General features: G+C 37.5%; 1 protein-coding gene across 2 annotated transcripts; it reads right to left on the bottom strand.

Annotated features, from left to right (window-relative positions):
• Positions 1–42,422: 42,422 nt before the first annotated feature.
• Positions 42,423–92,738, bottom strand: GABRA1 (gamma-aminobutyric acid (GABA) A receptor, alpha 1). 2 transcript variants are annotated; one of them, XM_005870575.2, is made up of 10 exons: positions 92,044–92,738; positions 89,624–89,715; positions 85,531–85,643; positions 73,592–73,659; positions 66,530–66,750; positions 64,411–64,493; positions 61,855–61,998; positions 55,052–55,204; positions 50,018–50,220; positions 42,423–45,285 (listed from the first exon to the last, which is right to left on the bottom strand). In XM_005870575.2, exons 2-10 carry the CDS (start codon positions 89,698–89,700, stop codon positions 44,974–44,976), a joined length of 1,374 nt encoding a protein of 457 aa, XP_005870637.1. In that variant the 5' UTR covers positions 89,701–89,715; positions 92,044–92,738; the 3' UTR covers positions 42,423–44,973. The 2 variants fall into 2 exon arrangements, with proteins under 2 accessions (XP_005870637.1, XP_014398660.1); XM_014543174.1 differs by lacking the exon at positions 92,044–92,738 and adding an exon at positions 91,918–92,018.
• Positions 92,739–134,372: the final 41,634 nt, after the last annotated feature.

The following is a 134,372-nucleotide window of genomic DNA, read 5'->3' as shown; positions in this document are numbered from 1 at the left end:
CCAGAACCTGAAAAGTTTATGTAGAGGCCTTTGTGGGGTTCAGGCACGTTCTTAGTCCATGTCTCAAAACACACTGCATCTGATTCTAATACAGAATAATATTGCATGTAAACTGTAATTTAAAATGAGAACAGCCCTAGCAGTTTGGCTCAGTGGATAGAGTGTGGCCTGCGGACTGGAGGGTCCCGGGTTTGATTCCGGTTAAGGGCACACGCCTGAGGTGCGGGCTCAATCCCCAGTAAGGAGTGTGCAGGAGGCAGCTGATCAATGAGTCTCTCTCATCATTTATGTTTCTATCTCTCCCTCTTACTTCCACTCTGAAATCAATAAAAAACAAACAAACAACAACAAAAACAAGATACAACACATTACGCTCTGAAGGCTGCATCCTTGAGACTCCACAGCTTCCTTGGGAACAGTGAACAGTGTCCATCTCAGGGCAGGGAGCGGGGCGGAGCCTCAGTTTTCCCGGGTCCAACTCTAGAATTGCGTGGTGGGCAGGTGTTCTAGATAACCTCCCCCAACACCATGGCTCTCCTGGGCATTTATCCCAGAAAATGAAAACTTATGTCTGCTCAAAAAAGACAAATCCTAGAAATAACCAACTGCTTTCAACAGGTGCATATTTTAATAATCCTTGCATGTGGCCCACGGGCCGTAGTTTGAGGAACCCTGGTGTAATGGGAAACTGGCTCTGTCCGGGGAGGGCAAGGAGAGACCAAGGACAGAAGCAGAGCCCTCTAGGCTGGCGATGGCGTCTTAAGGAGCAAGGGTACTTGCATATGGGCCTCGCCCGGGCCTTCCCGTGGCAGGAGGACTAGACAAGGCACCCGCCCTCCAGAACCTGAAAAGTTTATGTAGAGGCCTTCATGGGGTTCAGGCACATTCTCAGTCCATGTGGTCTCAAAACACATTGCATCTGATTCTAATACAGAATAATATTGCATGTAAACTGTAATTTAAAACGAGAACAGCCCTAGCCGGTTTGGCTCAGTGGATAGAGTGTGGCCTGCAGACTGGAGGGTCCTGGGTTTGACAGTTAATGCCGGGCTCAATCCCCAGTAAGGAGTGTGCAGGAGGCAGCTGATCAATGAGTCTCTCTCATCATTTATGTTTCTATCTCTCCCTCTTCCTTCCTCTCTGAAATCAATAAAAAACAAACAAACAACAACAAAAACAAGATACAACACATTACGCTCTGAAGGCTGCATCCTTGAGACTCCACAGCTCCCTTGGGAACAGTGAACAGTGTCCATCTCAGGGCAGGGAGGGGGGCGGAGCCTCAGTTTTCCCGGGTCCAACTCTGGAATCTCGTGGTGGGCAGGTGTTCTAAATAACTTCCCCCAACACCATGGCTCTCCTGGGCATTTATCTCAGAAAATGAAAACTTATGTCTGCTTAAAAAAACAAATCCTAGAAATAACCAACTGCTTTAAACAGGTGCATATTTTAATAATCTGTGGTAGAGCCATGGCTTGGAATATTATACTGTTCACCAAGAAAAAGAAACAAATTGTATCATGCATGCTGATCGAAAACAAGATAATCTCAAAAGTTCCAATACTTTATGAGTTCATTTGAACGAAACACTCACAACATTTCAACATGAAATAGAGGAAAACATAGGAGTGGTTGCCATAGCTTGGGGATAGTGGAGTTGGAGGCCCCCTGGGTGTGATTATAAAAGGGTAGTACCTGAGAGATCTTCGTGGCCCTGAAACAGTTCTGTATCTTGATTGTGGTGGTTACACCAATTACACATGTAATAAAATAATACAAAGCAGAGGCCACAGCTGGCCAGGGCAGGTGGGAAGCTTGGCTTCCTCCATCACCGGGGCAACCAAGCCTCCTGCTTGCTCCAGCTCAGTGGCTGCCGGCTGCCATCTTGGTTGGGTTCATTTGCATATAGTCACTCTGATTGGCGGGTGGGCGTGGCTTTTGGCATAGCAGAGGTGTGGTCAATTTGCATGTTTCTCATTTATTAGATTAGATATCCTATGTAATAAAAGGATGATATGCAAATTGACCCTAATGGCAGAATGACCAGAACAACCGCTCGGCCAGTCACTATGAAGCACCACAAGTAAACAGTTGTGTGTGTGTGTGTGTGTGTGTGTGTGTGTGTGTGTGTACACATAAACATAGAGAGAGGAGGAAGGAGGGGTTGAGAAAGGGTGGGGAAGGAAGAGGGACAGAGAGAGAGGGAGATATGGGGGGGGGGGGGAAAATTACTTTTGTTATTAACCTGATAGCAAATAGTTGGAAAATATGAAGTTTTCATGAGGATTGTGGGAAGGTCTGTAGAAGAACACTTTGTTCTTATTGCTATTCTACATGCACTTATCTCTCCTGTCAAAAAATAGCATTAAGCCACAGTTTTCTTTCTGAGAATGTTCACTAAGGATAGGAATGTGCAGAATCTGGACACAGAGCAGGCCAGAATTGCCAAGAAGTTAATGCCCCAGGAGTTGTCTTCCACCAACGAGGGACAGAATTGGTGGAAAAATAAACCAGCTGCCTACAGTTCTCATGGGACAATTCTAAGTTATGCTATTCATAGTCTTCTAGAAGGTATCCCAAAAAACTGAGCCCCATTGCTCACAATAGTAACCCACTTATTAATGTTAAATCCCTTAATATCATCTCATTTTTGCATTAAACTATTTTTATCACCTTTTATGTCATCTCATCTTTGCCTCATTTCCCCTCATTTTCTGTCATCTGTTCTTGAATCATAACCCAAATAAATTGCTTGCCACTAAATCCTTGCATTAGATTCTATTTCCCTTTTACTATAACTTTATACATACGTTGTCTGATACTTTCTGTTAATTAAAAAAAAAGATCTTCTTAGATTAGAAAAATAATCATATATATACATACATACATATATATACACACACATATATATACTAGTGTTTGCAGGCTGGCCATAGCCTCCTCAGGGTAGGGGTCCCCCCTGGGGTGCCTGGCCAGCCTGGGTGAGGGGCTGAAGGCCGTTTTCAGGCTGACCACACCCCCTTCAGGGAAGGGGGTCCTGCTGGGGTACCTGGCCAGCCTGGGTGCATGGCTGATAGCTGTTTGCAGGCTGGCCACAGTGCCTTCAGGGTGGGGGTCCCCGCTGGGGTGCTTGGCCACCCTGGGTGAGGGGCTGATGGCTGTTTGCAGGCTGGCCATAGCCTCCTCAGGGTAGGGGTCCCCCCTGGGGTGCCTGGCCAGCCTGGGTGAGGGGCTGAAGGCCGTTTTCAGGCTGACCACACCCCCTTCAGGGAAGGGGGTCCTGCTGGGGTACCTGGCCAGCCTGGGTGCATGGCTGATAGCTGTTTGCAGGCTGGCCACAGTGCCTTCAGGGTGGGGGTCCCCGCTGGGGTGCTTGGCCACCCTGGGTGAGGGGCTGATGGCTGTTTGCAGGCTGGCCATAGCCTCCTCAGGGTAGGGGTCCCCCCTGGGGTGCCTGGCCAGCCTGGGTGAGGGGCTGAAGGCCGTTTTCAGGCTGACCACACCCCCTTCAGGGAAGGGGGTCCTGCTGGGGTACCTGGCCAGCCTGGGTGCATGGCTGATAGCTGTTTGCAGGCTGGCCACAGTGCCTTCAGGGTGGGGGTCCCCGCTGGGGTGCTTGGCCACCCTGGGTGAGGGGCTGATGGCTGTTTGCAGGCTGGCCATAGCCTCCTCAGGGTAGGGGTCCCCCCTGGGGTGCCTGGCCAGCCTGGGTGAGAGGCTGATGGCCGTTTTCAGGCTGGTCACACCCCCTTCAGGGTGGGGGGTCCTGCTGGGGTGCCTGGCCAGTCTGGGTGAGGGGCTGATGGCTGTTTTCAGGCTGGCCAAGCCCCTCAGTGGGGACCCTCACCCCATGAGGTCGTGGCCATCCTGGGTGAGGGGCTGATGGCTATATGCAGGCTGGCCATGGCCCCCAGCCACCCAAGCTCCCAGTGGAGGCTGGCTGGAAGCAGGTATCTGGGATTTATTTAGCTTCTATAATTGAAACTTTATTGCCTTGAGCAGAGGCCACAGCTGGCCAGGGCAGGTGGGAAGCTTGGCTTCCTCCATCACCGGGGCAACCAAGCCTCCTGCTTGCTCCAGCTCAGTGGCTGCCGGCTGCCATCTTGGTTGGGTTCATTTGCATATAGTCACTCTGATTGGCGGGTGGGCGTGGCTTTTGGCATAGCAGAGGTGTGGTCAATTTGCATGTTTCTCATTTATTAGATTAGATATCCTATGTAATAAAAGGATGATATGCAAATTGACCCTAATGGCAGAATGACCAGAACAACCGCTTGGCCAGTCACTATGAAGCACCCTGACCACCTCTTGGTCCCTTTCCCCAGCCAGCAGGCTCTAATCGCCCAATGGCGAATGAAGAACCGTGGGTGGGTGGCAGTAGGGGCGAGACTGGCTGCAGGCAGCCAATGAAGATGGCCCTGATTGCAGGCCAGGTCTAGGTACCGTACCTGCACATGAATTTCATGTGCCAGGCCTCTCGTATGTAGATAGGAAGGAGGCCAGGGTAAATCAGGAGATTTCCTTTTTCAGAAGTGTCCTGATCTACTTTACAGTGAAGTCCAGTACCTTCAATAGTTGGTAGTTCTTTTGGTAGAGAATATTTTATATGTACACATAAAAATGAACAGAGGGGGAAGTTCACTTTGTTCTGTAGGAACTTTAGTTTCTCCTATGTTTTGTTCACCCCCTTTACCTCTAAGCTTCTAAAATATTCCTGGTCCTTCTTCGGATGGTTGTTTCTTGTTCTGACCAATTTCAAGTCCTTTTGTGTTGATTTCCCAGTGCTCTGATCCCCCAGGATCTTGGATCTGTTCTTATTGTGGTATGTCCTTACTCAGGTGGGACTTAACGTTTTGGGGGAGAAGTGCTTTCACCTGTTTTCCACCACAGTGTTTACACTCAGGCAGGCTGAGTAAAGCCTGGGCATTTATCTGCCCGCCTACAAGTAAGTGAGACTACTGTAGTAGGACCTTGTGTTTTTCACACTATATGCAATGGGTTTATATTTTTCATTTTTTTACAGAATCTCTTCCTCTGGATCTATCTGTATGGTTATTGAAAAACATTTTAATTAAATTATTTGCCGTTATCCTATAAACCTGAAAACTCACTAATCTAAAACTCACCTGAATCTAAAAGTCCACTCATGGCCAACTTGAGATATCAAAGAATGAAACAATTCCACTACTTAATTTTTTTAAAAATATATTTTATTGATTTTTTACAGAGAGGAAGGGAGAGGGATAGAGAGTTAGAAACATCGATGAGAGAGAATCATTGACCAGCTGCCTCCTGCACATCTCCTACTGGGGGTGTGCCCGCAACCAACGTACATGCCCTTGACCAGAATCGAACCTGGGACCTTTCAGTCCGCAGGTCGACGCTCTATCCACTGAGCCAAACCGGTTTCAGCATCCACTACTTAATTTTGTAAGTTTTAGTCACATCACACATTATTTAGAAATAAAGTAGGTTTTAGAAATAAAGTAGGTAAGTTATAGCAAATTATTAGAATGGTCCCAGTATGTGGTAATAGTCCAAACTATAGTAGCTATTCTTACATAATATGAAAGTCAGAAATAGATTATGAAAGTGTATTTGAATAAGTTGTCCCCTGCTTAATTGGCTTCTCAGATTTCTACCATTTCCTTTGTTTAATTGTGATTCTTTTTAAAAAATACATTGTTGTTGACTTCAGAGAGGAAGGGAGAGAGAGAAAAAACATCAATGATGAGAGAGAATCATTGATTGGCTGCCTCATGCAGGCCCCACAACCTGGGCATGTTCCCTGACCTGCACTTGAACTGTGACCTCCTGGTTCATGGGTCAATGCTCAACCACTGAGCCACCTCGGCTGGGCTGTTTAATTGTGCTTCTTTCAGCACCTTCTCTAAGTTCTCTAGAAAAACTTAGTTCTTTGTTGAGCCCATATTCTTGAAGAGGCCTCTTTGCATGTGTCAATAGAACTGAAGTAGTGCATAGGCACTGAGAAGTATATTTTAAAAATTCACTTTACTGTTACATGGAAAGGGAAAGGACAGAAAATGCGTGTGTTCTGGATTTTAAAGTCCAATATGTTTTGTAGCACTGTGAAAATGACTAGCTAGCTGCTGAGACCTGCCACGTTAAATCCAGCTAGGCCAAATACTGCTAGAGCTCCTCCTAATATAGTTAACTGAGGAAGGCGGAGCATTTTCAGCATATTCTCCTCATATCCAAGTGAGTAACTACCAAAATCTCACCACTCTTCCTCCTTGTAGTTAGTGGAATGGTTCAGATTAAGACAAACATTTCTCTCTTTTTTTTGTGATAATGGTTCCAGTTCTAATGATGAGGAAAACTGTTCAGTTATTTCTCTAGATATAGAAACAATTGCTTTGAATAGAAAGAGAGCTGACATAATTGTACAATAATCACAAATACTTTTCTCAACTAAGGCATCTTAAAGCAATTCATGCATAAAATGTTTCACTACAAAGTTAAAAAAATCTGTATTCAGAAAGAAAACACACTCATTTTAAATTGTAAAAGGCTGTCCTGTTAAATTTGATGTGAGGCTCATAATAAAATTTCAGGATTTACTGTCATACTTCAGGTCAAACACAGCATGAATGTGGTCTGGGTAGGGGAGCAAACACTGTCTTAAATTCAGTGGATGAACTATTCTCTTCCAGACATATATCAGGGATATTATTTATAATTAGTGAAATGGCATATCTAGACTTCCATCTTTGTAAGTGATTATTTATCCCCCTAATTTATACAGATGCTTTTGTGTTTCTTCTTTTGAAAAGGAAAGAGAGTCGTCTTAAAATACTTCCTAAAAAATGCTTTGAGGGATAAAAAGAAGGTTTAATCACAACCTTATGAATACTCTTAAATGGCTATTTCTGTCAGATGAGTACAAAAAAACATTCCTCCCCAAAAAGGTGACACTCATTTACATTATATATGAAGGAAAGCATAAGCATTTTACACAAAATATCACACTAATTCCCATTTTCTTTTTTATGTACAAGGGCAAAATGTTGGTCTGAGAAATGCTATAATATAGGAGCAAGGACTTTAGGAAATTCTATTGAGCATTGTGTGATACTTCACCTTGGAAAGGATTTATCTGACTGGTTCTAATTGAGGATAAGGTTTTCTTCTTAAGGATAAAACACCTCCCATACAAAGTGGAGACACTCAATCCATTTTCTCTTTAATCAAGAATTATATCAATAATAGGTCATTTTTATTTTATTTTATTTTATTTTATTTTTGTTAATCCTCACCCTAGAATATTTTTCCCACAAAGATATTTAGACAGTGGAGGGAAGGGGAGAGAGAGAGAAACATCGATGTGAGCGAGACACATCAGTTGATTCACTCTTACATTCACTGGAACCAGGGCTGGTGAATCAACCTGCATGTGCCCTTGACCGGGAATTGAACCTGAAACCCTTCAGTGCATGGGCTGACACTCTAATCACTAAGACACACTGGCAGGGGCAATAATGGGCAATTGTTCTTGATTCTGGATCTAAGAAAGGTCAAACTACTGATACCAAGTTTTTAAAAATTTTATTTTCTTTATTGTTGACTCTTTTACAGATGTTACCCATTTCCCCTGCCCCCAATCTCCGCTCCTCCTAGGCCTTCACTACATGATTGTCTGTGTCCATGGGCTATTTATATATGCATATATATTCTTTGGTTGATCTCTTCCCATTTTCCCCAAGTTTTTATAATTCTACTTGCTAAATCAAATAACAGAGAATCTTCATGAACAAATGTCTATATATATATATTAATATGCTTCTTTTTCCTTTTAGGGAAGGACAAATATTAATTATAAACTGACTGATAGCAACCAACAAATACTTTGACTATTATTGATTGAATAAATATAAAGGTGAAATATTAGGTTAACTTATGGTTTTCATATTAAGATTATAAAATAACAGAAATATAACAGTTCCTCAGGGCATGGACCATTTCTTATTATAGTATATATGTTTAGTGTCTAAAATGTACCTGACACATTATGTGACACAATGTGGTATACTTACTTTGTATAGCATATTTTTAAAATACCTCACAAACAGTAAACACTCAAGAAATATTTTAATAAATAAAAATATGCAAAATAAAGGTTTATGAGATTATAGGTTAGCTTATAAAATAAATTATACTATTTAGATGTTATAGTGCTACAATGGTGATGTAAGGTTCATCCAAGTTTAATATTTCATTTTCATTGTAAGTAATTCATCTTATTTTTCCCCATTACATTTCATCCAACTTTTCTGTTGTATTTAATTTTTTAAAGAGCCTTGAACTAAAGGAAAAAAATTAGTCATAGACTTCTTATTGTTGACATAAGCAAATGGTTCATTTTCCAGATCAGACTATTCTAACCTGGCATACTGCTTTCTTTCTGAAAGAAAAGGCAATTCTCTGAAAAGATCAGCAACAGATACAAGAACTCTCTTTCATTTTCTCAGTAGCTAAAAGTAATGTCTGAACATTCTCAATACCAATAACTGAAAAACAAAAAAATATTTAAAATTAATGATTAAGTTAATATTAAAACTACTAATATTCCAACTGTGCTCTAGAAAGTGACATGATCAGTTTGCTCATTTTATTTGGTTAGTTGTGGTTTTATAAAACAAACAAAGTATTTTCCTTTGACCATATATCTGTGAAATTCTATCTGATCATGATGAACGACTTCAGAGCCCACTCTTACCAGGAGGCAGTATAAAACAGTATAGTAATAGATGATTCTTATTTGGCATTATCAATTGTGCTCTCTTCTAAAATACTTTAGAACTAGGTACTCCTTTATTCTGGTGTAAAGGAAATGAGGCATAGAAATAGGAACATAGGTGGGTGATGTAGAAAAGATGGCAAAGAGGCTCTAAACAATATAAAGACATGTGGTATCATCTTTTTTTCATAATATTACTTAGAATTAATGAAAATTTTATTGTTGACAGCCATGCATGTTAAATTATTTATTGTAACATAAGTGAACATTTTGTTGTTGCGCCTGTTCCTAAAACTTGGTTTTATAGACTGGAAGTCATAGTGCTTTTGTGTTTTAGTAAGGCATTTACCAGAGTTCCAAGAAATGTTACTGGACCAGGTATAGAAATATTTTGTAGCTAATAATGGAGAAGAGTAAAATTGTAGTCTATAAGTGATGGTGTATGTCAACATCAACTTGGGATGTTATGGCTTTTTTTTTTTTTGCCTTTGGCGCTACAAAATTGTATTAATGAGTTGAATTAGGATACTGATAGCTTGCCAGATTTTAAGGTTACAGGTATTATAAAGAAGCTGAAATGATGACTATAGTATCAGGTACAGAAAAGTCCTCAAAGGTTTAAAATAATTAACCATTTAATAAGAAAATAATTAAGTGACAATACAAATGTGTGTATGCTTGCCAAAAGGAAATTCACAAGAACAATAAATTACCCCTTAAAATAAAGGTAGAAGAAATGTAGGAGTTTTACTTCAAAACATGCTAATAGTAGAAAGAACCTAAATGGTAGTTGTGATTTCCTTTTGTATTAATAAATGAAAGGATAGGGTCAGCACAAGGAAGAAAACAATTCTTTGCTTCTCAGTAGTGGGTGGATACCACATTCCAAGATGGTTTGATTAGGCAATGCATCCATAAATAATATAACAAATGTTGAAGGGAATTAACTTGAAAGAAGGGAAGATTCAGAAAAAACTTGGTCTATATCTTCAAATTTTCAGTTTTTAATTTTTCATTCTGGAGAGAGAGAGAGAGAGAGAGAGAGAGAGAGAGAGAGAGTGTGTGTGTGTGTGTGTGTGTGTGTGTGTGTGTGTGTGTGTGTTTTTGGGGGGGGTGTATTTTGTCCAAACGTAGAGATTATAGAAAGGTACCCATGAAAGAAAACATTTTTCATTTATTTGTAAAAATATTTCAGATTATGTAATGTCAAAGTAAGTGACTGTAGAGACACTTTATTAAAAACAGAGGAAAATAATAATGAAGTAATCTTACAAATGAAGAGCAGAAAAAATGTATTTTATTTCCTCTCAAGAGACTGTTAAAAATGGAATTACTGTTCAAACCTATTTAAATAGTTTTACTTATAAAATGTAAATCTACTGTAATAAACTTGCATTTGATAATTGCAAATAATTAATCTCATAAATGAAGGTGTGAGCCATATTGACAGGACAAAAGTCAGATATGAATACCTTTGAACATTTCTGCCTCTGCAAAAAAATGTATTTTACTTATGATAACTAAAGTGAGCAATAATAGGGAGCTGAATAAATGGCTTTATAAAATGTGTTTGCATTTGGTTAATGTTGACAGCAAATTCAGTCTGGAGACAGAAAGGGAAGGGATGGAGTCTGAAAATCCATGTCACTCCAGCTGCTCTCTTTACCCAAACATTGCTCTTCCATCTCATTTCCACTAATTGTAATAGGTCCATGGGATGGAGTAGGTAAAATAGTAAATTTGAAGTTACCATAGTATAGGAATACTATTTATCTTGAATAAATGGACTTTCTTTCTCTCTTTTCTTTTATTATGAATGTCACACCTCATTGGTCTTGCCTACAGGTAATGTCTCACCATGATGAATGCCACCCACTTCTACAGACAGTGCAGTCTAGTGAAATGAGGGCTCCATTACAAGCTATAGTTCATTTCTGATTTTAGCACAGATTGGTTGAGTGACCTTGAGTAAATTGAGTCATGTCAGCATATTGAAGCTTTTTGGCTGTGTCCTTGCCTGCCTTGTATGTAATGAATGCATTGCATATGGTAGCCTTTCAATATGAATAATCAGAGTTATCTATAAGACAGTAACAATATTGTACTCTTTTATAACTAACACTAGAGGCCCGGTGCACAAAAATTTGTGCACTCGGGGGGGTAGGGGAGGGGGGCCTCAGCCTGGCCTGTGGCCTCTTGCAGACCAGGACCCCTCAGGGGATGTCCACCTGCAGTCAGACATCCCTCTCTGAGTCTGGGGCTCTCGCAGTCCCTTGCTCCTTACCACCTGCCTGCAGCGAAGGTGGGAGAGGCTCCCACTACTGCCACTGTACTTGCTAGCTGTGAGCCCGGCTTCTGGCTGAGTGGCACTCCCCCTGTGGGAGTGCACTGACCACCAAGGGGAAGCTCCTGCGTTGAGCATCTGCCCCTTGGTGGTCAGTGCATATCATAATGACCCATCATTCCACCAGTCATTTTGCCATTCTGTCAATTTGCATATTATGGTTTTATTATATAGGATTTGGAGCAGAGAGAAAAGAGAGAGAGAGAGAGAGAGAGAGAGAGATGATAGATAGGTAGATAGATAAATAGTTAGATTCTGGATAGACTTACATCAAAAGATTTGGAATTATTATTCCTGGGATATGACCGTTGCAGATTTTATTTTTATCTTTTCCCTTTTTAAAATGTATATCTTTTAATTTCAAGAGAAACTTTATACATTATTTTTAAACTTAATATTTTGGTGCTTCAATAATATAGGAGACTGAATTTCAAACATTGCTGATAACTAAAATCATTACTAAATGTGGAAATTTTTACTTTCACAATTTCTGTAGAGTGACATTCAAGACCAAATTAACACCTTGGGATTCAAAATTGGTGCAGGATCTTGTTCCACCACTACCAAAAGGTGCACAGTTGTCCACACTCTATATATTTAACTTGTCTTAATAACAGAGCAACCATCTATATCTATATATATAAAAAGCCAGCAACCATAACAATTTAACAACTGGGCGATTGGTTGCTATGATGCCCAGCCCCTGCCCCTGGCTGGCCCCACCACTGATCAGCTTCTCCCACCCCGATTGAAGTGGCCAACTTCCCCAGGGCCCCTCGCCCAGGCCAGCCTCACCCCCCAACAGGAACCCCAACCCCAATGGGGACGTCGCCAGCCTGCAAACTGACCATGGTCCCTTGCCGAGGCTGGCCCTGCCTCCCAATGGGGACCCCCCACCCTGATGCGGGCATCGCCAGCCTGAAAATCACCCCATCCGTATCTGGTTTGTTTGCCGTTCTATAATCGAAACAATGTATAACTTCAGCTCTGAGATCCCGGCAGGCTGAAAGCTGGTTTCTGGGCTTTTGTTTAGCTTCTACATTTGCAACATAGTACATAGTTGCTTAGAGTTGCAACTCAGAGGCCGGCAAGTTAGGCGGGGAACGTTGGCGTCTGCAGTCACTGGAGCAAGTGAGCCTCCCTGCTTGCTTCCAGCTGCCTGGCTGCCGGCCGCCATCTTGGCTGACAGTTAATTTGCATAAGGATATGCTGATTAGCCAATGGGAAGGGTAGCGGTCGTACGCCAATTACCATGTTTCTCTTTTATTAGTGTAGATTGCTAATAGCTAGTTTCTTTATCAAGATTGTAAGAATGCTTTCTTTTGTCTGTGTTATATATCTTTATTTTTTTAATTTAGCTTTTTTATTGAGGTATCATTAACAAATAAAATGGTAAGATATGTAAAATGTACACGATGATTTGATATATGAATACATTGTAAAATATTCCTTCTGTTGAGTTTATTAACACATCCATGAGAGAGAGAGAAAGAGAGAGAGAGAGAGAGAGAGAGAGAGAACATTTAGTTCTACTCTCTTAGCAAATTTCAATTATACAATACAGTGTTATCTGTGTTATATTATATATATTTTATTTATTTGCTAGAAATATTTGTAAAGTTTATCTTTGAAAAGTGGTTCTGGCTCTGGCTGGTGTGGCTCAGTTGGTTGGAGCATTGTCCAGGACACTGAAGGTCATGGATTTGACTCCCAGTCTGGGCACATACCCACGTTTTTGGCTCGATCCCCAGTCAGGGCGCATGCAGGAGGCAACAGATGTATGTTTCACCCTCATGCCAATGTTTCTCTCTCCCTCCCTCTTCCTCTTTCTCCAAAATCAATGAAAAAATAATAAAGTGGGTTTTAACATGATTGCACCAATAGTTTTTTATGTTTAGATGTTATCCCCAGAGGACTTAGGCACAAATGTTTCTATTTAGACGGATATTTTTTTTTCTCATAAAAGAGTAGGGTATTTCCTTTTTTGTATAGATTATTAAAAATAAAGAAAGGTACCAAAGTGTATAAAGTAAAAATGTGTCCCACCATACTGCCACTAATTCCTCCTCCTAAATAAATTATTTTCACTTTCTATTAATATATTGTAGCTCTACAAGGGTGTGTGTTTATTTTTTTATTAATTTCAGTGGTATTCAACTCTACCTGTTCTTATACAAGTTGCTTATTATCACATAACTAGTAGCCCATCATGCGATATCACACGCAATAGGCTGCCCGCCGCTTCTGTAGGAGCCGGCGGGAACCGCAGCATGCCGCCGGGAGCTGTGCTGCTTCCATGGGAGCCACACTGCTTCCATGGGAGGCAGGAGGGACCCATGTTCATTCTGCGGGAGGTGGGCCCGCCATCTCCTCTCCAGGCCTACACTCAGCCACTGGCTGTGGGCCGGCCCCCCGTCCCTGTCAGTGTCTGCTCCGGCTCCGGGGGACCCAGCCCAAGCCAGGTGTGGTGACGAAGCAAGCCTTCCGCCAGGCCACTCATGCTGCCCACTCTCAGTGGACCCCCCAGCCCCCGCCCCAGGACTGGGGGACTCCAGCAGGGCTGAGAGGACTGGGCGCCGCCATCTTGTGGCTATAGGTGCTGCCATCTTTGTGACGGAGTGATGGTTAATTTGCATATTACCCTTTTATTAGGTAGGATAATATAACTTGTCATGTAGATATGCTTTATTGTTTAATGACTGCATATTATTTTATTGTAATAATGTATCATAACTTATTTACTCAAATCCATATTAATGGATGTTCATATTTTTACAAACTATGCTGCAAAGACTATATACATATAGTAATTTTAGAGAATTACATGTATTTAATTTTAGAAAACACAATGATATTGCAAATTTTTCTGCAAAGAGTTATATAAATTTATCTCCCATCAGCAATGTTTAAAAATACCTAGTCCTCTTATGCTCATCAATATATATTGAAGATACCAATTCAAGATATGTGATTTAAAAAAATTTATATTAATGAGCCATTCCTAAGTTTTACTATAAAATAAATTTTATTTTTAAAAAGTAATGTATAAGATATTAAAAACATAAAATAGTTTAAAACTGTTTCAATTATACATATTTTTCAATTATATATTATAATATTAAAGTAATGATGAGAAAATTAAGAAATAAAAATGATATTGAGGTGTTTGGTTTTTTAATCTGACCTCATTCTATTAATTGAATATTTAAGGACTATAGTCATCATTTCAATACATATATGTATTTTTTTTTTTTTGTTAATCCTCACTGGAGGATATTTTTCCATTGATTTTTAGAGAATGTGGAAGGGAGGAGAGAGACAGAGAGAAACATAGATGTGAGAGAGATACATGGATTGGTTGCCTCCTGCACGTGCCCCAATCAGTGCCAGGATGAGCCTGCAACTGAGGTACATGCCCTAGACTAGAATTGAACCCAGGACCCTTCAGTTAGCAGACTGACTCTCTATCCATTGAGCCAAACAGGCTAGGACCATTTCAATATTTTGAAAAACAAAGTAATCAGGCTTCTGATGTTCCAACTCTAAATGTGACTAAAAAGCTGTTGTTAACTAAAATAATTTAATTTAAATCATTGAGACCCTCGTTGCATATAAAGAAAAGCTTCAGGAAGAAAAAAGAATGCCATTTAAATAAACATCTTTTAGTTTTTACATATTCATGTGAGAATCTCTGGTCTTCGATCAACTAATAAAATAGGTATTGTGGCCTGATGAGGATCATTTCTAGTTAGTTCATTTTCCTCCTCAGTGTCTTTATTTAGTTAAGTTAGTTGGTTAGTTTCAATCTTATTTCAATAGCCAGGCCTAAGACCACTAACTATAATTCTGAAATCTCCTGTCAATATTTTCATATGTGTAGAAATAATTATAATTCCTTGTGAACATAATATTGATAGAGTTCTGAATCAAGAGTTTGACAATCATAATTCAAATATTATGTTAGCCTCTGGACCTCATATGTAACTTTTGCCAGTTCATTTAACACTCTGAATCCCTACCTTCTCATTTGTAAAATTGGTGTGTGGAGGATTAATTGAGATAATAAGCAAAGCAATTAGCACTCCTATTAAGTACCATCATTGACACATATTACAGATGGGGATATGAAAGCTCAGAAATATAAAGTCAAGTTCATTGACACTAAGTCAACAACTCTAAAGTTGACTGGAAAATTGTTATAATAATTTTTAAAGAATAGATAAAACACCTGAAAGTAAAGTGAAATATAATTTTAAAATTAAGTGTTAGTCACAAAAGAACCCTATCTGCTGGCTTTTATTTTTGGGTATTTATTTAATTGCATAACAAAATATGAATTCAGATATCTTTGACTCCTGATACCATGTGCTTGGTCATTATGCTTTCTAGTATATAACCAGGAAAATATACTTATAATTTTGGAATAGTAAAAAGAGGAAATATTTGATAAGACAATTATAATTATTCAGTAATTTCAACTAAAACAAATAAAGTTTAAAAGGAAATAAACATGGCAATTTCTAAAGAATAAAAAAAGCGAGATGTTAAAAACTTATAGAAAGCCTAATAATTAGAATCGGATTTAATTGCAAGGTGATGATGCACAATGCAGTATGATATAACTTATATGTACAATCTAAAACAGCAGCCAAATTTGTAAAAATAGAGAGTAGAAAGGTAGTTTCAAGGGCTAAGTAGGGAAATTGTGGGAGATTTTAGTTAAAAAAATATAGATTTCCAGTTAGAAGGTGAATAAGAGGGTATAGGATGCACACCATTGTGATTATAATTAACAATATTGTATGATACCTTGAAAGTTGCTAAAAGAGTAAATCTTAAATGCTCTCACCACAAAACTGTAATGGTATTTATGTGATGTGATGGAGGTGTTAGCTAACACTGTGGTAGTAATCATATAGCAATATATCAAGGTATCAAATAAACACATTGCACACCTTAAACTAATCCAGTGTTTTATATTAAGCATATCTCAGTAAAGCTTCAAAAAACAAACAAACCAAGAATAAAACCTAATTTTCAAAGTTTGAATAAAACATGCTTTCAATGTAATGGATTAACTACAGATTAGGTCACATATAAAAGGTACCCAGCACAAAGCATGATAAATGGCCCTCAGTAAACGGTAGCTATCATTAATCCTAGATATAAACTAAAGGTAGGAAGTTATGTAATTGCAACCACAGTGATCCAGTGTGCAAAAGGCTAGTAATTTACATTTGAACCTGTGATTATTAGATATGTATTGTTTTTGTCATGAGCATTCATTCTCTTTCGTTTTAAGGGGTGTTTAAGAGGACCTGATACCCCCTTTATCTTCAAGGACAATCAGAGCATAACATTCTCTATCCATAGTTACTGGTTTTAAGACAAATACATGGCCCAATCAAAGCAAATTCTTGTCTATATTTTCCAAGGCTTGTTCAAGAGGCATTCTCTTTCCTATAGTCTTAAACCTGCAAATGCAGTCACAGACCTGCAAATGCAGTCACTGCAGGCAACTGTCTCACTTCCATGGGGAGACTGAGAATAAAGCCATTTTGTCTGAGCATCTGAATCCAATATGTGAAAAATAAATCCTCCTCCTTTTTATTTGCTTAAGCTGATCATCCTCTCTGCATTCCTAAATCTTATCTTTTATTTTTCAATGTTTAATTTAGATATTAACAACACACTTCCTTCTTTGAATTTCTAGAGCACTTATGGCTGAGACTGCACACATTTTTGACACTTCCTCCTAGTCTATCTTGGATGCTACAGCTTAACATTTCTTGTGCCTGTAACTCACCATTATCCCCAGCACTCCCCATCAAACACACAAATGGCCACGCACAAACTCTTGATTAAAAACTCAACCAGTACAGGGAATGTACCTGTACACATTTTATTTCACCACAGAGGTAACACATGTTACTTTCCTGACAAGATGCTTACATGTGTTTCTCAAAATTTCTTCAAAATACAAACATTTGCCAAAATGATGAGTTTGATCCCATTGTAAGCTTTGATATATTCAACAGCCTGCATGATTTTATAAAAGGGAGTATGTTTCGATATTAAGATAAACTCGACGAATTGAGAATGTGTCACTAAATATTATGCCAAAGGAGAGAGAGAGAGAGAGGGAGAGAGAGAAAGAGGGGAGGGGAGAGAGAGAGAGAGAGAGAGAGAGAGAGAAACCACAGGCCAATAAATTTCCAGGCAACAAATAAAATTAGGAAATGTTATTTGAAATGTATTTGGGGGCAGGGAAAAAAGTTAGGGACTGATACTTTCTTTGGAATAATGCTACAATTATAAATATACAAGCATCTACATTATTTCATAACTATATTTACTATTTTATAATATTAAGTGATTTTTAGACTAAGAATTTTGGTATCACTGAACCTGCAAAATCAAGAGATTAAGAATGCTATATAAAACATTTGTGTCAGAGAATGTGTCTGTGGTGGTCTTTCTATGGAAATTAAGAATAAAAATATTGCAATCTTAAATATATTGAGGCTTAAATATGCTATATTTACTAGCTATTTTGAAAACATTAGCTGGTAAAAAATGTATCCTACTTCCTGTCACTTTTATTTTCCCACTTTTTGACCTTCCACCAAGTTAGATATAAGCATTTATCAGTAGCACTAATTGTAGCTGAGCCTTTTTGTTGCGGATGTATTTGATGAGATCTGTGCTACTGACTCATTGATATCTTCTACAAACTACCCAGTTTTGAGGTTGCATTTAAAGATGACCCTAAAAACGGAACATGATTTTTAGATGATACTCTGCTAGATTTTTATTTGAACAATCCTAAAGACAAATCAATTGGAAGTTAAACAATAGTTTCTACTCCATGAAATTTTTGTGAAAAGTGCATGTGATTTAACAAAATTGCCAATAAAATGTTTATGTTTTTGTATGAGAAGTCCAAATACTGCAGATAATATTGTCATCTATCCTTCATGCCTACAGGTTATAGTATTAACATGCATAAATAACTTCTCATCAAATCGTCATATAGTGGCACACAAAACCATGCTGATCTTAGAAGTTGTACTGTATTCCATGATCACCATTGTCTCTTAGAAGACATTTTTTCTGTACTGCCTTAAATGGAGTTCATTAGTCATTAACACATTTCAAATGAATTACAAAATCTATTACAAATATTAGTGTACCTTTATATAAATAATTCAATATTTGCATGGCAATTTTATATCTTTTACTTTAAGAGTTATATTTATTCCATCCACCTAGCTGCTTTACTCTTTTTTATTTAACCTAAAGTGTGTTTATTGAGATGGTTCCCCACTCACCTTGATTCGGGTGCTTTTAGTGCTACTTCCTTCTTAAGGAGCATCCTTCTGCAAGCCCGGCTTTTCCTCCTGTTGCTGACAGAGGAGCAGCCAACATACAAAATGACTGTTTGTGAATGGCCAAAGATAGTGGTGATGTAAGAGCATTTCATGCCCAAGAAGTAGAGTTGGGGCTCTGTACCAAGTGCTTCTTCTTGTGTTTCCTCTTTGCTTCTGGAGAGGGATGAAGGAGATCTTTAGCAAGAGGCATGTTGTCATGGGGAGGTTGTCAGTGCTGGAGAGGTCAAGTTCCTGGTTGAAAATCACTCCAAAGGAGAGCATTGCATGGATTTAGGAATTAATCTCAATTTTGTTAAAGATCATGACAATAATATACCTCAGCATTTATTACACTTGTGTCCAAAGTGATTTGCCTCTGAGTGGTGCTAATTATAGGTAATTTTATTTTTGTCTTTTTTTATAACCTTTCTATATTTTTGTAATATTCATGTATTACCTTTAAAATAAGGTAAACAAATGAAGCAAGAAAGTAAGCAAAAAGCAGAGACAAATGATATATGGACTTAGAAAAGCCTTCTGGGGGGGAGGGGTTGTAAATGGTAGTCAGTACATAATAATTGCTGAGGCAGATTCAGGCTTTGAAAGGATCAGTAGTGTGTAATGTCCCCAGAAATGGACCATTCTGGAGGCTGGGTGCCATTTAAGGAGGCTAACATTATACTGTGGGTGAGGAATGATGACTCCCTGAACTGAAGAGGACATGGAGATAGTGGAACGTTAGACCACCAAACAGCTATGGCAGGAGAAAAACATATCCCAGCAGAAATAAAAAACAATAAATGTCTAAATGGAATGAGTTTCAGCCTAAGGCTCTCAGTTGGCTCTCAATATAAAAAAAAAATAAACAAATGAAAAACAAAACATAAAAGAAAGAAGTGGTGATGTGTTAATAATCCTACAGAAAAAAAGTTTTTAGTGTCTCTAGGTATTTTAATTGAAGCCCTTGAATTCTTTAGAGAAAAGTTTTCCAATCTGCTCCCTGGGATGGGCTGAAACTGGGGGTTGAGGGTGCCACTCTATGCCTGCAGGCCAGCTTTTTGAGAAATTAGCAGAAGAAAGAGACTGGGGGTAAGGTTCAGTATTTTCACCTCTGTGTAATGGACATTGTTGTTAGGTGGATTTCTCTAGCAAGAGGGAGAGTTTCCTGGCTTCTCTCTTCCCCTCTCACCAATTACATTGCCTGATCAGCACCTTGAGTTCTCTGTGCCTTAAATTTTATAGTGGAGAAGTCTTCAAGGAAGCATAGCTTTTCACAGTTCTGATTTTGACAGAGTAGATGAGTCAGTGTAATCCTTGGGAAAAGAATCATCATGCCTTTTTTTGTTGCTGTTGTTTACAATCTAAAGGCATATCTTACCAAGTAGCCATGTCCATCATAAAGCTTGTACTTTGCTTTCACCTGTCTAAAGTATGTCTGTAAGTGAGAGGGTTCTAAACGCAGGTAAGGAAAGAGGTTGTTATTTATTAGGACTTCTCAAATCCTGAAGCCACTGCTGTTAAGATGTTGCCGCACCTGTTTCTTGGTGCTTTAGGATAGATCTCACCAGGTTCACTTTCTCCAGAGAATGAAACTGCTGTCTGCCATCTGGTTGGAGAGGTGACTTCTAGCTGCCTATGGATGTGTGTGAATGAGAGAGAGGAAGGATGTGAGTCATGAGAACCATGAGGGCCTAATGCTACGTAAATTAGATTTCTAAGCAAATGTATGTTTCAGATCCATTCATCAAGTCCTAAATCATAAATGCCTGGTATCTTCATTCATGAAACCTCTATGGCCGTGTGCATACTGGCTGGATTGCTTCTTGATGAGAAAAATTATGGGCATACATGTTTAGCTTTCTCTGCTTGGTTATGCAGTTACTACCTGACTATCTGTTTTCTATCTTCTAGTACTCTGTTGACATCGCTAGCCTATAGTTGTTGTTTTCCCCATTTATTTTTGTCACTGTAGACATGTGTCTGTATTACGTTTTTACTGACATTTCAATGGGGGTGTGGAAAGGCACCAGTGTTGATAACCCCATGTTGAATCTGCCATATTTTCCCTGCCGTCCCTAAGTGTCATCACCAAGTGCTTAGCTAGCTAGAATAAAATTCTTCTACAAATGATCAATAATTAATGATACATCTTAGCAATTATTCAAAGTATTTTGTATCTGTAGAAATGATGTTCATATGAATTATAATTTTTATTTATCATTCTCAACTACATTCTTAGGAGTGAGTTACAATCTATGATTCATTAAAAAATATATCTAAAGATAAATAAGAGAAGGTTTGTGGCAAGAGTGCTCACCCTGGAATTGGTTTCATCCTGGTCCTCTTCACCGACTGCTGTGTAGCTGTGAAATGGTGAATTGTAATTGTGCTGTAAATTACAAGAGGAAAGTGGTAGGTGGGTATAAAAATTGGTTACAGGTCGACTTTCAGTTTTACATTTCTGTGTTGCCTTCTCCTTTAACATTTTTGTAAATGTGCCTAAATAAAAAAAATTTGAGTACAAGTTACATACTCATCAATAAACAAAAAACTAAATAATGTAAACGAACACTTACTTAGTAACTATTCATTAAGTACTAGCTATCTATGTGTCTTGTCTTCTTAGGCTGCTATAACAAAACACCACAGACAGGATGGATTAAACAGTAGACATTTATTTTTCAATGTTCTAGAGGCTGGAAAGTCTAAGATTAGGGTGCCAGCATGGTAGGGGTCTTTATGAAGGCCCTGTGTCCTTACATGGAGGAGGGAGAGAGCGCTGGGCTTTTTCTCTCCTTTATAAGACCACTAATTTCATTCAGGGGGTCCTGTCCTTATGACATCATCTAAACCTAATTACCTCCCAAAGGCTCCACCTCTAAATACCATCACATTGAGGGTTGGGGTTTCAATATATAAATTTTGGGAGGACACAAACATACAATCCATAAGTCTATGTGCTTCACATGTATTCCTTTATTAATTCTCATACCAAACCTATGGGGCTAAGAATTTTTAATACCCCCTTTTAGAATGTGAGGAAATTGAAGCAGAGAAAAGTAGTAATTCATTCTAGATCACACAGCTAGGAAAGCATGGACACAGAAATGCAAATTATAAAAACCCACATTCTTAACCATTGTGCTGTACAATTGTGATTGATTATGTGTTGTAGATACTCAGTAAAATAAGTTAAATCTGTACCTTTCACATTAGGATTCCTTATAATATACTGTTTTATTTACTTCAACCATTGGCTAGTCTCAGGGCCAGGAATGATCTTAGACGTTTAGTATGCCACGAAAATAAAATCTAATTCTTATTTTAAACTTTGTGCTTTTCTGAGATGTTCAGGTAAATTTTTAACAATAAAAATTCCCAAAAGTAATGATGTTATATTGTAACATAAAGCTCAAAATTGATAAATGTCTCCTCTAATGTCACTTCCCAGAAAAAAAAATTACTGTAATTTTCTGTGAAAAAATACTTTAAAGAAAATAATTTCCTAATATCTAAAAAACACTTAATCTGAGTTTGTATTTTAGGAAATATCAGCAAACATTTTATTTTAAAGCTATTCAACAAATGTTTGCCAAATATCTTGCAGCCTGCATTGCTCCATTTAGTTATGGGTTTAAATGCTTTGCACCTCAGCTTCATGAGAGTCTGCACTAGAGGAGGCTGCAGGAGGAAACCTTTTCTTCTGAACTCATATTTTATTAGTTTTATTTTTCTCTCCTCTCTCTCCCTTGCTCCCTCGCTCTTTCTCAAAGAACAATTTTCAATTTTGTTCAATTAATTCCCAGATCATTCAGTCTGACAACTCAATTTTACCTTTAAGGGAAATGTTGAAATTACATGATATTTTCATTGATTTCTGGAAAATGCTTCAGAAATGATTTATGGTATAATGATAAAACATTTTTTCAAAACATTATAACCAATAATGGTATCTGGGGCAGTAGAACAAGAATTAAATTATATGGTGACTTAATGAAAAGAGTGATGTAAAAATCAACATTTAAAGTTGTATAAAGAAGCAATTTATCTCCAGATTCTTGAGCTAAGTCTATCCATTTTTAAATCTGGCTAAAGTATAGAGGAATTAAGGGAAACAAGAAAGTCTACAAAAAATAATGAAGGCAAACTTCTAGTAAAATTAATTGATATTAAATGTAATTAAAGAACTAAACATTTTATATTAGTACTTAGTAATGTCAGTTCAGTTTTAGTATTCATATCTGATAATAATACATGGATATGTATATATGAATGTAAGGTGAGTCTGTAATGGTGAAATATACTTGATAATTATGCTGGAATTAAGACTCATTGTTTTAGAGGTAGTAGGATTAGAAACATAAGTGCTACTAGGCCAGTAGGTAAGATGAGTAAATTAATTAGTTCCAGCATAAAAAACAAAACAAAAACAAAAACCACCTGTGAAGTTTATATGCCTAGTCTTTGTTTTACCTTTTTTAGACATATATAAATAATTATGATCATTAATTATTTATATTATATGTAAAACTTTAATATCTTAAACCATTCCAATTAATAATATAAATACCTGTGACTCAACAGATGCTTTACATAGTTTAACATTATCCAATATTTGCTTCAAAAGTTATTCAAATAAAAAAGTAAAAGTAAATATTAAAAGAATTGAAATTGTCACCTTCTCAGATCAATCAGGCATTGTTCTAAGACATTATACATATATTACATATATAACTGATCTAAGGTTCATAATATTTTTATGAAGTAGCCTTAATCATTATCCTCATTTTGTAAATAAGAAAGTCAAGTCAAGAGTTTATGATAATTGGATGAAGAGGATTTAAACCCAGGCTGTCTGACTGCATGTGACATTGTGTACATAGCTCATTGAAGTAGATCCAGAATCTACCAGATATTGCCCCCAGCTGTTGTGCCAATTAAGTACCTCATAAGTCGGGTATGAGTTTGTGATTCTCCACATCTTTCTCCACAGTTGGTATTCTCAGACAGTTTAATTTTTGAAAATTTAATTATAGTGTATTACTGCATTTCCCTAAATCCTAGTAAATACCCAGAAGTGGAATTTGTGGCTTATGTATGTTCTCTTTAAATATTTGAGGAATCTCTATACTATTTTCCATAATGGATGTACCATTTTACATTTTCACCAACAATGTACAGGGTTCCTGTTTCTCTAAACCCTTGCCAACAATTGTTATTTTTTGTCTTTTTTACAATAGCCATTCTGACCTGTTTGAGTTGATACCTCATTGTGGTTTTGATTTGCATTTCCTTGGTTAGTGCTGTTGAGCACCTTTTCTGTGGTATCGGTATTTTTTTTTAGTACTACATATTTTTTTATTTTTTTAAATCTTTGTTGTTGAGATTATCACAGATGTCCTTCCTTTTCCCCCCACATTGCCTCCCTCCACCTGGTTCTAGCCCCACCCCAGGCCTTCACCACCCTATTGTCTGTGTCCATAGGTAATGCATGTATGCATATAAGATATTTGTTTAATCTTTTCCTGCCCCCCCCAACCCCCTTCTGTCTGAGAATCATCAGTCTGTTCCATTTCCATGCCTCTGATTCTATTTTACTCACCAATTTATTCTGTTCATTAGATTTCTTATTCATTTATTTTTAGATTAAAATGTTGATAGGTATGGATTTGTTGCCATTTTGTTGTTCATATTTTTTTATCTTTATCTTTTTCTTCTTCTTCCTCTTATTAAAGAATACCCTTTAACATTTCATATAATACTGGTTTGGTGGTGATGAACTCCTTTAGCTCTTTTTTGTCTGTGAAGCTCTTTATCTGACCTTCAATTCTAAATGATAGCTTTGCTGGGTAAAGTATTCTTTGTTGTAGGTTCTTGCTATTCATCACTTTGAATATTTCTTGCCACTCCCTTCTGGTCTGCATGGTTTCTGTTGAGAAATCAGCTGACAGTTGTATGGACATTCCCGTGTAGGTAACTAACTGCTTTTCTCTTGCTGCTTTTAAGATTCTCTCTTTGTCTTTAGCCCTTGGCATTTTAATTATGATGTGTCTTTGTGTGGTGCTCTTTGGGTTCCTCTTGTTTGGAATTCTCTGTGCTTCCTGGACTTGTAAGTCTGTTTCTTTTTCCAAGTAGGGAAAGTTTTCTGTCATTATTTCTTCAGATAGGTTTTCAATATCTTGCTCTCTCTCTTCTTCTGGCATCTGCATAATACAAATGTTGGTATGCTTGAAGTTGTCCCAGAGGTTCCTTATACTATCTTCATATTTTTGGATTCTTATTTCTTTTTGCTCTTCTGGTTGGGTGTTTTTTGCTTCCTCATATTTCACATCATTGATTTGATTCTCAGAATCTTCTAGTCTACTGTTGAATCCCTGTATGTTATTCTTTATTTCAGTCAGTGTAGGCTTAATGTCTGACTGGTCCTTTTTCATTTGTTTGGCCTTCTCACTAAGAACCTTGAAAATCTCACTAAGTCCATTGGTGGTTTCTAGAAGATTATTGAGTAATCTTATAGCTGTGGTTATGAACTCTATATCCAGTAGTTTGCTTTCTTCCATTCCTTTCATTTGTGACATGTTTCTTTGTCTCCACATTTTGGCTTCTTCCCTGTGTTTGTTTCTTTGTATTGGGTAGAGCTGCTATGTCTCCTTGAGTTGGTAGAGTGGTCTTGTGTAGTAGGTGTCCTATAGGGCCCAGTGGCTCAACCTCCCCAGTCACCTGAGCTGGGAACTCTAGGTGTACCCCTTTGTGGGCTGTGTGCACAGTCTTGTTGTAGTTGAGCCTTGATTGCTATTGGTGTCACTGGGAGGAATTGACCTCCGGGCCAATTGGCTATGGAGACCAGATTCAAATACAATGGGGGAAGTGCTGTGCAGGAGACACCCATATGGAGCAGGACTTGCTTTGGTGCTCACTGAGTCTTCCCCTTAAGTGTGTCACTTATGGATGTGTAGAGTTGTAATCTGGTATGGCCTGACACTGACCACTGGGTACACTTGCTCTTGGGTCTCCAGGGAGGTGCAAAGTCAGCCACTGCCTGGGGTCACCCAGCAGGAGCTAGAGAGACATCTGCAGATTCCTCCTCTTTGTATCAGGTGTGAAAGTGCCCAGGTGAGATCCAGCTTTGAAGCAAGAAACGCTGGAGCTAGTGCCGGGTCTTGGGACTTTTATAGATAGGTTTGGGGATCCCTGACCCAGCTGTAGCTTGTTTGAGATTTTCAAGGACAGGCCATTCATACGTAAAAGCTGCTGTAGGCAGCTTGGGTGGGTTGTAAATTGGATGAGGTGGGGGGTCTTAGGGAATCACCAGGGCGGAGCAAACAGAAATGGCTGCCAGTCAGCCCTGCACAGGAACAATGATCCTGCAAGTACTTCCATCTGGGAGAAAGTCGCCCCCAAGTTCCTGCCCTAATGCCAGATAATCAAGTTCCTCCCTGTATGTGTCTCTGTCCCCCAGAGCTTCGCCCTGGTGCTAGACCTCAGAGGAAGCGGCACCTTGTTCAGTTCAAGTTCAGTTCATGGTGCCCGCCTTTTAAGAGGAACAGCTGGGTCTCTAATAGCCTCAGTGTCACTGAGCTCCAGTCTGCACTGGTTTTTACAGCCAGCAGTTACGGGGACTTCTTTTCCCACCTTTGGGACCCTGGGCTGGGGGTCTGGTGTGGGGCTGGGACCCCTTGATCTTCTGGACGGCCTCCACAGAGACAGTCTCCCTCCTGATGAAAAAAGCAGCCCTTGTTGGTGCCTGACCTGCCGTTCCCAGTCTCCACACCTCCTACCAGTCTCAGTGTGCTTTCTTCGTCACTTCTCTAGATGTAGGACTTCCATTCAGCCAGTGTTCCGTGGTTCTGGCTGATGGTTGTTCTGTATTTTAGTTGTAATTTTGATGTGGTTATGGAAGGCCGCAAGTATAGGCATTTACCTATGCTGCTATCTTGGTTCTTCTCCTGAACTTGGTATTGGTATTTTTTGTCAGCAGTTTGAATATACTACTTTCATATCCCCTTGTATTTATTTTTGCTGATATATTCTTATTGATCTTATCTTTTTATTAGTTTGTAAGATGATTTTGTTAACCTCAGTGTTCCATTGATTGACTGAGAGCTGGGAGAAGAATGGTGGTTACCAGGGCAGAAGGGCAGGAAGGATGTGGAGATGTTGGTCTTAGGTTAAAAACTTAGAAGAATATGACTGTGTTCTAGAGATGTAGTGAACACCATGGTGATTATAGTCACCAGCACTGGGTTATATTCTTCAAAGTTCTTAAGAGACTAAATCTTAAATGTCTCACCACTGAAAAAGAAATGATAATTATGTGACATTATAGCTGTGTTAACTATGGTGGCAATCATATTACAACATATAAATTTATCAGATCAATTATTTATACCTTAAACTTATACATTATTATGTCAATATGTGTTAAGAATTAAAAAAAAAAACAAAAACAAGAGAGGAGAGGCAAAGAGAGGAAGCAAAGGACAGATTTCCTGGAAGATTGATCGATTATATTCTTTCACATATGAAGAGTTTAATTGAATTGCAGCACTGTGCCAGAGCTGCCCTTACAATCATATTTCCTTAATCAAGAGTAAGCTTCAGGCCCTAGCCGGTCTGGCTCAGTGGATAGAGTGTTGGCCTGCAGATCAAAGTGTCCTGGGTTTGATTTTGATTTCAGTCAAGGGCACAAACCTTGGTTGCAGGCTCCTCCCCGGCCCAGGCCCTGATCAGAGCTCATGCAGGAGGCAACCAATCGATGTGTTTCTCTCACATTGATGTTTCTCTCTGTCTTTCCTTCTCTCTTCCACTCTCCCTAAAAATCAATGGAAAAATATTCTTAGGTGAGAATTAAAAAAAAAAAAGGGTAAGCTTCAGTTAGAGAATAGATCATTTTTCCGCCTTTGAGGTCAGCTTGTTACAGATGGAACACTGCAGCCCTGTTTATACTGAAATGGATTTTTGAGCTGTGCAGGAGGAGGGTGGTAATACATGGCATGATTACATTTAATTTATATTTCAATTCTAACTCTCTAGAGCCCTGGTTCTGCCTTCTCATTTTCCTTTTTGTGTGACATTGGTGCATGGGGTGATGACTGTAGATTATCCTCAGTAACTACCAAATCCCTAGCTGCAGCAGTATGCACAGCAACCTTCTCTCTAGAATATTTCCTTTTTGTTTAGCTTTAGAAACTTGGTGATTTTCTTTCCCTTGCTCGTCTCTCTCTGTTCCAGAAACATGAAATTATCTGAAGTTTGGGCTGCCATTGAACTAATTTAACAAGCAGAAGTACTTAATTGATTTAAATGAGATTATGTAAAAACTGTCTCAGGAATTGGTAAAGGACATTGTTCTATTTCTTATAGTTGTGGAAGAGAGAGAAGCTGAAGTCTGAACTTTGCAAAAGCCTCCGTCGTTAACACAGCTAAATTTTTAGGTTATTTATCAAAATTACTCTTCCATGTCTGCTTACTAAGGATTTCTACCTTTCTGCATTTTAAACAATGCTTGCAAGTTTGGAACACTGTTTTCCCACATGTTATTTTTTCTTCTCAGAAAAAGATTCTCTGTTTTTAAAATTTGCATAGAGTTTATTTAACAGTTTATAAATATGTATTATGCATCTGTATTGAATGTCATTTTATTTATTTATTGACATTTTATTTTCTTTTTAAATTATATTTTAGGGTGACATATTAATCAGATTATATAGGTTTTGAGTTTGCAATTCTGTGATAAAAGGGATCAAGTATATGGTGACAAAAGAAGATTTGACTTTGGGTGGTGGACACAATGCAATATACAGATGTACAATATTAAGATTCTCTTTCAAATTCCAATGTCTAATGTGTACTAATAATTAAGCAACAAACTATAAAATTGTGGAGTTAAAAGTAAATACTATAGCCGAAACCGGTTTGGCTCAGTGGACAGAGCGTCGGCCTGCGGACTGAAAGGTCCCAGGTTCGATTCCGGTCAAGGGCGTGTACCTGGGTTGCGGGCACATCCCCGGTGGGGGGTGTGCAGGAGGCAGCTGATCGATGTTTCTCTCTCATCGATGTTTCTAACTCTCTATCCCTCTCCCTTCCTCTCTGTAAAAAATCAATAAAATATATTTTTTTAAAAAAAGTAAATACTATAAATTATGTGCAAAATAAGAATAAGTTGAAACATTTGAGATATTGTGATATGTAGAATGTATACGAATGCCAAAATTTACTAAGAATCTTCTAAGTCAGAGAGTTCTGCATTTAAGTCATATAAATAGACATTTGGTGAGCTCCTGCTTTGTTCCTGGAATATGCTGGCTGCTATGATACTATATGAAGATATAGAATCCCCCTTTTTTATCTTATAGGATTAAAATCTCTTGAACTATTCTCTGTCTCTCCTACTACTTCCTTTGAACAAATCTCCATCCATCATCTCAGACTCGTATGCCTGCAGTACTCCAGGGCAGTCCACTCCTAATCCATCCTTTCTTGTGCTTTTCCTTGCATGCAGACCTGCTAAAGCTAGTCTCCTGTATTACCTGTTCAGTATCACTCTATTTCCTTCAGTTTAGCATTCAAATTTCTAGTCATGATATAGTAGACATCTCTTGAGATTGCTCTTTATAGCTCCTTTTACCAACATAGCAACCCCACCCCCGGCCCATGCATATATTTTTTGGCAGGGAAACTTTCCAAGGAGCGAGCACATGACTGAAACTAGATGAATCAAACTCTTCCAAGAATTGACTCCAGAGCAGAGTGACAAAAAAGACCTAAGGTGGTTAGAGCTGAGTCAATGCAATGACTGTGCTCTAAAGAAAATGCTATGAATACCTGCTACTGAGTTCCCTGGGAATCTTTTAGTTCCTGTATTTCTTGTAATCCTGCTACATAGCTTCTCCATCAATTATGTGGTTTAGTCAGTTCAATAAGTTCTTCATTTTCTAAAATGTTGTCAATAATTAGTTTTTATTGCTTTTAATGACTTTATTAGTAGACCTCTTCATAGATCTTCAGACTCATCTCTTACAATTCCCCACTTTGTATCTGAGACTTAATTCTCTGTTCTTCATTAATTCACAAGCTGTTTTTTACCATTGTTCTCACAATATGTCCCAGTTGTTTCTCATCTGGCCCTACATATTTGCTCATCATGACCCCTTTCCATGAAAATCTCATTCCTCTTATCTGTACATCTCTAATTCCTAAATATCCTCTGGAATTCAACTTTTATTTCCTCCAGGAGGATTTCCTTTATATCCCAGATGCTTCTACTATGTGCTCCCATAACCCACTTATCACACTTTGCAGTTGTGGCTTACCTGCTGTGAAGGAGGAAGTTCCATAAGTGTAGAATCTGTGTCTACCTTATTCATATTTTATTCATAGTGCCTAGCTCAGTGCCTAGCACATAAAAACAAATCAGCACATATTTGTTGAATAAGGAGTGAATGAATGAACAGAAGAGAAACTCATTTCATTCTATAAGACATTGTATAATCAAACTCCAACTTGAATATAACCATAGTCCTGGCCGTGTGTCTCTGGCTATAACTGGTCCAGGCCGTGAGTTTCGAGCTACTTAAAAAAAAAAGGTAGGGAAGGAGGCAGGAAGAACAGGGGCTTGATTTGGTCCTTGAAGACAGATAGGATCTAAGGAGTTGCAAAAAAATGAAGACATTTTGGCTCCAGCATTGCGAACTTTGTACTTCAAAATGTTGCTTGTGGAATCTGCAGCTTTTTTTCTAGGGTGGCATTTCATCACTATGTAGATGTGTTGATAAATGTTTTATCTCACATGTCAATTCTGTCTGTTAGTGAGATAATGAGGCCTCATCCAGTCTTGACATAAATGAGTATGATAATTAATTAGCAATATCTGCCTTGGAAGAGGAATGAGGGAGTGATAGGTATTTTTTATTCATACATAGACTGATATAATCCATAACCCTCACATAGGTAACAACCAAGTTGCCTTTTTAAATCATTCCATGAATTTTCCAGGGAGTATAAATGATTCCAGGAATTTTCCAGTGAGATGTAGAAAATGGCAGTTGGACTGAGAAATCTATTGAGGGTTCATCTAAAATGATAGAAACCTCAAATTGTTAACCTGTCTCAGACATATCTATTGACTTTACAGATTCGTAAGTTAAGGGCTGGAGAGGAGAGGAGGGCTTGCCCAAGAATAACCACCTATAAATCAGCAAGAAAATTATTTTTTCTACTTCCTGGCCTGGAGTTTTCAGGTTACATAATCAAATTTAAGTTTTATCTTTAAACCAAAGACTCTGATTTAGGTAAAGCCATGTGTTAGTTGTGACAACTTGCCTAATTTACAAATTGCTGGCTTTTGTTCAGCTCTGATTGGATAGGGATGGTGGAGGATGTTACCCTACGTGTGAATGGATGCTCCCCTTCCATTTTCAAATAAGTAAAAATAGTTCATCATTAGACCACACCATACTATATGTAATACTTGACACATAGTAATAAATTAGTAAGTACTAGCTAATATTTCCACTGAGACATTTTAGTTTAAGCACAACATTTAAGTGACTGAACTTCCAAATTTTTCGGAAGAACCGTCTGTGTGTTTTCAAGATTTTGTAAAATCTGTTGTGTTTAAGGGAATAGGACCTCATATTATAAAAGGTTACTAACCCATTCCATTATAACTTCTTTACAAAACCATTTCCTCTATGTCAAACAGTACAGGGATGAAGGCAGTCTAGAAACTTGTGGGTAGGACTTGGATCATGAAAGAAAATAAAGAACTAGGGGGCAGAAGCCGGGCGGAAGAAGGAGGAAGCATGGAAGAGAGACAAATGATCATGTGTGATATTTTAAACAAGGTGTGTTTTTTTCCTCTAATTACATAACTTTTTTTAATCATGTTCTATTTTCAAGGTTAAGTTTTCCTTGTCTCAGTATACATTTTATGGATGATTACATTTTATTTACACAGCAGAGGTAGTGACAGCAGCAGGTATGGCTTTGTTCTCTGCCCAACACTCTGAGGTCAAAGTTATTACCATCAATGAAATGAGAGATAAGCAGAGCTAGCAAATACAGAGTCCTTCTTGTAGGCCAGGCACTGAGCTAATTGCTTATTTACACGATCTTAATCACCGTAGTAACTCTAAAAGGAAAATCATTTCCATCTTATGGGAAGGAACATGAGGTTTGCAGCGCTTAACTTGCCCAGAGTCACATAGGTAACAACCACGTATAAAAGTACAAAACTTCCACGTCAACCAAGTCCATGCCTTTAACCATTACAATGGACTGTAAGGAAGCGCTCACCTCCCTTCTCTTTCTCCTGGTGATTTTCACACATAGGGTAACACCCTCCACCATCCATCCCTATTCAAATCCAAGCTGAACAAAAGCCAGGACCTTGGGAAGCCCTCCAGCCCCATCTCCTGTCCTGGCTGGGCAGGAGTGTGCTCCAGGTGCACCGTTTGGCTGGGCTCCTCTGAACTATTTGTGACGCCTTTGCGCCTGCTGTTCCTTCTGCTTGGAAAATCCTTCCTCAATCTTGTCAGCTCATTCTTCTATTTCTTGGAAACATTACCTGACCTCCCAGGCATGAATCAAATAAGGTCCTCAACCCTTTCACCCCCGGGACTGCTCCTTCCACTGTGGCCGACCAGGGCCTTAGACTTACCTTAGTCACATATTGTAAGACTTGGCATTAAAACTGTTGGCTAACTTTCCACTTTCTTCAGTAGATAATGAAATGAGAATAGGAACTCAATTTTATTCTACTTCTATCCCCCATGCCCAACACAGCAAATACAACCTAATAGATACTACAAAAAAGTATGGCATGATTTAATAATGAATAATAATAATAATAATAATAATATAATTTCTGAATAATTCTATGAGGTAGGCATTGTACTTAGTTTTTCCATGCGTTACCCCATTCGGTTTTTCCTAATCAATCTGGGAGCTAAATAATATTATTTCCACTCTAAATCAGGAACATGAAACCTAGAGAGGACATGGGATTTTCCATTGTTTATATAGATAGTTTGTGCCAAAGGAAATATGAACTTTGGTCTCTCTAAAGTAGAATTGTACTTGTAAGCACTGCACTATTTTAGATCCCTTCATGATGGAAATAATGCAAACTTCAAGGCACATGATCTTGCAATGTCAACTTCCACTATTGCTTTCCCATTAAAAAAAAAAAAGGATGGCTTAAAATAGCCCCATTTCCTGGCGTTCTCACACTATGCCCCACTTGTTTCTAAATCAGCGCCTTTATTCTTGTGTTCTCCCTCCCTTGATGCTCATTGCTTTCTGCCTGCTTATTCAAACCTTACCTGTCCATCGGGGATAGCTGAAGTAGTGTTCTTCCCTGATGTCCTGAGCTCAAATTTATACTCACCTCTGAATTCACAGTGCATTTCGTCCCTTCTAGTCACCCTTTTTCTTGTGTTTTTAGAGAAATTTTGTTAAGATTAAGAGTAGTTTTGGAGTCAGAGTGTTTGTAGATGACTCAACAGTATATGAGCTTTGCCTTAAGGTTAGTATTGATTTTACATGATTGGTGCCTCCATGGTGATTTATTTGGCCAGTAAGAATCTCAAGATCCATGGGCAGGCGTGGGAGTGGGCAGATCAGGGCCTCAGGCTCTGGGTGCCGGGCAAGGCAAATGAAGGCTGAGTTGCTGGTGAAGAGAATAAGGAGAATAAGAAAGACAAACCTGCCTGGCCGGCATGGTTCAGTGGTTGAGCATTGACCTATGAACCAGGAGGTCAAGGTTCAATTCCCGTTCAGGGCACATGCCTGGGTTGTGGGCTCCATCCCCAGTAGGGGGCATGCAGGAGGCACCTGATGGATGATTCTCATCATTGATGTTTCTATCTCTCCCTCTCCCTTCCTCTCTGAAATCAATAAAAATGTATTTTTTTTAAAAAAAAGACAAACTTGCAATTCAATGGGAGGAAATAAGATCGAGAAATCGATCTAAAATAAAAGTTCTGCCATAGAGGTTGGAGAAGACGTTGGGGAGGTTGAGGTATATCCCATAAGGCAAATATTTGCAGGGAGGTTAAGTTTTGGTCCAGGGACTTGACCAAGTCCATGTAGGCAACAGTCCTCTGGAGTGTAAGGAACAATGAAAACCATATAATCTCTCTGTGAGATCAGTAGAAATCGTTTACCTTGTGGCTGTTTCTACCCTGTCGCTTCTGACAAACAAGCTTTTTTGTGGTTGTTTTGTTTTTTGTTATGTTTGTATTTATTTTCTACTCTTATGGCTAAAAGGAGGATATTTGACCTCTGCAAAGCAGATCTCCTTTGCTCCCGGACATTTGTATTGATTGAAGAAGAGCCAAATGGAACAGGTGGAAAGGGAATATTCACTTATTTCTCCTGTGTCCTACTAGGATGCCCTAATCTCCATGCCACCTGCAGCATTTAGCAGTCCTGATTAAAGAGCACGGGGCCTGGCAGTCTGTGCAGGGCTGCTCCCTGAAGCGGCCTGGACTGCCGTGGGCTGCTAGCTGCGTTCTGGTCTCCAGACAATCTGTCATTTCCGCTTTGTCCCAATAACCTTTGGCAACAATAAAAGCAAACAGGTACCTGAAAGCCAGGGATGCCGATAGAGAGAATTTGCCCTTTCTTTCTTTTAAAAAATGCAGGTGTCATTGGCAACACAAGAAGTCATTAGGTCTTGAGAGAACATTCATTTAGATACAGTGGTTCTCAACCTTCTGGCCCTTTAAAACAGTTTCTCATGTTGTGACCCCCAACCATAAAATTATTTTTGTTGCTACTTCATAACTGTAATGTTGCTACTGTTATGAATCGTAATGTAAATATCTGATATGCAGGATGGTCATAGGCGACCCCTGTGAAAGGGTCGTTCGACCGCCAAAGGGGTTGTGATCCACAGGTTGAGAACTGCTGATAGAATCAAGATCACCTATGGGCATGTTATAATTTTAAACCAAAAAGACATAGCACCATCTTTGTTATGCCTTTCACCCTCTCTTTATAAGGTTCTGCAAATAGGATGAACGATTTGGAGAGATAATAACTACATATGTATGTGTGTGTCTGTATCTTTCTCTTACTTTATTTATGTATGTGTGGAAAGAGAGTTACAGACTCACATACTACATAACACACACACACACACACACACACACACACACACAGTTATATCCCCAATATAAGAAAGAGTTAAATACCCAAATATATGAAGAAGGCACTGCACTAAAAGTCTAACAACTGCCCAGCCATCATGGCTCAGTGGTTGAACATTGACCTATGAACAAGGAGGTTGTGGTTTGATTTCCCATCAGGGGACATGCCCAGGTTGTAGGCTCGATCCCCAGTGTGGGACGTGCAGGAGGCAGCTGATCAATGATTCTCTCTCATTGTTGATGTTTCTATTTCTCTCTCCTTCTTCCTTCCTCTCTGAAATCAATAAAAACATATTTGTAAGAAGTCTAACAACTCAGTTTCCATTGAGATGCACATCATGCTTTAGACTAGGACCATCCAAAAGCACACAAATTTGAGAAAGATAATATCAATGACTGAAGCCAGGCCTGTGTCTGGGTGATGAGGATAGCACAGTGGAGGGGGTGAGATCATGGAGAACTGAAGGCTCCATCCAATCTGGAAGGGGCAGCAGCCACTTACCTTCAATTCAGTTCACTGTTGCCTTGCAGGGTGCAAGTCCAGTGTTGCTAGACTTTCCTATGTCAATAAAACTGGAAAAATATATACAGGGTGTCCCAAAAATGTATACACTCTTGGAATAATTATAAAGGCAGTGTTTGTACTTCAGCTGAGTTTTTTAACTTCCAAGAGTATTTTAGGATGACTTTTCTGTGTTTAAAGCTTAGTCTGACTGAAAAGAAAGAAATATCAATTGAGCTATCTGCTGTTAAAGTGCGTATACATGTTTTGGGGACACCCTTTATATATAAAAAAATTTTAAATAAAAAAAATTGTGGATGTCTAATTCTCCCATCCCAAACTCAGCTTTATATATTATCCATTACTCAAGTGTCCCTTTGTCATTTGCTGTTGCCAGTCTTTTTTTTTTTTTTTTTTTTTTTTTTTTTTTTACATATCTAAGTTACGCCCTGGGTCCTAGCCTCATTTCATAGATGAAGTCACTAGAGCATAGAGACGTGAATTGCCAATTTGCACAGTTTATGGCAGAGGTGGTATCTGAAATGTGATCTCAACTCCCCAGCTTATGTGATTTCTAAGATGCCTTATTCATGTTTCTATCTAAACAACTGAACTTTATTATAGACATTGGATGAGGGAGAAGTTAGAGAAAATTGTTTTATTATGTTGATAAATTTCAAATCATTATACTTCCCATGCAAATGGTGGCCCAAATTATATTTGCCAGTCATGGATATTTGGAAGTTATTTTATTGGCTTAAAAATTATGTGATGTATCAATAAGCCATGTTTTTTTAAATAGATGGCATTAGAATATTACTAAATCCCCACTTCTATCCATTGAAAGGACATAGAAGGTTTGCAGTCAAAACCCTGCCAGGCTCTTCTGGGATCATTTATTTGAACTATACATTCTTACCAAGTCATAGTGAGGTTTATGGTTCTTTCTGCATTCTGTCAAAAGTAAGAGTTACAATGCCAGCTATATCCTTAACACGGAAAAATTACTTAAAGTACATGTGCTAGAATATCAATATTACACTAGTGCAAACTACTGGCCCATTGTTTTTGTGAAAGACCAAATTTCTAGAACAGAGGGCAGGATGGGCAGAAGAAAGAATTTATTCTTTCATTTAGAAAAAGGGATGGTTTTGGTAAGGATTTGAAACAGGCCTTACAGATAGTTAAGTCTCATGTAAGAGTATGAGAATTAAGAGTTAATATGTGAACATGATATAGTGTAATCCCTGACATGAAGAAAGCAATAATTATTGAGAATTATTAATTAGTGACTCTTTGTTATATTGTGCAATGGCTTATTTTCCTGTGGAAATTTTTATTTAAGATCCGTGAAATAACGAGATATGATTGAACATCAAGAATGTACTTTTATCCTGGGGCACCAGCCAAAATTTGTTGAGATGACAAAGTCCCTTTTCTTTGGGTCACATATCACTTTAATCTTACTTCTGAATAATCTCTAACCCAAGAAACTATTTGTTGAACCCAAAATGTTCCAGAGACTACTTCTGTAATCAGTACTCCCTAAGGCTTGAATTTAAAAAACAGTTTTGGTATATTACTTCTGTTTATTTCTTTCAATTTTTTCAGTAGCCATGAAGGAAAAAGACTGAATTTACATGGACAGCTGACCTCCAATATGTGGATTCAGTTCCTATATGTCAATTCTCCAACACCTCATGGTAGTCTCTGCAAAAATATTACTATTAAGGACCACCAATATTACTACAAATAATTTTAAATGTTTATCTTTTAGTACTTGAATAGCTTTGTTAAAGAGAAGTACTCTACAGTAATTTGAAGAGAGCCTGTTGCAACCCTCACCCTGAGATAATTATGATTTCAGAAATCCAAATTATATTCAACAATGTGGTTTCACAGCCTTCACTGTTATGAACATTGAGGCAGTGTTTCATTGTAGTATTCACATTGGCCACCCTCCAAAGCTAGATCCTTCTGAGCATGTTATACTTCATCTTTCAGGATTGTAAAAATTTATAATATCCAGAAACCTTTCTCTGCTCTTACATCAGTTGCACACTAGAGCTAGTGGGCAAAGTGGAGATAGCTACAGATAGCAGGAGCTAGTGTTGCTGGACCTATGAGTAGCTGTTCTATAAAGCACAGAGGAGGATATAGTCTCATTTATAATGTCTGAAATTGAGCTTCCTCTTTAAAGGACAAAGACATTTAATTTTCAAAGATTTCCTAGAATTTATTGTAGTTACTGATTTTATACTGCATGAGGTGAAATCTCTAAGTTTATTTCAATGACATTTTTTAATTCCTTGTCATTGTCAGTAAAATGCATATATTTTTCTTTCTATCTCTCTTTTTCCTTTCTATTTTTACAACCAATATTTTATGGTAGTAAAGTCAGACTTTATTGCTTAAATCTTCAGTTTCCCCACTACCTTCCTCATATCCATGTATTATTTTAGTTTCTGAAATGAAACCAATGAATCAATAAACATAAGCTGTAGGGAAGGTTGATGCCACAGACAAATAATAAAATAATACCTCAAATCTGCTTTTGAGCTCCTCTAGTAACTTAACCACTTTAATTATTCTTATTTCCAAGTCCAGATATTCCCTCTGGATTTAATTTTTAAATTATTTATATATCTTTCTTGAGATCCCCTATTTAGTATATCATTGTCATAATATTTTAGTTTTATTTGAACATAGCTTATTTCATCCTTTGAGCTTCATTATTATACAGTAGTCCCTCTTTATCCACAGGGGGTGGGGGGAACATTCCAAGACCTCCCTAGTGGATGCCTAAACACACAGATAACATCAAACCCTATGTATACTATGTTTTTTCTTATACAGAAATACCTATGATAAAGTTTAATTCATAAGTTAGGCACAGTAAGAGTTTAACGTTATTAACTAATATAAAATAGAACAATTCAAGAATATACTATATTAAAAGTTATGTGGTTGTGCTCTTTCTCACTAGCAGAATTTTCTTTCTTCACAATTTTATGGATAAAAGATTCATTTCTTGCCATAGATCTTAGCAACCTCAGCAAGATTTTTTTTCTTTTCTTATTAAGTTGAGAGCTTTCATCTTTTCACTTAAAGGAAGCACTTTACAGCTTCTCTTTGGCATCTCTGAATTTCCAGCATCACTACCGTTGAGCTTTGGGGCCATTGTGAAGTCAAATAAGGGCGACTTGAACACAAGCACTGACAATACTTTGACAACCAGTCTGATAACAGACAGCTACTAAGTGACTAGCGGTGGGTAGTGTATAGTGTAGAACTGCTTACACTGGATGAGGGGCTACAGCGATGATTCACATGCCGAGCCAGTCAGAGTAGGACAGCATGAGATTCCATCATGCTACTCAGAATGGTGCACAATTTAAAACTTATGAATTGTTTATTTCCAAAATTTTCCAATACTATTTCAGACTGCAGTTGACTGTAGGTAACTGAAACTGTGGATAAGGGGAGACTAGTGTACTTTTTTTGAAGTTAGCCCTCTATGGATGCCTTACTTCCCTCATCTCCCTGTTAGATTTTCATTTCTGGCTCTCTGCCAGTCTTTTGCTTACTCACATCAGTAACTTCTGCTTACCTTCAGTATTGGCCTTCCTGTTCATTTGCAGGTAAAATTGCCACTGTTTCCACCAGTTTCCATGGGTATGGAACTGGAGCCTACTTGGCCCCAAATGAAGTAAGCAGCCCTCGGTGGTGAAGGTTTTTGCCTGTACAGCTTGTCCTTCCCTGGTAACATTATTGCAAAAATGGAGCAGAAAGGGTGCTGAGTAAAATCCCAGGTTAAAACATTTCATATGAATATTCTTACAAAAGTTTCAGTAGTGCTTTTTGAATAAACACTGCTTACTTTGTTGAATGGCTTTGGCTGATTTGTATAATCCTGGAATTACTGCTTTAGAAAACCTGTCAAGTCTTTGCTTTTGGGGAGTGGATTTGCTCAGGTCTTTATTCTGTCATTCTAGAAAGTCCACATTATTATTGAAGTTCAGAAGGAACTGCTCAGTAGGCCAAGTCAGTATATAAAACGAGATCTCTGATTCTAGTGGCCTTGCTCTCTCTGCTACAACGGCAGAATATCAATATACCAAAGAGTATCAGAGAACACCAAAGTGCCCTTCACGGCCCACCTCATCATCTCTAGCTTATTTAGGATGACTTTTCCTTACTCCGATGACTGTTCTTTTTGATATGAAATGTCTATTCTTTTCATATAGTATGTCATATTTTATAAGATTATTACTTTTTCAAATAAAGCAAAAGTTTATTTTCAAATAAAAGATGAGTTTTGAAAATATCAGCTTTATAATGAGCACATTTTTAAAAAAATCTGGCAACATCACTTTCAGTGTTCTTTTGTTTGTATGTTTTTGGTAATCCTCACCTGAGGATATTTTTCCATTGATTTTTGGAGAGAGTAGAAGGAAAAGGGAGAGACACAGGGAGAGAAACATCGATGTGAGAGAGACACATCAATTGGTTGCCTCTCGCACGTGCTCTGACCAGGGCAGGGATGGATCCTGCAACTGAGGTATGTGCCCTTGACCAGAATCGAACCCGTGAACCTTCGGTCTGTGGGCCGATGCTCTATTCACTGAGCCAAACTGCCTAGGGCACTTTCAGTGTTTTAGGCAAATCAACAGACCTATATGAATTTCTCCTTTTGTAATTGCACTGCCTATGGTAAGCATAAAAAAAGTAATATGCATTATACTTTGATAAACTACTAATGAGGAAATTATCCTTTCGACCTGTTAGAGTTTGAGAAAGGTGAATTATTAACAAAACCAAAATGAACCTTAATATTTTACAACTTTCTGGAAACTTTGACTTCTCTTTATACTATGTTTTATTGACAAATAATGTGACTTTTGAAAATTTAGATAATTAGCATTGTTTTAAATATCACTTTTAAGTTTGCTAACTAACAATGAGGAGGACCACCTTACCTTTCTCTATAATAACCCTAACACCAAACATAACTGATCAGTTAATGATGCTCACATGAATGTGTGAATCTGCATAGACATTCTGAAAACAGAGATCACTAATCAGTTGAGTTAGCTACTTTCAACCAATTCATATATTATGCTTGACAGAGTTCTTTTAAAATTAGAGTCAGAAAGAATTTCAATATCAAATGTTTTTCTGTAACATTAGAGTATGCTAGTGTAGTGATACACAGCTTCTTTCTCCTTGTGGCACCAAATAGCTGGACCTGAGGCTGCAGGGAGAGGTTGCACTGTTTTCCACAATCCCCAACGCTTCCTTTAGTGTCCTGTTGGGTCTAGTTCCCTCTGAGGTTTGAGCATCTGATCGATGCTTCTCTGTCTCTGGATCTGTTTTTGTTCATCAGTTTATGTTGTTCATTATAATCCACAAATGAGTGAGATCTTCGTGACTCTCTGAGTTCAGTTTTAACGTATTATATTTGAATGCAAGGTCTGTCCCTATCACCAGCAACCAACCCCAACACTAAAGTGCCTGGTAAATGCTGAATCATCCTTGAAAACATAGCTCAGCTAACACTTTCATTTGAAGACTTTCCTCATACCACTAGGCAAGGATAAATCCCTATTTATTGGTAGTTGTACATCTAGTGTAAAGTGTTGTAACTTCAGGTTCACTTGGATTCCCCATGAAATTATGAGTTTTCCAAGCATACTGTCATCTTTATCTCTGTCATCTCAGGACCTACCACATTAACTGAAGGATCTAAGGGTCTCAAATATTAGTCAGGGATTAAATGGCTAGAAACTCCTAGGGCTGGTGCTATATCCAAGTCCCTGACTTGTGGTCCAGGGCCATTTCACTTCTTATATTTTATTTCATTTTGATATTATTAGTTCCTATATATTCTATTATGTAACCTTATGCAGAATAGCAAAGAACCCCTGTTATGTGTCTCTTATCCTGTACTTTTCTCACAATATTTATATTGTCTTTGCCTGATTCTCTGTCTTTCTTTCCCATCAGAACTGCGATATCCTTAATGAAAAAGGCCATGAAATGCTTGTCTCTACATCCCTATATTCTAGCACAATGCTTAACACAGGGTAGGGATTCAGCAATATTGGTAGAATTGAGTTTACTAGTAGTTAAACTACATTCACATTTGGAGTCCATGTATTTGACCGAATTGTGGCTATAATGTAATCAGGTGAGATAATTGTTCTTGCTGTTCATAAGGGCTGGATAGATTTTAGAAACATCCAACAGAAGGTCTCAACAAACAAGTATAGTGAAATTCAAACAGATGGCCAGCAATCATGCCAAGTCCATCCTTGTTTCCACTCCTTAGATAATTACTATGGTGAGCCCCGGCATGGGTGGAGTTGGATAGCCAAAATATTCATCGTTCACTAGGTTCATTTTTAGGAGAGCCAAGAAGTCAATGCATGTGATGGTTTAGCTAGTTTATAATGGGTGGTTTTATGTTGGTTGAGTCAGTCAAGTGAGTTGGAGGATTTTAAAAGTATTAATTTTGCTAATAAGTCATGAGTAACTTTTTAGGAAGACGCATACTTTATCTGTAGAAGTACGATATACTTTGTTTTCCCCTGGCCATCATTGACACAGAAAGATTTTGCCTCACATGGTCTTGTCTGTAGAAACCAGGTACAATTTTATGCCTGTCATTTAAATGACTTTTCTATTGTCTTTCAAGTAATTATAAGTATTCTGTACTTCCGTCTGGCTTTGTGGTTATAGAAACATTAAGGAATGTAACAGCTCCTGGGGAGCTTTTAAATAAAACTACAATACTCAGATTCCTCCCCAAAAACAATTAAACCAGAGTCTCTTTAGAGTAGATTTAAAAAACAACAACAACAGATTTTCGGTATTAACAATAGATATGACCAGACTCTACTCTCATTTAAGCATTTTTTATGCTGTTCTGTGTATGCTTTATAAAATTTGAGTTGAAGTGCTACTAGTAACACCAGATACCAAGTGTTTAATAATTTTTCTTTTTTAAAGTGATTCATTAAAAATGATAGGTTAGCTCTGCCGGTGTGGCTCAGTGGTTGGGTGTGGACCTATGAATGAGGAGGTCATGGTTGTATTCCAGACCAGGGCAAATGCTAGGGTTGCGGGCTCAATCCCCAGTGGGATTATACTACTGATACATCTTCAAAAACCTTCTCTATAGCCTAGAACCCTGCTAACACTTGGCACTTTTAGGTACTCCTACCTGAAAATGTTTTAAAATAGGGAAACAGCATGTCCTTTTGATAATATGAAAAGACAGTCAGGCATTCCATCTTGTTATTTAATAATGTTAGCTTTATTATTATAATAGAATACAGTATGACATAAAATTAAGAGCTTTTGCTAAACGCTGTAAAGCAATACATGCATCTGCGATAAACAACCTCAATTCATCTTAGGTTTTATTGCCACTTCACTGCACTAATGTGCAATAAACATTCAGTGTCATCTTTAAAAATATTCCTGGTAATAAACAGGAACTGTCCTCTTTAAGAGCGTAACTTTATATTCAAGGAAGACTTACCTAGTATTACATGGTTTAGCAAAGCACTGTAGAAAAACTACATAGAATTATTTGTCTTCCATAAATTATGTAATCAATTAATACAATAGAATATTATCCACATATACTAACAAACTAAGAAATGAGAGAAATGCCATCATTGCATAGCAGGAAGCTGACTAATAAGAAATATTCACATCTAATGAGCAAAATACAGACCAAACGTTAGTCATGACGAGTCTGGAAGATAAAATACTCTTAATAAACACATTAGATTGACACAGAAAACTAACAAGATAAACAGTAACATAGAAGTTAGAGCCATATTTTACTTTATTTTCTATACATGATATCTACACACGATACCAGAGGATGAACACCCTTGCTTCAGCCTTTATTGGCCTAGCTCATGGAATTTCAGCAGGACCAAATCAAACAATAAAGCACATTTAAAAAGAAAACCAGAGTTTGTTTAGGAAAACATAGTGTATTTTCCTACATCATTGGATAGCAGCTTTTTGAGAAAGACATAGCTCCAAACCTGGGTATGGACCATACTGTCTCATTTGGCAATTAGGCTGACAGGCTTATGTTGTGGTACCCTAAATGTGTTGCTTAGACCATGAACTGTGGATTCTGGATGCTAATTTTAAATAAATCTGAAACCCTATCGGACAAAAAGGAGACTTCAAAAATACCTTCTGCATAAATATTTATCTCTAAAACATCTGGGAAGTAATGAAACCGCCTAGAACTTTCATAGGGAGTATTAATGAACCTCTTGTCGTTAAAGCCCTTACATAGTATACCTACAAATATATTGCTACAGTATAAATGAAATAACATTACTCAATAAAAGCTATTTCCTGTACATTCTCTTTCATGAATTTTTATAGTTGGTGCTACATATGGTACAGCACATCGAAATAGTTGATATCAGCAAAGATAGCGGTAATATACAGTTGATTTTCTCGCTCTCACTAATGATTTTCCATTTCGTTTCTATATTACAAGAGTCTAATTTAGGGAACTGTGGCAGTACTGGAGCAGATAGCAACTGATTTACTACTGTACGCCAGACAGCAGTTTGCAATTATAAGCTTTCTCTACGTAAATGAACTTTATGCCCATATATTTGAAGTTCCACCTGATTCCTGCAAGCTGTTCTAATCTTAAATGCAGGCTCTAAAGGTATTTCCATAGCACTTAACAACATTCTAACAGCTAAGAGCGGTGAGTCTTACACACTATTTTAAGAACACAACCTTAAAAAAAAGTAAAAAATGTACAATCTCATGCTGTATATGTACATAGATAATTTATATATTCTATTTTTGTTCACTAGTCATAGATTTCAATCTAAAGCTTTTAATGTACGGTATATAAAATACATTCAACAATTCTAGAGCTTGCAAAATATTTTTGCCCCTCTAAAACATCTTTATAAAGGGAATGAAGTGATTTATGGAACCCATGTGCTATCTGTAAATAGGCATGATGAGAAAGGGAATATTTTTTAATTATTTTATTTAATTTTCAAAATTTTGGGCTATTATTGAGTATTTATGTTTTTGTTAAAATGATTCTTCATCAAGTCCAGAGATAAAAGTGGAGATGATAGTGAAAATAGCCTGTATAGAACATTTCTCTCCTTTGGACGAAATGTGCTCTACAAGGAGGAACTGCTCCTCTATGAATTTTAAAATAGCACTTAGCAACAAAATAGCATGTTAGGCATTTATAACAGGAGAAAGAATGGGGGTCCTTAGCTTTGGAAACAAAAATATGGAAGTTATCCATCGGTTTAAAAAACAAAACAAAAATGTAAGCATACCATAGTTTGTGCAATAAAGATATAGATTCTTTGAAAATTTTCTTCATTAAACATTTATAATTTTTTTTCTTTTAAACACCTTCACATAAAAATATTTTTGACATATATAGTATCTTCTTTGTTTAGAATATTTGGAAATATATATCTACAAATTATCTAGAGTTACAGTTGTTTTATTTTTCTTCTACTTTACCTCCTATCTTGGGAACTATGTCCCCCTTCTTCCCTCTCCCTTTCGTTCTGTCTCCTTCCATTGTGATTGTTTTTGCTCTCTCGTTCTCACTCTCAGAATCCTGTCTCTCAGCTGTATTCTCTGCTCTGCTCTGCACTGCTGGACAGGGGTGTGTTCTTGTAGGAATTATGGAAATAAGGGAACCCTCAAATTCTTTAAGACAGAGGCAATAAAGCAGATGGGAATTACCGCGTTGAGAACAGAAAGCAATTTCCGTTGCAGAGGACTGAACAGCAGAATGTGAATAAAAGGACCTACTTGTGTGGGGTGGGGGCTTTGAGCTGAGGCTCTCTGTTTAAATAGGTAGCCCAGTAAACCAAGTTGAAGATTCCAAATAGCAGCGGGAAGGCTATTCTTGACAGGCGGTCAATTTTGCTGACACTGTTAAAGGTTTTCTTGGGTTCTGGAGGTTTGACTTCTGGCTTGACTTCTTTTGGTTCTATGGTCGCGCTCTTAGCAATGGTGGCTAAGCCAGGGTCACCCCTGGCCATGTTAGGGGTGTAGCTGGTTGCTGTCGGAGCGTAAGTGTTGTTTTTCTTCATAAGAGGATCCTTCACTTTCTTTGGCTATAAAAGAAAGAGTAAAAACAGTTTGTTCGGTAAACTGTGAGATAAGCATGTTTATAAGTTGCTGAGTAAAAGTGACCTTCACTTTGGAACCTAAATCTGTGCTTTATTTAAAAATCTAAGAAATGTAATTTATGACTGTATTTTTGGGGTAAATTAAAATTGCAGATACCCGTATCCAGTCATAAGATTGACAAGTTGGGAGATAGAATGTGCAGCATGGTGATTATAGCTTATAAGACTGTATCATATATTTGAATGTTGCTAAGAGAATAGATGTTAAATGCTTTCACTACAGAAAGAAATGGTAACTATGCAATGAGTGGAGATGATAACTAATGCTACGGTGGTAATCAGTTCACAATATGTATATGTATCAAAGCAATCCCACTTTACACCTTAAACTTACCCAATGACTTGTGTCAATTAAGCTGGAAAAATGCCGACACAATATTTTCCCCACTTTCCTATGCTCTATTTCCAGACCCGTTGAATCTAGAATGGACTTGTGACTTTGGACAGAGTGATGCTGTTGCAGTGTAGGAGCCTAACTTCAAGAGGCTTGGCAACCTCAGCCTTGACCTTCTACAAATATGCCACTGCCACATGAAGAAGCCTGGACCAGACTACTGAGTGACAGAGACCAGGTGAGAGACAAGCCAGCAGCAGGCCCCAGACCTGAGAGAGAAGCCACTGTGGGTCTTCTCGCCCTGCTGGAGCCTGCAGTTAACTGCAACCCTGTGAGTGAGCCCAGGTTAGACTAATGGGATTACCCCCGGGCTGTTCTCAGCCCCAAATGCTTGGTTGTTGTTTTAGGATCTGTACCTTGCCATTGCCAGGTGGTTTGTTTTGCAGCAATAAATTGCTGAGCCAGTTAGTATTATTTGCTCCTTCTCCCCAGGCTTCAGGTGGGCAAATGATAAAGCAGAATTATTGAGAATATCCAGAATTCAATTCTTGTTCAATGTTAGTTGCTCATCAATGACATCTATGCAACAATTGACAACTGCAGCATTTCTTAGGGTTTCTGTCATGTAGACATTGCCAAAAAAATTGAGTAAATCATTGATTATAGCTGTGTGGCCCAATACAATTGCCAATAGCCACATGTGGCTACTGAGCAATAACATGTAGCTTGTCTGATTAGATACATGCTGAGAATATAAAATACACATAGTATTTTGAAGACCTAGTGTGAAAGAAAGAATGAAATCTATCTCCTTAATAATGTTTTGTATGGTTTCCATGTTGTAAAGATAATATTTTTATATATGGGCTAAAGTATATTATTAAACTTAATTCCACTGGCTTATACCTAAAAAATAAAGCTACTAGAAAATTTCAAAGTACATATCTGGCTGATGTTTGCAACGTACTTATATTTCTGCTGGACAGCGATAGTCTAAAAGAATGGTTCTCATTCTTTTTTGTACAGTAATTTACTAGTAACATTTTTTAAAGTGCAGTGTCTTGGACACAGTCTCATATTTTGATTAGGATTTCTCAAGATTTGAACCTGGTTATTGACATCGCAAAAACTTACCCATCGATGAGAACCTAAACTTGAACCACCAGATGCAGTACTCTCTGAATAATTTGTATTTTTAAATTATTAAATCAGAATAAATTATTACTTCTAGAAGACCTGATGCTTTTCACTAGACACAATAGTCAGGAATTTTAACAGGTAAATTTATTTATTTTCCAGCTATGTGCCCTGTCTGCTACTTTTTTTTTCTCTCCAAATCCTTAAACTATTTTGAGACTTAAAAACAAATATATTATTATTTTTTCCAGTATTACTCCATTAAAATAAGGCCACTTTCTCCAAATATACACTCATTTTTCAGTGAAGGCAGAATTGGTTAAGCTTTATGAGGAAGAACAGAAATTTCCATAATTAAGTGAAAGTGATTCTCTCTGAATGTAGTCCAAATGACTACAGGTCAGGAAGAGATTATGATTTATTTCAACATCGTTAAAGAGCCAAATTGACCTTATGTTGAGTTCAGTTCTTTAAAAATGAGAGTTTTAATATTATAGATACATTAAACAGCTTGTTATGCCCTTTAGATAACATGTATAATGTACTCTGGTGTTGAAGTGAGGCCAAGGGTTCCAGTGTAACCAAAACTTGTTGAGTGACAGACATCCTATTAGGCAAACTGAAATAAATAATCTTCTAAAGAAAAAGTTCATGGAGATGTCATCTCTTCCTGTTTCAATTTATCATAACTCCACTACTAAAAATTCTCAAATTAAGTGTTTTGTATTGGTGTTTGTTTTTTTTTGCAACATCATGTTGAATAGAATATTTAGAAATTACTGTTTGGTTTATTGGGAAATACTAATTTCTGAAAATATTGAGCTCCCCCACGTTCTTTAAGAAGTTGGCATTTCTTTCAGCAATTAACCATAGAAGGATGGGTTATAAGCAGGCTGCTGTATGCTCATTGGATAATGTGATGACCCTGTGGGAAAGTTCTTTTGAATTTTAAATTGCACCTTGTTAAGGATTGGAAATTTAACTCTCCTAGAAACATTAACCTAGTATCAGAAAAAATATATTCTTCTTCATCTCTGAATGTCAAGATGAGACCTAGATTAGAATAAGCAAATCAAACTGTCAGAGCCTGCGGGAAGATTTTTACAGAAGCATAAATAACTTATAGAAAATATTGTCTATTTAATGATAATGATTGATGTAAATGTAGATGTATTATTACATATAGATGTATTGCAGTACATACATTTATACTCACTAGTATGGACTAAAGATTGATAGAGATTAAAATATTTTCTTTGAGACATAGCACATGAAAGACTAATGTAGGGGTCAGAATGGAATAAATAACAATCAGAACTATGAGCTCACCAATGCCTCAACCAAAATTCCATGGTCTCCATAAAAATTCCCATTCATCTAACCACTAGTCAGTAACAGCTGATACTTAGGAGCCAGAATCGGAAAGATGTTGGTCTCTCACAGCATGCAAAGAAAGTAGTAAACTAGAAAAGCAACTTTCCCAATGCTTGCACCTCACTTTCACTGTATGTCACCCATGTTTGCATATCACTCATCCTGAATAATTTCAGTAGAATATGTCAGTAATTCTAAGATGTACATTTAGAAATTTTTCGCAGCTCTATCTCTGGGCTGTCTTACAATTCTCAGTGTTTTAGGATAACCTGTCCCCTGGGTTGGCTCTCTCTCCTTCAGGCTGCCCTTCTGGTCTAGGACAAAGGGAGCCATGGATGACAAAGGCACATATTTGACAATTAACTTTGTCTCCACCTTCATGGCTCTCTCTCCAGCTGATATATGCAGTCCCTGTATCTTGTCTCTTCTCTCTACTCAACCTGAGTCAAAGTTCTTGGTTTGAAAATTCAAAGAATGTTTATACTGGGCAAGAAGGTTTCAAGGCAGGCTGGATTTTCAGGGCCTGCTTCTGGTACACTTTGGCTATGATAGTACATCCTGTGCAGAACCCTTTTGCTTTTACTTATGTAGCGCACTGGGGTGTTGAGCTGACTCATCTGTTGCTGAGGGGTAAATCTAAAAGAATTTTACCTTAACAGCATATTTTCTTTCAGTTGTATTTGATCATAGAGCTGTATTTTCAGGGACCATCACAAGAAGATAGCATTCAATGGAGTGGAATTCGGGGAAACTGCTGAAGAGTGAATCCTCCTAGATTACTTCTAGAGGTCTTACAGCCTCTGTCTCTGACTTGCTCTTCTTCCTACTGTCCCAAGACTCACTTGCATTTTGATATATTTTTTCCTTCAAAAATCAGAAGTAGAAATAGCCTCTCTGTTTTCAAATCCACTCTAAAATAGGTTCTGAGTGATATTCTCTGTCTCTCTTTTTTTTTTCTTTCTTTCTTTTCTTTTTGGTTTGTTTTGTTTTGCTTTGTTAATCCTCACCCCAGGGTATTTTTCCATTGGCTTTTATGGAGAGTAGAAGAGAGAGGGAAAGACAGAGAGAAACATTGATGTGAGAGAAACATATCAATTGGTTGCTTTCTGCACGAGCCCCCACCAGGGCCCAGGCCAGGGAAGAGCCTGCAACCAAGGTACATGCCCTTGACCAGAATCGAACCTAGAGCCGTTTGGTCTACAGGCCAATGTTCTATCCACTGAGCAAAACTGGCTAGGGCTGAGTGATATTCTTGACTTGATAGTTTTCTACATTTTTCTGTCATTTCTCTGTGTTATGACCCTTAAAGCAAGCCTCTATTTAGGAAAGAGAAAATGTTTCCTGCCCTTTGCTTCACTGATAATTGGAAATAATGCATTTTGCAAACACAGTTAAATTGAGGCATTATAGTAATGATGTTTATAACCAAAGGGATTACATTTAAAAAGTAACCAAAGCCTATGATTTTCAAGTTATAAAAATTATAATGCCATGTGTAAGTTTATTTGCTCCTAATATCAGGCTTGTTAAAACTCTTCTAAGATCAATTGAAGCCATAGAAAAGCATATTTGAGTAGAAATATTAATTTTTGTCTCCTTTATCTTCTGCATCTACTCTGCACATCTGTCCATTCAACTTTCTTTAACAAGAATTAAATTATCATAGCACTTAATCATTAATGATATAAGAATTGCAATCCTCATTAACCACTCTCTGCATTCTTCATCCATTTCCGCAAGTCCAAACATGCCATCTAATATGTTTAAAAAGACATATTAGTGCTATACCACAGGGGATATTAATGCATTTACCTTTTCTGGAACCACGCTTTTGCCATCCCAGGCATAACCTCTCTTGGTGAAATAGTTTACGGTGGCGAACTCGATCAGAGCGGAGAACACAAAGGCATAGCACACTGCGATAAACCAATCCATAGCAGTTGCATAAGCCACCTTAGGGAGTGAATTCCTGGCACTGATGCTCAAAGTTGTCATGGTGAGCACAGTTGTTACTCCTGTAAAGAAAGAAATTAAGTGAATTTGTCAATTTCTACTACACAATGGCATCACTGGATGTCATGCTACTTGTACAGAGGGAGAGCCACAGTACCCCAGAGTACAAGTTTTCTTGTTCATCACATTTTGGTCTGGAATGGATGAGTTTTAATTCAATACCAGTGTAATTTGCAGTTGATGGAATGGCAATTTGAAGGGGATCTCTTCTAGGGATAAACTACTTTGCTGTTGAGCTGTTAATAAAACAGCGAACTTTTTAAAATGGGCATCTTGAACGTGGTGTCCTGGTTAGAAAAGGAAATAACAGTCTCTCACTTTCTCCAACTCTTTGAAATAGAAAGCATAGATCACTATCTCTGATCCACAAAAAAGCTCTGAACCCTCAGCTCTGTTTGGTATTCTCCCTGTGTACCCCAAATGTATAAACCGAGAAGATAATAGTGTATTGATTGATAAGTGATAGATAGCTAAATTATCTTCAGATAATACTTTGTTACATTATTAACTCTTCTGTTTTTATACTATTTTTTGTGCTGATTTTTGAAGTAGCCACTCTTTTGAAGAAATTCCTGAAATAAGTTGCATGTAACTTGCCTGAGGTAATACATTTCAGAAGGAGCAAAGCCAAAATTTAAACACAATTTGAGATTTAAATGTCCACAATCTTTTCTTTTCTGTTACTGCTGCCCCAATGCCGTCTTTAAGTCAGTTGTTTTTAGTTAATTTATATAATTATATGAGTTGGTATGTGAATAATGATATACATTAATGTTCACTTAACAAATTAATATTACCAGCCTACTAAATATAACGCACTGTATAGTTAGTCTATTGCAAGGTTCCGTATAAACCATTCGAGTATTTAAAAATTCACATAATCCAGTAAGGATGACTCAGGCTGCATGATGTGGAAAAATCGTGACTGTTCCAATGACTACTCTCAACCTGACCACTCCATGACCTGAGTAAGTGAATTAACTCCCAGGGAGCTCAGTCTTCATATCTGTGGAGGCATGACCGAAACTTCATTCTCTTGACTGTCTATATCATTATTGAAGTTCTAAGAGAGGAAAATTTCCACACAATCATTCACAAGATTATTTGAGGATAAAATGTAGTAATATGTACAAGCATTTTAAAGATGTAAATAAATTATTGCCATAGAAGATGCTATCTTCGAATGGGTCTAAAATTAATACCTATAATTCCCCCCATTTGATGACTTTTCAGAGAATTGGTAGGACTACAGAGATGGGGGTGGCTAATTTTTACGAACTGCTTTAAACCATCCAGTATTTCCTAGTTTTCCATGAATGTCAAGGTAGATAATCTTGGCAAATATTTTAGAAAGTGATAGGATTAAGAAGGAACACTGAGACTTTTATCGAGTCATAGTTATTACTTTGAACTTTGATGGTGTTACAGAAAGTTCTGGGGCCTTGTCTATATTCCCTAACCAACGAATGGTTTAAAGAATATTGGCTGGGAAACAGCCCTCAAATGTACCTGTTGATATTAACTTGAGAAAATAGCAAGGTAACTAAATACCAGTATCTAGGAAACAGAGCAACCCAGTTTTAAATCTCAGTTCTATAATTGCTGGGTGACCTTGGGAAAATTGCCTCGCAATTCAGAGCTTCTGCCTCATTCTTTAAAAATAATTATTTCTTTGCAAATTAATTTCAATAAGTCTAACTCAGAGGGGTGTGTGACTATTAAATACAATACAGTAGTAAAGTGTTTAGCACTTAGCCTGATATTTACTTAGGGCAAGATTAATTACTTATCATTATTGACAAATACAGTCCTTTTGGATAAATTCATGCTATAGTGAATTCATTTCTTTATTTTTGTGAGTTTTGGTTTTTATAAGCAGCATAAGGAATTCGGGAGTAGGTGTTCTTAAATCAAATGCATGCATAAATTAAAAGCAGTGAAGAAATGCATAAAGAGGTGTGTGTGTGTGTGTGTGTGTGTGTGTGTGTGTGCCTGTTCTTATAATTCCTGCTATAGGGGAGGGGAAAAGAACAAAAGTGTTTTGAGCATCTCTTAAGTTCCAAGTACTAAGCCAGACAATTTACATATTTTATTTTTATCACTTAATCTTTTAAACAGTATAATTTGACATTAATTATATTTACATTTTATTGGCAACTGAAGCTTAGAAAAACAGATTAAAACTAAAACTTGACTCTGTCTGGCAGCAAAATTCCATGACCACATTTCCTCCAAATGTGAGCATGGAAGGTCAAAAATATGATAGTTTAAGACATAAAACAGGCTTCAGCTTTGTTATATAGCCTGGGTTGCCTTTTAGTAAGCTGTCATAAATTACAACTTTTTTTTTTATTCTTGTATTTCTTTAAATACCCATGACCCTCTCAGGCGTCTTACACAGCTCAGAGAAATATGCTGAGTTCAGACAAAAAAAGAATAGAAACATGTGTTCTAAATAAATGTTAAGAGGCTAAAGGTCTTAGAAAATTGTATTTTTGATTTTATTGAGCTTGAAACATTAGAAATATAAAACTTGATAGACAGAAATACTTGCCATAACCAAGGTTATGCATAGGTAGTTATGTTCACCAAAAAGTCATGAGTTGCCTGATTGTTGAAAGTGTTAAAAGCAGCCGAAACCGGTTTGGCTCAGTGGATAGAGCGTCGGCCTGTGGACTGAAAGGTCCCAGGTTCGATTCTGGTCAAGGGCATGTACCTGGGTTGCGGGCACATCCCCAGTGGGAGATGTGTAGGAGGCAGCTGATCGATGTTTCTCTCTCATCGATGTTTCTAACTCTCTATCTCTCTCCCTTCCTCTCTGTAAAAAATCAATAAAATATATTTTAAAAAAAGAAAGTGTTAAAAGCAAGGTTTTTAAAAACAAATGGATAAGTATTTTTTTTTAAAGCAAAGTTTTTCATTTATAAAACAGTCCAAAATGTTTTAGAAAGTTTCCAAACTGGAAGGATCAGATATGTTGGGGGTAAAGTGGGGAAAATGACATTAAAAAACATATTTTTCACTGTAGTGCTGGATTCATTCTGCATAAGATATAATGAAATATCTTATGTGTTCTAATTAAAATAATTCTTGTGGGAAAAAAAGGGGGCTCAAATTACATATGCACACAGAAGCTAGTGTCTTCATTTCTAACAAAGTAGTGTCAAAGCTGGTTAATATTGACAAATGGTGATAAGGAATGTTTGGAGTGATCGCCTTTGCTTGGTAGCTGACTCTTTCTGGATCTTGATTTAGTTGTGTTCTTAGATTATTGTCAGAGCAAAGATTTGGTGGTTTCCAACCTAGAAGCACCTTGCAACATTCAGAAGGGAATAGTCTTTTCTGGGCACTTGGAGTAGAGTCTTGCTTCTTTTCTGAGATAACTGATTTTCTCATACCTTGTATATTATTGGAGGATCTTTGCATATGAATGATCCCCAATTTAGATTTTAAGCTTCTTAAGGCTTTTATTCTGTAGTTAAGGGTCTTAAATATAGCATTGTGCCCAGCTGATATTTCTGGAATGAACCTTGGTAACCACACCTTTCACCCATGAATATATGGTCGTTATTTACAAACAAATGATGTTGCCCACAAGAACCCCATTCCATGTCTTGTCATTGCAACAGGGTAGCCCACTGGTGGGGGTACAGCATGTCATTAAGGGCACAGACTGTGGATCTAAGGGTTTGGGTCTTCCTCCACACTCCTTCACCTCATAGCTTCTGACCTTGAGCAGGTGACTTAATCTCCAGTTTCTTAGCTTTCTTATTGCTAACACAAGGATAATAATAGTACACAGGCTTTACTTTTTAGTGTTAAATAGGATAGTGTAGGTGTGTTTTTTTCATAGAATAGAGTCTGCAATAAAAATACTCAGTAAATAATGTATATGATTCTATTATTATTCAAATTTTAAGCTCCAGGTTATAATCTTCATGAGGGGAGTGGTTTATGTTAAGGTCACTGCTGTATTCTGTGTCTAGCTCATAGTAGACTTCAAATAAAAGTTACTGAATGAAGGAATGAATCAATAAGTTCATAGTTATGGAATATTTTGCTTACATCAGTCTAAAAAGTATAAAAGTTACTGAATGAAGGAATGAATCAATAAGTTCATAGTTATGGAATATTTTGCTTACATCAGTCTAAAAAGTATAATTAAGGTAGTATAACACTTTTTATGAAGTACAAATTTCTTAAATAATAAATTAGGGAATGACTTTTCCTATTAGTAAAAGGTTATTACTCTTTAAGCAGTTTTCCATTAGCTTGCCTTAACTTGAAGCATCTAGGGCATTTTAATAGAAAAAATGCATATTTGTAACTCTTCAGAAGTGCACACTTATAGGTAAATGAAGTATTCCTGTACTGTCATATGATATGGTCATTAATGCTCTCTACCTATGTAAGGAAACCGTGCTTTCATATATGTAAAGAAATACTTCTGCAGGTATTTTCTTAGATTATAAAAAAATACACAGGTATGTGATTATGTAATCTGAAAGTAGGCTTTAAATATTAACGTTTCTGTGTGTGTGTGTGTGTGTGTGTGCGTGCATGCGTGTGTGTGTTTTAATCTAGTATGATTGACTTTATGCCTGCTTCATTCCAGTTGGTCTCCCAAAATATCAGATCAAATGTTTATTAATCCCATCGATTTACATGCACTGAAGCAGCTTGCTATTTAGGGCAATACTTTTTAATTAATAAACAATTTATATTGTACTAACTTCATATTTTAACATACAATTATTTTTTCATTCTATTTGCACTATCACCCAAATAACTTGCTCTCCAACCCCTTGCATGCATGTTTTGCTTGTTACTTACCAAAGACGGTCCTTGCTGGTACAGACTCTCTGTTGAGCCAGAAGGAGACTTGGGACAGAATGACGGTCATTATGCATGGCAGGTATGTTTGAATAACAAAATAGCCAATCTTTCTTTTCAGGTGGAAATGAGTGGTCATAACAACATATTCTCCTAGAGGGTGAAACAGACAGTAACTTTGAACAATTTGACCTTGAAAAAAAAGTTAATCTCTGAGGTTTTCCATCAGCAACAAAGACCTGGAGGTTAGACACATCCTTTCTCCAGGTGATACCTAGTTCCTGAAGAGGAAAGCCTTTATCCAGGAAAGAGAAAAAAAGACACTTCAATAACATGACAAAATGGCTCCGAGGGTGAGATTGATGTGCCAAGGATGTCACCAATAGTCTTACATCCTTATCCTGGTACATACATCTAAGACATATCTTTCATATAATATCAGAAAAATGATATGTGTCTCTACATATACTTCATTATCAACTTTTGTTGTCCACAGTGTGCCATTTTGGGAAAATTCTTCAAAGAATATGAATTTTGTGTTTTGAAGAGCAATTATTTGACATTATATTTGTTTTATAAACAATTTCCTTACTAAAAAATTAGAATAGGAGAATTTCAGATCTTTTAAAATCATCTTCCTAAATTAAACAAAATCTAAGTTTTGGCATGAAATATTTGAAAAAGGAAAAAAGAAGGCAGCCAAATCAAAATCATGTTGTAATAATTAAAAAAGGAAGGAAAAACAACAACAAAATGGTCTCCTAAATTGGATTAAAACAATATGTCTAGATATTAAGTGTTTATGCACTAAGCATGTCAAATTCTTTTCCTCTAACTCAACAGTCTAGAAGAATTGTAATTCAAATATTCTTGTACATCATGTAACCCTGAGGGAAGCTTGTAAGTTAGATGTGATAATATTTCTGTTACATTGCAATACAAAATTAAGGGGAGTAGAAAAATAGAAGCAGGTATTTAATTTTTAAAGCAGAATCGAGTGTTTGTGTAGACCTGGCCTCCATTCTTTGCTTTCTCAAATGTTAGTTACTTGAAGGGTAAATACCTTGCTTAACCTCTTTGACTTTTTCCCATTTGGTCAGTTAAAATGATAGTGTTTACTTCATTATTCCTGAGATGCTGGGAGGATAAAATTAAATGATGGAAGTGAGAGTATTTTTTAAACAGTGGGAGTCACTTGAAGATTTGCAGTGTAAAGATAAAAGATTAGAAATGCATTCTCTCCAGCTCAAGAGATAAACCATTCACTTTTCAACAAAATTGTAGTGAGCATTGATTCCATGTACAACTATCATTTTTTCTTACAAGTATTCAAAAGTTAGTATTTTCTGAAAATACTACCTTTTGAAGAGGAATGAGATATTAAAAAATATCATTGGCAGAGTGGTTGGTATTTTAATATCTGCTTCAAAATATATTGAAATAGAAATGAAACATTGATTATAGTTTTAGGCCAATTAGCCTTTTTGGACCCATCTTGTTATCTGAACTATGAGTAGGTTGACCAGGTAACTATAGAAGTTTCCCTTCCCCACCCCCTAATTTTCACATTTTATGGTTATAATTATTTCTCTGAATATCATGCACTAGGCTGTGTGAGTGGCCCTCAGGTTCCTTTGATGAATGTTAATCACCATTGTTGCTCCCCGGTCAGGGAAGATAGTTCAGTTCCTCATTTATTTTGACTGTGTAACCCTAACTCAATGCATCCTTAAATCAACTCATCCACAGGAAACTGGAAAGAGGACCCCACAGTTTCTTTTGGTCATCTGTTATAAGGATAAACAATAGTCATTCATGAAGAAAAGACATTTCTGTTCAGCAAAACTAATCTACATTTCCTTTGACCAAATCTGTGTGTTGACTTAGGTAAATATGAAGACTTTGTAGTCATTATGTGTTTTTAAAAAAGGATTACATATTATTTCATTCTTATTCTCTCTGGCCATGAAGTTATTCTTATGACTAATGGCAATTTAATTATTTTACTTCTCTGTATGTTCTTCAATCACTTTTATAATTTTTACATGGATTCTCCTTAAATAATTACTTAGGAAGCATACTGTGGTATAGTAGAGTGGGACAGGGGCAATGCCTGACATCTATTCCAAACTGCCTTTCCAATACATACAACAGAAAAAAAAACTCTTCTTCTTTATGTCATCAGGTAGCTCTCTTATACTAACTCTATCATGAATAGTAATAGCTAACATTTATTATATAATTTTTACATGTCAGATACTCTACTAATCAGTCCGTATGCATTTTTTTTCATTTCAGTCTCATAGTAGCTAGTGATGTACAATCTCTTATTATCTCCAAATAGTACAAAAGATAAACAGAGAAAGGTCTTGCCAAAGGTCACACAGTTAATAAGATAAAAACAGCCTTTAAACCCTCATGGTATAACTTTGGATTCCACACTCTTAAACTCTGTGCTTCATCACATTGTTACATCTCCACACATGCCTGTCTTGCCTGTTACTGGTGTGCCAGAGTATGTGGTTGACAGCACATAATTTGCAGCTAGACTACCCAGGTTCAGATCCCCTGCCGTTAGCTGTGGAGAAATAGTTAAGCCTCTCTGAGCCTCAATTATGTCCCATCTGTAAATGTGGGGGATAATAATAATGTCTCCATCACTCAACTATGAGCTTCTTGAGAATAGGAACTATATGTCCTTCTCCAGGCCTAAGCACAGTACATGAGAAAATAAATAAAGGAATAAGAGAATAAATGAATAACAGATAATTGTATTGGGTTTGAAAGCTAATTATATTCCTTTAAAGGTTTTGCTCTGCCAGTTGAGTAAGTTCATTTAAAACAATGTCTCTGACTCATTTTCTACCCTAAAATATGATGGCAGACTCCAAGGAAGGGATTGCACCTCTAAAAAACCCAAGATTGGATTGAGCCTCATATATTTTGCTCCTGTGATACAGAATTGGGTAATTTGACCTGCAAGAGGTCACTGGTAGTGTATATGTGAGTTTGTTCCCACATGAGTGTTGATTGCAGGCAAGTGGAACCACACCTTCTAACCTTCTACAAGATGATCTGAATTGATTCTCTCCCCACAGAGATTTTAAGGTGGAAAAAGATGTTCTTTATTTAATCATTGTCAAGATGTGTGTTCTTTCCTGCCATCATCCCTAGTATTCTGGCAGAAACGGGGAGGTAATAGCACCGAATGTCATTTATCTTGATGTTTTCAGGTCTCCACTAGGAGATGTGAAATATAGGATTGCAGACCTTACAAAAGATCTTTGTTTCTTCCCACACGAGTCTATCAAGGTAGATTTTGTTGTTGTTAATCCTCACCCCAGGATATTTTTCCATTGATTTGAAGAGAGAGGGGAAGACAGAGAGAAACATCGATGTCAGAGAAACACATTGATAGGTTGCCTCCTGCATGAGCCCCAACCAGGGCCTGGGCCTGGGAGGAGCCGGCAACCAAGGTGCATGCCCTTGACCAGAATCAAAACCGGGACCTTTTGGTCTGCAGGCTGATGCTCTATCCATTGAGCCAAACCGGCTAGGGCATCAAGGTGGATTTTTGATGTGCAAAATAGACCCAGAGGAGGTGTAACTACACTTGAGTGTCATGTTGTGGAGTTGAATATGTGCATTGTACTAGACTCCTGCATTTGAGAATTTGGTCATTATTCTCCTCACCATCACCACCAATATTCATTATGGAATGACAAGAAAAAGCTCCAATTTTATACAGATAAACTTGCCGCTCTAGCACAGAACGATGACCTTTAATGGACCCAATTTATGAGGCCCAGACAGCTTGGGGTTGATGAGTTAGCCACTGTCTCTCACCTATTGCCCCTCTTTGTGATTGTGTATCTTTTCTGAGTAACTAGAATGCAGCTAGGCTGAATCCTTAGGAAGCCAGAGATGAAAGTGGTCTCCAAGTTAATCGGACTGAGACATCAATTTGCAGACATGAGAACTGGGGCATAGAGAAGGGATACCATGACAAGTCAGTCACTGGTGCTGGGACTAGAATGAAGGCACTCCTTCTGCTGAGTAATGTCTGTGGCTTGTATATACTTCTATTGCATGTTTGCTGCTGCACTTGAAATACTACTTCCCTGACATCCTCCGACTTCCATTCTAGTGATAATAGATGGGGAGTTTCTTGAGGAGAAGTTCTATGTCTATTATTCTGAATGCCTCTAGAAGAGTGATTATTTGGCTCCCAACTAATACAGATGAACAAAATGAAAGTCAAATCCTGCAGTAATCCTTCCTTGATTATTCTAGGCTGGATTCATTTCCTTTATATTTACTTATTGCCTCCTATATTTCAGCTACTATGGCAAATGCTAGGGACACACAAAAACAGATGTGGTCCCTGCCCTCACAAAAATGTTAATCATGGCACTCGCCACTCATTTTGATAGTTATAACATATGTGTTTGTCTTCCCTTAGACTTCATGACAAGATTTCTGCCTTGCCTATCATCGAATCCCTAGTGCCTGCCACAATATCCAGCCTATAATAGTATTCCATTTCTAAAAAGTCAACGCTACTCATTTTAATGTATATTCCAACATAACATGTGAGGAGAAAAAATTTCAGTATTTTCCACATTCTGTGATATTTTTAGGACTATAGCAACAAATACCACATATCATTTTGAGCATTCATTATATAACATTGTAATCAATGTTTTATATTATCTCCTCTTTAATGCAAAATTATAGAGTCCCTATTCTTAGAAGAGATCAAAGTTTATAATTGGATATATGACTTTCACAAAGTCACAAAGCTTCTCCTAAGGGACAGGACCAGAAATCCAGTCCACGTCTTTCTCACTACAAAGCCTAAGACCTCTCCACTATGCTACATACATTTTTTAATTCATTATTTTTTAAATTTGAAATTACTTCTATGTGCAATTTTAATGTTTGTAAAGCTGAGAAACAACCTTCTCCATTTTTCAAAACAAGAAACACAAATATTTGAGCTTTTAGAGTAGCCATAGATACTTTAAAGTAAGCAAAACACAAATTCTGTTAAGCAAGGATTATCCTATAATCACAGTAAGAAATATTGACCTATTTCTTAAACATGTTAGAATGATCAGGGTCCCAATATAAAGTCTGAAATCTAAGAAAAAAAGTTTGAGGAAGAAAAAAAAAACAGTCCCACCCTTCCTTATTACTAAGTTATCTTTCTTTAGAAATTACAAATCAAAATGAAGAAATTAATTTAAAATTTTAAAAACATCCATAAAAGTAATTGTTGAGTCTTGCTACGCTTTCAGTAATTGAACGTAGTTAAAAATATTGGGATTGGAGGAGGTAAGTCATACTAATTGTTAGAACCCAAATTTTATTTATAATTATATGCCCTTATGATCACAATTAAGTTTGTCACAAAATGTATACTTTCATAATTAAACTCTTATCTTATTTCTTGATACCAGTTTAAAACTTTGGATCCAGTTGTTTATTATTATTTGATCTACTAGGAGCCTAGCGCGCGATTTGAAATTGCTCAGCGCTGCCCACCCCCCTGCAGCCCTGCCTTGACAGGGAACCTGTCCACGCAGAGCTCCAGTGCACCTGGCCCAGCCCCCAAACCCTCTAGTCTTCTCTGGCTGCTTCAAGCCCCACCCTCAGTCCCTGGAGTTGCCTCGGGCTGGTCCCGCCTTCTCTGGGTGCCTCCCCACTTCTGCCCCTTCTCCTGAGCAATGTGGCAACTCCGTTAGCATATTAGCTCTTTATTAGTATAGATTTCTGAGTATTGCATGGGTAAGGTAGTTATAACTCTAAGAAGGATGGCGCACCACCCACTTTTCATTCCAAAATGGAGTGATCAGTAATGTGATTATATTTCTATCGGATTTAGCTGAGGAAGATTCTTGGCTAGAGATACAAATGGATTTGTAGAATGAATTGTTTTTTGATGTCCCATGTGTAATGATCACTGCTTTAATTTCACCAAGATTCATTGAATCATGGCAGTAAGTGGGGACTAGATGACATTAATACCTAACATTTACTAAGAGTTTTTTAAATTATTTATTGATTTTTAGAGAGAGAGAAAAATCGACCTATTATTCCACCTATTTATGCATTCATTTTCTGATTCTTGTATGTGCCCTGACCTGGGATCAAACCCACAACCTTGACGTAATGGGACAATGTTCTCACCACCTAGCTATCCACCCAGGGCCCTTGAGAGCTTTTTATGTGCCAGGAACTGTGATATGTATTTTTTTTTTTAATTAAATCTTTATTGTTCAGGTTACATTTGTTCCTCTTTTTTTCCCCCCCATAACTCCCCTCCTCCGATGTAATGGGACAATGTTCTCACCACCTAGCTATTCACCCAGGGCCCTTGAGAGCTTTTTATGTGCCAGGAACTGTGATATGTATTTTTAATGGATGTAATTTTTTCTTTCCAACTACCTTGTGAGGTGACCACAAACAACTGACAAGGTAGATGAGTAAGGATTTAATCCAAACAGTCTTCCTTAAGAGTTCACATACCTAAATATTGTGCTATGCTGATCACATAGAATCAGTTATTTATTTTGCAGATAAACACAGCACAGAGGGCATTAAATGAAAAGTCTAAGATGATAGGTCTGTAGAGATTACACTAGTTTTCAGCTCAACCATACCCCAGTTTAGTGCAGTTTTTTCTCTTTCTCTTATTGTGATTTTGAAAGACTTACTGAATAACCACATTCTCTCTCTCACACACACACAAATCTTTTATGCTCCCTCCTCCATATCTGGAGTTGCCAAATGGCACTTACCTGTGCTAGACTGAACAATTCCAGAGTCTACGGTTTGTCCAAGAAGATCGTACTGGTTGAGGCGTGACCCATCTTCTGCTACCACCACTGAGCGTGCTGGCTCCCTGGTCCACTCATAAACAACTTCTGCTCTGGTATAAGCATCTAAAAGGAAAGAATGGAAAACAGTCCATGGGTCATGCCACTTTGCTTCTCCTAATAAGTTGGTTCTCTCAGCTTCATATTTTCTAGTTCATGGTTCCAGGGGCAGGCTAGGAACAGACAGCCCATGTCCCTTAGTTTAGGAACACTAAAACACATGTCCCTGATTCATTCAGTTACCTGTTCACTCTCATAAGAGATGGTCACTAAGCATGTGCAAAGGACAAAGCACCTGAGGATATAGTAGTGAGCGGTAACAAGGTTCCCTGATCTTAGAGAATGGGCATTGCAGTAGTGGGGGCAACACCAGATAAGCTAATCAATGTATACTTTCATGTGGTGTTAAATACAATGATGCCGTTAGTTTAGGAACACTAAAACACATGTCCCTGATTCATTCAGTTACCTGTTCACTCTCATATGGTCACTAAGCATCTGCAAAGGACAAAGCACCTGAAATGTCCCTGATTCATTCAGTTACCTGTTCACTCTCATAAGAGATGGTCACTAAGCATGTGCAAAGGACAAAGCACCTGAGGATATAGTAGTGAGCGGTAACAAGGTTCCCTGATCTTAGAGAATGGGCATTGCAGTGGTGGGGGCGACACCGGATAAGCTGATCAATGTATACTTTCATGTAGTGTTAAATACAATGATGCCATACACAACAGGTAAGGGGATAGAAAATGAAGGGGGTAGGGCCTGTTTTAGGGACTCAGAGAGGGTCACTGAAGAAGTGACATTTACATAAAGGAATTAGAGAATGAATCATCTTAAGTCATGGTGAAGCGTTCTCTGGATAGGCAAACTAACAAGGTTCTTCCTCCAGAGCAGGCAAAAGTGTGGCATGTGTGAGAACAGAAGGAAGACCAATGTGGCTGGAGTGAAGTGCATGAGAGATGAAATAAGGGTAAGGCAGTAGCCTGCATCCAAACTATGTCAGGCTACTATGATGTATGATATTCCTACCTATGAGGATAATTTGTGGATTAGATGAACTGATGCATATACAAATGCTTACTGTACTGCCTGGCATACAACTAACACATAACACATAATACCATTGTTAAAAATGAAACCAGTAATTGGGAGAAAACATAATAGTTCTTGACATAAAACATTCATTAAAATGGGAAACGAATGGGGGAGAGGGATTGATCACCAAAGTTCTATTTAGCTGACAGCTTGTGAAGTAGTATATCCTTGGGTTTCAGTTTAGAATGGGACTTACAAACAAAGAAATTTGTCTCTCCATGACTAGTGCTGTTAGGAGCCTGAAGGCCCTTTGCTATTTTCTTGGCTTGCTGTCTTCCTACACTACCACCATTTTCTTCTATGAATCATATACCTTCACTGAAATGATGGCTTAGACTGCTTGTCTAGAGAGAACAGAGAGCTGGTTAGTCCAGGAGTTGACTCAGTCCTTGTATGTACCTCCCCTGCAGGAAACCAGGAATGCATTATTCCCTCACACTTTCTGCATGCACACTGGTCAAAAGCAGACGGGTAGAGGAAGTCCAGAGAACCTGGATCTGGAGCCACTGTTCTCTTGGCTCCTCTAATGTGTTCCCTCATATTTAGTAGCAGAAACCCAGAAAATTATTATGAAAGGCATTGATCTAAGAGGCCTTCAAAAGCATTAATATATACATGAGTTTTATGCAGTGTGCAAACGGATCTATAACATCCTGAAGACTTTGATCAGGGTAAATTTTTTTCCTGGCTGCATCTTTTAGGTGTAAGCTTAATTATTAGGAAACAGCTAATTGTTGTCCTTTGCCAACTACCAGTATTTCCATATGATAAACAAGCTGATTTATTCTTAAGGTCAAACAAATGTCAGTAATGATAGAAAAGAAACACAATCATCTCCATTTATCAGAAAGAAAATGTTATCTATTTGGTTCAAGCATCCGTACTCCAGTTGCTTTTCTGTGAATACAACTTCAACAGAAATGGAATTTTCCTCTAAATAGTTAAATCCATTCTTTCCAGTCCAATAGATAGAAAATAAGTCCTTTTTCAAATAACATTAAAAAGTGCAGTCAAAGATTATTACTTATAGGTGTGGCTCAGTGGTTGAGCGTTGACCTATGAACCCAGAAGTCAAGGTGCAATTGCCTGTCAGAGTACATGCCCGGGTTATGGGCTTGATCCCCAGTGTGGGGAGTGCAGGAGGCAGCTGATCAATCATTCTCTCTCATCATTGATGTTTCTATCTCTCCCTTCCTCCCTGAAATTAATAAAAATATTAAAAAAAGATTATTACTTTTAGAAAGCACTTGCAGCAATTCACTATTTAAAGTTTCTTGATGATCTTTATAGATCTAACAAACTTAACTAATTAGAGATCTCTTGCTTAAAGACTTAGGCCTCTCATAAAAAAAATTTTTACATGAAAATAAATTTACTCACAGCTTCCAAATTTTAGTGGGCAGGCATGGGCATCCATAGGGAAGTCCTCCAGATGCATTGGGCATTCAGCTCTCACTGTCAGCCTTATCATTTCAGGAAAACATGGGACACAAAGAAGAGTCCTATAGGTTAGATACTTGCTGATACATACAAATGTGATATTATTGCCTATAGCATATATTTTAACAAAGCAGGGAGACAGGCACAAACTGTAGCACCGTATTGAGCTGTTAGTAATCAAATGATCTAAAAAGAATTATTTACAATTATGATGATTTTATCCATTTTTTTGTTTGTTTTGAGAAAGTAGGTGACACCTGATTCTGTATGATGGGCAAGCATTGCTAATGTTTTCCAAAACAAGTATCATCAATAATCCACCTAGCAACAGTAAATCCTTCAAGCATGAGACTGGATATAAGCAAATAAATACTTGCAAAATTACCAATTCATCCTTAGTTAATAAAAATTCACGGAAAGGATAAAAAGAGAATTTCTCCTTTCCTACGAGCAGTTCTCCCTACCTCCTCCTCTAAAATAGCATCAAATGTATAAATCAAAGGAACTGTGTCCTCAGGCTTTGTGTAACTGAGATTAACATAAGTGTCCTTTAGAGTGAACACGTGATCTCACTATATCACAACCATTGTTTTATTTAAGAATCCACTGCCTAATTGAAGCCAGGATTATGTTGTGCTTCCTGTAGTCCATATCTTCTGGGAATGTGAATTCCATCCACGTTTAAAAAGAGTACTTAAGAAAGGAGTTTGCTGAAATAATTTTGCTCTCCTTTGGTGGAATTTCGAGGGAATGTGTGCCCCAATTCCTCACATGAGCTTTAGAAAAAATATTGATCCATATTGATACTGTTGTAATTAGCTAGTTATTAATACTAGGAAATGAGCAAAAGGACGGCCAGACATTATAGACATTGCCATCTGGGCAGCTACAAGGTAGATTATTTCACATTTCAAATATCAATAGATCCTGCTTGGATGATCTGGAAAGGTCTCAACACACCTGTATACTGATCCTCTATTTTCTCCTTTTTTTGATTTTTCATTTTTGAGTCCTGTTATACTTTTACTAGTTGAGTTCAACATCTAAAGTGGTTCTTGAAGCATTTTTTCTGTCTTTTTTATTTGGATATTTTATTTGAATATTTGAATATTTAATATTTATTTGAATATTAAAAATAAGCTAGGAATTCTGGGAGCTCTCTCCAAAGGCAAAATATCACTCTATTTCCATGCTAAACAGAATCCTTCAAGTCTAGGATTTTGCCTTCATTGTCTTTCCATACCAAAGGAATAATTGTATGGTCTGAATTACCAAGTGCTGGCCAGATCTACAAAAAGAACATTTTAACAAGTCAACTGGGTATGAAATAGCTGTTTCCCTTAAAAATGAGTCATAAACATATATAAATATTTTAAAATATCTCTATTTTTCTTAAAAATATTCAAAGTTTTATTTAAGTCATGTTTCCTTCATTCAGACAGAAATAAATGATTGGTATCTAGATGCTAGGCTCTCTGGTAATCTCAAATTGTGGAGAATGTTAATAAAGCATAAATATATACTAGTCTTCAATTTAAGCAACATTTAAAATATCTATATTCTTAATCTAACTTACAATATCATTGTGAATTCATATACCCCTTCAAAAAGTATACTTCCACATGAACCTATCATTTCTAAGAATTTTGAACCTTCCTTTGTGTTTTTCCCTTCTTTTTAATTAGAAAAATTTTCATATAGACACCTTGAGGTAGCTTTTAGAAATTTGATCTAGACCTTATTGAAATGCAGGAATGTATGAAGTTAATTCTAGGGAAAGGAAGTTACTCATATTGCACTAGAGCATGTGGGAGAAATACATTGAATTACTCAATATATATTGTAAACACTTTTTAAATTTTATCTAGTCATTGTATATAACAATTAATACATGTGTAATAGTTTAGCTAGCTTATTTTTCATAGTAGTAATTATTGAAGTTGAATAATAGGGAAAAATGAAACCAGATGTCCTACCATTGCCTATCAGCTTGATGATCACCTAGCCACGGATAAAAGGAAGGACAGAAAGATTCACAAAGGGACATGGTCCTCCTTACCTCATGGTGTACAGCAAGGTACCATCTTCCGTGATCCTCAGGAGTTTGTTGGGCATGGTCATGTTGTGTGCCACTGACTTCTTTCCATTGTGAAAAAAGGTATCTGGAGTCCAGATCTTGCTTGCCATTAGGTTATTTAACCGGAGAACTGTCATGGGTCCTTTAAATTTTAACCTTTCATCCTTCCAGCTTTGACGGAAAAATACATCTATTGTATATTCCTAGGTAATTATGGAAAATGACAAAGAGTTTACCGTGCTGTAATTTGCAATGCAAATAGCTTACACAAACAATGCATAATTTTTGCAACTTTAGAAGTAAAATATGAGCTCGGTGATGTTTCCAGAAGTAAACTTCTGTACATGTCAATGTCAGGTGAATCACTGGTTGGCATAATCATTTTCTGAAATATTTCTTTGATCTAGTTATCTCCTCAGATAAATGAAAATAACACCCTGCCCCCAGCCCACCTCCACTACACCAGCACCTGAAGAGATAGAATATTTTGCAAATAAGAATGGAAGTCATGTTAGAAGTTATTACATATAAGAACAATTTTTAATGAGACAATTCCAATTATAAAGATAAAGCATAGTGTTTTGGAGAGCCCTTCATGGTCTCTGAAGACCTCACACCCAATCCCAAATCATTCATGATTCCAATGTGAGTGCGATAATCCTATCTCCGTTTTTTTGCTAAATTGAACATTTTTTATCATAGATAATGTATGTAGACTTTCAACTCTATGCAATGAAGATGAATATGAAAATAATGAATCTATTTTGCTGATAATTTGGATCTTTTTCAAAGAAACAAAAACTATAGAATGTGTGTGTGTGTGTGTGTGTGTGTGTGTGTGTGTGTATAGGACACATGAGAAATGTGTGAAGCTCATCATCATTCACAGCCAGGGACTCTGTTTATTTGAATAAACCAGCATTCCTTATGGCAATACCCAGAGACAAACATCTGCTAATCTGAATACAAGCAATGTGACTTACTGGCTCCTAAAATTGAAAACGGTAATATCCATCTTCCTTGCAGGATTTGCTACACTGACAGTAAATTTGGAACTCAATGGTTTGAAATAACGATTACTGCATTCTCCATTAATCTTAGCATGCTCCAAACTAGACGGAAGGCTAACTTGAAGACATCGTCCTACATTTACTTAACTCTGATGCATCATGCATCAGAAAGCTGCTTCTGTTGTTTTTTTAAATCACATCAACTTTTCAACTTGCAAACTAATGTCTGTGTCTAGGCATTTTGTGCATGAATTTAACTACCTGTCTCTTTCTTAGACTTTAAGCAAGATTGGGTAAAGCCTGAAGGTTCATTCTTGGCGCACCATTGGCTCTGCTGGGCCTTTACTGGTCAATTTATATTGGGTAGTTTATAATGCACTAAGCATAGTGTGAAATTCTGATTGAAACAAAAAGTGTAACATGATGCTAGTCTATCTTTGTAGACAGGGAAGTTACCTTGTTTGATGGCTAGGTTTTTCTGTGTCTGGCAGTATCAGATGAAGGCACTAAGATGCATGAGATAGGAATTTACTCACCAAGAAACATTTGTTTAAGCATCTGTTAAATTCAGCAGAGGGAGAGGTGGTTTGATTTGCATGCTGTAAGAAAAACTCTTGGAGGAATAGGGTGGGCATAGAATGGTCTCTTGGGTGAGGAGAGAAATGGGGAGGGAGCCTGCAGATCCCATCAGGAAGTAATACAAAGTAGCAGGGCTAGCCCCGGAAGCTGTGGGTGCATTTACTCTGGGCTGTGCATGTCCTCTTCTCTGGACAACAGGCCAGTTTATGAGATCATGATGATATTGCCATTACTCAGTAAACTGCCACATGTACTCTCTTCTCTGTCCAGCTGAACTACTTTAGCCTGGTCAACAGTAGAGGGAATGGCCACTTGTAAATGAAAGTTCCAAGGATGTGATATCTAAACTGTCCAAGTCCTCATGAATCTAAAAATTGGGTTCATTTGTTTGCTTGCTCCAAGGATATTTCTGAAGATAAATGTTAACGTAGAATAAACTGAAAATATATTTTTTCAGAACAGGGCTCTGTGGCTGTGCTGCCTGGTTATAAAATCTTTGACAAGATCTATACCAAAGTCAGTGATTTTAAAAATACGTCTTGAAAAAATTCTCACATTTACATGGATATCATGTTTACCGCCAACTTTACCTACCTGTGCTAATAACAGACAATGAAATCCCCAAGTTCATTTAAGATATTCTCTTTTCAAATGTTGTACTGGTCACACACACATCCACGTAGCAAAACTAATTGGATACGTTTTCATTTCCATCTCTCCTCTGTTAGAAGTGGAAATGAAAACTGAAATAAAAGGAGTTGATAAAGATCAGCTCCTAATATTTGGTCTTCCATGTCCTAAGAACTGCCCTGCAATAGTGTCATGGTAGCAGCAGGGGGCTGCCAGCAGCACCTTGTAGAGCATGACCTTGCCCCCAGTAACAGTTCATTAGGCCGAGTTAGGCCGGAGCCCCTTCTTCCGGAAGTTGTAACAAGAGGGAGGAGAGGGCAGAGCCATACTTTAATGGTTACAGAAATAAATTCTAAATCTGCTAACTAGAGCTGAATTGTCTGTGCCTGCTGAAAGGCCTTGGGCCATTTTCTTACCCTCTCTAAACCTTGGTTTCCCAATTGATAATGGGGATGATAGCAGCACTTATTTTCACTTGCCTCTTCTGATAAGTTAGTTACTATAAGTAAATAGTTTGTCTGGAACCTAGGAAGCTCTCAGTAAATGTTAGAAGTTATTATACGTCTCCTAGTTTATTATTTTTTATGAACATATATTTATAATGGATTTTTATGTAGCTGGGAATGAAAAATTGCTATTTCTTTGAAATGGTGTTAGGGCAGAAAACCTGAGGAAAACAAGAAGGTAATCATAACCAAGCAAAGTAAAGACAGAGGCAAAAGAGAGGACTCCACAGAAGGTTGTCTGAACAAACAGGAAGCAGTGGTGAAGTATTTGTTCAGGGATCACAGTTCCAGCCCCCACACTCAGGTGAAAAGTCTCTCTAAGTTACCTTGTTCAACAGAGTAGGTCCCTCGAAAATGTAAGGCTTCTTCTGAAGACTGGGACAAAACGTCTTATGTTCCTAAATAAGTATTGTAATGAAGTGTTCTCGCTTGCACCATTTATTACCATCTGTGTGTGCGTTGGCTTACTACATTGTAAGCACCATGGAAAGCAGGGCTCTGTGGCTGTGCTGCCTGGATATTTCTGTCAGAACCTAGTGCCCTGAGAATGTGCTGTTTGATTGCTAATTAATGGTTTTTAAAACAAAGTTAAGGAGTTGTCCTAATTTTGTTTTCTATTCCAGTTGAAGTCAGATGCTTAGGGAGCTGTGGAGCCTCTAGGGACAGACAGTCTGAGGTCAAGTTGCTACCTAGCTGGGTCACTTTCCTCCTTTGGAAAATGTGGATAATAAGAATATTTAGCTAAAATATTGGGTATTAGGATTAGTTGAAATATGGTCTATAAATCCCTTAGCATGGTGCCTACCGTATCGTAAGTATCCAATAATGTTGAGTGTCAGAATGGCTATTATTAATTAGATACTTTATTAGTTCCCACTTTAAAAACTAGGAAGCTTTTCCTGTCTTAAAAAAATAGCTTTGTCATTCTGCCTTCTAATTCTGACAGTTTCTAAATCATGCTGCTCTGTCTTATGCATAATTCTACTATAACGTGGTTTACATGATTAATCTTCTCAAAGTGGTCAGGTACCATCTCCACTAGCCACTTAGCAGATCAGTTGCAGACCTATGGCTAGTGTGGTTACAGAACAATTCAAATGTTGTCCGGCTCTGGATATTTAGGCGATAGGGAGTATCAGTGGCCTAGACACTCTGCCCCTTCTTCCTATCTAATATTTGACCAAAGGCCATGCATGAAAAGTAATTCATGATAATCATAGGGTTAATGGTTTATTAAAAATCCTACGATGTACCTCTGGCCCAAGACCAAAAAATAGATATCATTGTTTCCTTAAATCACAGTTAATCTGAAGCAATCACTCAAAGGCTTGCCAACTGTTTTTCAAGATGAAAGGTTTTGATTGCCTAGGGTTTTATTCATTACTATCTCTTTACAACACCTATTGGGCATCTACTCTTTGTGAGGCATCATGCTAGGAGCTGGAGAAAGAATAGCCATTTATTATTATTATTATTATTATTATTATTGTTAATTATTGCAAGAGTATGATGTCTGTAATGTTTCACTTTCTCTCTTGATGTTTCCATTGATTAGAAGAGCGCAGATCCAGTATAAGTCATTTGAATGCCCTCCATTCCCTAATACTGTTCTATTTGGGGAGGGGAGGAAGGAGAACTAATTTAATTTGATGGGTGAATTTGGAAGGAGAAATCAGTCTTGCCAATCATAGCCTCTTCCTCTTGACTTTTCCATTTTGGATGCTGGCTGTTCATAAGACTCAGTTTTCTGTGCACCTCTATGCTAGAAGGTCCACATGGACAGTCTATACCCTAGCAGAGGGAGGCCAGCACTGCCTGTTGACTAGGTGGGTTAATCTGGCTGATCCTGGGGTTTACTCTCAGAAAACCACTTTTCTGTAGATATAAATCACTTTCTGCAATATCATTATTAGTAATAAAGGTGATTTTGTCATATTTCATATCCCTTACTCATTGTCTTATTTCTCAAAAGGTTCAGAACTCAAGTTGGGAAAATGGTGTTATTTATTGAGTTCCTTGAGACCTTAATTTTTAAAGATAATATAGACTCTTAAATCTATTCCAATTAAGTAATAATTCAACACTTACGGTAAGCTAGCAGCGCACTGATACTGTGAGGAATGTGAAAATGTATCTTTAATATTTTGGGGCATCACTTTACGAAAATAAGACATTTTTTATAAGAAAAATAACTTTACAAAGCAGTTCTCTATGTGAGGTTAAATTGTATTCTACAGTCAGTAAATGTAATTAGAATGCTGAAAAGGAAAATTATTTTTATATTAGATTAAAACATTTTTTTCATAAAGCATTTGGGTCTTGATTTGGGCCTTTGTTTAAATACAGGATTTAGATGGATGTGGAATAGAGGAAATTTTTATGAAGGGTACATAAGGAGTTCAGAGGCAAAAATTATAACTATTATTTATTGAGCACTATCAGTAGACACTTCAGTTGCATATCTCATTTAAAATTCCTAACAATCTTATAATAATAGGTCATGATACTAACATCCCCACTATAAGCTTAAGTGATTTGCCCAAGGTCATGCTGCTGATAGTGAGGAGATTTGCATTCAGCCAGCCTGAATCCCAGAGCCAGTCCTGCTCACCCCCAAGTTGTATTTGTCTCACACAAATGATTAAATAGTCAATATTTAGAACAAGTAAGGACACATTGGTAAAATCATTTATGGATTGTATGGAATACAGTCAGAGGAGTTTAAATTTGACCTTAAACGTGACTGGGATCCATGAAATCTTCTTAATTAGAAAAGTAGCATGAGAGAATGGTGTTGTGTGAAGGTCCTCAGAGAGCAATCAATATAGCAACAACTATTGTATCACACAGTATTTCAATAAGCGGTCTACAGACTGACCACAGTGGCAAAATGTTTTGCCGGAGTAATAAATCCGCAATTATGGCTTTTATATTTCTGTTTCTTCCAGAGTAATAATGGCTGACATTTGTTTAGTGCTTATTATATGCCAATAATTCTAAGTGCTTTTCATGTATTAAGTCATTTAACACTTGTGCTAACCCCCTGAGGTATTATCGTTATTCCTTCCATCTTACACATGAAGAAACTGAGGCAGAAAGATATTACCCAAGGAAGTATCCTTATAAATGGAGGAGCTGGGATCATAAACCCAGACATTCTGGTTCAGAAATCTGTACTGTTACCCACCACTCTGCTGTCTCTCATGCGCTCTGCTGACCCTAATTTGCAATAGTTGGTACATTTCATAACCTGTTTTAAGATCTAAATTATCCTGAGCCAGCATCTCCCAATGTTTGACTCACAGAGCATTAGGTCTATAGCATGTCTACAGGTCTTACATGAAGAAAAAGGATGTTGGATAAATACAACTGGAAGACACTAGATTATATGACGTTAAGCAGTTTCCTTACTGCAGGACTTGTCAGAGCTTTTACCCTGCCAAGGTGGGTGCACTGTAAATTTCACACTTTGGGAAATGCTGGTCTCAGTTGATATTTTCTATAACTTTTATTTGGAGTCATCTGAGCTACTATGAAATCAGGGCTTTTACATTAATATGGCATTTCAAAAATAATATTCAATTAATAGATCTTTGAAATGTTCATAATGATGTATCTTCATGGCCTCTTTGTGATTTTTTTGCTTATATAGGAGCTTGGCTGTTATGACTTCGGAAAAATTATTTAATACCTGCAGAGCTCTACTGGTGCACCAGTTCCCATCAGATGCAAGAGAAATGCATGTTAGTCATTGGGGTTGGGAAAAGAAAGAACAGGTATGCATTCATTTTATTCACAGTCTTGATAACAATTTAATGAATGCCTTTTGTAATGAAACTGAATATTTGTTACTAGTATATTTTAACTATTTCTCTGGCTAATTCTGGTCAAATATGCATTAAGATTTTATATTCATTTCCCCTTTTTAGCCAAAAAATTCAGAAATTGCAATATTTATGGCTATTCTATAATATTGCTGGTTACTCAGAAACCTAGAATCCTCCTAACTGAAATGGAAGATAACTTACACACACACTATTTGGATTACAGAACATAAACCAAGGCAAAGCTGTGGGGTGGAAATAAAGAAGACTGTAGTGATTGATAACCATAAATAGTCTTGGCCAGAGAAGTAAATGGGTATTTTCTATTATATAAATATTATGTATACATTTTATATTACATATTATGCACATAGACACAAAGCTATAGTCAAGCTATTTCAAGTTGTTCCCTAAATACTTAGTATATATTTTTTTCTTACAAAAGTAAATTTAGAAAACATCCCAAGAGAGCAAAAAAAATGCAGTGTCACTCACCATATCATGGTCTGAAACGGGTCCGAAACTGGTGACGAAGATGTCAGTCTTCACTTCAGTTACACGCTCTGGTGAAGCAGAAAATTGGGACAGTGAATGTCTATCAACAGCCCTTATTAGATCTCACCGCTACACATTTACACCCAAATGGGAAATTTATTGGCTTTGATTAGCTATTTCTAAAATCGGTCCACTGTGTAGTCCTGATAATTTACTGCTTACACATGAAATTTCACAGTTAATATTTTTCAGTGGAGAACAGAGCCTAAATATGCTACTTTGGGAGGTGGAAACTTTATGAAGAAGTCAGCTACTGCTTAATGAATTCTTCAAGAATGGATACACTTTCCTAAATGATACAAGGCCATTTCACATTGTAATAAAAAGGTGTTAGCATATGGCTATGGTTTAAGCCTCTATATTCTTACAAAGCTTGCCAGATCCGTTAGGTATTTAGCTACTCTTGGGAAATATATACTGTACGGTAGCAAGCTTTATTAACTCTTTATGGACTCAAGGGTACGCTTTATAAATTATTGCTTTCTGTCACTAAATCATAACTGAATTACCCAAATTACTCCCTGGAAAAACCTGACAACTCATATAAATATCTTCAATTTTGAGGACAGGAAGAACATATTATGGCACAGAAAAGTTCATTTAATAGATTCCATTTCAAGTTCGATATGATTTTATTGTATTGGTCTCTGAGGCATATATATCAACCAATACAACATATTTATTGTAGTTTTCTAACAACTCAACACAGACATTTTTAAGGAAATACATTCACTTGCACAAAAAATAGAAAAATGTTTCTTTCATAAAAGGAAACAGTTTGTTGAGAGGTGAGAATGAAAAACATATGACTTTGTAATTTCCAGCTTTAGCTCTGAGAAATAACACCCCAGTATATTAAGCAATTTATTTTATTTATTGGGACATGTATCTCTGGCATAGGACATTAAAATGGAGATCCAATATATGTGATAATAAATTTTTTGAATATCAATTTTATCCCTCAGCAATTCACTTGTACACAGTTAATACTCTCTGAGCATATTTCTCTCAAGGAAGTTATGTTATACAATTCACATAATGTGTACCTCACAATATAAAATAATTTGAAGGTGGAGATAGCCCCTTCAATAACCAATACAATATTTTTGGCTTGTTTTTGTTGGTTTGTTTTTGCAAACAATTTCATTTGTTCCAAAATGCATAAAGAAATGCTTGACATAAGAATTATCTGGGGTTTACCTTTTAAAAATTTCAAATTGGAGGATATAGTCTGAGACAGATTATAGAGTTGTGTTTTTAGAACTCACTTGGGACCTCGGTTTTAATATTCTGCACCAACTGTGCAGCTTTAGAGGAAAGAACAGCTGTCAGCAATAAGTCTAGGCTATATTAACCATTTGCCCCTTATATGGGTTCCCATGCTTGTACGCCCCTTCCAGCAGTCATTTGTTTCCAAGGTTGAGTTTAGGTTCTCTCCTGATTATAAACTATGAGATGTATGGTGAACATCTTACAAATCTGAGTGACATTTATGGCATTAAAATTATATTCACTTTTATTTTTATATTTGTAGCAGGGATCTACCATTAAATGCATGATTATTTGAGAAATATATGAATCCCTTCTGCACTGGGCAATGCTGGGTGGCGTGAGGCAGTTCTCCTGCACTCCTTTATCACAATTACCTGCGTCATGGTACAGGGAGGGTAACATTACTGCTCTGTAAGGTATTTCCCCAAGGTAGCTAGCTTTACAAAAATTAGCTTACCAGATGTTTTAGGAGCAACCAATCTGTTTTATCTAACATGATAAAATGCTCTTAAGCAGTGAGATATACACTTGCCAAATATATGTGCTGTTTCCCTCTGATGTTTTTAGCTTTCTAGTAGGTAACTGTGCTACATAAGTGACAAATTATAAAGGCCCAGAAGCCTATTTGTAAAGATCACTGTGCCATTCAAATAGAACAGAAAACATGGTTAAATTTGCCTACATTTATTGCCAGACATCATTGTTATTGTGCATGTAGGGATTAGGCATCAATGGAAAACAGGTCACATCAATGGCTATAACCACACTTTAAAGTCTGTTTATTTATTATTTTATCTACCCTTGCCCCTAAGTGTATTTACCATAGCAGATCATCACCTTCCAGTACTTCTTATTTTCTACCAGCCGTCTCCCTCTGAGGTTTCCCAAAACTCATCACTGTACCATTGCAAGGCAGATCCCTGACCAAGAGCCTCACCTCGTCTCTCCAATGACCTTTTCACCATGACTATCATGGACTACCACCATCCACATAAATCCACTATTAATATCTTGATGTATTCAAACATGTGCTTAATGATTATCCTTAAATCGCATTCTCACTCAGTTGAGTTCAGTTTCGTTAAAGGATGGACACCTTTGACCACAAGTATGTCTCTCACTGTAGCTCCCCAGGAAGGCCCTAAGTGGCCCTGAAGTGATTCTTCTTTAAGGCAGAATAATCTGGAGTGCAAAGTTTTAAGATAGCCAGAGGATTGTTGTGAATGAACTTCAGCCAAATTTTAATTAGTGGTTTACTTGCTTTTTGGCAAAGAAAGGGTGGTCTAGAATCAAGACCTCTTCAGGTTCAGGATCAGGCTTCAATGGAAGATGTGCTCATATGCATGCTCTTTGAGATCTAGGGGAATGGTTGAGGAACATTCTTTTCCCCAAATCGGGAAAATTTAGTCATGTTTTCCTCTCCCCTTCAGGTTGAAATCCCCACGGGGTGGGAGAAGGGAATCTATCTATGTAAATTATTTATTATTTAAGGAATAGTAGGACATTAGAATCTAAGTGATCTGCTCTAATGCCAGACTTTATTGACTTAGCGCTAGATTCTAAAGTGTTATTAGAAATACTCAAAGCCTTTCTCTGGATCACATGAGGAAAAGACAAGAAATTTTTATCCATCAAAATAATCTATTGAAGAGCATGCAACATGAGTCAGGAATTTCTAATGAAGGTCAGCTAGAATGTTTATACACCTAGCCAAAGTTAAACATAAATGAACCCCTTTACGTAACTAGGAAATAGTCTGAAAATGAAATTTATTTAAAATAACTTGTTTGGATGACATGTTGAAAAAACAGATTCTTCAACATATTTTTCAATCAAATATTTTTTTCATAATAATCCTTCACTGTCCAATGTAAAAAAAAAAACCCAAAAGATTCTTTAAATGCACACACATGTTCAAGTTTTCAAGGAAGTAACATGGAATAGAGTTATGTAAAATAGAATTATGATGATGATGATTGCTCTTCTTACAATGATTGGGGAATATCTTCAAGTAGTTCATCAATGTAAATGAAGATTTTGTTGATAAATAAATCAATTCAAATAAGCCTTTTAGCAAGCACACACTGCAAAGATATATTTATATATAAAACATATATATCTATATATACATATATATATACACTATATTATATACTCTAACTGTTAGACCACAGTAGATCTGTTCTTACTTGGGATGTCTTACAATGTTGATACCCCACTGATAAGTATTGAAATAACAGATGTTTTGTAGTGATAATTCAAAAAGATGATTAGTGCTTGAGGCAGAAATGAGAAAAGCCCGTGGAGTATAGTAAGCAGTAAGCACCGTGGATTATGAGTCAAAAGATTCAGATTTTAACTGTGATTTTCCTGGAGAACAAGCTGCATGATGTTAGGCACTATCCTTTAATCCCTCTGAGCATCCATGACTATTAATAATGAGATTCTCATCTCAAGAAATAATACCTGCACAGTTGACTGCATTGCATTGGAGTGAGGGTTAAATAAGATTGTGATGCCAAAAATACTTTGAGATGTATTTGCTGGGTATATTAAATTCGTCAGCAAATGTGTGTGTAGCATTTCCTGTGTCAGGCAGGTAACAGTAACACATTGGTGAGCAAAAGTGCAAATGTTCTTGTTCTTCTGTAGCATATCTCATAGTCTTTGAGAAAATATATTTTAGATAGATTAGAAACATATTAGATAAATAGGTATTATATATATCATTATGTACAAACACACAAATTATACTGATAAATTTCAGATTACTGGGAATTCTCTGAAAGAATGTCTTTTGAAGAGATGACTGTAAACTGAGACTTGAAAGATGAGAAAATGTCAGGGAGGCACAGATCCAGGGAAAGACATTTCAAGGAGAGGAAAGAATAAGATTCAAAATAAGTGTGTTATGTTTAAGAAACAGAAAGTTTGCCCTGGCTGGTCTACTCAGTGGGTTGAGCGTAGTCCATGCACCTAAGTGATCCTGGTTTGATTCCAGGTCAGGGCACATACCCAGGTTGCGGGTTTGATCCCTAATCTGGGTGTATGGGGGAGGCAACTGATGGACATTTTTCTCGATGTTTCTCTCTCCCCGTCCCCTTCTTCCTTCCTCTCTCTCTAAAAAAATCAATTTAAAAAAAACCCCACAAAGGTTAATATGTCTGGAGCCTGGTGTTGCTGATGATCATGATATAAGATGACACTCTAGTGGCAAGTAGGCCCACACCTAAAGGTGTTTGTGCATTTCACTAAGCAGTTGACCTTTATTCTAATGTAAAAAGAAGCCTTTGGGTAACGAAGTGAAATTATGTCCGTTGCAGTTTAAGAAGATGGCTAATACTGTGTGAATAATGCATTGTAAGAGTGTTCAAAGGGGGTTGGGGAGACAATCAACAGTGAAAAATTATAGGTGATGTTTTATTAGAAATGCCTATCACAACAACTTATTTACTAAGGCATTGGCCATAGTTTCACTGGAAATGCTGTCTCCTGCGGCACTCAGAGTATTCACTATGCCGAGTTCCAAGGACTTGTACCTTATGAAGGAGGTCTACTGCCCCCTCTAAGCTTCTTGGTGGTCTCTTAGTCCACGGAGGCAGTCTGTATGGAGACTAAATGGACTCACATTAGTCACCAGAATAAAGTGTATCTTTAAATTTTACTTTGAAATGGTCCGGTTTGGAAATTGAAAATATCCTGGACTCCCTACATAAATATCAATGTATGCTCCTGGATTGGACAATGTTTCTGCTCCCTGCCAATCTTTCTGGAACATCCTTCATTTTCATCCCTTAATGTGTTAGAATAGTTGGCAGCTTTCCCTAGTTGGTATGTAGTGCTACTTAATTTTGTGTTTAGCTGCTAAAGATGCAGAGAGGGTAGAGACTCCCACTTCAAGGTGTCTAAATAGTTCCTGATCCTTTGTTGCCTTTGCATTTCAAGAACTCGGGTGATACAAGCAACTCCCAGGGTGGGGGGAACAAAAGGAAATTTTACTGTGGCAGACATTTATCTCAATTCCACTGAGAAATTTCCTCCTTCGCTCCTTACATTATGGGCAGTTTCTCTAGAGAGAGGGATGTTAGAAAAAAGTATGGCTGCTGTGTTGGAGGAATGGGTTTCTCTCCCTCTATGTTAGTCTTGATTGTGTAACCTGCAGTCACTTTGAGGTAAGATACTTCTTTTTTCCTATTTTAGTTATATGAGAATAATAATATAACCATCTTGGAGGGAGGCAGCATCCACTTAGGACTTTGTCCTCTGATGTTTTCCAAAGTGGCAGCATTCGTGACGATTAATAATGAGATTGTCATCTCAAGCACTCCCACATTATTTTTCAGATAAAGAATTCAGATTTTACCTGAAAAAAAAATGAATCATCTATAGAAAAGATTTTTTTAAAAAAAAATTCAATATTGTTTCTAGAAAGAAGATGGGAAATGAAAACTAAATGAAAGGTCAAAATAACTGCACAAAAAAATCAGCTGCATCCTTGTACTAGTCATCTGGCCTTTACAAGGAGAGCAGAGCCTCGGTGGCTACATTTTATCTTAGGAAATTCTTAGCACTGCACTGGTAGACGGTTTCTACACACCAGAAAAAGATGAGAGTAGAAAGTTCCGAAACATGCTGGCACACCCCTTTGGGTATTTGGTTGGATTCATTAGACGAGCTGGCTTCATGAGCTGACTGGCGATGTCAGCCTGCAAAGGCTGAGAGGTGCTCTCTGTTCATTTTAACAGTTCCTCTTGGGTTTTGGTAACTGCTTTTTCACTGAAATTCAACTGAATTATGGGATGTCTAGATATACGATTTCTGTGGAAATAGATTGCATTATGCCAAAGTCTGAGCATCTGCTACACACCTTGCATTAAAAGCACCAGATAAAACTACAGCAAATTCAAAACGAAGAATTCAAGAATAGACTTTCAAAAGATAACACTCAAGGCCATTATCTGGGACAGTAAATATAATAACAATAACAAATATTGGATAAATCTACGTTTTTAAAATTTGTTTTTGGTATTGTCAGTATTTTAGAATCTTTTTTATTTTATCAAAAACTATTCCATTGTGACAGAAATATATTTTGTCCTCTAACCTTTTGAAATTCTAGCTGTTTCATATAAATGTAAAACACATGTTTTAACTTTAGTTGAACATGAATAAAATGGTTGCCTCTAATCTCAACATCACACAGGGTGCGAAAAATAATAAAAGATCACATGGATATCAGATATCTTATAATCTTGAGATAGAACAAGGCTGAAATTTTTATAATGTATTAAACTGTACTGCTTTCTCTATCCCTTAGTAATCTAAATTTCATGAAGTTGCATACAATTTTAAATTGAAGTTAATCCAATTTTTCCCCAGAGCATTCAGTTTTCCAACTTCACATATTTTGACATAGACACATATATAAGCCAAGATCCCAAGCCAATTCCTTAAGGGTTCAATGCCACCTGGCCAGCTGCATGCATATCCAACCCAGTCAACTTATGTAGTTGGAGATGTTTAAATCTTAAAGCAGAAGTCTCTTATAATAATTGGGCTAAACGAAGTCTGAAAGGTCTTATACTGGCATAAAAAATCCAAAATGAGGGAAATTATGTAAATAAGGAAAAAGTCTGCTTTGTGACAAAGATTGTTTGTTAAATAACATGTTAGTGCTAAAATACCTTAAGAGAAAACTCGTTGTACTCAGTTTGCCAATACTTATCTAACTGATACCTCCAATTAAGTAAAATATAAAACAAAGCAAAACCTAAAATCTATGACACAGGAAAAAGAAGAAAATATTAACTGAATATCTGTTAAGTAGGGAGAAATAAATCCTGTTCTTCTACCTATATTCCTGCCTACCAGTTCACTTCTACCTACTCCCATCCATCTGGGTTTGTCACCTGATGGTGCATCTCCTTTCCTTCTTTATCTATATGGTTTGATGATGAAATCTTTGAGAGGTATCCATCATCCTATGCATTACTTATTTAGATTAAACTTAAGGCAGTATTGAGAAATTATAACAATATTTTTAGGAAATACCATTAGTAGGGAGAGAGGGGGTGAAAAGTTCTTCAATTCCTTTAACATGTGACTCAACCAAGATCTCACTTCTTTGGCTCTATCCTGGTTTAGTTCCATTTACAAATGGCTTTTGCCCTAATCTGTTTTCTAAGGAGTGAAATAAAATTGTTTATAGAAGCAAAGGTCCTTTGTGTGAGAATGAACCGGTGAGCAGGAGGAAAGTCAACCCTCAGCCTGGTGGCAAGCCCCAGACACTAAACCGGATGTCATTAACCTGGCTCACCCTAGGATTTTGTAATATCATCAATAAAGTATCACCTGTACATATGGTGAGGCAAAAGGGAAGGTAAATGTGTCACTGGAAAGGCAATGCTTGTCATTAAAAACCCAAAAATCTTTCTTCTGAATTAAAGTTTGGATCTATGTTATGGGTTCTTTCTGCAACCCCCTTTCCAGAGTGCCGGGGGCCACTCTGATGGTGGCTGAACTGCAACCAGATGGGTACAATTCAGAGGGAGCATTATTTAATTTTTTTAGAAAGTTGGAGAGAATTCAGGTTTCTTTAGTTTATTATAATCACAGTCAATAAGGAGAAACTTGGGCAAATGAATATCAGAAAAGTGTGTAGTTTGGTCCTGATTTGAAATGAACAGAGGAATCCTGACTCATCCGGGAACTCCTCAGAATGCAGATCCTTCTCCTTTACCGTGTCTTCATGTTGCTCTCCTTCCCCTTCTCTACCCCCTCACTTCTCTCTCTACTGTCTCCTTATTTTCAATACCCTTTTTTGCTCTCCTTTCTTCTCTAACCTGTACTTTCCTGTCTCACCATTCTTTCTGGCTTTTGCCTTCGCCCTTTCCCCAACCATTGTACTCTTCTATACTGACCATGCTTTAGGTCAGTACAGAAGGTCAAGAGCCTTTCAGAAACATTCTTCAGGCCCTGCTGCAAGAGGGAAGCAGACCTCCACACCCTCCCCTCAAAAACAAGGATTTTAAATGAGAACAAATTCCACAATTACTGACAATTTTGATTTGTATTTTCTGGCTACTGGTTGTATTTCAATTCAGGTTCACTTAGAGTTTTCTTCATTTATTTTGTACTTAATATATGAACAAAGTCAACTTAGTTTTCTCTTTGTGTTCCTTAATAGAATATATTAAATCATTAGAATTCCATACATTTTATTCTTTATCTCTTTCATCTCAAACACAAAGCCCCTTCCAGTATATCTTGTCTATATGTTATCCTTTTATTTTCATTTTCTCAGCATTGCTCTTGGCCTTGAAAAGGTAGCCTTGTTAAATAGTGTTATAATATCTGCAGACTGATTTCTGTCATCGGGACGCACCAAGTTAACTATTTTGTTTCTTAGTTATTGGACCCTGGGTATATATCGCCACAGAGTGATGCTAAACCTTCTGATGCAGTGAGTGTTTCTGAAAAAAAAACAGGTCATGATGAATTTGCACACACAGAGTTTCTTACATTAGTCTCAAGTCTCAGCTTGTCACATTTTTATATTTTCTGAGGGCATTCGGAACAAAATATCCCTGCCTTCTGCACAATGTGTTATTATTTTTATAAAACCAGACTTTTGCCATAATAATGAAGAGAGCGAGCCCCTTTTTCTTGCAAGAGTAGATTACCCCAGCTGTGATAATAAACCTACTAAGAGGATTCTTTTACTCCCTTATAAGTCAAGGACAGTCTTTCAAATATTTCCTCTACATATTTTCATCTGAAAGCAAATGGATTTTTTAAAAATAATTCTTCATTGTTGAAAGTATTACATATGTTCCCCTTTTTCTCCCATGGATAATATTTTTTTAACCATTTTTGTAATGGAAATCTACTGGAATACATAACCTACCAGAAATCAATGGTAAAGAAATTAAATTAAATAATTTTACAGAGAAATATATATTAGATTATTTCAGTTTATGGCATCCAGACACAATGGAGTTAACATTTTTTTCTCTAATTCTGTAGCTGATCATGTTTTTTTTTTAAAAAGTCTACAGTCTGTATTTAATATTATGAGGAATAGTTTTCAAAAGACATTCTCAAAATGTTCTTAAAATTTTTAATGACTCAACTCTGGGAATTTTTGTAATAAACATATACCATTACATCCTTTAAGGCTAAAAAATGCACTCCAAAAAAACTACAAAAAATAAGTTAGTCATTATTATTGAAGTTTTTTCCAAAGTCTCATATCCATTAGATTGAATTTCAATACCTTACAGGATGATACATAAAATAGAAATAGAGGAAAATTTTTGAGCTACTTTTTAATTTTTTAATGTTTATTATATCCTCAAAATCACTTTTAAGGAATCATAAATATCACAAAAAATTATCTTTAGCAAAGATTAAATGACATTATACTTTTCAATTTTCCCAAGTCCTTGAATTTGCTGTTACAACAGCAAATTTTATCCATTTCAATTAAGTAGAATATACCTTGACAATAGTCAACTACCTATTTCTCTTCTTTATTTTTTTTCTTTATTGATTAAGGTATTACATATGTGTCCTTATCCCCACATTGCCTCCCCACCCGCCACCCCCACTCATGCCCTCACCCCCTTGGTATCTGTGTCCATTGGTTAGGCTTGTATACATGCATACAAGTCATTTGTTTGATCTCCCCCCCTTACCCCTCCCCTCCCCTACCTTCCCTCTGAGGTTTGACGGTCTGATCGATGCTTCTCCATCTCTGGATCTGTTTTTGTTTTATTTGGGGGGTTTAATAGATAATAAAAGTAAATTCTTTCAAAATAGTATTGTTGCTGTATGGATTAATATTGTTGTTTTTGCTAACAGAAGGGATGTGTGAATGTGTGTGTGTGTGTGTGTGTGTGTGTGTGTAAATTCTTTAATAAACCGAATACGTTGCACAGAGCTTAGGAAGAATATTCATTCACATGTAAAAATATTAAATGGGATTTCTTAAACTAGAATAAAGACCTGGTTTTCTAGATGTCTTTTAAAAATTCTGCTGATTTTGTAAGGATTTAAATTATAGAACTGGAAGGAGAATCGGTAAAGAAATTAGATGCATGCCCATCAGCACATTAAAAAGTCTTGCTTTTTAAAAGTTATGTCACTATCCTGAGTGTTTCTGCTTTTTGTACTTTCCTTCCCTACCTGCAGTCTTTCTAATTCATTTCAAATTTTATGAATCAGGAAATAGTTTTCCTGAAACCAATTCAGATGCTTAGATACACACAGACATTACAGTAATACATCGCATACACCATTATACACTCCAAGTTGTGACCCATACATTTTGTCCCATAAGATTTTTTTCCAAGGACATAGTAAAGGAAAACTTGGTGGAATACAAACCCCAAGGAATTTGTTCTAGAATGAACGTTTGGAATCGGTAAGAAAGGATCCCTGGTTAAGATCTGTGACATATATTTGACTTGTGTCTTTGACAAAGCAGTTTCCCTCCCACCCCCGAGACATTAATGGCATTTGGCAGCATCAAAACAGACCCATGATCCACATTCAGGTGATGACAGGACCCAAAGTATTTTAAAAATGAAGTCTAAATCCATGCTGCCATTCAGTTTTAAAATCACATTTTGAATTCTTAAGCTTCTTATTGTTTTCATATCTTTACTGTCTAAATGAAGAGAGATGACTTTCTTAATATTTCTATTTAATTTTAATATTGTTATTAAATAGTTTCTATAAATTCTTCGGAGAAGGTACAGCATCAGTAATAGTTGGGAATCCTAGATTCTAACCTAGGTTTCTTGTGCGACTTTGGATGTTAATTTATTTCTTTGCTTCACTTCTTTTACTCTGAGATCAATATTTTGTTTGGGCTTCGTTAGTCTTTGTTTAACTAAAAAAGATAGGTTGATTATCTTATTCAAGGGTTATTCAAGTAAGTGTGTAATGTCTAATGCTATTTACTTTTATTGTTATAAATATTGTGTTATTAAGTCTTCTTCCTAAGCAAAATTTTATTTGTATAAGCAATTAAATATAATTGGTTATAATAAAAATCTATTAATATAACCAAATAGCAACACCAATACAAAGAAAAATACACTTTTACTTCAGAAAATAAGGGTTTAAGTTTTGAATGCATGGTTTATAAAAATCGCTACCATCTATCTTATTCACCTTTTATCTCAGAGGTGGTGCTAATCTAATGCAAAGTAATGGATCAATGAGTAATATTCCAAAAGTAATGTTCAGAGCAATAGATTCAGAGATATTCTACTTGAATTCAGTGCAGGCACAGCAATGCCGAATGAAGTAGCTGCACTCTTCAGGCTGGAAGAAAGAATATTAACCCCCATTTTCCCCATGTCTAGTAAAAGTAAAGTATCTTTAATGTTATTATAAGTTTGTATCTGCCTTTTACTACAGATGCATATGTACATGGAACTACCCTGGTAAATTCAATATTGAGCAATCTATTAAAAATAGGGTTAGTAATTTAACTACATGCTACCATTTTTATTACTTTTCCATTTAGATGGAAAGCCATGCTTTAAAAGTAAGGGTCTAATGTTGTTCTCTAAAATTAAAACAATCATGTGACCCACCTCCCAATCCTGGTCTTAGGCGATTGTCATAACCATCTAGGAGTCGGTCCAAAATCCTGGTGAAGACAGTGGTATTGTCTTTAAGTTCATCTTGTATTGAGGGTTGTCCATAGCTGAAAAAAGCATAACAGGAGGTGATAACTAAATGATAACATTTCTACTAAAACCTTTTCTCAAATAAAGCCTTTCCCCAGATTTTCCTACTTCCTTCCATTGAATCTTAATATGAAAATTCCTTCTGATGCAGTGAAAAAAAAATCTTATTTTAATTCCAACCACTTTCTCATACTCGTTCTCATGGGTGATAAGCTCTTTATTCTAATATTTCTAACCATGGAAGGAAAATTATCAGGAAATGAGTTCCTTCTCTTTACATTCATAATTCTTAGCACGTAAACGCAATGCTCTAATGTGTTTTTTTCTGGGCATACAAGAAGGTTAATGCATATTGGGGGAGAAATTTTGGGAGACTTCTTCCCAAATAAAATATATATACTTATGAGCTACCGAGATAGTTAATAGTTTTATTTTCATTTATTTAACATGGAACATAAGCTAAAATTTCACCTCCTAACATCCCTTTCTTTATCTACTTTGCTTTTTTTTTGCTTTTTTTCTTTTTATTTTTTATCCTCACCTGAAGATATTTTTCCATTGATTTTCAGAGGGAGTGGAAGAGAAAGGGAAAGACACATCAATTGGTTGCCTCCTGCACTCATCCTAGCCAGGGCCTCAGCCCGGAAGGGGCCTGCAACTGAGGTATGTGCCCTTGACCTGAATCGAACCCGAATCAAACCTGGGACCCTTTGGTCTGCAGGCGGATGCTCTATCCACTGAGCCAAACTGGCTGGGGCTGTGTTTTGCTTTTTTGATGTTCTTTCAAGATAATACAGATGAGAAAACTAGAAAATGTGTTTCTTAATATAATTATACTTTTACATCATTGAGTAGTTCCCATTCACCTGAAGGTTTATGAACCTATTTAGGTAGTTTTATAATTTGTTTATTCAAGCCTCTAATTAATTGACTTTTTATCATTTCTGGTCTTATAAGTACCTTGAAAAAGATATGGTCCAATATTCTTAATTTATGGTTTACTAAACTGTAGTGTAGGATTGGTGTTTTGTTTAAGAAAACACGGCTACTTGTGAGCAGAGCTTGAAATAGGACCCAGTTTTCTTCACATTTTAGTCTAAAACTTTATTTCTCTTCTTCTATATTGGAGTACTTGTTTATACTTAAATCTTTATAGTTGAAGGTGTAATTATTCTTTACCATTGCTAGTCTTTGAGTTTCAACCACATAGTGACTGCAATTCAAATATTGTGCATTATTACATCAATCACATTATTATATTATCTGTGCTCCTTGAATCATATTTTATGTAATGATTAGGATGACACCTCCAAAATCCTGTGAGAGAGAAGTCTTCTAATTTAAGATGGATCACAGTCACTGATATATTTCAGTGATAGCTCTGACCTTGAGTAAAAAAAATGTGAATTAGAGTATAAAGGAGGAAACTTCCACAAAATAACACTTTCATATTTTCTGTTTAACATGCTTTGGCTTGAATCTTGTGTTCATATTACTGATCAATCTAAAAAACAAGTAGTAACATATGAAACTAGGATCCACTTATTTTACAGGAGCAAGATATATAACCAAAATATCATTTCAAAAACAAACATGATTGATTAACTAATTAAATTTATATCAGCAAAATGTAATGGCTATTTTTTCTGATAAATTTTAATTTGATAAAGTTATAATAACTAAATGCTATTCACAATAGTCAATGCATAGAATATACCTCTATTAAATGATCTTTAGTTCTCCTAAATTCAACATCAATATCATGCAGATTAAGGGTTTACTCTCCTATGGTAAAATTAAACATCTTAGTTTTTGAAATCAACTTTTTAATGAGCTCTGTGTCTTCCAGCATGTCTCATTAGTCGATGATAGCAATAAAGCAAAAATAGTTTTCTGACTGCAATTATTTACAAAAACTCTGTCACAAAACCAACTGTCAAATGTATCTTTCAAGGATATTAGAAGGTCATCCTGATAAAGATGGAAAAGAAATGTTAGCACACCTTACGTTGTGAGAGGGCCAGATCAAGTAATTAAAGGAAGAAAGCAATAAAATGAGAAGGGGGAAAGATGAGATGGGTGACATGACATGGCACAATTAGATTGTTACCATGATTCTTAGAATATGGAGTTAGTTATCCATTACTTTTACCTGTATTCCTTTTTCTTTTTTTTTTATAGCTTATATCACATTCAGGAAATGTTGAGTTAGTTATCCATTACTTTTACCTGTATTCCTTTTTTCTTTTTTTTTTTTTTACAGCTTATATCACATTCAGGAAATGTTTTTCCCCCTTGTTTTAACCTGTAAATGTATTCACCATTTTTTTTTGCATTGGAATACAAATGCCAAAAGATATGTATCCCCACACTCCCAGAAAACCAGTTCTGTTATCACAATTGGAATGGTAACCTGGTTTTTAAATGTGATTTTATATACAGGTATTCTTTCTTTATTTCTAATTTACTATGGCCCATTGTAATTGTCAGAGAATAGCCCTGGGATAAATATAATTGATTTGCTATTAAACACTCATGCCGATGTAATGTTTCCTAAACTAAATATATAATTTGGTGAGAAATGTCAGTTACAGTACCTGATTTTGATTCCATATGAGCCACTATATAATAAAACACTGTGCACTACCTCCATCTACAGGTCATTACAATAGTAACACTTCATGTAAATTTTCAAAAGCAGTGAAGAACAGTAAACTCCTCAGATTAAGAGTATCTGGCAATAAAGCATTTCCTGTTCATCTGGTAGTCATTATTTACCACACACAATAGCAAAAATAAAAGCAACTTCTCAATTTTAAAAATCCTCCTAAATTTATATCTTCCCAGGCTATTCTTTCCCTCTGCCTTACTCATAAGGGCTCACTTTCCGTTACATTTAGAAGAATCTGAGATTTTTATAATACGTCTAAGACTTTCTTATGGGCCACAGGAATAGACTACATAAGAAATATAAGAGTAGATTAAAGAATAATCTGAAATAGTTGGTTATTTATATCATTGCTACTATAATATCTTTATATGCTCGGTTGGGTCATTAGCAAACATTTTGAATATGGTTAAGCATATTATTAAATTTGTCTTATAACTTGTCTCCATAGTAGTTATGCTTAAATTAAGAATTTCAATTTTATCTGCTATTCTCAAATATTTTTCTGGGATATTTTACCTCTACTGGTTATATAAGTAATGTTTTCAAAACATATAGAGACTTATGACTTATGACTTTTAAATTGCAAATATTATTTTGAACTTTTTACTACCATATAGTCATAAGTTTCTCTATGATTTTACAACTGGTTAAAAATTTTCTTGTTAAAAAATCAACTCACATAGTATGCAGACATTAACTGAGGTAACTTTTCTATGAATAAGAAACCGCTGGTTTTGTTCAGTTACAGATGAACTGTGAAAAAAAGTTCAATTTAAGACTTAAATGTTGAATTAATACATTCCTCAATAAAAGCATAAGTGTATTCTAACTAACATACAAATAAGGTGATTATTTTTTCATACTGCTCTTCTTTATGCTTAACTGGAATTTTATTGCAGTTAAGTTTTTTGAATTCCCTTAGTCATGAATTCATCCAAGGGCAATTTTCTTCCCACTAAAACAGTGGTTCTCAACCTTCCTAATGCCGCAACCCTTAAATACAGTTCCTCATGTTGTGGTGACCCCCAACCATAAAATTATTTTCGTTGCTACTTCATAACTATAATTTTGCTACTGTTATGAATCGTAATGTAAATATCTGATATGCAGGATGTATTTTCATTGTTACAAATTAAAGCATAGTGATTATTCACAAAAACAATATGTAATTATATATTCAATATGTGTTTTCTTAGGCGACCCCTGTGAAAGGGTCGTTCCACCCCCAAAGGGGTCGCGACCCACAGGTTGAGAACCGCTGCACTAAAAGAATAAAATGAAAAGTTACAGAAATTCTCATGCAGATGTAAAATAAAGCGTCCCCACCTTCTTCCAGTCAGTGTGCCCAGAAGGAGGGTCCAGGCCCAAAGATAGTCAAGGAGACGCAGGCTTTTCTTCTTCATCGCGGGCTTGTGCAGCTGAAAAGTAGAACAAGTAGAGATCAATGTCTCTTGTAAGAAACATCAGGTTATAACCACTAGGGCTGACTGAGGCAGTTCAGATGAATGCTCTGAAGTCAGGAAATGACCTCACTGGGCTATGACACCTCATTGGAAGCAATGGAAACCTGGACCTTCCATTCTCCACTGTCCCTTCCATTTCTCCATTCAGAAATATATCAGTCTCTTAATTTCTCCTGTAAAAGAATACAAGTTGAAATGCTTTCAGGTTCCAATATTGCTTCCAATATAAGAACTGTGAGTTGTTTTTTCTCTCTAGGTTTTATACTTCCTCTAGAGTTTGCATTACTCTCTTCTTGTTTTGTTTTGTTTTGTTTATCATCTGAGAAATCTGACCTTTCTGATTCGCGTTTCCGCAACTGAACTATGCATTGAAATGTTTAAGCTGGTGTCTGTCACAGAGAGAGAATATTTGGGGACCGGAATGGGGAAGGTTAAAAGGCTTCATGACTGAATTCATCTTTGCTTTCTGGATGTGCCTTGATTTCAGAAGCAACTGTACTTATCTTTTTTTTAAAAAAAAAAAAAACAGCAACATACGAAACACACTGTTGAATGTCAAAGTCGTGCTTGTATTTTCTGCCTGTGATTGCCTTGTTAAATATGCTCACAATGCTTCGGCGAGGCTAAGGGACACACTTTACAGTCAAACCATGTGCTGATCTCCCTCGCACACGCATACCACACTCACATCAGTGCACGCAAACATGCCCACACATATCTTTCAAGCCCTCTCGTATTCTGCCAGGTTGCTGTTAGAAAATGTTTCATCTCTAACAGATGGAAGCTGAGTGCTTTGCTTTGCATAAATAAGGAACTCTTTTTTCTCTCGTAGGTAAAGTGTAATCGATCACCATCTGATTGTTGAATTTAGACTTCGTAGTGGGATGCTGGAGAAATGGAGTACGGAAGGCTTAGATATTTTTTTTTAAGTATAGGCTATTTGTGGAGTCAATTTTTAAAAATCACTACACTACCTAGTTAAAGAGCAGATATGGCAACACTTGATTTAATGTGCTATAATTCATCCCAGTCATAATATGAGAAATGTTCAAGGTATTTGTTAGCACTTTCCTAAATGTATAACATATCTTTTAAAACCCATTTTTCACTAAGCACTCTATAATTTAATGCAGTATGCCTTTAAATACAGCTACCAAATGCTTTCCACACTCACTGGGGTCATTTATATCAGCAAAAACCATTACAAACAGGCATGTAAGCAATACAACATAATGTGTTTAGAGTGAAATGGTCTAGAGATAAGAACTGTGAGCTTCATAGTCTTTTACTTAATTTACTGCCTGGCTCTGAAACAGATGAGTTGTGTATGACAGGAAATATTAGATAAATTATATTATGTTAAAATATTGCATCTAAATTACACGATTATAATTCACCCTTTTATGAATCTTTTGACATCTGTTCTGAAGGAAAAACAGTTTCTCTTACCCTATGAATACTTGTTGGTTTTTATTTTTTTAAAAATTCCTGAAAGGGTAAATGAATCCAAACAAAACCCCAAGGCAAGGTACCATAGCTTTCTGTGCTCTAACGTTTTGGAGAGAGAAAAACAGACCTACCATGGCACTTGAGTTGTTCAGTGAGAAAGTTTCTTGCAAATACAAGCATAATAGTTTAAAAGCAAGGTTAAGCTGCCTCCTTCCCCCTTCTCCACCTTCCACCTCCCCCCACCAAACACACACTCCAAACACCCCCATTCCATGTCACCCATGTCTGTCCAACGGTAAGTTGAGTTTTTTGTGTTAGGAATACGAGAGACCCCTACGCCAGAGGGCATTTCAGCAGCGTGTCCACTGACGGGGGAGAAGAGGCATTTTTGCAGCTGGAAAGGGAGGATGGCTTCCCTGGCTAGGATGGACCATTGAGACCGGATTTCGGTCCCAGCCTTCTTAACTTAAGGCTGTGCCCACCGAAGCCCCTCCCCACCTCATCCCAACTCGCTCTTGGGGAGAAGGGGGTGGGAAGGAAAACAACAACAACAACAACAACGCGACCAAAACAACAGGTCACCACCCACCCTGTGGAATAAATTCTAATCTGCTTAAGAAAGGGGGAAAGAAAAGAAGAGAAACAGAGTAAAAAAAAATGCCCCTATATCGCTGCGGTTTTCAAAAGAAAAACATGCCTTTATTCTACCTGCCCGGGGAGCGGGCTCGGTCCTGGTCCCCCTCGCTCCCGCGTCTGTCGGTAGCAGCCCAGTCTCCCCCGCCAGGCAAAGCCGCGGTCCGAGCTCTGCGTGTCGTGGTCTGAAGCAGCACTTACCTCGGGCCCCCTGTGGGCACCGATCGCTCCAGACCCGGGGCGAAGTGTCTGCGAGAGAAAACCGTGCAGAGCCGGGAGCAGCCGGAGTCAGGGGCGAGTCCGGAGGCGAGCGGAGGGGCGTCTGCGCCCAGCCTCTCACTCACTCGGTCTGAGCCATCATGGACTCTGCGTGCTCCTCTGCCGAGGATTTCACACCCAGATTGGCTCCCCCAAATCCAATCCGCGGCTCTACAACAAAAGATTTCTCTTTACCGAGACAGTAGTAATACGTCCCAGGGCAAACCGGATGTGAAATAGGCGGTGACTTCATGCCAGAGAGATTTTATTTTAGAAAGGAAGGTGGTACCAGTCTCTGGATCTGGAGACCAATCCGCCCATTTTTTTTTTATATGCAGCACAATTTAACTTGCACCGCTTTGGCCCTAATCTCCTTCCCTGAGCTACAGACTCAGATCCTTCCACCACCCGATGGCTGCGAGCTTTCCCCGTTTGAGGGGAGTCCAGATGGGGGAGGGAAGGGTAGACAGGGGGAGAGACCTAGGATCCACATTCAGAATTTCCCCCCCCCCCCCACTTTCAATTTAGGAGCACGCGATGTTGATGTGCGCCCGTTAAAAACAAAGCTGATCAGGGTAACTGTTCGCCTTTGATCAAAATTGTCAGCAGTGCATGCAGATGAATGAATGCAAGCGGTGGAACAGGGAGACGCCGGGCTGCACATGTGGCGCACACTGCCTGCGCCTCCATCTCCCGCACACTCACTCCCACACACATGTCTGAGCGCACGTCTTGCAGAGTCACGAATGGTGAGGAATGGCCGGGAGAGTTCTGGACAGCAGGGAGCTGGCTACGGGGTTTGGAGAATCGTTCGCACTTACACAGGTTGTGAGCGCTTTCCAGCCCACCTCCATCTGTAGCTTAGAGGACAGCGAGAACACGCTCCGACCAGGTTTCTAACCTTTGGATGCAAGTGTTTGTTTACTTTGTGATGGGAGCAAACACGGGCTTCTTACTTGTGAACTGTGCTGGGTCCCTAGGACGAGGAGTATTTAACTTTAAATGCATCGCCCAGATCCTGTCTAGGTTTGAGATTCCTATCTCCATTCCCAGAATATTCCCTTTGCCTCCAATTCCATCATTCTAGGGATTAGGAAAACAAACGGGAGAGGGGGAGGAGAGGTGAACCAAAAGATGTTTAGAAGTCAGGACCAAGCCCGCTTCTGCTGTTTACCCCTGCCCTCTTCTGCTACCCGCCTGGCTGGTGGCTCTCCACCCACGAGTAATTATGCATTTAGGGAAGGAGGGTGTGTTTCAATAGCAGTCTAACTAAATTTCCAAGGAGTCAGGGAAGGCTGTAGTTCTCTCCTTGGATTTTGTGAATGGGTGTTTGTAGTAGAGAGGAGATGGGTGCTGTCTTCCTGGGATTCTTTACTGAAGGGACCCAAAGCGCTGGGAGCTGTTCCTTCAGCACTTTCGCCAGAACTAGGTAGAAAAGATGGGTGCCTCCAAGTAAGGCTTCTGGTAAATCAACTCTGAACTTGTAACTTTGGTGAGCTCCTAGCCATTTTCCCCCAAGAGGAATTCTAGCAGAGGAGATACTTCTGATAGGGGCAGGGCTTGGCTAAGCAAAGGAAACACCAGTCCATACCACGCATAGGTTTTGATTCTACAAGTGTTCCTTGGTTTTGTGCTGCAACACAATCATCTTCCATGATGAAAACTTAAGACAGATGACTGAGATGGCAAGGAATATAGCATTGAGGACCACATTCACAGTTGGGTTTGGTTATCTTCTGAGTTTTCAAAGGGAAATGTTAACGGGAAATTATTGCAGAAATCAATCATTGAGGAAGGGAGAATTGGAGACCAGCTTATGATACCCTGTTTCTGGGCAGGAGTTGCCTACTCTGCTGAGACTTAACAAATGTTAATATATTCTTAAAGATACCCATTAAAGAAACATCATAACTGCCCTATGTTAAGTGCCCAATTTTTATTTAATTTGTTTGTCCATTAATTTAGTTATTTATTGAGCAGTTCTGAGACTAAAACTCACTTTAGTAAGGTTTGAAACCTGAGGTTAACAATAAGAAAACATTGGTTTTTTTACCTGATAATTTATAATGCAATTCCATAGTTTTGTTTTGACTCAACAAAGACTGATAGTCCTAAAAATGTGATCTTTTAGTGTATTTTTCTCTTCGTTGAATTGTTGCAGCTTCTTTTACTCCTCTGAAAATTGAGAATAACTTTATTTCCTATACCTAATGAATGCAACCAAATCACTATACTGATTATGTTTTTATGAGCACAGCCACTGAAACTTGATCATTTGAACAGTAATCTCTCAGAACAAATTCAATCACATCTTGCTTCAGACTGTAAGAGTCATGTAACTATCCAACAGGAATCAATTGCATAGCAATTCCATATATTTTCAAACAAGTATTTATAAATAACTATTGGGTATATTTTAAAATGTAGCACACATATGAAAATGAAAATGTCCATACTATTATTTTCTATTTCAAAAACTCAAAGGTAGTTTTTACGAGATGATTAATGTGTAATTTGTTTTGGGATATGTATGTTTTTAATAAGTAAATTTAATAACTTGTGGGTGTTTAAAATTTGATAATTTGACCATTTGAAAAACAGCAATTGCAACTATAAGTTATGATTGTATTTATTATTTTCCATCTAAGGTATTATTACCATTTGCACATAATACCAGAGAGAATAAAATATAAGAAATTAATGAAAGGAAATAATTTACTTTATATTGTCTTGTTAATTTAACCCTTTAGATAATTGTTGACATTATTTTTACTTTTTACCTAGCGGAATGAATCTCTTCAAAGTGTGTGTGAATCTGATTGAAGTTTTGAAATAACAATAACCATAATGTTCAATATTCTTAAAATGTTTACTTGGTGCCAAATAATATGCTAATCAGTTTGCATACATCATGCCATTTAATTCTGAAAACATGACTGTGAGAGAGACTCTTAATATCCCCGTTTTACAAATTATTCAATAAATTTTGAATTATAGAGAGCATGAGACGTGGCCAAGGTCCCACAGCTGGTGCATGTTCATGTTGGAATGCAAACCCAGGTCTTCTGACTTCAAGGCTTATTCTCTTAACCACATGTCTCTGTTACTTTATTTCCTTACTCTGGGGTAGTGAGCTCAAGTTAAAATCTACCTTATTTATCTTATGTCTTTCATTGACCATCTTCATGTCTGTCACATAAAATATTCCTCTGAGTATTTCAAAAACATTTATTCACACTGAGACTTTTTATTTTAATGATCTAATACATCCAACTGCAATGTGATAGGGTTACTTTAGTATTTCGGAGGCTTCTGCTATTTTCCTCCTGCTTTATGGGGCCAGCTGCACAGGCCTTCCAAACAGGCACTAGTTCTGGGCGGAAGGGATTTGAGGTCAGACCTAGGACCAGGGATCCTGGGGAGGCCTAATAGCTCTATTTCTAGTGTTGCAGTCTGGTACATTTTGCTTTTTCTGTCAATTTTAAATGGCAGGGAGCCCTGACCTAATTGAAGAAGTGGCACTGATTCTTTTCAACAGGGATGTTTTTACTTTTTTCAACTAAATGTGAACCCAAATGAGAAAAAAATAGTAAGAGTGTTCTCATTAATTCAGCATGGCTTTTTATCATTTACAAAATAAAATGGAGTGAGGGGAAAAGAAGATATAAGTAAAAATGATAAAATATCAAATAAGCTTCAGCTGAAATCTAGAATGAAGTGGCCATTTTCAATGTAATTGCATGGCTCGGATATACACACTGAAATTATATTTTAATGTTAGCATACTATGAAACGTGGTTATCAGTTTGCAACAGTAAGCATACAGGTTACAATTAAACATGATTTCCCAACATTTGTGTATATATAGTTAGATTTTATATAGAATATTTACACTCACTAAACTAGCCCCTTTTTTTTCTAATGTCCCACTATAAAATAAAAACCATCTTGTTAATGAACTATTCTAGCATATCCAAAGGGCTAGCCCTCTCTTTATAATTGGTATTGAAATAAAGATTTGGTTTGGGGAAAGGAAAGAACTATGACGTAAGTAGTCAAGTAATTTTGAACCTTAACCTGGACACTTTTTTCATCTGGATTACTTAGACAAATTCTTTTGCCCAGGCTGGAAGGCTAGTTTAACATCTCGGCATCGTGAGAGGCATCGTATCGTAAAAACAAAATCAGATTTCTCCCCCCAAGTATTTAAGTCCTAAATGTTTGGCCCTCTGAAGGGGCTTAGACATAGTTAGCCTCAACCACTCTGACAGAGCACAGAGACTGTACGGTTTTTCCTGTGATCTCTGCAGAGGTAGCACCCAGGTTAGCCCGGCACAGTGAATGCTCATCCATGGACACATGTCTGAAGTCACTGACACCTAACAGCTGTACTAGTATGTTACTGACATTTTCTGAAGCTCATTTTTCTGAAGTTTTAAAATGAGGTAACAGTACCTCCTTAGCTGGTTATGGCATACTATGGGAAAAAGTAATCCTCTTGCATAACTCCTTAGAGGTATCCAATGAATGCTATTTTCCTTCTCTTTTATCTGAACGTAGAGTCATTACTTTTAGCATTTTGGTGCATTGTCAATAGCATGCTCATGTAACTCATAATAGTGATTATATTGTCCATATTTTACATAAGATTTAACTGAAACATAAAATATTCAGTTATCAGACAAGGTTCTATGACAAGCTAACGCCCACGCCACTTTAATCCTAGGCCTATGTTTTTATTTATAAGGTATTCAAAGAAAAAGAACACTTTTCACTACACCTGCCCTAGGCATAGAGTATTTTACACATACTCTGAGCCAGGGAGATTTGAGGAGCCTATGTTCCATCGTAGATCCAACCACAGCATGTGTTCACACCACAGCTACTACAGCCAGCCATGGACTCCCCCAGAGTACATTTTACATTATTTTTCCATAAGATCTAAGAAGGACCCAACCAATACATATATATATATATATAGTCATATAGTCATATAAATAGGACACTATTTAATTTTTTTCTGTGGTAGTTTTCATTTATTAGCAATTCATGTGTAACCCAGTTTCACCCATTTTCCTTCAAAGTCTTCTCACTTTGTCAAGACCCATCAACCCAAGCAGGAAAATACAGATTTATTCAGAGTTAAGAGGAATTATAATATGCTGATAGTTGAAAGATATTATATATTTTAGAATATCAAATAAAATATCAATAATTTTACCCAGCCAGTGTGGATCAGTGGTTGAGCATTGACCCATAAACCAAGAGGTCACTGGTTTGATTCCTGGCCAGAACACATCCTTGGGTTGCAGGCTTGAGCCCCAGTAGGAGGCATGCAGGGGCAGCCAACCGGTGATTTTCTCTCATCATTGATGTTTCTATCTCTTGTCCTCTCCCTTTTTCTCTGAAATCAATAAAAATATAACAATATCAATAATTTCCAAAATGACTCTAGATACCATTAGCAACTTGAAGAGTGTAATGTAAGTCAGGAGGGCATAAGGAAGCATATATTGTTAATTAAAATGTCAAAATTTTAGATTCAATATTTGTAGATGTTATATCCTATATGAGTTATCAGAGGAAGCACATACTCTCTATTTTGGTGGGGAAATGAACACATTCAGGATGTGTGTGTGTGTGTGTGTGTGTGTGTGTGTGTGTGTACACACACTATGTATATATACATATTCTCTGTTTAAACTCCTTTAAACCATTAGAATCCTTATCTACCCCTGTTTTTCTTTATGAAGGTTAACATAATGAATAGATATTTAATCAGTATCATTTATTGTTTAGCATGCAGACTGAAAAATAAAGATCTGAGTTGGGGACTCAACTTAGAGAGATTACTTATCAGAAATAATAATAATAATAAATAGGCATGTTGATACTCAGAAACTACATTTAGTTTATACAGAGCCTTCTGGCATGAGTAGGCCTATGCCTTGTTTAGAATGTTGAGGATTTTAATGTGGCCTCATTATCCTGTTGGGCAGCTGCGTTTACGTATTTGTTTGAATTTGTAAAACACAAAAAGTGACACAAACAGTAAAGCAGCATTTAAAAAATCATTCAGCCTTCCCTGAATGGCTGTAGTATTTGTGGAAAGGATATGAAATGGAAGGATTTACTTGAACAAAGATCAAGAATTAAGACACTAATGCCCCATCTGTTCAATAGTTCCCAATTCTTGGTGTTTACAATAATTGTGTTCTGTGGAATAAAATGAAAATGAGTTTGTGGATGTGAATGCATTTTTATTATGATTATTTATAAATATATTTAAATATGACTAATTTGACTAATTTCCTTGTGTTAAATGTAGGAAATAGAACTAATTCAATTTTTTAACTATAATTTAAAGCTAAAAAAAATCTCTCAACCTAACCCATTTCCAATTTTGATTTTAATAACATTCACTAAGACTTTTATTAGAGAAAATTTTACAGCCTCCATTTTAATTACATCTGTGAGATTAGGCATGGGTAGGGAGGAACTGAAGAATTTTAAAGATGAGTGATGATCACTTTTGAGTAATTTTATTTATGAAACTAGAAGCCCGTACCAATCTTGAAATATAGACTTTCTCCCATGAGAACTTAAGGTCTGGGCCAGAAAGCACTGCAATGGATGAGTAAATTGGTACAATGTAAGAAACTATATAGCACAGAACCAACTTAACATACAGAATCAAGATGACAAAGATATGTTTAGGTGTCCTACACTTCGATGCTTCTAAGATGACAGTGCTTAGTTGCCTTGGGAAGATGTAAAGTGTAATTTTGAAGGCAATTGAGTGGGCTTACTGTTTGTCACTACTCATATTTGGTGTTAGAATTTAAACATAAAGTAGACAATTTTAATTTTCATTTAAGGAGATGAGAGAATGAACTCCAAAATACCGTTTCTTCCCCATACAAAAGGGATTATCTCCTATTTGACACCTATAATATACCAGACACTGTAGTGTGTGTGTTTTTTACATAACTTTTGCAATTGCATTCTCAAAATAATGCTGTTTACAGATAGAGAACCTAGGTTCTCTATCTGTAAATAAGAGATTTTCTCAGAGACACACGGCTTATAAATCAGCCTTGATTTGAACCTAGGCATAGATCTTGTGGCTTCAAAAACTTGTGATTATAAGGCAATGAATGTAAATCTCTCCCATGTAGGGTGGTAGAAGCACTGTCATGAGAGACTGATGAAAACAGTTCTGGTCACAGTAGTTACACAATGAAATGCAGTTATTATGAGTTAGAAAATTTTTAATGATTAGTATAGGTCAGTGATGGCGAACCTATGACACGCGTGTCAGAGGTGACACGCGAACTCATTTTTTTGGTTGATTTTTCTTTGTTAAATGGCATTTAAATATATAAAATAAATATCAAAAATATAAGTCTTTGTTTTACTATGGTTGCAAATATCAAAAAATTCTATATGTGACACAGCACCAGAGTTAAGTTAGGGTTTTTCAAAATGCTGACACGCCGAGCTCAAAAGGTTTGCCATCATATAGGTAATCAGAGTAACACACTTAAGAAACAGAATATGGAGTCAGATATTTTCTTTTTCTGGCAATTACTTACTGTTTGGCCACCTAACTATCCTGAGCTTCAGTTTCATTATTTTTCATAGAGGACTAATAATTTAATTTTACATAGGATATTAATGAGTTATTACTTGCAAAGTAGATAATATATTAAAATATGTCCATCAATTGATAACTATGGTAATTATTAATATAATCTTTACATTGTAACAGTCTATGAAAACATACAACTTTTCCTAGAACATTTCTTAGCTTTCCAAATTTTAAAATTAAGTTTTTGTATATCACAACCAATTATGTTGTGGCTTTGCAGTTGAACCAACTCAGCCAAAATTTATCAAATACCAGGCTGACCATTTGGTTCTTTTGATCATATAGTTATAGCCTTAATCAATAAAACTTTGGCCTTTGCAAAGAAAGTGAATTCATTATTTCATAGAAATTCAACTTAGCAGGTTGTAGGACCTAAAACATAAAATGTTTAAGGCTGAAGCAACTGCAAGACGCAATCATAACCCTACGACAAGAGGCAAGAAATTCTGTCTCCATCCAACTTCTGCTCAGCTATTTTGGCATTAAGACAGTATGTTTAATGAAAATATAGGATAGCTTAATATTGAAATCATACTGCCATAGACCAATTCCAGCATGTCATAATTTCAAGAGTTTCATCAAAAGGTTGATGAGACTTGGGGACTCAACAGGGTTGAGTCACACATGTAGTCACCTGTTGGGAATGGCTAAAGGCATTTCCCCAAACCTGAATAGGAAACTGATTGTGGCTGCTAGACAGCTAAAAGGCATCTTAATCTATATGTTATTGCCTCCTACTGGCCAAACACCTGAACAGCTGTAGGCTAATTCCCCCATTCTGACAATGGACTCTGTACTAAACCCTGACCCTTTGAAGTGTATATCTCTGCCTTGCCTCAGGACAAGTTGTGTTAATAAAAAGCATGGGGTCCTGGGGACAAAGAGAGAACCTAAGACCTTAGACTTAAGATCTTGGATCTTAGCTCCTTTAGCTAAGCTCCTCTCACCCCCAGTGCTTTTCAAAATTATATTTCGTCTTCGGATTCTTTATTAGTCTCTGGATTCCTATTAAATCTACGCACAGCCCCTTCTCCAGATTCCTGAACCCTTCTTGATGCTGGGACAAGATCAGATAAAGTGGAATATAAAATAAATGGGATGAAAATTAATGAATAAATAAGAGTTTAAGGAAAATACCTACTCTTGCTATGTCTTACCCCTTTCTGACAATTGGAGTAGATATTGCTAAAGGAGGAAGCAGTTCAGAAACTCTAAAGAGGAACATTGAAAGACAAGCCTTTATTATGGTTTCAGCAAATTCTGAAATTGAAAAGCCACTTTTCCTGGACAGAGAACAAATCATGGAAAAGCCTTGTGGAGATCCATTTTTATACAGTGCTTTTTCTTTTATTTACTCATGTGGGAATACCGTAGCAGGGAAGTTCATTCCATGATGAACCAAGTGAATCATCCAATGTTCTGAAATGCAAATTAAACACAAATGTCAGCTCTTATTAAATTGAAAATCATACAAAACATTCTGTTTTGTTTTATGAATCTTTAATAGAACAATTTGAGCGTGCTTACATTTCTTCTACACTATCAAAGTGGAATCCAGCCAGAATTTAGAAACAATGTCTGAAAAGCAGCTTAACTATACTAATGTTCTGTTCTTATCCTTCATTATTAGCTCTGTGAACCATGTTAAAATACTATAGTTACTTTTTGGGTGACCTTGAGAGACTCCATACCTCTAGGAAAACTAGCTATTTCAGGAATTGAACTGTCCTAAGTTAGTCTGACAGCCATATGTTTAAATCATGATTTCAGCGCCTGGAGAAAGTTTTGTCAGGCTCCCAAGCAAGTCAGCAAATTCAGGAGAATTGCCCTGTGGCTTTAAAAGAACATGTTTGGGGAAGGTCAGTCAAGGTTCAGAAAGCCTTGGCTTAAGGGGGACACAAATACAAGCCCTATTCTCAGACAGATTTTTAACGCCCCATAAATTATGAAAAAAAATCCATTACAAAATGTGGCCTCCTCTCCTCACATCTCCTAAAATCAATGTGTAATTTGGCCCAGAGCGACATATAAGAACAAAAGAAAATAAAAATAAAAATAGAAGAGCTTATGAGGCACCAGGAAAATGTAAGAAGGGAAGAAAAAAACACATTTCAGGACTAAATTTGTTTAAACCTTACAGTAACTTCTGAACTATAATGCATGGGCACAGGTAGGAGAAAGTGTAAGATTTGAAATTGTAGTCCCAAATTTTTTTATCATTCTTCACTTTGAAATATCATTCTTAGGCTAAAGTTGCTAAAATCACTTACCTTTTGAAACACATTGATTAAGACATAAAGTCAAGTATAGTCTTCACAGTTCAGCACATCAAATATCATGGGAAAATAAAAATTTTATGAAATCTAAAGACATGACTCTTGGACAATATTAAGGAGTTATTTGTTCATGTCACTGTTATTTGAGGAGGCCTCAGTAACCATGCTTTGTTCAGATCATTATTTCTGTCCAGTTTCCAATTCAAAATCCAAATTTAAGATTCTCTCATTTAACAGCATTCTCTAACTCTATCAGGGACACACCATGCTCAAGCCTTGGGTTTCACTTTCCTATGCCCATTTGCAGAATTCATATCTGTATATATTTCTGCTTTGGAATTTCAAAAATTTATTTCATATAAAATCTTTACAAATATGGTGAATAATCTGCTCAGATTAATTTTTTAGAACTGGTTAAGTCAATTCAGATGTCCCTCTGAAGGAAGAAATGTGAACAAAGACATAAAAAAATGGGGGTGAGGGAACCTAGGCATGAGGATTGTTCTACCAGATGTAAAAAATATACATGAAGAAACTATAATAAATAAACTCAGTAGTTCTGGTCCAGAAATACCTGTACAGATATAAAAGCAATGAAGAGCCCAGAAACAGATCCATGCATATATAAGGAATTTTACAAGAAAAGGTGGAATTCCAAATCATTGTGAAGTAACTTTTATTTAATACATGGAACAGGACTATGAGTCGTACATTAAAAGAGAACTAAACAAATGAGTAAAAACCCTTAAAATTAGATGTGAACTTCCAAATATAAATAAAAATGGATTCCTGGTAAAGAAAGAAATCTTTTAAAACTACTATATATCAACTATTTCAATACTAAAAGACAAACAGCTCACAGAAAAATGGGTAAAGAGGATGAAATGGTACATTTATAAGGAGATTCTGCTAATAGAAACATGAGAGCAGGCATTAAACTCTAATTGTGATCAAGTAAATGCTAACTAAGACAATGTAATGTCATGGTAATCAAATAAAGAATTTTCTTTTTATTGAATGTATAGGTTGCAAGTGTACAACTCAATAAAACATCTTCTGCACAGTGCACCAAGGCCCCAAGCAAAGTCTCTTTCCATCCCCAATTTCTCCCCCTTTGCCCACCTCCACCTAACTCCACACCTCTTTCCCTCTGTCTATCAGTACACTGTTATCTGTGTCTTTTTGTTTAATCCCTTCACCTTCTTTCTTCCGGACCCCCATCCTCCTTCATCTCTGACAACTGTCAATCTGTTCCATGTATCCATGCCTCTGTTTCTATTTTGTTAGTTTATTTTATTTAATGTTCATCTCAGTTGCTGGTAATAAAATCGGTAACAATCTGTTAGTATATATCAAATGATAAATATGTACAAAATTTCATTTTGTAATTCTATTTGTAGGAGTGCATTCTGTAGATATTTTAATGCAAGTAGATAAAGGTATATATAGTTGAAGTTTTAATGTAGAATCAACTATCTGTAAATGCCTCTAAAATTAGAAGCATCTTAAAAGTTCAAAACTAGAAGAGTAGGTGAATAAATTTTGGTATACTTACACATATAATTATGTGTATGTAGTGTTTTAAAAATATATCCATTGACACAAGAAGGTACTTGCAATGTTTTGCTCAATCAGAAAGCAAACATCTAAACAGTATGATCTCTCTGGTAACCACCATACTATTGTCTGTGTCTGTGAGGTTTTGTTTGTTTGTTTTTCCCCCCCCACCCCCACTCAAGCCCTCACCCCCCTGATGTCTGTGTCCATTGGTTAGTCTGGAGAGCATTATGCTAAGCGAAATAAGCCAGTCAGAGAAAGACAAATATCACATGATCTCACTCATTTATGAAATATAATGAAAATCATAAGTGATGTTTTTTTTTATTTGGGGGTTGGGACAGTAAAGGATAATGGAAGTCAAATATATGGTGATGGAAGAAGATTTGACTTTGGGTAGTGGGCACACAATACAAGATACAGATGATGTAATACAGAATTGTACACTTGAAACCTATATAATTTTATTAACCAGTCACCCCTAAACATAGATCACACCTTTCTATTTCATCCTTTCCATATAATATGATTTTTTAGTGAGTTTGAACCTCTTTTGTAAAAGTGTTTATAAAAGAGTAACAAAGAGAAAAAAAGCAAAGGATTTTATTTTGATTCCTGAATATAGAAGAAAAGAATCAGTGACACTGGAGTTCAGCTAAAACCTCAGAAGTCTGACTCTCGGTTTACAGAGCCAGGTTTGTTGTTATAATTATCACCCAGGAAGAGTTGGAGTCTCAGAATTGCTGAGATTTCATTCACTTCTCTTGGAGGAGGAAGTGGCAACATAGTGCTAGAAGCTCATACTCACCTTCCCCATCTTCCTAATTATATAGTCCTCCAGGAGTAACACTTCCCTTCAGAAATGAGACACTCAGTTCAGAATCTTAGGCACTGCTCCAAACAAGGGGCATATAGGTTTACCATAAACTCAATAACAAATGATTGAAAAATAGAGGCTTTCAATCAACTGAGCAGACATGGTTGAGTATGAAAGACTCCCTGGTGCATGCTATAAATACCAGATCATTTTCACAGTATTATCCAGAGTGCAGACTTACAGCCACTTTTTTTTATGTGTGTGTGTGTGTGTGTGTGTGTGTGTGTGTGTGTGTGTGTGCTTTCAGGCAGAATTCATTTTGTGCTTGCTAAAAATCCTAGGGAGTATATGTTTAAGTATGTTAGCACCTCATTGATGGGAGCCTAAGTTTTTCACCTACTTCTCTGTCTATAGACTTTGGAACTCTTCTCCAATCATATAATTCTCATAGTCTATTGTTAAGTGAATCTGCTCTTAAGTTTTGTTTTTCAGTTTTGCACAACAGTTGTGTAAGCAAACAGCTATAAGACCCTATCAAGCATGATCTTTTCTCTCATTTGGAAGCTTGTGGTTGGTGTCTGTGTGTTTGTGTTTGTGTTTCCTTCCACATGGCCTCAGCTAGGAGAATAAGTTTTAAAACAGGGAGTAAATTTAAGCCCTCACCAAGTGGCTCAGTTGGCTGGAGCTTCATCCCATCCACCAAAAGTTTTCAGGCTCAATTTCCAATCAGGGTACATAGCCAGGTTTTGGGTTTGATCCCAGGTTGGGGCACATACAGAGGTAACCGATCAATGTTTTTGTCTCACATCAATGTTTCTCTCACTCTCTCTAGTCAATAAAAACATATCCTTGGCTGAGGATTTAAAAACAAACAAACAGGGAGTAAATTTAAATGTCTCAAGTTCTCCTGTCTTCATCCCTAAAAATATGCCATCATACATTCACTGTATATGGAGGCATTTTAAAAAAGCACAGTTAACCCTCCTGATCAAGAAAAAAGTATAATTTGCATCATTTGGACAAAGAAAGACAATAATTTTTCCACATCTGAATATGCATTTCAGTTGGGGCATCTATTTTCCATAAGTTAAAAGCACAGCTTTCAGTCTAAAGGATGAAAAGATCAGGCTCAATCTTTGATAAATATATCTGCAGGATTTTGTTGAAACACTTCTAAATTTAAAAACTCTGATCATTGCATTTTATTATCGAGTTACGGCAGATGAGTTTAGCATTCTTATTTCTCACGTACCTTAAATAAATTTGCATTTCAGAAGAGTAAGTGAAGATTAAGCGGACAATCATATGAAGTATGGTGTGCATCAGCCTCCAGGCTGGTTGTAAAGAGGAGGGTAGTGAGATAAAGAGAGAGGAGAGGTTGGAGGTAGGGTCTAAATGTCAAGTTGGGGGTGACCATAAAGATGACAGAGAGGTTTTGTTCAAAAGAAACTTGACGACATCGATGTCCTAGCAGAGCAGTTTCAGGGAAACATGGGTCAGGACCTAGTTCAGCTGACACAAGTTACTTGAATTTCTATATCTCTGATTATTCACCTGAAAATTGGGAATAAGAGCTACTTCCCATTTTTTTTCTTATGAAACCTAAATTAGAGAAAATGCTTAGCACCATGCCTGGCACATGATAAACGCTCAATGAACATTTTAAAAATGTTATCGCTATTATTTCTATTCATATTAATATTATTACCACTACAATAATAAATGCTTTCTGAGACCCAGTAGAATCTGTAGATTGAAATCAATATTATTTCTCATAGTGAGGTTTGAAGTCAGTAATACAAGAGGAATGTCACTGTAGGTACCATTATTTAAGACACTGGTATTAAAACATTTTTATGTAAGGAATACCACTGTGTCACTGTCACTTGAGAATTCACAAAATAACTGTGTAAATGTCACACATCTGGAACTCAGGCCTCTCTGTATGCACTGCACAGTTTAGGATGTAATGGATGAATTCAAGTCTCTAGAAGAAGTGATGCTGACGCATGAGCAGGCATTGCAAGCTTCAGGTGATCCTGCCTTCAAGACTGCGCTCTGCAGTCAGAAAGCTTCAGAAAGACCCAAGTGATAGGAGCACTGACGTTAGATCAGCCAGCACGTACGATTTCTTCTCCTTGGCTCCGCTAGTCTAAACATAGATTAAAAAAGCTCATGTTGCATTTTTCAAATTGTGCATGTCTCTGTCACCTTCTCCGCTCTTTTTGAATACTAAAGGCTATGTTCCTTATTGCAGTACTTCAGCAAGAAAATTACTTCTCTATATGCCAGCCCATATGTCCCTTATGTATAAGGCAAAGATCTTACTGAACATTTTCAAGAACTTGACAGCTCATGTATTGGTGCCTAAGCTTTTACTGGATTTATTTATTTTTTTAAAATATAGTTTACTGATTTTTTTACAGAAAGGAAGGAAGAGGGACAGAGAGTTAGAAACATGGATGAGAGAGACACATCTATCAGCTGCCTCCTGCACACCTCCCACTGGGGATGTGCCTGCAACCAAGGTGCATGCCCTTGACTGGAATCGAACCTGGGACCCTTGAGTCCGCAGGCCAACGCCCTATCCACTGAGCCAAACCGGTCAGGGCAAGCTTTTACTGGATTTAAAAAGTTCCTCCCCTAATCTTGCTCCTACAAATGCAGACGTTGCATTCCAAACTATGACAGGTACATTTCCAACTTCAGAGTATTAGAGCCATGCTGATCAGGGATATTATGGTTATTACTAATACCAATAATAGTGATTCACATGAGGGGATTCTTCTCAGTGCAATTATGCCTTCACTTCCCCTGCTGGGTTTACTATTTCCAAGTCCTTCAAAGGATACCCAGCTCTCCAGTCTCATTGGAAAGCATTGCTTGACTACCTGCTACCTGCTCTGGTTAGAGAGAGAGCCCGAGGAACAGTAGCCGTCACTGCAACTATTTAGGAGGCTGCACTAAGGAGCTTCCTTCCTCACTAATATTAGACTGTGAGCTCCCTGAGATCCAAGAGCATCGGTTCAAGCAAATGGGTTGAACAAGTCTTACCTAAGGCAGAATCTAGAAGAACAAAATAGACATAGGGGTGAAGTGTAAGTTAGAAGGACTTATTGGGAGACAATTCACTGTTGTTTTGGGGAGGTGGGGGGTAGTTAATCCTCACCCAAGGATATTATTCTAATATTAGACTGTGAGCTCCCTGAGATCCAAGAGCATCGGTTCAAGCAAATGGGTTGAACAAGTCTTACCTAAGGCAGAATCTAGAAGAACAAAATAGACATAGGGGTGAAGTGTAAGTTAGAAGGACTTATTGGGAGACAATTCACTGTTGTTTTGGGGAGGTGGGGGGTAGTTAATCCTCACCCAAGGATATTTTTCTATTGATCTTTAGAGAGGGGGAAAGACAGAGAGAAACATCGATGAGAGAGAAACACATCAATTAGTTGCCTCCTGCACTCACCTTGACCAGGGCCCAGTCCAGGGAAGAGTCTGCAACCAAGGTACATGACCTTGACTGGAATCAAACTCGGGACCCTGTAGTTCGCAGGCTGATGCTCTATCCACTGAGCAAAACCAGCTAGGGTGATTCACTGTTGCTTTCTAGCATTCCTGCCCATTTTATCAGCAGAGACAATGATTGCTTTGTTCCAGATTATTTTTTAGGGATATTTCTGTAGTAAACAGCCTTAAAAGATAGAGCATCTGTCTTCAGAGAAAGAGCAGGTATCCTTACAGCCTTGGAAGGTGGGGATAGTGTTTCGTTCTGCTGTGGAGTGTGGGCATGCTTCTCACAATAAGAGATGTGGGTTCCCTGAGTTCAGGCTTCCTCTCCTGTGATGCACCCACTCCATATGTGGGTGTCATCTGGCCCTGTGGAAATCGGGGTGCACAGCACTGATGCAAACGTAATACTCACGCTGCTTGCTATGCCTTGAATAATAAAGTCCTTTGTCTTTGGCCCAGGAGCCTTAAGTCTGCCAGCATCCATGAAACTGCAGCAGAATAAAGTCTTAGCTTGCAAGTAAGGTAAAGTATTAGGCACTTCATAGATTTTGATAGAACATAGAGAAATAAAGAGATAGAGCATATAAAAAAGCTCTAGAGGGGTAAAATAGTAAACAGTAGCCTGTGATTTTCCTCCTTCATGTTTAATAAAGGTTTACTTAGCATTAATTCCTTTATTTATATACTGAGCAACTTCCATGTGGCAGGGAATTGTTCTAGGTACGAGGAATATAGTACTGACTATGAGTGACAAGTTCCCTCCTTCTGGCTCCATGCCTGTTCATGAGCAAAGACAAATATAAGTAAATGGATAGATACATTCTAAAATCTCAGATGGTTATATATGTTATGAAGCAGAATGGAAAGGATAATGTGATTAGGGGAAGCATCTTTAATTGGGGAGGTCAGGGAAGGCCTTCCTAAAGGAGTGACACATGGTATGAGGTCTGCCATGTAGTTTTGGGGAAAGAACATTTCAGGAGGATGGAGAAAAAGAGAGTGAGGACTAGAGGAGGAGAAAGAAGGAGCGAGGAGGAGGGGAGAGGGAGAGAGAGAATGAGAAGAGGCAGAGGCTTGAACGAGAGGGATAAAGGCAGTGTTGCTGGGATATAATGAGTGAGAGGAAATGTGATACTGGATGAATTTAGCAGTTAGTGCAGGGGCCGGATCATATTGGAAAATATAGACTATAGTCAGCTGGGATAAACGCTGTCTCTTTTCCTTTGTGACGTTAAATTGGATCACTTGCCACATTTATTTTTTTAAAATACAATGTTTATTGCTGCTATGAGTATTCTAAATATAAGGAACACATTTGCACTCTAGAATTCAGGTGTATGGATTTCTAGAAAAAAAATTCCTTTACCTGGGAACTTTTGGAGAACAAAACTAAGTATATTTGCAATTAACTACCACTCTTACTACTCAAACACTAATACTTCTGCTGCTACTAAAAGTAACAATAGAAGGATGAGCAAAAGGATGAGGACGGGGAGGAAGAAGAGGAAAACTAGAAGGAAAACAATTTATGGAGAGGTTCCTGTGCCAAGAACTACATTTAATGCTTTACATACTTTTTCTAAACTTCAAAATTACTCTGCAAAATGCTTTGATGCTCCTTCCAGAGATGGAAATTCAGGCTCAGAGAGAAAAGTTCTTTGCCTGAAATTTTCACCTAGCCTGTGCCTGAGCCAGGATTTGACCCATGGCAACTCTCTGGCTACAGATCCAGGATTTTTGCAGAATATGCAGCCTGTGTTCTAGTACAGCATCTTCCATTGCAGATGTCCTTCCCCTCATAAAGCAGGCGGCTCTGCCATCAGATGATAGAGAATTGTAGTATCCCAACAGAGATTGTGAGGCTCAGTCCCGGGACAAAATGATTGGTGCCTTTTATCTGCATTGTTTGAAAAGCCTGTGCCTGTACAACAGCTGAAATATAGCACATGCCATTTGCTCTTCTGTGGATGCCACAGCAGACAACAGATGCACCAGGCCTGAACGAGAAGATGGGCAGAAGTGCCCAAATCGATCATCTAGCCGGAGAATATAGCTGACCCATGTTTTATTCCAGGCGCTGCTGGGCATTGGTGTTTTGGAAGAAAAATAATGACTTTCTGGAAAATATCTCTAACGAGGAGGAATTATTATCATCCTGGAGAATATGCTTCACAAATGCACAAAGTCAAAGGGAAGGGAACACAAAAAGTTACCTGAACTAGTAAGGCAGGTTTGACATAATAAAAAGATAGAAGATTGAGCCCAAGGGGATTGGCAGTCCAGTCCTTGAGTAATTAGTAACTAATGACATGGAGTTACCCTGAGGGGGAGGCGGAGGCAGGGGTCTAAAGGAGATTGTCTAGACCAGTGTTTTCCCAACTGTGTTACAAAGAATGCATGTTTCTAGAAATACTAATGTTTTCTGAAATGAGTATTTCATAATCTGAAAAGGCTTTGGCAGAATTCATCCGTATTTTTTTCTTAGTAACAGACCCTGTTTAGTTTTATATTTGGGAAAGGCATATAACCATGTTAACAGGTATATTACAACCAGGTATATATGCATACACATAAGTATATTTCCCAGCCTATACTTCATTGAAGAAGCCAATGACATGCAGGTCAAATTTCTGGCTGTGGAATGGTCCAGAGCAAATATCAAGAGTGTGCAAACCACTGTAGTAGTAAGTTCTTTGACTAGTGAAAGACCACTAGTGTTTGTTTATTCGGGGAACAATGTCAATTCCATGACCCTCACCAATAGTCAGAGGAAATCAAGGAATGCTGACTCCTGTGCCAATAGAAAGCCCATGTTTGAGGAAACTGATTCCATGAATTAAATTTTTTAAAAATTCTCCTTTTTTTTTTTTTTTTTTTTTTGTAAAAGCCCCAAAATCATAACCATCTTCAGATTGCTCCGTGCTGAAGATAGTTGTGATTTCTTGGCCACTGTGCAGACCTCTTTATCTCTAGTCAAGGAGGCTCCCATTGTTCTGGGCCCATTCTTTCATTCCTGGCATTGCGAAGATGCTGAGGTGGTTACCCCTGTGCCCACCTGGAGCATTGTGACTGAAGCCAGGGCCATTTTCACTGGAGAAAATATCATCTACACTAAAGACCCAATGGCTCCAGCATCAATGAACACATGTGTAGTCTTTATTTCAAACGAAATCATCATTTCCTTGAGAAATAATGACAACCTAAAAATAAAAAAAAATTAAAAAAAGAAATAATGACAACCTTAGGATGCCCTATCATCCCTAACATTGAAACAAAACAAAAGTGTATATCCAGCCTCATGAGTTCTTGTACCAAGCTCCTACCACTCCAAATTCTGAGGAGATTCTGAGCTTCACACCTCTGAAGGACAGCGCTTACTTTGCAAACTTTTTGGAAGAGCTGTGAGAAAATGTTTCTGAATGAAATTTCTAGCTGCAGTTACATTTTTATGGGGTATCCATGTTGAAGAGATAAATTATAGTCATTATTGTAATGGTGGCTTTTGCTGTCATTTATATCCCAACCACAACTCATCACTTCCACCCTACCAACTAGGTTTCTAGGAGACATCAGTCTGTGTATGATTAGAACTCAAGGTCATCCATGCTGCTTTTGCCCACCATCTATATTTCCTTTACAAAGACTCATGCCTTGTTTTTAGAAAAATCTTTAAGAAAAATTCCTGAAGAAACAACATTTAAATGAGAGATCAAAGACTAAAAGTTCCTCTGTTTAGAAACTAAATGTGATATAATTCAAATCAGATTTTTAAAACTAGGTAGAACACTGTGCAATTACTTCTCTTACAGAAACAAGACATGAAAACAAATTATTTCAAATAATAAAAAAGCCTTCATTATATTTAGTTGAGGATCCACCAGTTAAAAGATTAAGGAATGTTCCTTAGGTATCTAGAAATATTTAGTGCCCCAGTTTCATAAGACCCCATTATATCCCAGCAGGGGTCATGTTTGGGAGCTCTTGATTATAAAATTTTAGCTTTAGGGAAAAATAAGGACCTGTGTACTGAAGGGAAAGAGTTCTCTTTTTTTGGAGTTTCACCTTTAGCAATTAAATTAATCAAATAGCTATTTTTTTTTACTTTCCTTTCATAAAGTACATATTTAGAAACCATTCAAATATAAATTGCTCTCAGAATCACACTAATTGGTTCTTTGATAATTCAAGAGATCACTTCTTGATAAAGATAATGATAACCTCTCAAGGACCTATAAGCAAATTCAATTTTTAAGAGCATGTTTTTTCAAGTTATAAACAGAAAGAAACACTTTAGAATGGAAGCATGAGAAGGGTTTCTTAAAGAGATAGTAATACTGATATTCATCATCTCTACTCCTCAGAGTAAAAGGAGGGAAACCTCTGAATTATAACCTTGTAAAGAATCAGACTCACAGATAATGAGATGAAACCGAATATCCTATTTACCACAGTTATGGTTTTCCCAAAATGTAAAGACTTTATAATTGTTCCTATTCCATTATTCCATATGGAAGAGAAAGATCAAAATCCCTTATAAATTGTAGTGGAGGCACTCAGTGGGAACATTATTTTTAAAATGCTTACATTAAAGCAATAGAGAAGGTGGTTAACACAGTATATCGACACATTTTTCCAAGTTGTTTTTTCCCCCCAAACAATAAAGTTTTAAAATTAATTTTAATGTGTCCTTTATTTGTATGATATTTTTCATAAATATAGAATTTTAAAACTACAAGGAAAAATATTAAAATTCTTAAGGATGTTTACCTCACTAAGGAATTTATGTTTTGTTTCCTTTTGTTTTGTCAACTTGCAATACTTTTTGCAGTTGGAATTTGACAAGTGACTAACCATAAAAATTATCCTGATTTCACTCATACCACATAATGTGAATTTATTTCCACAAGTATAGTAGTTATTCAGAACATCTGTATATATGAAAAGTCCAATTCAACCTAGAACATATTTGTTGAATGGTTAAACTGTCTCAAGGCCAATGCTATTATACACAAGAAACATAAAATGAAAAGTAAACCCTCAATAGGAAACTCATTTTGGTAACAAAAAAATAGCAATTCAATAAAAAAAAAATTAATATATTCATTATTGAGTTGTAGAGAAAATTTAGAGAAACTTTCAACCAATTTCAACCAATCAAAGCATAATATGCTAAGGCAGCTCAACCACTCACTATGAAAAATAAAAGTCCCTAAAGATATGAAAGCATGGTGAAACCATGGAATGTGATGAATATATTCATTACTACCTTGGCAAAATGTACATGTGTATGTGTGTGTGCACACTGGAGTGTGTGATGGGTGAGTGTGGGTTGTTGATAAAGGTTAGAATGGAGGGGGATACATAGAACAGACATGAGGAACTTTGCATTTTATCTTACAAAATAAAAGAAAATGGGAGCTGGAAAAAAAAAAACATTAGATGGAAGAATCACATGGTCATGGAAAAATATTTTAAAAGTCCATAGTTAACAATTGAATAGTATACAGGAATAAAATACATCTTAACAATAAAAAATATATAAATTGTTTTTACATATGAAATTGCCATTCTGAGCTTAGTGACATCCTATATAATAAAAGCCTAATATGCTAAGTGTCTGGTTGACGGGTTGGCCATTCAACCAATCAAAGCTAAGTAATATGCTAAGGCAGCTCAACCACTCGCTATGACATGCACTGACCAACAAGGGGCAGACAGTCAACCAGTAGACCAGTTGCTATGACATGCACTCACCACCAGAGGGCAGACACTCTGATGGGTAGGTTAGCTTGCTGCTCGGGTCCAGCCAATCGGGACTGAGCGAGAGGGGCTGGACATGCCCTGGAGCCCTTCAGCGGTCCCTCCCCGGCCAACCTCCCGCGTCTCTCCTGGCCTTGATCATGCACCTGTGGGGTCCCTCAGCTTGGCCTGTGCCCTCTCTCAATCGGGGACTCCTCAGGGAATGTCAGAGAGCCAGTTTCAGCCTGATCCCACAGGGAGAAATCTGCTCACCCAGAACCCGGGCTCACGGCTGGTGAGTGCAGTGGTGGTGGCAGGAGCCTCTCCTGACTGCACAGCAGTGCTAAGGATGTCCAACTGCCAGGCCTGAGCTGTCAGTCATACATCCCCCGAGGGCTCCCGGATAGCGAGAGGGCACAGGCCAGGCTGAGGGACCCCCCAAGGGCATGCATTTTGTGCCTCTAGTTTGTTTATAAAATGAATATATAAGGGAGTCACTCTGCTAATAGAAAAGACATCTTGTACAGAAGAATCAGTAAGTTCAAAGACCTGTATTTCAGGGAAGAGCATGGAGTATTCTAGAAACTGACCAAAGGCCAACCAGGTTGGAAATTAGTGAGTGACTGGCAATGTGAGCGTCTGAAATAAGACTGGAGAAGTAGGCAAGCTCTAGATCTTACAAGGTCCCATTGGTTACCTAAGGGATTCAGATTTTATTCTAAGTGCAGCAGGAAGCCATGGAAGGTCTTCAGTTAGAAGAGTGACATGATCTGATGTGAGCTTTTAAATGATGTGGAGAAAGAAGTAAAATGGAAAATGTATGCTGACATGCACACCACACATGCTGCCTGTCCCCTTTGGAGGATTTTGCTTATGAAATTACATCTAGTTCAGCATTCTATTCAGAGGGAGCTGTCATCGGTAGGGTAGGCCCCCACCCTGTGTGAGAGCACTCATGCTACTGCAAGGGCCGGCAGCTGGGCAGGATGGAGGGAAGTGTGGCACCTGGTGAGCAGAGACTCAGGATGCTGTCACAGATTTCTCTGTCACCATGTGCCCAGTGCCATGCAAAAAACTTCCCCCCTCCTACACATCCCTCCAGAGGGGACAGACAGCATGTGGGGTGTGAAGGTGTATGTGCATGTATGTATACTTTTTCCATTCCTCGTTTATTCTCCACACTATTCAAAAGCTCACATCAGCCCAGCCGGTGTGGATCAGTGGTTGAGCATCAACCCATGAACCTGGAGGTCACGGTTCGGTTCCCCGTCAGAGCACATTCCTGGGTTGTGGGCTCGATCCCCCGTCGGGGGCATGCAGGAGGCATGTTTCTCTCTCTCCCTCTCCCTTCCTCTCTCTTAAGTCATTTTTTTAAAGGAAGGAAATCTTACCTTTAAAAAGAAAAACTCACATAAGATCATGTCACTCTTCTAACTGAAGACCTTCAGTGGCTTCCTACTGCACTTACAATAAAATATGAATTCCTTACGTAGCCAGCAGGACCTTGTAAGAGCTAGGTCTCATTTTAAACACTCACCTTGCCATTCACTCACTAATTTCCAACCATCTGGGCCTTTGGTCTGTTTCTAGAATACTCGACACTCTTCTCTGAAATATGAGCCTTTGGACTTACTGAATCTTCTGTACAAGATGTCCTTTCTATTAGCAGAGTGGCTCCTTTACACTATATCGCATGCTATGGATTAAATGCCACTGAGCTCAGAAAGGCAGTTCCACATGGTTCAAAGGGATGTTGCATCATGGGCTGTCCGTGGCCATGGTGACATTAACTATTGGAAGCTGACTAGAAACAGCTGGCACAATGGGGTGCCCACAGGGTTTGGACTGAAATCTATAGCTAAAATTCCAGTTGTAAAACTTACAAGCTCTGAATGTTTGGATAACTTCCTTAAAAATAGTTTAGCCTCATTCTTTTTATTTTGCATCCACAGATTCATTCATTCATTCATTCATTCATTCAGGCACTATTCTAGACACTGAGTATTAAGCAATGATGAAGACAGTACCTTTGCATTTGTGAAGCTTCCACTGATGATGGGGGATAAAGGTTATAGATATATGTTACAATGTCAGGGAGTGATGACTTGGATGGAGCCTCTTTTGCACAGTTTGATCAAGAAAAGTCTTTCTTGGGAAACGACATTTTATTTAATGGGAAATTAGTGACAGATAATGTCAATAGCAAATCCAGAAACAATAATGGAGTGCTCCTGAATTAAAATTTATAGATACTGAGACCATTGTACAGCGTTGCAGTTTGGGGAATTAAGTGAAGTGTAAGGTATGCAGCACAGTGCATGAAGCCTAATCAGTATTCCATAAATGCTAGTTTCTTTTCCCACTGTTTCCATCTCCCATTGTACTCCCTGAGATTAAGGAGGGCTGGGAAAGAGATAAAAGTGCACTGATGTTGGCCCGCATTGTTATTTCTTGCAAACTCATACTCTCTCACACTGTGTGTGCATCCAAATGTGGCAAGTTATAAGTCCACTAAAATATGATACACTAAAGAAAAAAATTATTTCTTTTCAAATTCTTGACCACATTTCTAATAGCATCATGGTTTTTTTCCTGCAATTTGAATTTCCTACACATGTAATATAAAAAGGGGGGAGGAAGACTTACATTCAAATCAATATTAGTGTGTCTGCAATCCATGATTTGCTGGCTGTGTGACCTTTGTTTATATCACCTCATCTTTTTGAGATGTAATTTTCTCATTTGTCAGATGGCAACAGAATTTTAATCATGAAGTTAACATTTAGTGTGCCTACAATGTCATGATCTCCTGGTACATGTGTGTTATTATTATTCCCATTTTACCGATGAGGAATCTGACATACAGACAAGTAACTTGCCCAAAGTTTCATCACTGGTGAGTATAGGAAACAATATTTCAACTTGTTTATATGTAAGACGAGAGAAAAATTAATGTTTGTTGTTATGAGCTATTGTTGTTTACCTACGGTAAAGAATGCCCTATACGTACACCTTTGCACACTGTGTAGGTGCTCAGAATATTGTTGACTGAGTCAATGAGATCTCTAATTTATGTCATGACTAAAAAGAAAAACTGGCAGCATCAATGGACATTATTAGCTGGTGAAATTTTACCATAAAATCCCCATGTCTACTGAATATGAGCACTGTCACCTCCTGCAGACATAGGTCCATGAAGTCTAGATTCAGTGGCTTTCAAACAGGGACCATTTTTTTATTTTAATTGAAAAGATTATTTAAATAGCATTTAATTTTATTAGTATTTTTATTTTAAGTAAATAGTATTTATAGAAAATGTTTTTTCAAGTAGAGCCACCATGTAGGGAGGAAAGTGGAGGTAAAATCAGAAATGGAACCCAAATTGATGCCAAACACTTTCTAATCTACGCTCATCTGAGAAAAACTTTTCCAACTCTAATTCTTTTTGTCACAGTAGACTTAAGGGATATAAACAAGTTTCTAGTTTTTGGTCTTTCTATTTCCTGTTTTAGGTGTTTTCAGTTAATGAGTGAAATCAGGTAAACTCTATTTTGATTTCTTTTGTACCCTTTTAAAACATAAGGAAAAAAATTTTTCTTTTGTTTAATGGGAACATACTTTTGAAATCATTATTCTCTAAGCTAAAATATATCTTAAAAAACTAAAGTTTGAAAGATTTTAGGAACTCATGCCCGAAACAATGATAAGATGGTCAGTTTAAAATTAATGTGGCATGTTTAATTTTTAAATGATTGTCTAAATATGGAATTATAATAATGTAAGAATTTAGACAAGTATTCTTGGTTATTGCTCTGATTAAGACCCTGATTATATGGCCACAGCTGGTTTGGCTCAGTGAATAGAGCATCAGCCTTCGGATTGAAGGATCCCAGGTTCGATTCCAGTCAAGGGCACATGCTCAGGTTGTGGGCGCGCAGGAAGCAGCCGATCGATGATTCTCATCATTGATATGTCTAGCGCCCACTCCCCCTTTCTCTCTGAAATCCGTAAAAATAAATAAATAAATAAAAAGGAGCTAGCCCTGGCCGGTGGGTTAGAGCATCAGCCCACACACGCACGGAAGGGTTGTGGCAAGGTCATACCTGGGTTGTAGGTTCTATCCTCGCTCCCATTAGGGTGCATGCCAGAGGCAATTGATTAGCCTCTCCCATTGAGGTTTCTGTCTCTCCTCCTTCCTCCCTCCCTTCCACTCTCTCTAAAAATCAATGGAAATATTAAAAAGGGGTGGGGGTTGGCTAATAGCATCTACTCCAAAAAATTATCAGGATGTATAACTAGCACCAAGGATCTCAGAGACCCGGGCCACTTCTACAGTCTGTATGTTTAAAAAAGCACCAGAACCTTGTTTGAGTGGCTCAGTTGGTTGAGCGTCCTCCAGTGCACCAGAAGGCTACCAGTTCATTCCAGGTCGGCTCATACCTGGATTGCAGGTTTGAGTGCACAGGAGGCAACAGATTTCTTTCAGGGATTGGGCCTGCCCTCTGCCACCTAGGAGCAGGCCTAAGCCAGCAGGTCGTTATCTCCTGAGGGATCCCAGACTGCGAGAGGGCACAGGCCGGGCTGAGGGCCCCCCCCTCCCCCCTCCCCGAGTGCACAAATTTTTGTGCACCGGGCCTCTAGTGGAATTATAATAATGTAAGAATTTAGACAAGTATTCTTGGTTATTGCTCTGATTAAGACCCTGATTATATGGCCACAGCTGGTTTGGCTCAGTGAATAGAGCATCAGCCTTCGGATTGAAGGATCCCAGGTTCGATTCCAGTCAAGGGCACATGCTCAGGTTGTGGGCGCGACCCCAGTAGGGATGTGCAGGAGGCAGCCAATCAATGATTCTCTCTCATCATTGATGTTTCTCTCTCTCTGTCCCTCTACCTCCTCTCTAAAATCAATAAAAAATATATATATATTTTAAAAAGACCCTGATTATATGTAGTTTACTAAAATAAATCTAAGTTGTATGTAGTTATATTTATCTTTTAATTTTCCTTGTATTGATAGTCTTCACTCAGCATATGACATATATTCCTGTTTTGTGTAAGGCAATGTTCTAGGAGCTGGTTATCAACAGTAAAAACAGCAGCTGAAAATCTCTGCCAACGTGGAGCTTTTATCCTAGTGGAAGAAGAGCAAATGAACAATATAAAAATGCTAGACTTTATTTTCAGGTGTTGAGTACTAGAGAGAAAAGTGAAGGAAGAGAGGGGGGATAGGAAGTGTATGCATGGAGGTGACATTTCTAGGGGTGTGACCATGGAAGAACTCCCTGAGCAGATGATCTCTGAGCAACATCTTGAGTTGCTGGAGGAAGTGTTGCAGACAGCAGGAACAGCGGGGGCAAAGTCCGGATACACAGTGCCTCCCTTGTGTTCCAAGACGCCAGGCTGGCTTGTGAGAAATGAGTAACTTTAAAGAGTATTTGCAAATAAAAGAAAGAAAATCTCTCTTACAAATCTAAAATAGTGCTTACATGTAAAATCAGTAGGCATGTGCCTATCCCCAAATTTTAAGTCAGAATACCAAAGAATAGTTACTTTCTAATTATAACCACTAATTAAGAAGCAGAGCTGGAGTTAAGCCCACAGAACCTACGTTCACGACAAAGACTTGTACTAATAAATGAGATCAAGGACCAACAAGTTTTTTTTTGCTTCATTTTTTAAAAAATATGTTTTTATTGATTTCAGAGAGGAAGGGAGAGAGAAATAGAAACATCATTGAGGAGACTCAGCCATCGGCTGCCACCTGCGCACTCCCTACTGGGGATCCAGCCTGCAACCCAGACATGTGCCCTGACTGGGAATCCAACCGTGACCTCCTGGTTCATGAGTTGATGCTCAACCACTGAGCCACCCTGGCTGAGCTGCTTCAACTTTTCTCTTTCTCCAGCTGCAAAAAATATCGTATCTCTGCATTAACCTACAGAGAAACTAGACACCAAAATAATATTTTACCCCATATTTTTTCTTGATACTGCTCCAAAGATAGCATCCCTGCTTGAAAAATAAAGCAGATTATTATGATGCTATCCATATAATACAGGCAAGCGAAAAACCCTTAGTCTGTGTTGCCCAGTTAACTTAGCCAGTTCATTGCCTCAGCAGTTTTCTCTGCTCATGATGAAGCTAGATCTCCTGTCTTCTCTCTGCTTCCTCTCCTTATAACAACTGTATAAACAATGAACCATTTATGTGTAATCCGAGTTATCAAGCATGCCTGAAGAGATCACCAGATCACCTGTTCTGTTCAGACCAAAGTTCAAGCCTCCTGCCCACCCTTCAGTGGAACCCCTTTCTTGTTAACTCTGAACCACACACCCCTCTCACTTTTTCCTTATTTCATTCCTGCTCTGTTCTCTCAGGCAGGCATCTAAACCGATTACCTGAAAATTTATTCACAAGGAAATGATGAAGAAGGGCTTCAAATAATATCTTGCCTAAGGATTTACATTTAACAAGAGGTTAAGAGCTCAAGGTAATTTCCAACATTTCTTGGTTACTAGAGAGCAGTTTGGAAAGAAGTTTGCGGGTAGAAGCTGTTTCTTAGTCAGCTGTGAAGCAGGCTGCCTTTCCCACCTGTTATTTTCCATCACCTGGGCATATTCTACAATAAGCCTGGCCCCTGGAGAAAAGGAACAAAAATTATTTGCCCGATCTCATGCTCTTCCATATGCATTATATCAGAGACACCTGACAAGGGGACTGAAGATGCTAGCATTGCCTAGGGAAGACATAGACACATCATATATATTTATTAATAGGTATTTGGATCAACCATAAGATAAAATAGAGAGAAAACATTTAAAATTTGATATTTGCAAATGATATATCTGATAGGGGGTGAATATAGAAAATATGTAAAGAGCACATAGAACTAAATATCAAAACAACAATCTTATTACAAAACGGGCAGAGGACTTCAAAAGACATCCCTCCAAAGATATATGGATGGCCAAAGACGTAGGAAGAGATGCTCAAGGTCACTAACCATCAGGAAAATGCAAATCAAAACCAATGAGATATCATCTCACACCCATTAGGTCGGATGTCGATTATTTTAAAAAAGGACAAGTGTTGGTGAGGATGTGAAGAAAAGCTAACCCTTATACAATCTTGGTGGAATGTAAATTGGTACAACCATTATGGAAAATAATATGGAGTTTCCTCAACAAATTAAAAATAGAACTACCTTTTGATCCAGCAATTCTACTTCTGTATATAGTCAAAGAAACTGAAATCAGGACCTTAAAGATATACCTGTAACCCCATTTTTCATTGTGGCACTATTCTCCATAGCAAGCTATGGAAACAATCTAATTGTGCATCAATGGATAAATGGATAAAAATATGTCCTGTTATTCAACACACATGGATGGACCTGGATGACATTATGCTAAATGAAATAAGCCACAGGAAGGACAAATACTGCATGATCTCACTTACATATGCATGGAATCTAAAATAGTCTAACATGTGGAAGCAGAGAATATAATGGCGACTGGGGAGGAGAGTAGAGAAAAGGAGAGGTGTTGGTCAAAGGGTACATACAGTCTCAGTTCTGCAAAAGAAGTAAGTTCTGGAAGTCTGCTTCACAACCTAGGTCCTGTGATTCACAATGCTCTAAATATTCCTAAGATGGTAGATCTAATATTAAGTGATCTTTACTACAAAAGGAAATAATAAAAAAAAAGGGTAGCAAGAGGAAACGGGAAGTGATGGGTAAGTTGATGGCATTGATACCGATGATGATTTCTTGGGTATGTATTTATCTCCAAACAGATCAGGTTGTATAAATTAGACATTTACATTTTTGTATGTTCATCACACCTCAATAAAGCAGTTAGTGTTGTATCATTTACAATTTAAAATTCACAATTATGGAACATGATCTGTTTAAATATGTTGTCCTATCCACAGTATTGTTTTGTTTTTGTTCTCCACAGAGGACAACATGTAAGCCCTAACTAGGAACATTTCTTAAAGGCATAAACCCCTCCAAAGGAAAAGAATCTTATCATCAAACAGTTTCTCCTCAGCCTTTATGGCACCAATTAGAGATTCTCAAAGGTCAAGACGCATGTGTGTGCTATTGTGTGTGGACCTGTCCCCAAGGGGGTAATTTAGAGGGCACTGTTGCAACATTTGAATGTATTTGGCAGTCTGATCACAGTTTCTTCCAGAAGGAGGTTTTCTGCTGAAGTTTATGCTGTGCTTTCCACTAACACATAAATCCGTTGGCTCTGTGTTAAGCTTCCTGTACAGTGAAATCGAAGCAGTCGTCCATGGATAAGGTTCACTGGAAAATGTAAACTGGCTTCTCCACACACAGGGAATGGATTAAGCAATGCAGGAGGTTTTGTACACACTCTCCACACGCAACATCTCTCTTCGTAGGGGAAATTTTTACTGCAACATTTCTTATTGCACCTGCCAACTCTCTCGTCTCCTAAAAACACAAATTCCCATTCCACATTGAAGAATGAGTAATGCTTCTAAGTGCCCAGAATATGTTTATAATAATTGATATTTCATCCTCCAGTGCCAGGGCTGCACGAATGGAGTGCTTTATTTTGAAGGCTCAGGAATGTGCTTTTGTCCTTTTGGTATCCTGCCCAGATTTACTATGCCCACAGTCAGCGCAGAACTAATGCAATCCAAGCACATAGAGGCAGCGTCTCAAAGAACAGGGGAGCACCAGAGGCTTGCATAATGTTTCAGAGATTTCAAAGTTTTCTTTGGGGAGATAAAGGGATGATACAGAAAATACCTGGGGTGGAGGGGGGATCACCTTGGTTTTTCTAAGGCATGAGATCTGTATTAATGGGGACAATATGGCCTGAAATTTAGACTCCAAAGCTTATTACACCTCTAAACTTCCTTTGTTTAACTCAAGTATTATTATTTGTTGTCATAAACTGTTTCTGCTCTTTATAACCACTACTGTATCTTACAGCACAAATGGTTTTGATCACTGATATTTGTAGGGCGTGGCTATAGGGTTAAGCCTGGGACTGACCTGTTGGCAAAGCCACAAATAAGTCCCAGTTTAGAGGGCACAGCCCTCTTAGCATAATTAGGCTTGATGACCTTATGACACTCCCTAGATCTTATCTGGGTAGCTAATGGGTGAGGGAGATGCAGCAAGTGCTGCCAAAACAAGTGAAACTCACAAGAACATTGTAACTATGGTGACCACTACCTTGTTTATCTCTGGCTATAAAATAAAGGCTCAGCTTGCTGTCTGGATCTCTCTCTGTGGCCTCAGCCAGGCACAGGAAGATCCACCTAGACCCAGCTTATTCTCTTTGTCTGTCTACATTTACAATGTAATGTTTTGCTAAATCAAGGAAAGAATAACCTACAAATGCCTTCAATTGAAAATCAAAGTGCCCATTTCTTGTCCTTGTAATTATCACCAATTGTCATCCCTGGAGAGTTAAAAAGCACTCGTTGGCAAAGGAAGTGGACATAAACAAGAACAACAGACATGACTTGGTAGGTGTTGTTGATGTTATTTGTGCCATGAAGGAGCATTCATGTATTTTTATCTGACCATCACCTAGACTCTTCCAGCTTCCCAATCTCAAGGGCCAAGGTTTTCAAATAGAGCCTCTTAAAAATAAAACCATTAGGGCTTATGAATGATTTAACTTAAAACAGTTGAATATTGACAATGAAGTATCTGAAAAAAATATTTTAAAAACCCATTTGTAATAGCATAAAAATAAAATATGTTGGTAATAATTCTAAACAGATGAAACATCCGTTCACTGAAAACTCTGGGGCTTGATGAAATTGAAGAAGACACAGATCAGTGGAAAGGTATCCCATAATCATGGGTTAGAAGAATTGATATTGTAATAATGTCCATAGTACTCCAAACCATCTATAGTTTCAATACAACCCTCTTAAAGTCCCAAGGCATTTTTCACAGAAATAGCAAAAACAATTCTAAAATGCATATGGAACCACAGAAGTTTCCTACTAGCTAAAGCAATTCTGAGAAAGAAGAACAAAGCTGGAGGCATTACACTTTATGATTTCAAACTTTATTAAAAAAAACTACAGTAATAAAGATAACATAATGCTGGCATAATACCCACATAAGCCAATGGAGCAGAATAGGGAGCCCCAAAACAAGTTTATATACAGTCAACCAACATTTGTGAAGGGAGCCAAAAATACTTCATGTGGAATGGATAGTCTCTTTATAAATGATGATGGGAAAACTAGATGATCACATGCAAAAGAATGAAATTGGACCCCTGTCTTACACATTTCATCAAAGCCACAAGAATGAACTTGAATTGTATTAAAGCCTTAAACATGAGACCTGAAATTATAACTCTCCTAGAAGAAAACTGGAAAAATGCCTCTTAACGTTAGTCTTAACAGTGATATGACACAAAAAACACAAGCAACAAAAGCAAAAATCAATAAGTAAGGCTACATCAACTTAAGAAGCTTATACACAACAAAAGAAATAAATCACTGCGATGAAAAGGCAGCCTATTGTATGGGAGAAAAGATTTGCAAACTGTCTAGCAGGTAATTGTTCAATATCCAAAATATATAAGAAACTCATACAACTCAATAGCTAAAAAAACAAATAATCAAATGAAAATGGGTAGAGGACCTGAGTACACATTTTCCCCAAGAAGACATAGCAATGGCCATTAGGTATATAAAAAGATGTTCAACGTCACTAATAATCAGAGACATTGAAATCAAACCCATAGTGAGATATCCCCTTACCCCTGGTGGAATGACAGTTATCAAAAAGTTAAGAAATAGCAACTGTTGAGGGTGTGGAGAAAGGGCATACATTCTTGCTAGGAATGTAAATTGGGACAGCTACTATGGAAAGCAATATGAAGGTTTCTCAAAAAAAATAAAAATTAAATTTCTATGTGATCCAGCAATCTTCGTTCTGGATGTATATCCAAAGGAAATGAAATCAGTATCTCAAGGAGCTATCTGCCCTCGCATATTTATGGCCGCATTATTCACAACGACACAGATATGAAAACAGCCTAAGTGACCATCTGCTGATGATGGATAAAGGACAGAGTGTGTTACTTCCTCCCTTTCTCTATCACCTTCATGGTTCGAGTTCTCCCCAGTCACAAGAATCCTTCTGTATTCACCTCTCATCCTCCTGATGAGCTGAAAAGGGAGCCGCCAGTCACATGGCAAGTCCTTGCTGAGGCTCTTAGGAAGGAGTGGAGCTCAGCAGGGGATTGTAGCTGTGTAGGGTAGGGAGTCTGTGCAAATTACTTGTAAGTAGAGCATTCGATCTGGAAAGGGTGCAGCATGTGCTTCAGACATTTTCAGCAGAAATAAATGTCTCATTGTCATGGCAACCATCTTGACATTCTGATGTGAACTCAGGCCTGCCTAAGGCACTCCATGGAGATTTGTGCCATTTCCAAAAGGGTGTACAGTTTGTCTCTGCCTCTCTTCCTGCTTACTGATAATTTAGGGCCATTTTATTAGTCTCTTCAACTGCTGCCATCAACTTCCAGATACTGGTCAATTATGAGGAAGACAAACAAAAGAAAAAGCATCCACAATATGTTTTACTAGTTCAATACCTGGGGAAAAGCTATCAGTCAATATTTTTATCTGCGATGGAATGCACATGTATTTGTTGGGGTAATGCCAGGTTCTATAATTTTGAAGCATCAAATTTCCAAATTCCACCCCACGGTAAGTGTTCTTAATGCTCCACTGTGTCTGGTCACTGTCCAAGGGACCATTCTGCACAGTAGCATCCTTCCATTTTGTGAATCTACTATCCTTTGTGGTCTTGAAGTCCTCCCATTCAACCCTTGATGAGGAAAGAGCATGGAGAAAGTCTTGCTGGAAGTATTTTTTGGAGCAATTGTGGAAGGGGAGCATATTACATATTAACTTCTGTTCAGACTCTACATTCGATGAGTTACATACACCCCAGGCATAAGGCCACACAGAGCTAATGTAACAGCTGGGAAATAAAGTTTAGCTGTAAGTACAGGAAATAGAAGAAACAGGTTTGGAGAACAGCTAAGTAGTCTCCACCATGTATATTTCATCCTTATTTAATCTAAATTAGGGGATAAAATTTTATGTAATGTGTATTTTAACACAGCAACAACAACAAACTATTAGGGGACTAGGATCTTCAGAAATGGTGAATTTATGATTTATTAAAATTCACTAATAAGTACTTTTGATAGTCTACCTCTCATTGTTAAAAGTGACATTCAGTTCATTCATTTTTCTGTCTTACTTAGCATAATGTGGATTGCAATTTCTTGCATCCAGATTGAGGGTCCAGAGGCTGATCAAAACTTTTAGTAAAGATAGGTGCCAATATTTTTAAGTTAAAATTGTTCTTTAATTAACATGAAACATTAAAAGATCATTCACTTGGGAACATTAAGAACTTTAGGTAGTTAAGACTCAGGTCATGAAAATTTCACTTTCCTAGCTTTCTTATCACAGTATTGACCATCAATCAGACTTACATGTGTGGAAAGTTGAGGAATGAGTGGATTTTTTTTCTCTGCACTATGATCCTAGATATGTTTCCTTCAAAATCACTTAAAGTTATACTAATTATGAGTGGTTCTTCTTTGTTTACTTCTCAACAACTATCATTTTATTTCTCAACATCTATCATTTTATTTATTGATTGCCTATTAGATTCAGGCACTGTGTCAGACAACAGGAACACAGAGATAAACAGATAAATTTCTGACCTGTGGAGTTTGTATTCGATACAGGCAGAATAATATTACACAAGGCAAAAACCATTTTATTAACAACTACATAATACTTATTACAAATAACAGAGCCTGTCATGAGCCATCAGATTCTTGAGACAGTAGTGTATGTTTCCACCGTCTAATTCTCACTTACGGTTCTTTGGTATGTCTACCATAGTATGATCTATACATTTAGGATAGTGACTCCCAATTACAAAATGTACTGGGCAATTATAATCCTTATTTTACTTGATCTCTCTGCTGTACTTGACACATTTGAGCACACCCTCTGTTTTTGAGCTTCTGAGGCATATATTCTTTTTTTCAGTGACGTAGACTTAGAAAGACTGATTTTCCATCTCCTTTAGTAGCTCCTTTCTCCTGTAAGATTTTTAAAACAGCCATCAATCTTAGGACTCCCTTTTATGCCCTGTGTTCTTCTTATCCCTTATCCTCTCTCCATCTTATATTTTCAAATATAACTTATGATCTATTTATGTGCTTTTGACTCCCAACTTTTTTTTTACTTTTTTTGTATTTTTTTCTTTATTGATTAAGGTATTACATATGTGTCTTTATCCCCCCATTGCCCCCACCCCCCCACTCATGCCCTCACCCCCATGATGTCTGTGTCCATTGGTTAGGCTTATATGCACGCATACAAGTCCTTTGGTTGAGTCTCAACTTTCTATCATCAGTTTTCACTTCTTTACCGAGTTCCAAATTTGTAAACACAAATTTATATCCTTTGATCACTTTAAACTTACTTAAAGCCAAATTGACCTTAACTGGTTCTGCCTTATATCCACAGTTCCACCATCTACTAATAAACCCACTAAAAAAAGTCAGCTCCCATTTTTTCAAAATTCACATCTAATTGGCTGATAAACATCATTGGTTTTATCTCCTAAATATCACCAAGACTCTTCACTGCTCTCCAGCACCTCAGCATTATCAGCATCTCTTCATCTTCCCTGGATCATTCCAACAGCCTCTAAATTGCCCTAGCCCATCAGTGGCTAGTTTTTGCTTTCAAGATAAATTCCAAACTATTTGAAACAGCAGAGACACTTCACTATCTGGCCAGATCTATCTTTTTTCTTTTCCAGCTGCAAGATGAGTCAGTTTGTGTGTCCTTTGTACTAAGCACATCCGTACTAATAGTAGAGAAATGTTATTTTCCCTATGAAGACTTCCTTGCTGGTCTCTTGCCACAGAGTTAGCCTTCTCTTGCTCTTGGAACCCATAACTCTGTGTACATTATTCTTTCAGATCACTTAAAATATTGCATCATAATATATTTTTCTCATGTCTGTCTATTACCTTGTGATTTGGGAGTGTGCAGAAAAATATTTTATTCATATTTGTGTCCCTAGTACCTACCACTGCCTTGGCTTATAATAGATGTCTAATGCTTATTGAGAATGAAACAGTATAGATGAAAAAAGTAATTAATTTAAAGATGTGGGAAGTTGTATTGATAAACTGTGGTTTAATGAACAAAATAAACAAAATATAAACAGACTTATAGATACAGAAAACAGACTGACAGCTGTCAGAGGGGAGAGGGTTTAGAGGACTGCGTGCAAAGGGCGAAGAAATTAAGCAAAAAATAACACACACACACACACACACACACACACACACACACACCTCAGACAACAGTATGGTGATTACCAGAGGGAAAAGGGAATTAGTGGGAGATGAAGGTAAAAGGGAGGATAAATGGTGATGGAAGAGACTTGACTTGGAGCAGTGCACGCACAATACAATATACAAAGGATGCATTATAGAGTTGTACACCTAAAACCTATATAATTTTATTAACCAATGTTACCCCAATAAATTCAATAAATTTTAAAAAAATTAAGAGAATTTTGATTATGTAGTTGATCTAGAGTATTATAAATTTGAAAGCAACTCCAAAATAAGGAATATATTCTCAATTAATTCTAGATTTCAATACTTCAAGCATTAAAAAAAACCCACTCTTACATTATTTAGAAATCCCATCTTAGCATATTATAGAAATATTCTACTAGAAAGGTCATTAGCACCATGCTAGGGATAATTGAGGGGAATGAAATGATAAGATAGCTTCTCATATAATTGCCGAGAGTAAAAATAAACACAATTTTTATAAAAGGAACTTGGCAATATAGTTCAAGAGCCTTTAACAAGTTCATAGCAATGTGTCCAGTAATTTTATATCTGGGGATCTATTTAAAGACCCAATCAGAGTATGTAAAGGTATTTAGGTAAAAGGATATTTGCCACAATGTTATTGTGTCTACAAGTCTGATAACAGGAAATAGGGTAGGAGATAAGTAAATAAAGACGATGAATTTCTAAGAGAGAATATTATATAGTCATTTAAATTAATATTTTAAGGGGAGTACGTAATATAAATAAGCAACCAGAAATATTTGATCTTTAAAAATAAAGAGTGAGCCTGACCAGTGTGGCTCAGTGGTTGAGTATCGACCTATGAACCAGGAGCTCATGGTTTTATTACTGGTCAGGGAACATGCCCAAGTTGCAGGCTTGATCCCCAGTGGGGGGCATGCAGGAGGCAGCCAATGATTCTCTCTCATCATTAATGTTTCTATCTCTCTCTCCCTCTCCCTTCCTCTCTGAAATCAATACAAAAATGTATATTTTTTTAAAAATACAGAGTGAGATCCCTTGTCTTAAAAACAATGTACCGTATTTTTCCATGTATAAGACGCTATTTTTTTCTAACATCGTCAGACTGAAAATCGAGGGTTGTCTTATACACGAAGTCAGCTGAGGAGGGAGCCCTGTGGGTGTGTAGCTGCCCATACCTTGTCAATCAGGCTTCCTCCAATCACGAGCCTTATTGTTACTGACGTCAGCTGATGCCATAATTGGAGGTAGAGGTGAGAGTGTGCAGATGCAACAGGGACCAGAGTGTTCTGAGCCTATAAACATGTCAAAAAATAAAAAAGATACTAAATATCGGTAAGCAATTATCTTACTCTGCAAAATTCAAACTGACTGTAATCAACTATGCAAAAGAGCATGGAAATAGAGCTGCAGAGAGACAATTCAGACCTCCGCCCACTGAGTGTATAATCCGACAGTGGAGAAAACAGGAAGAACAACTCCTTAAGATGCTAAAAAAGAAGGCCTTATGAGGAAAACCAGCAAAATGGGCAAACTTGGAGCAGAGGCTTAAGACTTGGATTATGGAGCAGCATCAGAGTGGCTTATGTGTATCAACCAAGCTTATTCAATGTCAGGCAAGAATGTTTGCAAACAAAATGAACATTTTTGATTTTACAGGAAAGGCAAAAGGATGCTTCAATTTCATGAGGAGAGAAGGGTTGGCCATGAGAACACAAAGTTAGCTCAGAAAATGCCACCAGTTTATGAGGATGATCTCAAATATATAGACAGTGACTCAGAAAACAGCAGTGATACAATAGAAGTTGAAGAAATTGATATGTCGGGAACTGATAGGGATGAAGAACAGAACAGTGATGTGACAGAGGCTGAATAAAGTGATATGCTGCATAATATCATAGTACTGGCATGTAAACATTACCTGTGGTAATTACTAAATAAAAATATGTTCTGCTTTATGTTTAACATATGGATTCCTTAATTTTGGGTTGGAAAAGTGGGGGGCATCTTATACATGAGGGAATCTTATACATGGAAACATACGGTATATAGTATATAGTATCAAAAATATATGCAGGAAACTAGTCTGAAGGAGTATATACTAGAATATATATAATGATTCAGTGTTATAAAGAAAAGTATGAGTTATCTTCAATCATATATTAAATTTATAATCTGAAAAAAAACAGCCAATAAGTAAACATTTGAACTAGATCTTCCCAGAAATCGGTAACCCCCTGTTGAAAAGTAATCATGCTACGTGACCCTGAACCACAATTTGCCCAGATTTAGCCTATCTACTGGGTGGCTAGTTACTTGTTTCCTGAACAGAAAACAGGAGCTTGGCAAACAAGATACTTCACGTGGCATTTTAAATATAGGAGATCGGAGGTGTTAATCTGTCAGCATTTGGAACTAAAGTACAAGTGTTATAATAAAGAAAAGATGCCCTGGAACCCAGGGAGGTGGAAGGCTAGAGCTATAGTATATTAAGAGCACAACGAGGCAGAAGCAATGATTTGGCATCAAGAGAGAACTTGACTGGGCAAGACTAACATTCAGCTCCTGAGAAAGACAGATTGCTGGGTCTGTTTCTGATAGTTTCTCAGTTTCTCAAATTCCCAGGTGTATAGTGATCTCTGGTACCTCACTCCCTATGAAATATATATCTCATTACAATAAATTCCCTCTCCCTTCTTTCTTGAGATCACTAGTGTCACTGTTACTTGCAACCAAAATAATCCTACATAAAACAAGGAAATCAATAAAAATATATTTTTTAAAAAAGAACAATTATTAGAATTATTAAGAATCAAGAATAAGAATTAAGTTTACACAGTTCTTTTGGATTGAATTACAGAGAAGCAATTCCAGTCTAATTGATTGGGTCTCTATGACTTTTGAATAAAGTATTGGACACTCTTACTTTCCTTGCATCACTGCTGAAGAATTCCCACTTTGCTCGTCATGAGAACCAGAGACACGTGGTCTATAAACTTTATTAACTGCCATTTGGATGCTACATACAGTGCTCACAGGACCAGGCCTCGGGTACTGCTCCCTGCAGTAGTTTTACATGAATGTTTTAAAATGTAATTAAGTCTAGGATTGTGTTTTTTATTTGTTTGGTTTTAGGTTTATGATAAGGATTATTTAAAATTTTCTCTTTCAGATCTCAGCCAAATTTATTTAGGAAATAAATGTTAAAAGTGATTCATATCATAGTGTCACTGTTACTTGCAACCAAAATAATCCTACATAAAACAAGGATTTTCCAGTTCATATCCACAGGACCTAGGGCTACTGGTTATTAAAAGATTTAATGATTCTTGTTTTTGTTGGTTTCATTCATTTTTATTAATTTCACTCCTCACACAGGACCCACTATCCTTATAGCAATTAGAATATTTGACTGCAGTACAACTGTTTCTATATCATTATCTATAATAATAAAAGCGTAATATACTAATTAGACTGGACGTCCTCCAGGACGTCCTTCTGGATGACCTTCGGGACAAAGCCAGGGCTGTGAGGGAAGCCTGGGTCCTGGGTGCCTGCTGGCAGCTAGAGGGAAGCCCGGGTCCTGGGTGCCAGAGGGAAGCCAATGCTGGCAGCTGGGGGAAGGAAGGCCTACTCTTGCACAAATTGTGTACATCAGGCCTCTAGTCCTTAATAAAGGGCAAGGTCCTTGCCATTCTTCACTGTTCTTTTTTATCCATTTGTTTATTTATTCAACTAGAGGCCTGATGCACATCCCTCAACCTGGCCTGCACCCTCTCGCAGTCCAGGAGCCCTGGGGGGTGGGGGGGAAGGGAGCTGGCCTAAGCTGGCAGTCAGACATCCTTAGCGCTGCTGCAGAGGCAGGAGAAGCTCCCACCACTGCCGCTGTGCTCACCAGACGTAAGCCTGACTTATGGCTGAGCAGCACTCCCCCTGTGGGAGTGCACTGACCACCAGGGGACAGCTCCTGCATTGAGCATCTGCCCCCTGGTAGTCAGTGCACATCATAGCAACCGGTCATTCCACCATTTGGTCAATTTGCATATTAGCCTTTTATTATATAGGACAAGTACTTATTTAGTGCCCACTTTTCCCAGCTCTGTGCTAGGCTCGCAGTGATGGCGAACCTTTTGAGCTCAGCGTGTCAGCATTTTGAAAAACCCTAACTTAACTCTGGTGCCGTGTAACATATAGAAGTTTTTTGATATTTGCAACCATAGTAAAACAAAGACTTATATTTTTGATATTTATTTTATATATGTAAATGCAATTTAACAAAGAAAAATCAACCAAAAAAATGAGTTCACGTGTCACCTCTGACATGCGTGTCATAGGTTCGCCATCACTGCTCTAGGGACACAGTAATCAACAAGACAAACATTGTTTCTAATCATGTGGAACTTATAGCCTATTGCAGGGAAGTACATTCTAGGTGTCGTACTGAATGAAGGCTACACTAAACATCACTCAGTGAGTCAGTTGGAAAGTTAGGTATTCTTTAAATATTTCAAAGACTATTTTGGGGGGGTTTCTTTAAAAATAGTAATAAAAATGCCCCCAATGGATCCACAAACAGTAGAATTAAGAATAATTAGTAAGCCCGGCCGGCATGGCTCAGTGGTTAAGTGTTGTCCTATGAACCAGAAGGTCACAGTTCAATTCCTGGTCAGGGCACATGCCCAGGCTGCAGTCTCCATCCCCAGTGTGGAGCATGCAGGAGGCAGCTGATCAATGATTCTTCCTCATCATTGTGTTTCCTGAACAGAAAACAGGAGCTTGGCAAACAAGATACTTCACGTGGCATTTTAAATATAGGAGATCGGAGGTGTTAATCTGTCAGCATTTGGAACTAAAGTACAAGTGTTATAATAAAGAAAAGATGCCCTGGAACCCAGGGAGGTGGAAGGCTAGAGCTATAATATATTAAGAGCACAACGAAACAGAAGCAATGATTTGGCATCGAGAGAGAACTTGACTGGGCAAGACTAACATTCAGCTCCTGAGAAAGACAGATTGCTGGGTCTGTTTCTGATAGTTTCTCAGTTTCTCAAATTCCCAGGTGTATAGTGATCTCTGGTACCTCACTCCCTATGAAATATATATCTCATTACAATAAATTCCCTCTCCCTTCTTTCTTGAGATCACTAGTGTCACTGTTACTTGCAACCAAAATAATCCTACATAAAACAAGGATTTTCCAGTTCATATCCACAGGACCTAGGGCTACTTAAATATTGTGATGCATTTATTTGTACTATGTATTATGAAGCAATGAAACAATAAAAAAGAATAAGATGTTCCAGATGTTTATCTCTACCTATAGCTAGATTTAGATAGATCTAGATCTAGAGAGAGAGAACTATTTATTTTGTATGTCTGTAGTGAACATTGTAAATTGTCTACTTAGCATCTGTACCTTCCCTTCTTCTTAGGAGCATCTGCAGGAATCTTCAGTGGTTCACACTTCTTCCATGAATCCCATGTGTCTCCGTGCCATGGTGCCCCCACTCAAGACTCTCCAAACTCTGCTTCCTTATCAGTGATTGGCTCAGGAGTGTGGCCCAGTACAGCCCTCTGTGCTGAGGGAAGTTTGCTGTGGGCCTTCTAGGAACACTCTTCTTTCCCTTCTGGTTTAGTGTCTGTAAGCAGCTATGTCTTTCTTAGGACGCTGCTATGTGTGGATGTAAGACCCGGAACTGCTGAAGCCATCCCACTAAAAGCTCAATGCAGAGGCCGAGTTCAACAAGGAATCACAGGAAATATAGCCAGAGGCCCTGAATTAAGTCAACCTGGAAGCCTACATTCATCTGGACATTCAGTAAGGTAAGCTGATAAATGTCTCAGTGCTCAAGCTAGCATGTTTTGAATACGTTAACCACCCCCACTCCTTATGCAGTTAGCTTCCTATGTTTTCAATTACCCACTTTTGACTGTGGGCTGAAAATATTAAATGGAAAATTCTAGAAGTACAAGTTTTAAATTGTGTGCCATTCCGAGTAGTGTGATGAAATCTTGTGTCATCCCGCTCCATCTTGCCTGGGACATGAATCCTCCCTTTGTCCGGTGTAGTCACACTATATAGACTCTCCCTGCCTGTGAGTCACTCAGTCCTGTTGATTATCAGCTTGATTGTCATGGTATTATACTGCTTATGTACAAATCATCCTTATTTCACTTCATAATGGCCCCAAAGCACCCAGAATAGTGATCCTGGCAATTTGTATATGCCAAAAATAAGCCACAAAGTGCTTTCAGTGAAAATGCATATATTACTATAGAGTGAGTTTCTTTTTTATTTAAATATAAAAT

Source organism: Myotis brandtii, unplaced genomic scaffold (assembly GCF_000412655.1).
Source record: "Myotis brandtii unplaced genomic scaffold, ASM41265v1 scaffold32, whole genome shotgun sequence".
NCBI lineage: Eukaryota > Metazoa > Chordata > Mammalia > Chiroptera > Vespertilionidae > Myotis > Myotis brandtii.
Note: the sequence above shows the minus strand (reverse complement) of the source record. Positions and strands in the feature narration are given on the sequence as shown.

What these genes read in the sequence shown, in the direction of transcription:
- GABRA1 (XM_005870575.2), bottom strand. Translation starts at nt 89,700, where the DNA reads ATGAAGAAGAAAAGCCTGCGTCTCCTTGACTATCTTTGGGCCTGGACC. An exon ending in CCCACTAAAATTTGGAAGCT is followed by an intron (nt 61,999 to 64,410) that starts GTGAGTAAATTT and finishes CTTTCCTTTTAG; the next exon opens with ATGCTTATACCAGAGCAGAA. An exon ending in AATTGTTCAGTCTAGCACAG is followed by an intron (nt 55,205 to 61,854) that starts GTAAGTGCCATT and finishes TTCACCCTCTAG; the next exon opens with GAGAATATGTTGTTATGACC.